Source organism: Centrocercus urophasianus, unplaced genomic scaffold (assembly GCF_019232065.1).
Source record: "Centrocercus urophasianus isolate 14NV4802_14NV808 unplaced genomic scaffold, USGS_Curo_1.0 seq_38, whole genome shotgun sequence".
NCBI classification, from domain to species: Eukaryota; Metazoa; Chordata; class Aves; order Galliformes; family Phasianidae; genus Centrocercus; species Centrocercus urophasianus.
The window spans coordinates 849,349-953,340 of record NW_024884955.1 but is presented as its reverse complement, the minus strand read 5'-3'; the positions used below and the strand labels follow the sequence as shown (position 1 = coordinate 953,340).

The following is a 103,992-nucleotide window of genomic DNA, read 5'->3' as shown; positions in this document are numbered from 1 at the left end:
CTATTGGTTCCGCCGTGGCGGGATGGAACGCGGCCGCCTCGAGGGCGGCTCCTGATTGGCTGAACGGCGCTGCCACTTGGCGCGCCGCGCCCCGCCCCGCCCCGCCGCGCACCGGCCCCGCCGCCGCCACCACCGCCCCCGCCGCGGCCATCTTCGAGCCGCCCCGCCCCGCCCCGCCGGCACCGGCACCGGGGGGAGGGGGCCGAAAAGCGCCGTGGTCCCTTCACGGCCCTGCGGGTTGAGGGCGGCCCCGGGTGCCCCAAGTCAAGGGGGACCCCCAAAGCGGTGCCCCCGCCCCGCGATAACGCGCTGCGAAGTTGCAGCGACGCTTCAAAGCCGGAGGGCTGAGAGCTGCAGGGCCCGACCGAGAGCCGCACCTCCGAAACGGTCGTACCTACCCCGAAAAAAAAGTTGCTGCCGTCAAAAAAGTTGTGCTCTCCAAAGCTGCACCCCCAAAATCAGAGCGTTCCCCCTCATCTGTAGCGTTCCCCAAAAAGTTTTGCTGCCCCCTCCCCCAGATTCTGCAAAAATTGGGAGTCCCCTCCCAGAAAACCCCCAGGGAACCCTGGAAGTTGCAGAGCTCCTCCATCAGCCCTAGGGTTCCCTGGCAATTGCAGGGCTGCCCCCAAAGTCACGCCCCCTCCCCAATTAGAGAGCCACAGCCCCTAAGCCACAGCACTTCTGCAAAAGTACGGGGCCACCCCAACCGTGTCATCCCACCCATAATGATAGGGTGTCCCCTAAAAAAGCTTTGTTACCAGCCAGGATGAGTTTTGGGGTTTCCCAAAGGCTGCAGGTGTGCACAGGGCTGTGGGTGAAACCTGTTTTCACAGGATGCCCAGAGCACTTGGCTGCACAGGGTGCGCTGGGGGGCCAAGTGGCATGGGGTGCATGTGGTTTGTGGGGCAGTTGAATTTCTGGGGGGACACGAGCGCTCAGGCTGGCATGACCCACATTCTACTTGTGGGGCTGAGAGTGCTGGGTGCCGCCCTGGTTCTGTGACGTTTGATTTGGGGCCTGAAGGTCAGGACAGAGTCCGTGCAGATGTCCCCCCTTATGCACTCCCCAGCAGCCCTACGTGTGGTGTCCCTGAGTGTCCCCTCGTCCCTCTGTGTGCAATGAAGAGGGCGGCCCTGGGACAGTTAATTAGCAATGATGGGGTGCAGCCACCAGGGGTTGGGGCAGCAGGGCAGGGGCTCCCCCCAGCCCCCCCCCCCCCCTTGGGTTAATGGTTAACAGCAGAGCGATTGAGCCCACATTGTGCAACTGAGCCAGCACCTTGGGTGCATTGCACAAGGGGGGGTGTGGGACTATAGGGGCTGTACAGTGACATACAGGCCCTATGAGCTGTGCTGGGGTACAGAGCCCCCGAGGTGGTGCTGGGGGCTGCATGGGCAGGAGAAGGGTATGGGGTGCAGCACCGGATGGGGTGCAGCAGAGCATACAGCACCATGTAGCATGCAGCACCGCATGGCATACAGCACTGCACCCTACAACATGCAGCATGTGGTGGGATGGGGAGTAGGGTGGAGAAAACAGGGGTGGAGAAAGGAGGGGGGGTCGGGGAGGGATGGAGAAAAGGGGATGGGGAAGAATAGGGATGGGGATGGGGAAGAATAGGGATGGGGATGGGGAATATGGGGAAGGAGAAGGAGGGGGATGGAGAAAAGGAGACGCGGGGAAAATAGAGATGCGGAAAAAGGGATGGGGAAAAGAGGATGGAGAAGGTGGTGAAAATAGGGATGTGGAAAATGGGGATGGGGAAAATGGGGCAGGGACACGCAGCAGCTCAGCAGCGAGCCCACGTGCGCAGCATCCCCGCGCCCCGCCCCGTGCCCTTTCCTATCGGGCCCCCATCTCGCAGGGGGATGGGCCCGGCTGTGCTCGGTGCACGCTGCGGTTTGGCACCCGGTTCATCTCAGCGCCAGCACCCCGTTCCTCCCCGTGCACAGGGCGTAACGTCCCCGGCATTCTGCTGAGCGCCGTGTTTTCGGTTTTCAGCTCTTCGCCTGCTTCGATCGAGGGCAAAATCTGGAGGAGGCGGGCGCACGGTTTCCTTCCTTCTTTCCCTCCTGTGCTGCAGCATCAGGGTGGGCAGAGCCCCGGCTTTGGCACCGCTGTGACACGACCCTGCCTGGTCCCACTGCGGCAGCGCCTGGTGGCTGCAGCCATGCAGGTGTTTTGGAGCATTGGTGCAGGTCCAGCACGTGACTGTGAGCCCGCCACGGTGCCACCACGGGTGAGGGTTTGGGATGGAGTTTAAAGGTGTTTTCTTACCAGCAGGACAAATGATAAAGCAACGGGTTTGTAGGACGCTGCTCATGGAGGTGTCACATATGCCCAAAAGTGATGGAGGTGGAAAGTGGCAGGGGACAGTGGGGATGTGCAGCCATCCCACAGTAACCTCGGGGTCACTGGGAGATGGAGTGGAGCTGCTCATGGCTCCCACTGCTGGAAGGGCCCTATTCTGCTCCAGCATCTCTGCTGATGGGTGACCCAGTCCTACAGTCCATGCCTGGGGCTGCCTCATGGCAATGGCCCCAACCCCACCTGGAGTTCCCATGGAACACCAGAGGTAGCACCAGACATCCCACCATGCCCACCCGGCTGGGGCACCTCAGTGCCAACCTGCTGGCACCAGGTGGGACAGGACAAGGATGCTTAAAGAAAAGGAACTCAAAATATATACAGAGCTCACATATGGCACAGCTGTGTGCCCGTCCCCACCTTGCGGGGCAGAGCCTCAGTGCCCAACTTCCATCCATCCATCTGTCCATCCATCCACCTGCCCGCCTTAGGATTGCTATAGGTTGGTGATGTACACCTGCAGCCCATTGGCAGCTGTCCAGCCAGAAGCTCCCCGAGATTCCCCTCCCCACATATCACCAACGCTCTCATAGAGGTTGTCCTGCTGGCAAGGCTTCCCCGGCCGCTCCCGTTTTGCTGCCTTCTTCCAGCGAACGTCCACAGCCTCATAGTCCGGCTCAGGGCCACGTGCAGCCCAGGCTCTGTCACTGATGGCCTCATAGCAGGGCTCGGGGGGGGCCGTGGGCCAGCAGGCAGCTGGGGGAGGCTCCTCGTGGGGTGGGGGTGGCCGCCCGGATCCCCCGTCCCTGGGGGATGCTGCAGGGCCATGGTTCCTCTTCTTGGTGGCTTTGCACACAGTTGAGTACATATCTTCCAGCTGTGGAGGGAAGGGAATGGTCTGGAGATGGCTGATCCTCCCAGGTCATCCCTAAGCCCCTGGTAGGATGACGGCATTGCCATACCTGTGGGTACCACTCTTTGCATCACCCAGGATAGCGCTCGGTTCGTCTCCTACCTGCACCCGGGCTCCATCCCAATCCCCCAAAACACAGTTGGAATAGTAGAATATCCCATTGCGTGCCCTTCTCTGCACACGTGCATTATAGAAGTAGTGTTATGGGCCCCCCCAGTGCCATACCTTCAGATGGGGCGCATCGCTTGCACCTTCCCAGCACTGTGGGGCTGCAGAGGGTCCCGCCACGGCCCCCTCCTGCTCCTCTGGCACTGTCTTCTTCACCTTCCGGATGCAGGCATAGTCAGCAGCCCCTTGCCTGACCCGAGGGGGGGACGCTGGGGTCCCAGTGGCAGTAGGTGCATCATCCCCCCCCCATTGCCAGGCACTCGTAGAGCGTGTCCGGGGGCGCACGATGCGGTGGGGTGAAGGGCAGGTTGGAGTAGGTCTGGTCGGGAGCTGCAGTCTCAGAGCTGGGGATCAGGGGCAGCTGGCGGTGCAGGAGGACGGAGCTGTGCGGGGAGTCAGGAGGCAGTGAGGAGAGGGGGAAATCCAGGCTGGCCGGGCGCTGGTCTGCAGGGAGGAGATGGGACATGGAGTCACTGCACTGCAGCACAAGGTGTGTGGGGTGGGATGCTCGGGGGTCGCACACACTCACTGTTGTCCTTGGCCTTCAGGCGGTACAGCTCATGGAGCCTCGTGTCCGACTTGCTGAGCGAGCGCAGCTGTGTCTGTCTGAGCAGGGACTGCAATGGGGAAATACACGCTGTCAGGGCAGGGCACCCAGAGCTCCCCACAGCCCTGCCCGTGCCCTTACCTCATCCACCAGCTTCACGCCGTCTGGAGGGACCTTCTTTCTCCTGCCGTGGCTGTGGGAGAAGTGGGACTGAGTGGTGGTAAGCGAGCGGTTGCCTGGGAGCTCGACCCAGCTCCAGTGGGAATCACTGAGCAGCCCTCACCCCAAACCCACCCCCTACCCCTCCACCAGACTGCAGTGGAGGCAGTGCTGCTGGGGGCTCGTGCACATCCTGCGCCCAGCTGGGTACACAGCTCCAGTGCCCAGGAACCCTCAAAACCCCATCAGCGTCCTGTAAGCAACCCCCAGCATTGCCCCAACGTTCACCCGCCCGATGTTCATCCACTCAACATCCATCTCCAGCATCACCACCACAGCCTCGCCCCCAGCTGGGACCAGCTTTTTTGGGTGCAGGCCTTCCCCCTCAGTGCACACCAAGGCTTCAGCAGGGATCTGGGTATGAGGAGCAGGCCTAAAGCACACAGCATCGCCGGGCACGTACCGTCGGCAGGCAGCACACAGGGTGCACAGGTAAACCAGGCCTCCGAGCAGGGCCAGTACAGCGAGGGCCACCAGGGGTGGGGGTCCCAGCAGCCCCTCGCTGTGGGTCACAGCCATGGGGCACCGCTTCTGTGAGTGCTGCAGGGCTGAGCTCTGGGGAGAGAAAACATAAGTGGGGCTGTGCATGGGGACAAGGCTCTCTGCATTTGATGCCCGGCGCCCTGTTCCCTGCCAGGACCCCACAGTGTTGGGCAGCGGGCTGCCCAGATGCTGCCCACAGCCTCTCCAGGGACAGCCACCAGGGATTGTTTTCTGTCCTGCTGCTGCCTTGCTGGAGGCTCTGCTGCTCCGGATGTTGGTTCCTTTCAAAAAAGCAGCAGTGCAGAATTCATCTCCCACGTTGCTTTTGAGATCTTACAAAGGAGAAGCCCCAGAGGCACCCCAAATTGTCAGCACGCTTTGGGAATAGCAGGGCTGGGCAGTGACCATGGCATAGGGTCAGAAGAGCTGGAAACCATTTGGTGGGGTCACGTAGGATGCTGGCAACAGCCCTGCTGACAGCACCATCACCGCGCTGGGGGCCATGGTGTGACTCAGGGACGCACAGAGAGGATCCTGCTTCTCAGAATGGAGGAAAGCAGAGCAGTTTGTGGCAGTCACCATTCACCCAACACCAGTAAAATCCCAAGGCATCGTTCCTTTCCCTGCTCGGCCACTGCTGTGCTGCCAAACTGCCACCACATCCCCAGCATCGATGTCACAGCGGCCGCTCTTTGCTCTGCACACCCCAAAAAGGCCCTGGGGTGTCAACGTGAGAACTTCCCACACCTTCGGAAACGTCGCCGATTCAAAGCCTTCACCCCCAGAGAGCAATTATTTCCATGTGGAAATGGAGACGGGAGGTCGGAGGCACCAACCAGGCTGGGCAGACCGGCTCACATCAGAGCTGGGAAGGAGCTCCTCTGCCTCCATGGTGTTTTAATTAGGCAGCACCGCTCGCTGTCTGAGCACGCATGGTTTGTTACCTGCAGCGCTCCAGACGGTCCCGGCTGAACTCGTTTGGCTCATTACAGAGGATCAGAGGCTGCAGGGGTGGCTGCACCCGGGGCAGCAGCAAGGAGAGGTGCTGGCACTTGGCAGAGCGATACGCAGCAATGGTGGCTGGAGGTGAATGGGGCTTGAAGGGAAATCTTCTCTTGCTGTGACAAGCACACGTGGGGACGGCTCAGCCCACGGCCATCCCCGAGCTGTTTGGGTTTGAGAATGAGGTTCTCCAGCTGAAGTTAAGTCAGAGCTCTTCTCCTGACCTACTTTGGCCGCCCTCTCCACTGGGCAGGAGGTCTGTGGTTGCTCCTGTGTTTTTGACCTAAAAAATGGTCCACTTTTTACGCTCTTTGGCACGTTTGGGTTCTGCACTCATTGGGAACAGCCCCCTAGGGACAGGGCGCTGGTTTTACCAATTACCAAGAGCGACCAGTTGGAGACCCAGCACTGCCCAATGCTCAGACCAAGCAGGCGTGCAAGACAGAGATTCCAACCAACTGCAACGTGCAGCTCAACTTCCTGCTAATAAAGCCATGGATCTCCAGGTTCTGGGGCTGCTCTCAGGGCAGGAGCTGCAGCAGACAGCATTCCCACCAGCCCCACTGCTTTGCAGGTGGCCGCAGCTCCATGGGCATGACATGCACCGGGGAATCGCCCCATCTCACGATGCCTCAGCACCAGCACTGAACCCAGTTTCTTACTCCAGGATATGAGGGTTTTTCAGCTCCAAAAGCCATGTTACAAAAAGCTCGAGTTCCTCAGCTGGGCCTCATGACAACGAAATCTGATTTCCTGTCAATTTAAGTTCTGCTGCTGACGATTTTGCCCAGTGTGATTCATTGGGGCAGATAACGCTGCACCAACATAACATAGGAAAAAGAGGAGAGTCTGCAGAGCTGCCATGGAAAACACCACGGTGCTTCTCATCCACGATGGCCAACGGGGCCACAGCCAACACAGCGCGGTGCCCTGGGGATTTGTACCAAAAAAAATCCCACCAAGCAGAATTAGGGGGCTTTCATTCCCCAGTTGTGAAAAGCAAAAGCCTCATAACCGTTAATCAACAGCACTGAGCCTGCCCAAGACAACGGGATGCCATTAATAAAGTTGAAGATTATTTCCAAGGAGGAGCAGGCACGAGTGCTCAGCCCCTGCACTGCGCTCCTGCAGCTCTGAGGGGCTCTGAGCTCCCATTGAGATAACTTAGAAAAGGGCCAAAAATATCTCTAACGCCAGACCCGAGCCTTACAAAGCTTGGATGAGCACTAAGACCCAGGACTAGCAACGCAGGACCAAAGCATGCTCCACGAGGGGATGTAGGAGGTGTGTTTGCCCAGATCTCCTGGCTGCCTCTGTGCCCCACATTCAGCACGGTTCTACATCGTTTCCAATTGATGAGAGGCTGTTTCAGTGACCACACGAGCCTCCACAGCACCCTTCTCACAGGAGTTCAGCGTTTTCCCCCAGAACTGTTCTGGATGCAGTCAACAGTCCAAGCCCAAGCTGCTGTGTTTGAGACCTTTGCCTCCTTTCCCATCCCCAGCACCGCCAGCACCACGCACAAACCCCGCACGGCTCCCCGCAGCTTCACCCAGCAATGCTTCAACTCTGCAGCACTGAAAATAGGAATCCTGCCTGTCCAGTCTGGCTGGCTGCAGCAGCATCTCTGACAGCACTGCAGTTCCCACACGGATTAAATATTTTCCAGCCCCGGTTTAGTTGCAGATACGTTTACCAGGCAAGAAAGGGACCATCACTTACTTTGCAGAACCTCAGAAACTGGTGAGCGTGAAGAACAGGAATCCAGCCATGCCTGCCTCCTTGCCAGTCAACTGAGAACTTTGTCTCCTTTAAACCACAAGCCTGCTCCTCATCAGGGGCTCCCAAACACTCCGAGCATCTCCATCCAAGTTCTCCCACTCTTCAGCTCATTCTCGGCAGGCAGCTCTGTGCAGATACCATGCAGACCACAGCTTCCTGACCTGCAGAGCTTGTTGTTTCACCCAGCAGCAGGCTGGGCTTCTCCCCGCCTTGTCTGCGAGCAGGCTCTGCAGGCACCCAGCTCACAAGAGCACCCTCTGCTGCTCTCTGCTCCTGTAGAGCTGGTTTTGGAGCCAGCTGTGTCTGCAGGTGAACATAAGGAAAGAAGGGGTTGCCACATCGAGTCATTACCTTGCAAACAAGCAGTGCCTTAAAAGGGCAGAGAGAAAAAACAAAAAAGTAAATCTTCAGCAGGGATGTGCCATGGGTGGGAGGCAGCAGCCGCGTAAATGGAAGTCTGAAAAGTGGAGCTGTGGGAAACCACAAGGGGTAAAAAATACAGCTCAGAGACACGGGGCTGATACACCCAATTGTGAGATGGAAAACACCCAACAGCATCGGGGCACAAAACAAACCGAGGAGTCCCTCTGCCCAGCTCATTAGTCGTGGGCCACTCCAACAAGCAGCCACGCTAAGCCGGCACACTGACTCCTGTCACCACTCAACACTCGTGTGTGGGAGTTACAGACATCAGAGAGGGCACTGAGGAGCCATTGTTAAAAGCCTGAGTTCAACCCAGAGCGTGGAGGACACGAATTGAGAACAATGAAGAGACTGCAGCCAAACTGGTGACAAACAGACGGACGCGATGTGCTCCAGGCAGCCCACCACCTTTCACAGTGCCCATCACAGCAGAACCCCACCACTGCTTTCCAGGAGGAAAGAGGCACGCTGAGAGGCTTCCTGAAGATACTCATCTTGTTTATTTTGGCTGTTGCTCTTTGTTTTCCGAGGTGTGCCTGCAGTAACGCTAAATCACATCTCCACTCTGATGGTATCTCCTTCAGCCTTAGGTTTTCTGGTTAGCCTGGCAGTGAATCTGACAGGCCTGGCCCCACAAGGTGATGCAGCTCTGCCCAAGCTGACAGCTTCATAATTTTCTCAGGAACAGATAAAAAGGTGGCATTAAGGAAGCAAAGCTTTCCATTAGACAAAAAAATAACTCGGAATAAAAGGAAATCGATTTTTTTTTTTTTTTAATTAAGAAAAAATGTGTTCTTAAGATACTGGCATGAAACCACTAACAATTTTTTTTTTTTTTTTTTAAAAAACAATACAATTACAATGCACAAATCCCACCAGAAAGAGGGTCTGATGAAATCACCATCTCTCCTCTGGGGCAAGGGCCAGCTGCAGCCAACAGAGAATACAACCTTGGGGAGAGGACATCCCTCCTGGGAGAGGACTGAGCACGCAGCAGGGAAGGGCACCTCACCTGGCTGCTCCCAGGCAGGGCTGTGTGCTCAGCACACACACACCTCCTGGTCCTTGTGCTCGTTCAGGGCACAGTCTGACCTGAGACTGGGTCCTGAGGTTTCTTAATAAAGGATCTGCATTCAGAGAGCCACCTAAGACTGAAAAACTCAAGTAACAACAGAAGCTCAAGGTTCCCTGTAGCGTTGATCCTGGCTAGGAGGTTTGAGAATCTGTTACTCTGCTGTCACACTCCCCCAGCTCTGGCACTCATGGAACCACGCAGCTCCCCATGCCAAGTCAATCAGTTAGGCTACAGCATGCCTTAGGGATACTCTTACAGTCAAACTGAAGAAATACGACGCTTGAGGCCCCTAGTACCCCCCCCTAAGCTGCCAGTTTTCTGTCTATGCATTACACTAGGTTGATGAGAAACTGCTCTTTATTTAAGAGTTCTCAGATAAACCCCATAGCAAAGAACAGAAGGTAGAGAGCAGCTGAACTTTGTTGTTTTCAACTAGCATATGCCTTTACTGCTCTGCCAGAATGTGCCTGGGACCCTGCCTCCACTTGTGTTCATCAGTTGGCTGCAAACACAAGCCACAACCGATGGCAGGATGTGGGGCTTTCAAAGGCCCTCCTCATCTGGTTCGTAGCCAGCAATGTTATCATCTGAGCAGCTACACACTCCAGCTACTGCAGTGATGAGAGGAAAGAAGTGTGCAAGATAGCAGAGAACTGTGTTTCTTGTTGCTAGTCCTTATACAAACTTCAAGGCTGGATGGACGTGGGCTCATCCTCTTCCCGGCAGAGCTCAGCAGCATCCAGTTTCAGGAACTGGTGCTTTTCAGCCCAGTTCTTGGACTTGGAATGCAGCCTGAGACCCAGAGAAGCAGGACAGCTCACCGGGGCTTTGAGGCCTTGAGCACAAGGGTCGGCTAGAAGGATAACCACTTCAGTCAAGCACCTTCCTCAGAGACTAGAATTCAGTCATCTTCTTATGTGTATCTGCTTTCTTCTGCTCCCGCTGCAGACTGGCTTCCTGGGCCTGCAGCTGCCCCAGCTGCTTGTGTGCATTAGCCAGCTTCTCCTCCAGCTGAGCAGTAGCAACGCTGTGCCTGAAAGCAAGAAGCATCATAGCAGTGTGTCATCCTGTATGTAAGATCAGAGGTCTGTCACCATCCCAGGAGGGCCTTCCCTTTCCTATGGGATCAGCCCAAGGCACCTGCTGAAGGCAGGAAGTACCTGATGCTCAGCACAGTCTGGGCTAGAAAATGTCCTCCAGCGCTGCTCAACAGCAGCACTTCAGAGATGGGCATGGGAAGGAAAGGACTCTGGGACTTCTCCTGAGAGAGCTCTTCTCTTTAACACACCCAAAGGACCCCAGACACACCTGCCAGTGTCCAAGCTGGGCTGAAGCACACATTAAAGGCTCTCTCTCTCTCTACTTCCCCCCATGTCTCGCACAGAAGTTTCCTTCCTTCCTCCCACACCTCATTCCAAGCCCACCCCTTCCCAAACTCACCAAGAATCCTCAGCTTATCCCATCGCCCAAAAGAGAAGTTTTTCCTACCGCCCAATATTGCGTGCCAGGGCCTGCTGGATTCCTTTGATATCCTTCTGTGTTTGTTCAATCTTCTCCATCGTCTGGAAGAGGCGGACGCTCAGGGCCTTCTTGGTGCTCTTGCTAGCATGGTAGATCTCTTTGCTTTTCCTCTCTGGCAGTGTCACACCTCCAGCCCTCTCCCCAGCGCTCTTCCCTCGCAGTTTCTCATTCAGAAAGTCAAACACGTTGTGCGGTGGCTTGCGGCTGCCTGCAGGGGATCTCCTGCTGTTATTTCCCTTTGCTCGGGATTTCTTCGAACTGCCAGGGTCCAGCCTCCCCTGTTTCTTCCTCTGAAGCACCTCAGCACACTGGTCAAGGGATTTCCCTCGAGGAAGTACCACCGCCTGCACCGGCTCCACTCGGCCCTCAGAATTCTTCCCCAGCCCTGAGAGGGAAAAGCCATGAGAGTCACCAAGCCATTACCACAAGGAAGGACATCCCCTCTCCAAGTCAGCTCCCACCACAAACCCACACTCACACTGACAAGCTTAGAACAAGCATGCAGGCTTTGGACGTGCAAAACGTCCTAAGTACCATCCAAGTTGAGGGAAACAGCCACAAGCCACAGCTCAGTTATGTAACTCAACAGCAGGAGCCTCCTACAGCAGAAGATATGCACTAAGAAGCCCAAGGCCAACAGCCAGGTCACCTTCTGTGAGACAAGGTTCAGTCTCACATCCTTGGCTTCTCAAGGCAGGTTCTTAAAACTGGTTTGGTTCCTCTGGGAGAACCCGAGACAAATCGAGTGGCAGACTGGCCTCCTAAGGCCCCCAAGGCTCCATACAATTTGTGTAGTAAGAAGCTGGTTTAGCAGGCTTTGAAGTCCACGTCTAGAGTCAGGAGATGCTTTAACACAGACATCACAAGCTTCATAAATCAGCTCCCTTCTACCTTCCTAAAGCCTTTGAACAGCTCATTCAACAGTTCTCATGGCTTTAATCGTTACCTTGACCTTGGTTTTAAATGCCTCCAACTTCTGCTATTACCATACAGGGGCTGTATGTGCACACATGTGCCTCTACCTCGATTAAATAGTTTTCTTCTTGCCTACTAACACTTCCACCCAGGGGTGATTCATCACATACCTCAAGCCTTATCTAACAGGCCCTTCAGCAAAGTTTTTGCCTCATCCAAAATCTTCTCACTCAGCCTTAGGATCCATCACAGGACTGAGACTGCGACGTAGGCAGGCCCCCACACCACCAGGACAACCTTCTCTTCTTACCTTTCCCAAACTCGTATCCCATCTGAACAAGCAGTTTGGATCCAATGCCACGAGTGTGGGCTTCCCAGCCACCGAAAGAGGAACTGCACGCAGGAGCCCATTCTCCATTCTCTGGAACCCCAGAATCAATCACTGCAGCACAGAAAAGACAAACTAGTGACACACAGACACTAAACTGATTTGCAAAACCTTCAAGAGCACAACAACCCTTCTTGATGCAATACAATGTACTTCTCCCACCACAGAATCATTCAGCAGCTCCTCCAGCTTTACTTGTTCCTACTGTGCTGTCACCTTTTACAAACACCACTTAAGAGGGTTACCTGAGAGCTCTCACTTGATTTAATGCACACACCATCTCACAGTTCCAGGCAGAATCACCTACAAGTCCCTACATTTCTTTTCTTTCTTCTGGGATGGTCAGATTGATATATGCCATCCCATGAAAGTTTGGCACTGTGGCACATAATATGCTTAATCAGTGCTTCCAGAGCATGTCATAAGCTCAAGGATTCTCTAGGCTAGTATGCTAAGACGTGTTATTAGCATTCAGTAATCTCCATTAGGCTAAATTTACAGGGCTCTAGGACACAGCTTTGTCCCTGTGACATAACAGGGGCACTAGCACAGAGAGAGTGCTACTTGTATATGCTCAAAGAGGTCACCTGGGCTCTGTTTGTGTCAGCTTGCTGTAGTAAAAAAACCAGGCACAGCTGTTACTCATTAAGGCACTGGGAGATCCAAATACTTGTGCCTGGGATCTCACTCATGTGCTATACAGCTCCATATTGGTTCCAAGGAGATTAGAAGTCTCCTGTTTCACTTACTTGCTCAGCTCACATGCCCACCTGAGAACTGGAACTCTGCTGTAAAACATGGCGCCCTCTACCTGCTCCCACAGAAACATCCCAGCTTCATCACTGCTACTCTGCACTAAAGTCACATTTCATTCTGCAATTGTAACATAACAGATTCTTCCCCTTCTCAAACTTTCAGCAACACAAAAAGAGATTACCCACCATCTCATGAGAGGTGAGACACTTGCAATGAAAGCTCCAGGTCCCAGACAGAAGGCAGGCACAGATCACAAGGCACTTTTCTCACACCCTCACCACCCTCTCACCTTTAGCATAACCAGAATCATCAACACTGTCTTCATCAGATTCAGCAGATGAGGCACCATCTTCACTTCGTAGTGGGGGAATTACACTGTCTCCTTCCACAACAGCTTCCTTTAGCAGCAGGGAATCAAACTTCACAGTGTAGTAGCCACTGTCAATATCTACAGAAGAAAAAGCAAGAAACAAGCAAATGCTCAATACAAACATTGCAGAGGGCTTTCTCAAAGTCAGCTTCAGGGAATGATGTGTGGGAGAGGAGAAAGGCCCAAGGAACACCTGTTAAAACAGTTAAATGCTTAAAAGATTTACTTCTAAAAATGGAGAAAGATGGGCTATCAACAAATGGAACTACAAAGAAGTTTGACTTACTCCCTCTGACCCAGCAATTGCCGAAGAATAAACCCTCACCCTTCCCTTCTCAGAACAGAGGGAAGCCTCTATCAACAGCTCCCAGATTGCTGCAGTTCTACTCAAATATGCCAGCAAGAGCCTGCCACACCAGCCTCTTCCCTTTCGGTGCATTTCATGACTATGCCATCATTTCCCTTCTACATTACTGCTCTAATGTCACCTTTTTGTTTCCTATCCTCAGAACAACTCAGACCACGTTCTCAACCACCTCCAGATTTTCAGTTCAAGGCCACAGCTACATCCTCAAGTTTCTGCTATCGTTAACCAAAATAGCCATGCTTTGTAATTCCCTGAGCATGGGTGCTCAATCCCTACACAGCTCTGGCAGAACCCCACAAACACCACTCACCAGTTATTTTTGCAGTGTACCATATCCCATCGCTGTGTTTCGCCAGGCAGGCAGAGCCCACCTCCAGGGTGCTCAGATTGGGCTCCTGAAATGGCTGAAGCTCCTCCACAGAAACCACTTGGCCATGTGAAAACCTGCCAGGGAAGGCAGAAAAGGAGTTAGATCTACCTCACTGGAAAGGGCTTTAAATATAAACCCCTTCCTTCCTGACAGGAAACGCAAACAAGTTGTCAAGCAGTGATGAATCTGCACCAGTAGCTGCACAGCAGATTAATCTTGCATTGGTTCCATTACAGAAGTCATTTATTTTTCATCGCATTCGTATCATTTCTGTTGTGTAACAAAAGAATGCATCCCACCCCCAAGAACGAGGCTTTCTTTGCAAGGCAGATCTCTGAGAAATCACAGATCTTTTGAGATACTGAGGATTGCACACAGACACACAGCTCTCCAGCTCAGCATCCTGCTTAAAGCACAGCCAACCTCAAAGCCTGATGGGGTTGCTCAAGGCCTTATCCAGGTTAGCTCTGAAGCTCTCCAAAGATGGAGACCCTGTAACTTCTGCGTGCAGCTGGAACAAAGGCACCATCAACAGACCGCCGTCGGTATTTTTGTTCTGAGTCATTAATCTGTGATTAATGCAGCTATTTGAAGCATAAGGGAAAATTTCTGCTACTTGACCACAGGGATTTCTGCTTCATCTCTGCATTACCTGAAGAAAACTGCCCAACTCTTTGATGCCACCAGTTACCATACACAACAGGTTTTAAAAACATGGCAAAATCCCATTGGTTACAAAAGCCATCATGGAACACTCAGATGTTCCTGCCTGTGAGTAACACGGCCCTTAGCAACAGCAAGGATACGAGCCCCCTCCCCCTCCATATTCTTCTTTACCGACAGTTCTCTTTAAATCTGCATTTGTCATCCAAGAAGAACGGGCACGGCTTCAGGGACTTGTGAGTTGGATAGAGATACAGCACTCTGACACCCGCACTGCCATCTTCCAAGTATTCTGTCCCCACAATCATGGCATTATGGTACTCCAGCGTCCCCCAAGAACTGTAGTACGGGGCTTTAACCTTCATCCCACTCAATTCCTCCTCCTCCTCCCTGTCAGACTCTTCCTCCTCTTCACTGCACTTCAATCCACTTTTCTCCTTGCTTTCTTCATTTCCCTTTGAAGATCTCTCGCTGTTATCAGCTGAAATCTGATCATCAGTTCCAAGCTCAGCAATGGCTTCCTTGAAGGCAGCATACTCCTCATCCTGGGCAGCACTGTCGGGGTTCACATGCTGCTCCGGGGCACTTACTTGGGGGGATGAGGAGGAGGCATTTGTATCTAAGGCAGCCAGCAGCTTGCTCTTTTTGACAGCCACCAGGCTGGACTCGGTCAGTTCTATCAGCTGCTTTAAGTCTTCTTGCAACTGAATCAGGTCCGACTGCTGCGAGGGGTCCTGGCCTGCCCCCAGCGCCAGCTCTACCTGCTGCAGCTGGGCGTTGTAGGCCTGGATCGCTGCTTCCAGGCTCTCTTCATCCATCCCGACCAAAAGAAAGGAGTGTTTAACCGTGTCCTTTCCGGGAACTCAGAACATGCCCCAGAATCATACGTAAAGCAGCCCGGCGAAATTCCCGCAGCGCACAAACGGCCGGCGGTGCGTCAGGGCCCCCGGGCAGCTCGGGACTGCTCTACCCTATCCCGTCCCCGTGCAGCCGGAGGCCACTGGAGCCGCCGGGCTCTCTCACGGCCGCAGCCCAGACCTCCCCGCTCAGCTCCCGCACCCCCGCGGTACCGCCGCCATGACACTCCCCTCACTTCCGCCCCTTTGGACAGCCACTTCCGGCTCCTCCAGCTGACGCGCAACGCCACTTCAGCGACAGAGCTCTCCGTCCTGCACTGGCGCATCCGGGTCCTCCCACGCTTCCGGTGTCGCTGAGCATTCTGGGAGCTGTAGTTCAAAATCCCCCTCCTCTCCATCCTGGAGGCGGCGCGAGAACTACGCTTCCCAGAGCGCCACGCGAGGGGAGCGCGGCGGCGGCGCTGGTTGACGGGAGGCGCTCCCGATACCGGGTGAGGGGCTGCTGGTGTGCGGATCTACGCTCCGCGGCCGGGCCCGCAGGGTACGGCGGGGTTTGGGGCGGCTCTGTGAGCGCGGTTGGGCTCTGAAAGGCGGTGTCGGCGGTGAAGGCCGCAGTCTGTGAGGCAGCGGCAGGGTTCGGGGGGCTCCGCGGGGCCGGGCCGGGGCCGGGGCCGGGGCTGGGGCTGCTGGTGGGCCTGGAGGGGGGCTCCAGGGCTGTGCTGTGTGCCCGATGCCGGGCTGTTCGGGAGCAGAGCCCTGCAGCCTGCCGCGCCCCCCCCGACCCCCCCGCTCTATGCACTGCCCAACCCTCCCTTCACCTCTGGAACGCTTTTTTTGTTGTCTTTTCTGTATTACTTTTTTCCCCTGGCCTTTAGGCAGCGTTGTTTGACTTCAAAGCGGTTGTTCACCCGCACAAAGGTTGTCACTTCTAAAACTCTTTCCCCTGAGGTTCCTTTTTGAGTCTATGCTGAACAAAAGAGCAGTTCCGATGCTGCGGGCTCTCGGTACCGCCGTGCCTCGTGTTTGAGCAGCTCTTCTCTACCCTGTGCAAAGCCAACGAGCAGCAGTGCGTGCTGCTGGCAGCTGCTGTGCTGCTCTGTGTGCTTCTCAGCCCTGTGCTGCTGGCCGTTTAACTGCACGGCGTTATATTGTGACCAGCTGCTTGTATGGTGGGTGCTGTAGCAGCACTGCTGCTGGAAGGAGGAGAGTTTGGGGTAGGTGAGCGTTCCTACACACCTGCAGGGTACATTTGGCTGTGAGCTTGGTTTGGCTGTTGAACATCCCATGATGCTGTACCTGGGTCACAAACGAAGTGAGGGGACACCAACCTGCAGTATGCTCAGAGCACTCCTTCTGTATATCTGAATGCCACTGGCTTCTTTTCTGTGAGTCTTATCTGCAAGTTACTTTCAAGCTCTCTGTTAAGTCCCGAAGAAAACAAGTTTTGAAAGGAGAAGTGAGTTCACAGTGGATGCTGTGCTTCGTGTGGTGAAACAGAGGTGAAGCTACTTGGGAGATCACCCCTCACTTAAATGTGTTTGAACATTGGATCTTGAGGTGTTTGCATGCTTGCTTTTGTATCTGTGATTTGTCTTATGGCTGGCTTAAGAGTTACTGATCAATGAGAAATGTAACTTATTAATCTGATGTTGGGAAACGTTTAGATTGTGGAATGAAAGAACTTTGGAAATGATCTGCTTGTTAATGATTCCTTGCATCTGCTGCAGGAGCAGGATGTATACTCTGCTGTCCGGACTCTATAAATACATGTTCCAGAGGGATGAGTACTGCATCCTGATCCTTGGTTTGGACAATGCTGGTAAAACAGTAAGTGCTGTGTGTTACCTATTGCATAGAGCTTGCATGCAGTTCTAAACAACCCCATCTCCAGAGATAAAACCTCTATCAGATAGATTAGCCTTTCTTTGTCAGTAGCATGAGTTATTTCAGCAATGTTACCCCCAAAGAATCAACTTTTATCTCGTATTTAAATTTAGCATAAGCTTGGATAATCCTGTAATCACTTGTGAGCCCTTCTTTCTGTACTGAAAGAGGGAGCAAGAAAAATGCTTTGTTTCAAGGTTAGGGAGGGCACTGTCTGTTGGAACAGGACTCTGCAGTCATGAAAAAGCAGGTCTGGGGCAGGGTTACCCAAGGCAGTAGAATATTTGAGAGTAAATACTTTTTCACATTCCTTTTCAGACCTTCCTTGAGCAGACTAAAACTCGATTTAACAAGAACTACAAAGGGATGAGTCTGTCGAAAATCACAACCACTGTGGGCTTAAACAGTAAGTAAATATGGGTTGTTATTATTATTGTTGTTATTATTATGGTCTGCTTGCAAAGTTAGGCACTCATTCTTGAGTGTTTGAATTATTGAAGAGTAGACAAGACCAAAATAGTTCCTGCAAATGAAGGTCTTCTCTCCCAGTCCTCCCCCTGTGTGTTTTTGTGAGAGAATAAAGTTGACTGGCTTAGCTTATAAGAAAAGATAACCTTGAAGTCATGAAAACCTAAAGAAGCAGATGTTCCATTTCAGGGCTACACTCAGCAGTTAAGTAACATTTTGCTGGAATTCTTTGGCCTGATTCTGATATTATTTGTACTGATGTGGTTCTGTCTGTGGTTCTATCTGATACAATGGTGACTTTTTCCTCATGTATTGTTCTGTTGCTGGAAGTAGCTCTGTATGTGATTTGCTCCACCCCAGCACTCTCAGTGTCTGTGCTTTGGAGACCCTTTCAGTTTTCATTGGATTGTTTTTCCTTCTTTCCTTCCAGTTGGTACCATTGATGTTGGCAAAACTCGGCTGATGTTTTGGGATCTGGGGGGCCAGGAGGAGCTGCAGTCTCTCTGGGACAAGGTTGGAGATGCAGTTTTCTCTTTTGGTCTCTTTCACAGTGACAGAACTGTGATCCTTTAATAGTCATGCAGGTTTTGTGGTAACCTTAGTCTTCAGCATCAATCCTTTTCCAAAGGCTTCAATGTATCTTTGTGAAGTTAGCAAAGATTGTGCTTCATATTTGCAGTAGTGGTAATGGACAGTGATTACCATTAGATACGAGGGTTGTGATGGCAGAGAGAAGCTCTTCAGGGCTTGTGGAGCCAATGTGCTTCTTCACCTGCTTCATTCAGCAGCCAGCAAGCAGGCAATGCATTTCAGTGCATTTTATGTGGTGCCATTCTTCCCTCCAGACACACGATGCAAACAGCTGGCTTTACGTGGTCGATCTCTTTCACGTGTATCAAAATCTTACCAAACAAAACAAAAATCTACAGGAGTAACAGTTGGCCCTGGCTGCTACAACACCAATGTATGTGTTGTCCTTTCAGTACTATGCTGAATCTCACGGTGTGATCTACGTCATTGACTCCACTGATGAGGAGAGGCTCTCAGAATCTAAAAGAGCTTTTGGTAAGTGTGCTGTGTTTGACCAGTCCTGTGATTTCATCGTGTTTCTTGGCACTGTTTTGTCATTGCAACTCTGTCTGATCCTGCAGCCTGTTGCTGGCACAGCCAAAGGACGTTTGCATCTTTGCATAATAAATGTTTATGAGGTGAATGTCTGAAAGGTTGGAACAAATGAAAATACAGCACAAGGAGGATCTTCTTGCTTCATTGGGCAAGAAGGGTCTTGTATTTGCACAACTTTGCCTTCCAGAACTGGTTAAACCTCTGTTCTGTTTTCTGTTCTTTACAGAGAAGATGATTACTAGCGAAGCTCTGGAAGGGGTTCCCATTCTGGTGTTAGCTAACAAGCAGGATGTAGAGGTAAGATTATGTGCAGGTGTGCTTCTTAAATGAGCAAACAGACCTTGGGAAGCTGGGCTCTGCGTTTGTGTTAAATGTATTTGATATTCCTGGGCTGATCCAGCAGTGGCCTTTCTCACTGCTGGAAACAATTCCTTTGAATTTAGTTTTTCCTTTTTCTCCCAGCCCTTTCCCAGTGATGCAGGTAAGATTACTTACAGAGGCACTTTTCCCACCTGATTTGAAGCTTTTTTTGTAAACAGAACAGACTATAGCTGTTACTGATCAATGAGAAATGTGACTGTAACTGTATACAGGATGGCTTTCCTGTGCTGTGGCTCGGTATCTCGATTTGTTTTTCTTCTCGTTTATTCAACAAAACATTGGTTAGTGAACTTTATGCTCTTCTGTGTTGTCCGTGGAATTCCAGTATGCAGTTGGAGAGATCAGTCTCTAGATGGAGCTAGAGACTGTTGGGGAAATTTGGAATAGGAACCTTTGCAGCTGTGATCAGGATCTGTTCCAAAGGGTGGCAGTGCTTCCAGCTCCCTTCCCCGGCCTGTACACCTATCTCAGTGAGTGTACTTGTGGCAGATCCTTGACACTTCCATAGAAATCACTTTGGATATAAAGGTGGATTTTGTTGTTGTTCATTCATACAGCCCAGGAGACATTTGGGTGATCCTTATGTTATCTAGGCACAGAAGGAAGTGTAATTCCACTTCAGGGGCAGCATAAACTTCAGATCCATAATTCCTGATTTCAGGTCCTGACTTTGCTGTGAACTCTGGTGCATGGGAAAGATGAGTGTCTTTTCTGTGTGGAAACTAGAATGTTGCCTCTTGTCTTCCATGCAGCAGTACAGTAACAGTGAGCAATCTGCTCTCTTATCTTTAGCCATTGAGATTTAAGTACATGCAGTGACTTAAAAGCTGTTTGAAATTTCCTTATGGCCATACATGAGTTTTTTGTTGTGGTCATACTGCAGAGCTCAGTTCTTCTGGCACCCAAACTGGGCCAAGGCAAACGAGTGGCTACAAAGAGGTATTTGAAACAGGCTTTCAAGGTAAAAGCTATGAAGGTCTAGAGGCTCTGGGTGCAGCCCACAGCTTCAGTGCCTTCATGCAATCAAGAACTGTGATGAGATTAGCAAAGCTACACTGGCTGGAAGTGTATCTATTTTCAAGTAATATCTAAATTGTGGAGGTCTAATCATAGATGATCTTGGACGTGAACACGGAGTGAAGGGCCATCAGTGCTGTTAACAAAACACTGCAGAGTCTACAGCATATTTCTGAGTAATGATTTAGGCTCTCTTAAGCAAGGGTTAGAAAATGGGAGGTCTTTTTTTCTCTTCCACTGATCTACCAGGAGGGAAGAACTTGGGAAGAAAATCAAACATTACAGAGTAATCAGTGGCACAGATTGTTCTGCTGTGGATCTCCAGACACGTAATTGAAGCAAAGAATTCTCCCCAGCATTCCTCTGCTGTTAACCCAGATCATCACGAGGGAAGATAAATGGTGTCTTCATCACTCTGGTATTTGTGGGTGAACAATAATGTAGGTTGGTTACATCTGTAAAGGTCAGAAGAATGCTTGTGTTGTAACGTCTCCAAACTCTGGCATGGATTGATGTCCTGAAGAGCAAGTGAGGGAAGATTTTGACTCAGTGCTTGAAATGCACGCAGTCTCGTGAAGTGTGAGCTTCTTTTTGGCTCTGGTGCTAAACAGCCTGTAGAAAGAAATTCCTTTCTTAGCAGCCACCGCTACCCTGGGGTGAATTGCATCCACAGGGCGCTGCCAAGCATGAGTGATGTTTGGCAGTATCAGGAGGTGGAATACCACCACGGGCCATGAAGTAGCAGCTTTTCTATCCTGGAAACAATTTCTGTGACTCTTCTTTTGCCAGGAATACGCTCTGTGTTTAGCAGAGCTTCAATATTAAGGCATTCTGAAATGCTGATTAAATGCTGAGTCAAATGTGTGCTGTGGGAGGGCTGGTTTTGGTCCTGTTTGTTTTAAAGGAGCTGTGGCTTTGCTGGGGGCATCGATATCTGATAGGTAGTATTGGGTGCTGACTCTCAAGTCAGAGTCCCACTTTTGGCCCATTTTGCTTTATTTGTTTACTGCTGAGTAAACAGCAAAGTCAGAACTTTCTGTCTGCAGTTTTGATGTGAACGCAGCATTTAAAAACCTGCCAACTCTCTGTGTTTCTGAGCTGTAAAATGGGGAACAGAATGCCTCACTTAGGGAAGCAGTTAGAAATACTGGCACAAGCAAGCTAAAAAACGAGTCTATGGAACTGGAGTGTTGTGTGATGTCTTTGGGAGGAGGTCTTGCAGGCCTGGTGGTGGGATAAATGTTGGGAATTTAGTTTGAAGTTAGTGGAATGTTGGAAAGCTTCTGTGTGTCTTTGGGAAATGAGAAGAGTGGTGGTGACTGCTGCAGTGTGCTTGTGAAGACTCCTGCTGTTCTCTTTTTTGCCATACAGATGTTGGAAAACAAACCTTCCACACGATGACCATTCTGAATTCCAACTGAAGAAGTACTGCAGCTTCTCTGTTAAGTTAGTTTTAATTTAAAATAAGCTTCCATAAAAATAACGTAGCACAGAACATAAGCCAGGTTGGTTAGAATCATTATTTTTTTGGGGGGGGGAGCCTTATTATTATTAGCTGTTTTATTATCATTAGCTCCTTCCCTGTTTCCATTCTGCCAGTTACCCTGGAGGTGGCTGGGAAGCCCATACTTGAAGCTTTGTCCTGGCATGACTGTGCCTCAGAGAGCCTGCATGCAATGATGATTGTCTTTAGGGGAAGTGGAGGTGGATATCTGACTCCTCAACTTGTGATTTTCCTCTGGTGTGGTAGATAGCATCACTGCAGAAAGGTCAGCTGTGGATTTTATTATTGTAATGTTGCTCTGTTGATGTGATCACGAATCCAGTTTCCCTAGTTTGCTCTCTGGTTTCAGCTGGGAGACAAAACACATCTATAAACAATTGTTTTGTAATGGAAATAGGAGGAAAAGAGAGGAACTTGGAAGCCACAGCTGACATTTTCTCCTAAGCACGAGAAGCTCAGATGCTCCTGGTTGGCAGTGAATGTCATACAGAAAGTAAGCTGCATGTTTCAGAAACCTGAACAAACTGATCATTTGGACATAATCTCTCACCCATCTTCCGTGCCTACTGGTGTGAATTCCAGCTCCCAAGTCCGGGTTGACTCCTGTGAAGTTAGTATGTGAGATTTGTATTTTATTTTGTATTTTATTTTATCTTTTTACTATTTATCCAACTGGTGACAGGTCTTCTTCAGGAGTTTTGTAGTTTCTCATTTGGCAAAAATCTTGCAGTGAGTTACAGTGGCTTTGGTGCATGAAGTAACCAAAAGAAAGTGCAAAGCCTTTGACATGGTCTCTCACAGTATCCTTCTGCGGAAACTGGCTGCCCGTGGCTTGGACAGTTTTACCCTCCGTTGGATAAGGAACTGGCTGGAGGGCCGTGCTCAACGGGTGGTGGTCAATGGGGTGAAGTCCAGCTGGAGACCTGGTACAAGTGGTGTCCCCCAGGGGTCGGTGCTGGGGCCCATCCTGTTTAATATCTTCATTGATGACTTAGATGAAGGGATTGAGTGCACCCTGAGTGAGTTTGCAGATGACACCAAGCTGGGAGGTGGTGTGGATCTGCCTGAGGGCAGGGAGGCCCTGCAGAGGGATCTGGATAAGCTGGACAGCTGGGCTGAGGTGAATGGGATGAGGTTTAACAAGGCCAAGTGTCGGGTTCTGCACTTTGGCCACAACAACCCCATGCAGCGTTACAGGCTTGGGGATGAGTGGCTGGATGAGTGTGAAGAGGAAAGGGATCTGGGGGTGCCCAGGTGGCCAAGAGGGCCAACGGCATCCTGGCCTGCATTAGAAATAGTGTGGCCAGCAGGAGCAGGGAGGTGATCATCCCCTGTACTCAGCACTGGTGAGGCTGCACCTCGAGTACTGTGTTCAGTTTTGGGCCCCTCACTACAAGAAAGACATTGAGGCCCTGGAACGTGTCCAGAGAAGGGCAACGAAATGGTGAGGGGTCTGGAGCACAGGTCTGATGAGGAGCGGCTGAGGGAGCTGGGATTGTTCAGTGTGGAGAAGAGGAGGCTCAGGGGAGACCTCACTGCACTGTACAACCTCCTGAAGGGAAGTTGTGGTGCAAAAGGGTCTGGCCTCTTCTCCCAGGCAAATAGTAGGACCCGAGGAAACGGCCAGAAGTTATACCAGAGGAGGTTTAGGTTGGATATTAGGAGAAACTTTTTCTCTCAAAGGGTGGTCAGGCACTGGAATGGCTGCCCAGGGAGGTGGTGGAGTCACCATCCCTGGTTGTGTTCAAGAGGTGCCTGGATGAGGAGCTACAAGAGATGGTTTAGTGCTTGTGGCACTGATAGGAATGGGAGGGGGGTTGGACTGGATGATCTTGCAGGTCGTTTCCAACCTTGTGATTCTGTGATTCTGTAACATTTCTGGATCTCACTGGTTGCAGCTGAAGGTTTGAACTGAGGTCATAAGAAAATACAGTCATCAAAAGTTGCACAACAAATGGATTCGAGGAATTCACAGTGGAAAATCACAGTTCTGAATTCCGGGGCACTGTGTGAATTGGGTGTCATTAAACTCTCAGGTCATTTCTTAAGAACGCTTCTCAGTTACAAGCACTGAGGTTTGCTGATTTCTCACACTACCATCCCCACGTTGGTTTGCCCTGTCAAGTTTCTCCAGAAGCAGCATTCTGCAAAGTGGGTTGCTGGGATCATTCCTTTCTATCTTTCTGCTGAGTTAAGACCCGGGCTTACAGAAGGCTGAATTCCTGACTGCGTGTCGTCTCTACGATCAAAACATACTTACATGTGGCTTAATCCTCCGGCCTCACAAGGATCTGATGTGGCATTTGAGTAAACACGTGCCTAAAACATGTGTTTGAGCCTTGCTGAGGGCCTATAATCTCTTAACAGAAAGAGGAAGAGAGCTGGGCTCGTGGCCAACAGAAGTGCTTAAATGGATTGTCCAAGGCTTCCGAGCACTGAGATCAGAATAGGATTTAAAAGCTGGTGCCTAACTCTAGTCTTCAGTGAGCAGACCTCAGCGTCAGTAGGGCAATTTGCTTGTCTTGTAACCCTAAGAACAAAGGATTTCTGATGTCAGTCTGTTTTGTCAGGAACATAACGTGCTGTTTTCTTGGTTTTTGTTACGTCTGTGTGTCTTTTAAACTTGCTTCCCAGTAATCTCTTAGCAAATGTACAGAATTGCAAGAGCTGATGGTGAAGTGACACCAGGATCCTGGAAATGCTTTCTGTGCTATCAGCATTTTCTTCCATGTGTGGAATGCCAGCAAACAGGGAAGGCTGTGCCTTTAATGTCAAAGAATCCCCTGGGAACCTAAGAAAGGTGGCACTCAGCATGTTCTGAAAGCACACATCAGGCAGGGCACTGGCATTGGGTGGACTGCACAAGCTGGAATGGCTGGGATCCTGCTAAGTGCCATTTCCAAAGGGTTGGTGAATAGCTGTGCTCCCACAGGACTTGTGTGTGATGGTTGGGGCAGGGTTATCTGCAGGGTGCAAGGCTGTGCTTCCATCACGGCTACTGAAAAGAGGTTGAAAAAGCTTTTTTTTTGTTTTTAATGAAAGGAAAGTGAATGTGCTGTGTTCGTGTGTGAGGGGAGTGGGGGTGTTAACTGACATCACTGTGCCATCTTGGCTGGAGCAGAACTGGGGATGTGGTAGGATTTGTTTTGGTAGCCCGCTGTCTGCTGCAGCATAGAAAGAAAGCTCTCGTTTGATTTTCTTTGCAGACTTGTCTGTCCATACCTGACATCAAAACAGCATTTAGTGACTGCATTAACAAAATTGGGAAGAGGGACTGCCTAACACAAGCCTGCTCTGCTCTGACTGGGTGAGTAGGGAACTGCTGATGTTCTGGTTAACAGAACAGCCGTGTAGTGCCATGTGAGATCAGCGTGACGGAGTGCAGAACCATGGTGAGGGAGCTGCTTTTCCTTCCCAGCAGCAACAGACACGGTTGTGAACCTTGAACTTTCACCAGGTCAGCAACTCCATCTGCAAATCCCTTCTATAAAGCATTATGAAAATATTCCAGCCCTGTCTGCTCACAGGCACAAAGTGATGGGACCTGGGGGCTTATGGAGCTGGTGATGCTTCTGCTTTGTTTTTCCTTCCCCTTGCATGTTAATCCTTGCAGTGGTTCATTTGTTGCAGCTCCTGGCTTTTATGCAGTAAGTCAATTGAAAATGCAGCTGTTCATGACACTGCTGGGGCAGTGAGTGGTGTTCCATTGCTGGTGGAGTAATTAGGATTTTGCTGTCATGTTTTTGGGCGTGCAGATGAGCTTTGTTACATAGATAATATATAGGGCTGTCTGATAGAGCTTGTGTGCCTGGGAACCGTGTGGTTTAAGGCACAGTGACTAGAACAGACCAAAATTTGGGAGGCTGGGATATTTCTTCATGCCTGTGCAGCTGCGTGCCACGGCCTTGACCGGGCCACCCAGTTCTCAACATCTTGGCATCATTATGGTGCATTGTGTTTTGTAATACTTGGGCAACACTTTCATTTCTTGAGTGAAACGTGTTGTTTGGCATTAAGACAAAAGTGCTGCTAGAGATGGCTGCAGAAACTCCTGGCTGAATTACTACCTGAAGGACTGAACCCAGAGCTCTGAGATTCCTTCTCTTTTTTTAATGTAACCACAAAGCTGTAACATAATACAAGTTACTGGGAAACATAAGTAAAGCTTCTAAAACCATGGGGAAAAAAATCTCAGCTGTCTCCATTACTAAGAACCAAGTGCTGTTAAGCAGATGAATGACCACCACAACAAAAACAATGGGTAAGCACTGACTGGAAGAGGAACATTAGATAATAGCCTTATGAAACACAACCTTTACCAGTGTGGTTTTCATACAAACACTTCTATTTTTGATCTCTGTGGAAATTCCTTGCAAAATTTCATTTGGAGTTTGCACTAATGAAAATACTGGTGGAAGTCCAGTCTGGGAAGCTGTGCAGACCAGTTTATTGCTTGGCAACCTCAGCACAGATGATTACAGAAAGTTGGAGCCAGATTGGAATATGTGATACAGCTAGCCTGGGACTTGCAGCAAATAACCTCAAACCAGCTGACTGTCCAGTGCTCTAACATTCAAGGTTTCTCCAGAGTTGATGTCTCATCAAGTTGGACGCAGACTTGTGGAAACAACCGAGAAACAAAATATGGGCTTTAAATGCCAAATTGAAAAACATCCGATTGCCGCTGTTTGGGGCTTTGAGAAGCTTTGATAGTAATGCCAGCAGTGAAGTGCAGGGCAGGACCCTTTGCTTTCAGTAAGTTGTCAGCTAGGACCTACATCCACCACGTTTTCGTGTTTTAATCTTGCCTACCTGTCTTATTTCCTCAGCAAAGGTGTGAACGAGGGAATTGAATGGATGGTGAAGTGCGTGGTGAGGAACATTCATCGGCCGCCGAGAAAGAAGGACATCACGTAAGAAATCCAAGGCAGCCAAGGAATGGACGTTCTCTTCCCACACAGCTTAGTGTTCTCTTTAAAGAAGGTGGTCCACCAGATTCCTATTACACCTGATTCTTTCCGAAGTTTGGAGACAGACATTCTCTTTCTTTGTCTAAAAAACCTGAGCAAAGGATTCCAGCTGGGGTTGGGGGGAATCTCTTACATCAAGTATTAAGCCATTGACCTGAGAGCATAGACTGAGTGGCAATCTGTGCTTTGCTGCAGATGCAAAGAACTTCATTTTCTACTTTGTATTACTTTGTGATTCTTGATTTATTAGTCTGATGGGCTAGAGGCCAGTAATGTGGAGCTCTCCTCCCTTGAAGGAACTGAACAAGTGAATATGAAAGGGGAGGGAGCATGGGGAATGGCTCTCCCTTCTCTCTGAGAAGATGCCTTGCTGCTCCCACCCCATGGCTACTAAAGGTGGTGTTACTGGCCCTGTTATGCTTTCGTTTGTATGATGGGGAGAGACAGTATTGATCATAACTCAGTTTTCAGTTGGCACGTTGATCCATGACTTTTACCTGTGGTAAATGCAATATGGAAGCCAACCTGTAGCACAGTGATACACTGTTTGAAAAGGGTATTCTTAACAGGATGTGAGGCACTGCCTTGCTTTGACTGCCAGTCTCTGCTGTGCACTCTTTATTGTAAGAACAATTGATTGCCTTGTTTAACTGGAATGAATTGGGGCACTCTCTGTTTAATGTCTAGGCCAAAATCTGAACCTCTGGGCAGGGAGAAAATCAGTCTGCAATAAAGCTTCCTGCTCCTTTGAATTCTCTTGTGGAAACAACTTCTCTTGTAGCCTACCCAGGTCGTAGTTCTGTGGGCATATCACTAACATTTCTCCCAGTACCTCTTTGAAAACATCGGGGTGCATTTTGGGGTGGTTTGGCATTATTCTTTGTGTGGCTGAGTTACTCTTGGCACTGGTGGGCATTCGGTGCTGTTTGCTCCTGATGAAGGGAACATTGTTCTGGCTCTGTTTGAGTGAGATGGATGGTGATATTTGTTTAAAGATATGTTATCTGGGGTCTGCCAAAGACCTTTGTGTTCAGTGTTCTGTGTACAACTTACTGCCATTTTTTTTTTCCACAAAAGCATTCAGTTCCTTGCTTTGAGTCAAGGTGTGAAGGAACCTGAGGTATGTCATGAAGCACATGCAGCCTGAACAGCATCTTTCTTCTACATAGCACTGGGACAGGAGAAGGCCAGGCAGTTGTCATGGAAGAAAAACAGTGATTGGTACAGAATGGAAGTGATTCCAGAATCTGGTTCAAATCCCTTAGAGTTTCCTGCTGTTAGAACAGATGGAAAGAAAAACACACTGCCTGAGTTGGAGTGGTGGAAATGTCAGTGCTGCATCCCAGGAGAACTAAACAGCTAAAACAAGAGATGTCAGTAGGTTTCTTTAGACCCAATAACCCATCTCAGGTTTCCTGTGCACTCTGTTGGTGTCAAAAGAGAAGATTACTTGGAAGATCATTCACCTGCTGTAAGTAGTGGCTCTTTTTGTAGGTGCTGCATGTTTTATAAGGCTGAAAGCTTCAGGTGGACAAGAGAATTGGATGAGGGACATCTCCCCCACTTGAGCATCTCTGAAAGCACAGGGGTTTTCCAGGTAACTGTGGTCCTGGCTGTTGCTTCAGTTGGCAGGGCTGATGCCAACAATTAGGCTGATGATGTAAAACAGTGACAGGAGAAGAAAAGCTCCATGCTGGGAGATAAAATTCTTCAGTCAACTAAAGTGAAATACCAGTTTAATTGGATACCAGGGGTTTTCCAAGCTTTCCCCATACCTTTCTCAGATCTCTTTCTCACAGTAGGAGATCAGAGAGGAGAAACAGTTTTGAGCTTGAGGAAGTAGCTGTTCTCATAAGTGTCTAGACACCAAGAATGTTTTGTGGCACATTCCAAAGCAAACATATGGACTTCAAAATACAAGTTCTCATGCTTGGGAGTGGTTTTGTTGGTTTTTTCTTTTTTTGCCTGGAAAAATGCATCAGCTTTGGTGCAAAAGTGGGAGCATGCTCTGATGTCCACAGAAGTCAGGGAGGATTTCTCTGAAACTGGCATTGGAGGTTTCTATACAATTCTGAGTTGACTTCCAGCACAGTCACAGCAGGTTCTGGATGGGGCAGGTGGAGCTGCTTGGCACTTTAGGTGTGTTTCAGAACAAGCTTAGCAGTCAGATTTTTCCAGCATGACAAAGTGCACCTACCTGGTAGTGTCACAAGATTTCTGAGTGCAACCCAGTAAGCAAACATGGTCAAAGCAATTCTGGTATTGCTCTGTGTGTCCTCCGTGCTGCAGCGTGACTGCAATGAGGGAATTCAGCTGATAGGTGCAAGATAAAAGTCTTGCTGTGCAAGCATGACCTGCACTTGTACCTCACTGATGGTGTACAGCATGCAGCTGCTCTGTGTGAAGCAAAGAGAGCAGAGTGCTGCTCAGTCAGCTGGGGTTTTTGGTTGCATTTGCTCTACACGACCGTAAGCAGGTACTCGAGGACAACTCACTGCTTCAGTTGATTTTTAGTTCAGCCTCAGTCTGTGTAAACAGGTTTATAGTGCTAACGAGGCTTTGGGACAGTCCTATGGAGTAGGATGGAGTGGGTATGGAAGAAGCATTCTCAGAAGGGATGGTCCATGGTGCATAAGCACCACTGAAACAATCCGCTTGGCACAGTTGGAGGTGCCATGCTGGTAGCAGTTTTGTGTCCTGAGCAGTGATTTCATCAGCTGTTCATCATAATTCAGACTCCTGCTTTTATTTAAGTCCTTACAGGAAGCACAAACTGATGTTTAAAATGCTTCTGCATTGCAAGCAGGTCCCCAGAAAACCTTCAAGGAAAGGAAGGACATTTCTAAGCTGATAAAAGTGAGCAGTTCTTCAGATTTTGGATACCTTCAAGAAGGGCCTGCTTTGCCTCTGCCCGTTCACAACAGTTCATTTATCTGAACAGCTGCTTTCTATTCCACAACAAATTCATCTGAGTAATCACTTTATCCTTTGATTGCTTTACACTGAGATGAAACCAAATGGCCCAGGACAGCGGTAGGTGTTGCACTTGCCTCAGTTTGAACATTAACAGAAGATTAATTTTCTCTCACCTCTCTGGAATTTCCCTACTGGGCAAACATTTATTAGCTGTTAGCAACAGGAGACAACAACATTGCTGAAGAACAATAACCAAAAAAAGCACTTTCAGTGCTTTTGAACTCTCTGCTCATTGTAGTGCTGCCTGCATGGTGGCAATTGGATCAGCTGGAAGGTGTGGAACAGCTCTTCTGGCTGCCCTTAGTCTTTTCTGCCCTACCATCTCCTCCTGCACTGCTGCCACGTCCATCTGTTCAGCTGAGGTGAGGATCTGCCCTTCCACACACAGGAATCTCAAACCAGAGGCCATTGTTCTGTGAGTCTGGAAGTTTGCTTCTCTCCAGCAGCGATGTTTGCACTGAACACGAGGCGGTCTGCTTAGTCATGATTTCCAGAAGTGCTCATGGATAACTGTGAGGTACCACTGTGGGTTTGGAAAATAAACATTTACAGCAGTCCTCTGCTGAGAAGCTGGATCAGAGTACTTACAAGGCTTGGGATGGATTTAGGTAATGTGCTGAAACAGTATTGTGGAACTTGTCTGCGAGCAAGAAAACCAGTTTGAAGAGGGAACTTCCAAAGAGAACTGCTAAGAAAGGCAAAGAGGGGTGCTGGCACTCATCTTCCCCATCATGCCTTCAAATCACAGGTTTCAGAAACCATCTGATTGATGTGCATGCTGGCTGATGGGCAGCCACACAGCTTATCCACACAGCAGGTTCAGCTCTGCCTGCAGCACTGCTCCTCTTTCCCCAAAAGCAGCACAACGGTCTGCCTTCAGTCTTGGGCCCGTTTTTAGAGGCTGAAAGAAGTGACTCCAAGTGCTTGCCTTTGCCTGAAAGCAAGCTGGGCAAGCAATAAGCAAGAGAGCAGGCTGAACTGACTGTGCCAGGCAGAACGTGGGCTGGGTACCCTCTCAGAATCCCTTTTGGCACAGCTTTCCATTAACATTTGACTCAAATCTGCCTGTGGGGAGATAAGAGGCACGGGAGAGCACTTGTCAGGACAAAGAGTCCAGAGAAACCAGGGCAGGTGCTTTTTCACAAGGGCATTTTGTTCTTATCTTTCTTGAAGTTGGAAATCCCACGCAAAAGCTCTCCCCTGTGTAACGTAGCCATTATTTGGTGTGCTGGACATCAGACTTTTCATGCAGTTTTGTTTCTGACACACTTTTGAAATCCCTCAAAGAACTGTTGTACCGTTCTTCTGGTAAGCCCAGCTTCTGTGATAACCACTGGGGGCTTTCCATTTGTTTTTTCTAGGCAGGTTCTGGCTCTCTTATATCCAAAACCAGTTCCCAAGAATACAGCCCCAGCCAGTTGCTTTCAAACATCTTTATCTGCACAGCTTACATCTGATCACAGGAATCTTCAGCTGCGGTACCCATTACCTCATAAGGGAGTGCTGATTGTGTTCAATGATGAGAGCAGCACGATGCTGACAGCAGCCAGGGCCTGATGTAGGGAATGGCTGAGGGCTGGGGCACAGCTTGTGCAGCACAGCATGCAGTGTCACTGGGGGAAAACATGACCCCATTTCTGACATCAGATTCTAAGCAAGAGGAACAAGGAGCACAGAGCCCTGCAATGACCAACAGCTCAGCTGAGGAATCGTGCCTGACATTTATATTTAAACACAACATCACTTGCTGTAGCTGGGAGGGAACCTCCTCATTCCCACTCAGAGGCACCATCTTTCCTTAAAGCTGAAGGCTTCTGGTTCTAGATTAAGACCACATTGTCCACATCCTTTTTCCAAGGACATCAGGAGGGCAGTGCAAACTGCTGCCTTCGCAGCCTTGTCTCCCACTCGTTGCCATAGGGTACGAAGCAGCAGTCGTCACCATGAGGCAGCAGATGAATTCGGTTAAGAACTCAGGGGGTGAAAGATCCCTTCCATGAAACAAAGCCAGGGCCAGCAGAATACGGGGGAAGTGCACTCACACCCTGCTCATGAGCAATGCCTCCTTTCTGTGCACAGCTGTAGGTGGCAGTGTCTCTGCAAAGCCACTCACAAACACTGCTTGCACTTCTTCCATCCAGTCCTGTGCTACCGGTGCAGCTGTGATGAGAGTGAGCGTTGCACCATGGAGGATTCCAACGCTTAAGCCCTCGTTCCTCACTGTAAGAATTGCTTTCTATCTGATCTCCTTCAGGCACAAGCAGGCAGCAAGGTGGGCTCTGCAAAGCTCTGCCAGGGCACGGAGGTGGCTGCCAGCTCCAACAAGCACAAAAGCACGTGGTAAAAGCTTCATCCTTTGGACTAGGCGTCCTTCAGCCAGGTGGATGCCAGGCTCAGTGTTTTGTAGCATCACAGAGTGGTTTGGGTTGGAGGGGACCTTAAGGACCATCTTCTTCCAAACCCCACACCAGATTCCCAAATCTCCATCCAACCCAACCTTAAGCACCTGCTGGGGTAGGGCACCCACTGCTCCTTTGGGAAGCCTCGGAGTAAAAGAATTTCCCTGAACACCTAACCCTGCATCTCTCCACTTTTAGCTTAAAGCTCCCCTCTCTGACCCGATTCCCACACTCACTGGTAGCATCACCCCACAGCTTCCCTATAGCCCCCTTTATGCAATGGAAGGCCACGGTGAGGTCTCCCCAGACCCTTCTCCATGCAGTGCAGCCCCAGCTCTCAGCCTGCCTCCATAGGAGAGGTGCTCTCCTGCTTATCCTTACAGCCCTCCTTTTGTTTACAGGCACTAATTAAAGTCAGTTCCACTGCAACTTCTAGAAATCTTTGTTTCCTATATACCATAAGCGCTGCTTTAAAGACAAACTGTAAAATTATTTGGATCTTGTTTTCCTGAAACAGAAACCTGCAGAGTTTGTGTTCCAGTTCAGCTCCCAGCCAAGAGCTGCTATACAGCCTCAGAAACCAAACAACCTGGCTCCAGCTTTTCTGCAGATGCCCTTAGGCAGCACATGTTTGAGTCACTCTCTACAGAGGAGCGAGTCCCATAGAGGCGAGAGGAACTCTTTGTTCTCAGCAGTAAGTGTTACAAAGAGCACTTCCTCACTGCACATGTAAGCAATAACATCCGAATGAGTGCCTTTCACTCGGTGTTCAGGGTGTGTAGATCTAGTGACCAAATCCCACCACCTACCCAGGCGTGCTCTGATAGCTGGGGAACAGACACCAAACAAGGCTCATCTTCAGATCTTCTGCCTGAGGCTGTGTTTAATCCCCACCTGCACTGAAGAGCACAGTTCAGCAGCAAAGCCTTCGCACTGCAGGTGAAAGCACAGGGAGAGATCACCCATGAAGGGGGAAAAGAAGAGAAAGCAGCTGCCCCCAAGCAGCCTCATCCTCTGCAAGGCTGTACCCACACTGTCAGCATAGCAGGAGTTCTGACAGCTCCTCTTTGCGCCATGAGAAGAGGCAGAATCACAAGGCACTGTGTGCCACACTGTGCAAGACCTAATAAATGCCTCCCGAGTATAGTTGCTGTACCAGAGGATATGGAATGGCTGTAAACCAGAGGTGCTGAATCACTGGCCTGGTTGTTTCTGCATGATGTCATTATCAGCACCCAACAGGCAAAACTGGGGGGAAAGAATTTGCTTTTTATCTTGCCAGATCTGATTTTTCCTTTGAGGCTGAGCCGCGAAGTGAGGAATGCACACTCCTTATCTTTGCGTTTCCCAGCTAAATATTCCTTGTGCTGCTTCTGGGAAGGCTGAGCAAACTCTGATAACTCACCTACCAAGTTCCAGCGACGAGGAAGGAAGTGCAGAGACACAAATAGAAACCAGCATCGGAAAATCTGCCTGTGAGACTGATGCGATCTCTGCAAGCCTTCATCTGACCCCTTGCACACGGAGCTGAGGACGCCCTTCAACCCCACACAGCTGAGAGCAGCAGCCCCCCAGCGCACATCCCTGCTGACCCCATGTGTTTGGGAAGTCATCCTTCCCTCCTAATTCCATAGAAAAATGACCAAACCTCCCCACTCCACGTTCTCTGCATTGAAGCTAAGTCGTGGCACAGCTGTGCTGTGTCCAGCACTGCTGGGAAAGCATCAGCTGAGGATCAGGGCTGGCACAGAATGCCATTGGGAACCTGCCCAGCAATGGCACCCCGTGAGGCCAGGGCTCTGACTTCTAACATTGCTCAGCCACTTTGGGGGCAGCAGGCTGTGCGAGCCTCCATTGTGTAAGATGGAAAATAAAAGTGTTTTCCAAGGCTAATTGCTTTGAGAAGACCCTGTTTTGGGATGGTGTATGAAGTGCTTGTTGTTCTCAGCAGAGAGTGCTGTGCAAGGAAATTGTAGCTGCAGCCATTCTGAGCTTCTTGACCTTGTTTCCCAGAAAACTGTTGTAAGCTGAAAGGCACCAAAGCTTACCAACATATTCAGTATTTTCTCAAGCTAAGAGGAGGCGGTGCTCAGAATGAGACCTGGGTGTTACGACAGGCTGGAAACTCAGGAGAACCAAAGGATGGCTGAACACGTGAAGAAATCTGCTTCAGACGTGACCCAGTTTGCTGCACAAATTCCTCTAAGTGACCTCTTAGGCTTCTCAGAGCAAAAGCAAGCTCAGCTATGAAGGACAACGGTCCTGCCTACACCCACTTCAATTCTTGCAAACAAGTCAATGAATCTACATAGAGAGACGCGTGTGGTTGGAGGATATTCACCTGTTCTTGCCATACACAGCAGCTAGCAACAATAATTTCCTTTTTTGGGGATCCTGCAGAGATCCCCTTCAAAACGTGGAACCTGGAAAGCTCATCACATTTTCCAGTGGGGAGAGATGGGACCTTTGGCACCCAGGTGGACGGAGAGGTGGAGCAACCCCCACCTGCCCTGTGCCCCAAGGGGGCCCTTCAGCAACACTGGGAACACATGGGGTTGCTGAAGGACTGACAGCGACAGACCGAGCTGTTTTATTCTTGTGGGGTCACCATCCCTGGAGGTGTTTCAGAGCCATGGAGATGTGGCAATGAGGAACATGGGCATGGTGGGGTGGGACAGACTGGGGGATCTTAGAGCTCTTTTTCAACCTTCACAGTTTTCTATGATTCTTACCTGGTGTGCAGGGCCCCTCAGTTCCCGTTTGTCCGAGCAGCCCAGGCTAGGAACAGATCACAGCTGCTGCATCACCTCTCATTTACTCTTTAAGCCTTTGTGCTTTCAGGAAGCTTCTCAAACCCTGAAGGGAACAGAAATCATAAGCTGAGAAGGGAAAGAAATCAGGAAGGGAGGGATAAAATCCTGTGGGAGAACAACAGCTCCCCGAGCTCACACGTGTTCGTGAGCACCAGCAGCACGGGCCGTGTCAGTGCACCTCTATTAACAGGAGAGCAGCGGCTTCTGTTTGTCCTGCATGTCACCTGCAAGCTATGGGAGGTTCAAGTCCCATTCTTGCTCACCCCGGTGCCAGGCGCCCCTGAGTTGAGCACAGGCTGCTCTGCACAGCACCCCTAAGCCGCTCCTGCTCTTGCACGTGGGCAACTTCCTCCAACTCCCTTCTTCCCTGGCCCTGCAGCACCTGCACAGCTCCAACCATCTCTGCAGAGATAACACGTGCAGCAGCGAGGGACGAGTCTCAGCAGGGAGAGCGTGGGCACAAAGCAGGAGATTGCAATCAGAAGAAAAACCCTACAAATCAAATAAAGCCCATGCTATAAAGGAGATAAGATCAGTGCCTCTTTGGAATGGTGATGGGCGGATTTGAACAAGCTTGGTGTCCGTTCACCTTATCTTGCAGTCTCTCCCTGAGGCTCAGTGTTGCTCCCAGGGCTGAGCGCAGGAGGACGCAGCATGCCTGCTCCATCAGAGCACTGCTGGTGCTGTGGGGATGTTTGCAGGCCAAGGGGTGACTTTGTCTGACCTCTGATCTGGTCATGACCCCACAGCTGGTTACAAACCCACACCAACCACGTCCCTACAGCACACCTCCAAAACCCCCCCTGGGTGCCTTCCAGCACCTCCTGCCCTCGCTGCTGACACCAACATGTGAACCAGCGACGTGTGACCTCACCATGCAAACTCGTACAGACTGCTTCAACCTCCATTCATCATTCACCCATCCCCATTCCAACCCCTCCAGGGCGCCGCTCTGCTCTGGGTGCATCACAGCCAGACGTGTCCCAACCCCTCCTGCTGCTGGAGCTGGGATCTGGGAGCTCCAGCCGTGAGTCAGCGCCGCACCTGAGAGCCCAATTCCTCCCATGCAGAACACACAGCTGTGCATCAGCTGCTTAAATAAACTCCAGGGTATTTCTTTATTCTTTTTTTTTTCTTTTTCTTTTTTAAGTACTTACCCACATTGGGTGATAGGGAAGGCCGGTGTGAGGTTGGAGTTTCTATGGGGCTCTCGTGAGGGAAACTGGCTTCTGTGTACAAAACATCTGAGTCATCCCTGGGGGAGAACTGCATCCACATTTAACGGCGCTGCGTTCTGCTCTCTGGTGCAGCTTATAAGGAAAAGTCATTTAGATTACCAGGAAGAAGCCAGCTGGTGTAAACTTCAGTGAAACCCAATGGGGGGGGGGGGGGGGGGGGGTTGTTTGTCCTTTAAGTTGCTTCACCCTCACAATTAGTGATATTGCAGTGAGTGTGAACAGCTCTGCGAGCTGCAGCAGGAGGAGGAAGGCAGTGTTACTTCGGCATCGTGGGACTGCTGTGGGATCTCACAGCAAAGCCCCATTTCCCAGAACCCAAGCAGCATCCACCTGCTGGCACATTTGCATGCTGATCTAAAGGTCAGAAAGATCCCCTGCCTCGGTATCTGAGAGCCTGCATGAAGGAGGAGCTTCACCGTGCAGAAATCCCCACCGGAGCAGCACAAACTCTGCAGGCAGGGCTGGCACTTCCCATCACAACCACAAAATGGCCCTGGTGCACAGAATGTCACCTGTCTGGAAACCACACAAAGGGACACAGCTGCTTTGCATGGCTGGCACTGACAGCTGGTCCTTACCAGGCCCGCATCACAGCAGCAGGGCAACGTTTGCTCCAAGTAGCATCTGACACAGGCTGAGTTATCCCCTGCTGTCTCAGCATCCTCACCCAGGCCAGCTGGCTGAGATCTACAGCTCTGGTGCAGCAGAGAAGCATCTGACCCGGCACTGGGGGCCCCAGCAGCAGAACACCATGCCACAGGGCAGGGCATCTGTTCTGCACCACACACAGCGTCTGCAAGGCTCCCCAGCTCTTGCAGATCTCAGGGGTGGGAGCAAAGTTCTGCTCCATTGGATGGGGCAAAGAACTGCATGGATTAAGATCAGTCTTAAAAAAAAATAAAGAAAGAAAAAAAATAAAAAAAACCACAACAGTACAACCTGGAAAAACCCAAACAGCCCTACAGCACCAACATCCAGCTGCAGGAAGTGTTCCTGGGCTCTGCTCCAGCTCAGTTGTTCCGTACCACACAGCCCAGGTGCATCACTGACTCTGCTCCTGCACGGCTCTCCCCGTGCCCACGTGGAGCTGAGAGCAGCAGGGCTGAGCATGGACACATCTGGCTGAGCACCAGCACATCTGGCTTTGTGACCAGCCTTAACCACTGCCTGCTCAGACCTGGGCTCACTTGCAACCCCACATTTTGTCTCATGGGCAGAAAAAACAACAACACAGGGCATCCCAACACCCTGAGGGGAGGCAGCCGTTCAGCAGGGCTCACACCCCAGAAAGGTAAAGGTTCATGGGGAAAAAAAACCCTTCTCTTTATGGAGGAACCACCAGCCAGACCAGCATCCCAAAGCGTGGCTACCAGCTCTCTAATCATAGCATCATTTAGGCTGGAAGTGACCCTATGAGGCCATCAAGCCCAATTGATCCACACTGGTGCATGTGGGCAGAGCAGGAGCTGCTCATCAGCGTGTGTTCCAGTGTGCTCTGAACAACTTGCTGGGGGAAAAACATCCTATTTCAAAGCCCAGGCTCTTCCTGGAAACGACTCAGCAAAAAGAGCCCTAAAAAAGCCAAACTCATCCAAGGCAGAAGAAACAAGCTTTGTATCATCCCTGCCACAGGCTGCACAGTGCTCAGCTGGGGCATCCTGGCGACTTCCACAAGTGACTGAAAATAAGCTCTGTGGGAAGTGAGGCGTGGATGGGCAGCAGTGGCAGCTGGCAGCGCATGGGGACAGAGCCAGCAGTGACACAGCTGAGCTAAGGGACGTGCAGGGACGGTCACCTTGTGTGCAGTGCTGCTTTGCATGCGGTGCCTTCTGGCGTGCAGAGCTGTTCTGTGTGCACAGTTCCCCTTTGTCAGTGGCTGATGTCACGTTCCCTTCTGGGACGTGCAAAGCAGGCGTCAGGATGAGCAGTGCCTGCAGAAGGCAGGGGGACCCCCAGCTCCACCTCTCCCCGGTGAGATCAGGAAAGGACAGCGGGAACAGGATCGTGTAATAAAATAACCTCTTGGGTTTCTTTCTTTAGAAAACGTATCTCACATGGTATAAAATCAGGTAGCTCAAAAATAAATTGAAAGCCAACAGGACCTCAGACTTTAGGGACATCTTCCCCACAGCCTGTCTCAGGCAGTCCACTCCTTTCTTAGCGTGCCAAGAGCAAATGAATCCCAGAATCACATCATCTCTAAGGTTAGAAGAGACCTCCAAGCCCATCCAGTCCAACTGTTGACCCATCACCACCCATACCCACGTCTCCAAAGGCCTCATCAACCCAGCTACACCCCAAACCCAAACTCACAGAGCTCAGAACCAAGCCAGGCTCAAGCCTGCAGTGAGCTGCTGGAGGTGCTTCGCTGACGGATTGCAGATGCTCCTGGCACACTGGAGGAGCACCCAACGCACGGCACAACGCAGCACTCATCCGCACTGCCTTTCCAGTTCGTTTTTGAAACATCAATAAATTAATGGAACCATGGTATAAAAAAAAAAAAAAAGAAAGAAAAGAAAAAAAGCAACCCTAAGAGTCCATTCTGTGTTCCCACTACGAGAGAAAGCGCTCCCGCACCTTCTTCTCTATGGAGGTCAGCTTGGTGGCCCGGAGCGCAGCCAGCAGCTCCGTGATGACGGCTGAGTTCTCCTGCTTGCGGTGTGTGAGCACAGCCCGCAGCTTCTCCTGAGCCACTGCCTTGGTCTCCTGGGCCTGCTTCCTGGGCGTGCGCTCCAGGATCTGCTGCAAGCGCTTCAGCTTCCGCAGGGGGATGTTTTGGTACGCCACAAAGTCGATCAAAGCTTGCTCACAGTCCTCATCCTCTGGAGCTGGGGGAGAAAAGCAGCCGGAGGTCAGTGCTGAGAGCAGAGCCCTGAACATCAGAAGCCTGGAATCCCCACATCTCAGGATAGTTGGGGTTGGAGATACCTCTGGGTCCCTCTGGTCCCCCCTGAGCCCAGAAAGGTCACCCGAGCCGGAGCCCAGCCCCATGTCCAGGTGGTTTTGGAGACCTCCAAGGAGAAGACCCCACAAACACCACGTGTGGAGGTAACTCTGAACAGTTCCCTTCACCTCAAAAATAGCAAATCTACCTTTCCCATTCCCCTCCATGCCACGAAGCTGGGAGGAGAACTCGGATGGAACTGCATGCAGTATGCACACACTCTGCTTTTCCTAAAGCTTCCTGTTTTCCCCATGCAGAATTTTACTTCTGGGGACAGGACCAGCCACAGATAGAGTTTTAGGGTAGACCCCAAGATGGCTCATTAAAGAGCTCCCAAAATTTAGTGTTGGGGAGGGAATACGTCACTGTGCATCAGATGTGCAAGAGTTGGAGGCCAGTGCTGTGCTTTGTGTCATCACATCAACACGTGACACTCTGTGCTCAGACCTTTCCATGCCCCCATGTTTTCCAGGCCAAAATCCACATCACACTGAGGCTGTGCTGACCTTTACGTTCTTACTCCACTCAACATGCACAAAATAAGGTCTGGATTACAATAAAAGCTTTCTGGGAAACACAGCAGCTCCTGTGCCACATGGCCAGCATCTGGTTTTGGGCAAAGGCTGCAGCAGCCACCTCACATGCTGGCATCTCTATCAGCAAAAGCCCCACTGCGAGCACATCTGCCCCACACCTGGTTGCTGTGCTTGCTTAAAATCTGACCCCAGGCAGGGAGGGAGGGAGAGGAAGCACTTCTTGTGCCCTGCAGCCCCAGCACGGTTCGCTCTGTGCTGTTACCGCCTGCCTGACCTGGTTTCACGCTTACACCACGACTGCTCTCACCTGGTCCCCGCGTGCTGTTGCTGCCCCCCATCCTGCAGGAGGTGCACAGGGTGTCGTGGTATTGGTTTCCTGGCACGTTGGTCTCCTTTCCCAGCTGTGTGCAGTTCTGGTGCGCCCGGCACGGCTCAGTGCTGGAGCTGGAAGAGGAAAAGGAGCCCCGCGGGCAGGTGTGGCACTGCGTGTTCTCAAAGGGGGAACCTGGGGGGAGATGTGGGACGTTAGACATCGACCCCAACCTGTGTGCTGGGTGAGGAGCTGCTGGGAGAACCCGTAAGCAGGCATCCAGCAGCAGCGCACAGCCGTGCCACCACCAAGCCCTTCCCCAACAGCCATGGGGCTCCAGACATAAGGAGGGGATGCTGTTCACTAAAGGGACACCTTGTGGGGCAGCAGAATCGGCTGTGAGCACCAAGGAGCAGCTGCCAAGAAACCCTTGGATGCCAGCACGAGCGGAGGCCCTCAGCCAAGTGAAAGTAAAAGTGGCTGAGAATGCAAAGCTCAGCTCAGCTCTGCCCTTCCTGCAGAGCCCAGAGCTCTGCCAGCTCCACGCAGAGGACGCTGCTGGTAAGCAGCTGAGTGGAAATCACAGCAGTATCACTTCCCCAATGCCCCACGTGGCTCCTCAGACCGACAACTCACTCTCCAGATAAATCAGTGTGCAAGTCCATGGAGTTCCCCACGTTTCTTGGAGGCTCAGCTCACCTTATGCTGAATCGCCGCATTTTGTAACGCTCCCACAGAAAAGCTGAGCCACTGAACTCAACCTTAAGCATCACCTGAGGGCAGCAAACATTCCCCATCTCGTCCTGAGCCTGCAGCCCTCCCATGACACATGCTGAAGGATTCCCAAAGCGCCTTCTGAGCACAAAGCAGGGGGTGTGGATGCTGCCCTGCTGCTGTGTTGTATCACCTGTGCTTTCCTAAGAGAGAGCTCAGTGACTCAGCAGAGAATGAGAAGGAAGCACGCACCTGTTGTATGCTAATAGCATTTTTAGAAAGTACAGAGCCAAGCAAACAGGGCAATGAAAGGACCAGGAGTGATTCAGGAAAAGATGGAAAAAAAAAAAAATAACTCCCTAAAGCCCATCGTGACTCAAAGGAGACTCAGACTCACAAATCTCCCCTAGAAGGAACCACAACGAGTCTGACGTTACCATTTTGGAACCTTTCCCATTTATCTATTTCATGTTTCAGGTGGAGCCCATCCAAATTACTCAACAAATCCCACAAAACCGAGTCCCAGAGCTATCCACGCTCCCCAGCCCTGCCCTCATACCAGCAGCATTCACACCTCCATCCCCTTTGGCCACTCGCCTGCGAGGACAGCGAGCCAACAGCACAAAGCTTGTTGAAACCCTGCGACCTTCAAGGTCCCTTCCAACCAAAGCCATTCTGCAGCTCAGCAGATGGCCGCCCCCCATTGGGGTGAGCAGCTTTGGGCAATAGCAGAACTACGCACCCAACTTCACGACTCCGGAACCCGGCGGGCACACGGAGTGCTGCACACAGAACTCCAGCTCAGCATAGAAGCCCTCCTGGCACTGACACGCTCTGTTGTGGGTGGCGTTGCACTGCTGCACCTCCACCTGCCGCTCCCCGCAGATGACGTTGCAGTAGAGGCATTTCTCCAGGTAGTTCCAGTAGTGCGTGTAGTGCAGGTCGGGGCAGGGCGAGCACACCGTCGGGCTGTCCCTGCTGCAGTGCTGTGCCACGAATGTCCCCGGCGGGCACTGCTGGCAGGTGACCTTCTCCTTGGTCCCAGCATCTCTCCACTGGTACGTGGGTGGGGAGCTGCAGCCCAGCTCTGCCAGCAGCAGGAGGAGAGGAGCAAACGCCCACTGTAGGGAAGCAAACAGCTCTTACAAGGGGAAGAGCAACCGGCTCGGCTGCTGCGCTGTCTTGCTGCTCCCGTTCGACACCGCTGACGCGAGGAGTTCTCCTGCATGCAGCTCCCTCGATTGCTCTCCCACCTGATGCTCTCAACCCCAGCTGTGCGATGAGGTCCCGCTGCAGCCCCCTCTGCCCACACTCACCATACGGGGGGTGGCACAGCATCCATCCCAACAACCCCACAGCACCTACAGTCGTACTGCCGGCAGCCCAGCACGTTCTCCTCCGCTTCGGAGGTTCCCCCATCGTCGGGGTGATGCAGCGGCAGAGCAGCGGGAGAGAACTTCTCCAAACGAGCAAAGCGCGCTCCGTAGGAACCCGACATTCCTCCACTCCGGGGCTGAGAACCCCGGAACTTTCTTTCTCCTCCCACCCCCTCCTCAAACAGCCACCGACCCCCGGACGGTAGGAACCCACCTTGGGCGGCCGCCAGACGGTCGAATCGGGGCAGAGCAGCATCGCCGCGGGGCTACGAGGCGCGGCGGCGTCGTCGGTGGGGGTTCCGGGGGTGGCGGATCCTCGCAGCGGCTCCGCGGTGCGGCGGCAGCTCCCGCTCAGCTTTAAAGAGATGCAGAGAGGGGTGAGGCTGCTGCCGTGAGCTCTGCTCCCCCGCACACAGTCGGGGGCGGCAGGGCAGGGCAGGGTCTCCCGGCTGTCCTCTGTTGGCCCCGTCCCGGTCTGAGCGCCACGCACAGCCCCTTTATAGCCCTAAGATGGAAAGACCCCTCTTGCGCAACGGCCCCCCCCCGCCCCGCCGCAGCCCCGCACCCCTCCGGCCCCGCTCCGTTGCGGCGCGGTTACCTGTCCTCAGTACAGCGGCAGGTAGAGACTGCGCGTTATATAGGGATATGTGGGCGCTGAGCCGGGGCTCGCGGGGGAATAGCAGGGAATTCCCCGGGGGATGGCCTCGCTTTAAGTGCTCACAGCTTCCCGAGAACAGCCCCCAAACGCTCCCCGTCCCGCAGCCCCCTTGGGGCATTCGGTGCCGCCACTCACAGTCCCGATGTGACGACGGCTGCACCAACACAGACACAGCTGGACAGTCAGGCTCACAACCAGACTCATAGCTGGACTAACAGCGGGACGCACAGCTGCACTCACCGTGTTCGGGTAGGGCATCCCCATAGCGGGCTCGCAGCTTCACCCTCCTCCTTTCCGAGCTCCGTAGCTCCTGCCCCGCTCCAGCCGTGACTCCGAACCGCGCTGCTCAGTGGATGCAGCGCTCAGCAGCACGGCAGCATCAGACAGCAGATGCTCTGCTGGCAGTCCCAGAACCGAGGATGAGCAGCGGCAGTGCTGCTCAACAGAGCCACCCAGGAGCGAATTCAGCAGCACTGCCGTTGTTGCTTAAAAGCATCAGAACGGGTGTACTTTGTCCTGCCCTACTCGGGCTCCCTCTGAAGCCGAGTCTAAGGACACCTCCACGCTGTGCCTGAAGTGCTAACAACGAAGGTGAGCCCTAGACAGCCCGTAGCCTTCCTTACAGGCAAGGACAGAGTAGAGGAGAAGGAGAGAGGCATCCCCTTCCCTCGGGGCGCATGCAGGGGCCCCATCCTGAGCTCAGCCCTACCTTACAGACATCCCCATGGGCTCAGCGCTGGAGGGCAGGGAGGAACTGCACAGCCACAAGGGACTGAGAGCAACTGGGAGGCAGAAGATGAGCAAACTATTGGGGCATTCAGCTCTCCAACCGATGGAGGTGAATACCTCACCATACGATCCCATCCCAGCACAGAGAACCTGGGAAAGCACTGCATCCACCTCTCCCTGGGCCCTCTGCAGGGCTAACACCCTTCGGTGGCTTTGTGCACAGGAGGCAGCACCTCTCAGTGCTCAGTTTGCAAATACATTTGTACACAGACACCGTGCACGGTGACGTGTGCTGCATCCAGATCAGGTGCACGCATGGGGAGAGGGGGGCACAGACTCGTGCCCCATAGCAGCCCCAATCCAGCAGCCCCACGGGAGGAAGCAGCACTGGATACCCACGGAGGCTCTCCAAAGAGACACTCAGCAGCGGCCAAACCAGTATCATAAACACCACGCTCCAAAACAAAAAAACAACTGTGAAGTTGCTGTTAACATAAAGGTCAGTCACAGAACAAGGGGTCAGAGGATGTGGACGCTTTGCTCAGCCTCAGAGTTTGCAAATCATTACAGAGAATTCCCCACACGGACCACTCACCTTCTGCAACACCAGAATTCACGCTCAGCAGAAGGACACCAAACTGCCCCAACTCACCTTTGGGTCACTGCATCTGTGCTCCTTTCTGGGTGGTGAACTTCACTGGATCCATTCCTAATAACCTTAAGGATCCTACAAGGCCTGAACGTTTCCCAAGTCCTCAAACCAAACCGCTACTTCACCACCCAGGAAAAGCAGCAAATCCTGATGTCCTGTAGGATCCTGAGGCTCCTTCCAGCAGCACCAGTCCCAGCCAAGAGCCACATCCTTGTAGGTGGGACGCAGAGCAGTGCACACTGAGTGCCAAACCCGTGAGGTGTTGATGTGATGAAGGGTCAAACACTGCAGCATCTGCCAAGTAATGGTTACTCAAAGCAGTCTGAAAGGCTGTTTTGTTCTGCTCTGGACCTCAGGGTTCTGTAATTGAGGAAAAACCCACCTGAGTGCCCCCTGTTAATGCCTTTGCTGTGCTACCAGCAGCTGCACGCACCTCTCTGGATGGAGGAGCCTGCATGACACTGAACCATGTGGTGATGGAACACCAGGGAGCCCCTGTGCCCTGCTGTGGATGAGCAGTGCCATGGATGCAGGAAGCGCCAGTTCACATCACACCACTCTGCAGCACTACCAGGGCTCTCTGCTCTGACTTTAGAACAAAACCAGCTCAGATTAACGCTTGTAAAGAGGGAAAAACCATGTCAGGAGGACTGAAACGGCTCCTCTGGGCAATGTCTTTCTGCAGTGGGGACAAAAGCCAGCAAATCTATTTACCCTTCTTCCATCTGTTCCTTTACTTGACCAGTGAACCTCCAAGGACGGGCTCAGTGCTGCTGAAGGCAGCAGCTCCACTCACCCCGACCTCCTGATCTGAGCAGATGCTTCAGGGAACAAAGCACCACAGCCTCAGGGGGTCGGTTCCACTTTGCCATCATCTCAAACTTTCGAGAGCTTCAGGGTGCCCAGAAGCATTGCTTTTCATAACTGCTGCAAAATGAGGTGTCTCATTGCTATTCAGAGAGAAATCTCTAAAGCAGAGAAACCCCTTGCTATCAGTCATCACTTATCAACACCAAAAGTAGTCACTTCACCTCTTTCCTGATAGGGTTGCTTTGTTTGGTCTCTCTGAGTTGTTTTATTTATGATGAAGAGTGTACGTGGGTAGAAATATTCCAGTGACACACAGCAGAACTGAAGGCAGCTCTACAGTCACAGCACCACAAGGCAGAGGCAATGAGTTGCACATTGAACTGCCTCCTTCGTGATGTTTTAACTCCCATGTCACTTTGCTTCCCAAAACCCAACAGGAGTGCCTATTATAGGTTTTCCTTTCCAGGAACAGCCAGTTCCTCTCACCAGATGTATCAACGTGAATATTTCAGAAAACAGTCTTGTTTTCACTTTCTGGGCTTCCCAAGCTGTGTTTTCTTTGCCTCTTCTTGTAAACCCAGCTCATTCCAAGATGACTGAAGGTTGCTCTCATTTCTTGGGGGCACATCCTGAAGCAGTTCCTGCTGCTGCTGCTGCCCTGCAGTGCTGGAGGCAGCCCCGTGCTGGGGAGCCATGGGCAGGGACCACAAGAAAGCAACAACAAACCCAGGCTGACTCCAACCCAGTTCCACCCACAAACAGCAGATCCATCACTGGGAGCTCAGGTGCAGCTCAGAGCGTGGTCCTTTAAGTCCAGGCACAGACAGCAACCCTTCACCAAGATGATCCTGCTGCTCAAATGCAAGAGAAGGAACACAGGACTCTGTTTGGAGGCACTGAAGTTTTAACACAGCCCCATCTCAGTAACACTGCAGCATTTCTGGATAGAAGCGGTCTCCAAAACGAAACCAACCCCCCGGTGGTGGGGAAAAGAAACAGCTGGAAATCTATTCTGACTATGGAAAGAAAGGTAACGACTGCACCACGTTCTAATCAAGCACTTCGGTGACCACCGCTCCCTTTCCCGTGCTGTGGTTTCCCCCCAGTGGCACCAGCAGCAAGCTGCAGCTCTCCACAGGGGCTGAACCATCAGCAAATCGCTTCTCGCTGCTTCCAGCTTCACTCAGCTCCAGGGCTTCCAGCCTCCTTAAATTGTGAATCCAGAACGGGGATGATGATCCAGCTGTGCAGGTTGGGTTGTCCCTTGAGGAGAAACCAGATGGCCCCAAAGCTGCAGGGCAACACAGCAGTGCTGGGTGCTTTGCTTTGCCAGAGAGCATTTGGGGTTTTTACTCCCATAATACAACAGCTTTTGTTACACCTGTTAAGAACAAAATCCTTTTAAGGGACAGGAGTTTAACATCAGTGCCTTCTTGACACCATCCCTCCAAATCTTTTCCTTTTCACCATACTTACAGAAATCGAATATAGAAATCCTGTGGGTTACCAAAGGATCAAACAACAACATTATTAAATATATTCTCCTAGAAAATTCTGAACACAAATAGAAGTGCCAATGTCACCACAGGAACCTCAGAACCAATCAGCAAATGGTAAGAATGACAGAAACGAGCAAAGGATCATAAACATTCCAATGCCAAAAACCCCACAGCACAGAACTCTCCACATACTCCTACCAGGCCCACTGCCACTCCAGCTCTTGTTTCTATAACTGGCAAAAAAAAATACAGCCCAACCAATACATAAAAATGTTTTTATTTATGGTTCAGTTAAGAGACACGACTGATGACTTAGAGCTGATTTAAGTTAACCCCTTATTCCCACTACTTACAGAGAGTGGAAGTATTGAGGAGCTTTTTTTTTTTTTTTAATCCATTCCACTTCATTTATTTTAAAGATTGGAATCAATTTGATCCTTCTTCTTGGAAGACAACCATCAAATAACACTGACACAACAGGAGTGCCAGTGCTGGGCAAAACACAAAGCCTCCTGAGAAGCACATTTCCAAAAATCCCTGCTCTGTGGATGACACTGGGGTGCACAGCAGGCACTGGGCAGCATCTCTGCTCACTGTCCAACCACTTGATTTTGTTTGAAGGAAAGCCCTCCTTTCTGTATCTTCTGCTATTGGAGACAACAGCTACCAAACACCAAAAGAACATGAACTGCTCCTCCAAGAACACTGATGGGGCCTGTAGGGCTGTGTCTGGCCTGGTAACACAGCCAGCTCCACTCCAACATGTAACTGTTGTAGGGTTTTTCCAGGAATGGATATTACCTGAAGGGCCAGGTGATGACAGCCTCTTCCAGGATATGCAATCAGGCCTAAGTCAATATAAAATTCACAGGATACAGTAAATAAATTCACCATCTTCATCCCAACAGAGGACAACGCTGCTTTGTCTTCTGCCAGCAGTGCACACCTGGCCTTTCACACTCAATTGATTCGCACAACAAAATGACACGTTTTGGTGCACAGCCATGTTCACCAGCATCAAGGAGCAGAGATCTTTAGAAGAACCTTCCTCCTGCTTCCTGTCAGCTCAGGTCAGAGCACAGCAGCCTGATTTCTGCTGACACAAAGCACTTGCCTTTCTTGCCTTTCTTGCAGTGAGACCATTACCAGAAATAGGCTCGAACCAAGCGCTTCTTCTTCACGTCACAGCAGCATTCTGGGCACTTCTTCATCTACAAAAACAGATGAAGAAAACATATTGATTACATATAAACTTTCTCTTCCAAGTTTGCAATGGTCTGATATGAAATATAACCAACGCTTTCATTTCATTGCTCTTAAGATACCTTGCCTACTGTTTTTAGATGTGGAGCTGGCATGCAACCACTGCTTTAACTGCTAGCAATGCACAGAGGAAAGCAAAAAGGCTGCTTGGTGAAGTAGCAACAAGTTTCAGAGCAGTTGTCTCACACTTACAGCTATGGCACACCTAGAAGAGGAAGGAACGAGGAAACAGAACACGATTCAAGAACTTGCAAGAGCTGCTGTGAAGTACAGAAGTGCTGGTTGGCAAAGTGCTGTAAGGTCACCAAGGAGTTCTGTGAACTTCCTCAGGCACAGATGAGAAGGAAGTGGGCACAGCAGGAAATCAGTGGCACACGTGGCCAGGACCAGGATTCCTCCAGAGGTACAGAGCACATTCATTTCTTCATCCCACCACACACCTTCCCAGGTATCCAGCAGAAGGTGGCACGTGATGCACTTGTTTCTCAACCCAGGTTTCAGGATGCTTCTCGACTTACGTTCAGGAAACCCTGCCTATGACCTTCCCTTGTATGTTACTGTTGTAACACAAAGCATGGACTATAAAGTAGGTTAGGGCAGTTTATTTCAATGCTAGAAAACAAAATACTCCAAATGGAGGGAGAGAAGAAACTCATTTTACCTCCCTGTACACACTGCTTTGTCAAGTAACTCCCCAAATTTTAAGTGTAACATATAATTGTGAAACTTTAATTCCCCTACAGTACATCTAAATAGCACAGAGAACAACTTCCAGTTTCTCTGGAATGCCTACAAGAAGAGCACGAAGGAACAAGGTATTTAAAAGCTGAAAAGAGCAATGGACCTCTGCACAGAAAACTACAACCAAAGGCAGCATACATAATGTGCTCCATGCAATGCCTTCCCACACGTGGGCAGCCCTCACCTCACCCAGCACTGATCTCTCTAATATCACACAGCTGCAGGGAATTCTGACTGCTCTTCCAAAAGTTTCAGAAACATTCCAATATTATTCAGACTCTCTGCAGAACGAAGCTGTTTCAGCGACGCAAGAAATTGGAAGGGACACAATTTGCAAACCTGAAGTCATTGAGTCTTTAACAAGGCTGTTAGTCACTTCCTCAAGTAGGACAGCATACACCGAGCTGAATTTGAACTGAAGAAATACAGTGTGAGTAACTTGGCCTAGATGAGTCTTCAAATCCAACCTCATCAGTAGCAACAAACCCCTGACGCCATCTGATGAGAGCTCAGACAACAGCTACTGCCATCAGTGGGGGGAAATGCCCACAGCATGAACCAGAGCAGGGACTGCATTGGGGGGGAAGCATCAGCTGGTGGTTCCTCTGAGGTTGGTTATAGAGGAACGTGGGATATTTGCAGACAGCTTGTTTGCAAACCTGTGCTCTCCAGCAAGACATCTTTCCCTCAGTTCTATATGAAGAGCAGGAAACACGCTTCTGTCCCATCACCTGGAGAAGTCTTCCTGCAGTCCTAAAGCAATACCCCAAACAGCTGAATATCTGCCTTGTCAATAGCATTGCTGATTCTGAGAGCCATTCATCAGTAGAAAGATCTGTCACAAGTGAGAAAGTGACAAGAGCTTCATGCTGTCAGTGACAAGAAAGTGACAAGAGCTTCATGCTCTATACGAAGGGCAAAGAACAACGCTCACACTGAACTTTGAGGGGTGCTTGACTACAGAACAAACAGGCAGCTAATGAGAAGATGCTTCTTACATCCTCTACATAACAGCTTGTTGTTGAGAGCAAAAAAGAGATCCTTAGCAATACAGATTTTGATTTAAGTTGTCTACAGAGGAGACAGATGGATCCAACTATTGATGCATGCAGAAAGACCAAAGCTCCAAAGGTGCACTTCTGAAGGACAGGATGTCCACGGTGAGTTTTGAGGACTTTGTGTTTGTCCCTTTCAAACAAGCAGGACATTGAAATGAACTAACAAGAAACAGGTCAAAATGACAGCAAAGAAAGGAGACAGTTCTTCACGTAACATGCGACCAAGTTGTGGAAGCGCCTGCTATAGGACACGAATGACAAAAGGTCACAGGAATTCCTGTCCTGCAAATGGTTTCAGGTTTGTGAGAATATTCACAGGAAAGTGCCACATTCACATATTCTCCTCCAGCCATAATTTTTTGGCTGTTGGCAGAGACAGGATGCTGGATTGGATGCACCTTTACTCTGACTCAGTACGTCTGCTATCGTACTCCTATGGTTTACTCACGTTAATTTCCAGCCCCAAAGGTGTGCAATTACTAAAGGGTGATTAAAGAAAGCTGAAGCTGAGCAAGTTCTGGGATTTACCTATGAGCTATCAAAATGCACGTCAATATGAGGACTGACAAGAAAACCAGACCTCAGAATCACCAAATTCCCCAAGATGAATACCACAGCACAATGGTACTAATTGCTTAATATACCACAGCTCTTCACAGTTGGGCCAATTCCTAAGCTGACATAACCATAATTGCAAGCTATGTCTTACTGGCAAAAGGAACGAGTTCTTCCCCAGGCGTGTACAAGATTTTTATGGGCTGAGGCAATGCAACAATCTCCCTTATTTCTAAGAATGGGGTCATAAAATGCCTGCCTAACCAACAAGCTCCCCAGGGGTCTCATTCTATTCAACAGACAGCTTATAAATTACAGTACAGATTATAAATGCATGCTAGTAATTCTTGGATTCACTCTTTATTACCATAGAACGACTTGGGTTGGAGGGGACCCTTAAAGGCCATCTGATCCAACCCTCTGCAGTGAGCAGGGGCACCCACGGCTCCATCAGTGCCCACAGCCTCCCAGCCTGACCTGAGTGCCTGCAGGGATGGGGCACCCACCTCATCTCTGGGCAGCCTGTGCTACTGCTTCCCTGCTCTTACCGTAAAGAACTTTTTCCTTTTACGCGATCTAAATCTCCCCTCTTTTGGGTTGAAATAATTCCCTCTTGTTAGAGAGGAAAGCATTTGAAGGAAGCTGAGAAGAGTTCTGCCTTCAGTCACACTCCAGAACATGGAAAATAAAGATAGCAGAGGAAACGTTCAAGTGATAAACTTAAAATGAGTGTTGGATTTTCTCTCTGTCAACAGAAGAATTTGATTTCCAGGGCTGTTCACGTGGTTCTCCTGAAAAGCACAGAAATCCCTATCAGTTTCAGGAAAAAGTGAAACTAATAAACAAGGTAACCTTTAAGAGCTGTTCCCAACATGTTTTGCAGCAAGTGAAGATGCACAGTGGGCATTTTAAGGGTACATCATCCTCAGATTTGCAGTTAGGACATTGGTATCTTCCTACAGTGCAGAGGGGGAGAGAGGAAGAGAGAGAAAGGAAATTACTAAGTTCCATTGACCACCTGTGAAGTTCTCATGCATACACACTTCCACCACTGCAATCTAGAAACCAGTGACCACGAGTTCTATAAAATTCTTTTACCTTGATGCAACACAGGACCCTGTTGTATTACTTGTATGACCTCAACTAGATTTCTTGGCGCTTCAAATTCCCGTTTAGAATGAGAATTTACATCCTTGCTTTACAAGGAAGTTGTTGAGAAAAACCTGTTCCCAGGAAACTATTACATCACTGTGATAAAGATAATGAAGTACTTGGATGGAACAGATGCAGCTAGCAGTATAAATTCTACTCTGCAATCCATACTACACATTATTGCACCTGTGCAAATACAGGCAGGAAACAACCACAATTTAACAGAGCATCAGCATAATCCTCAGTTCTACATTTGTTTATTCCCACAAATAACAGAATCACATCTGCAAAGCTCACCTATACCTACCAAACTCTGGATCCAACTCCAGTGGTAAGCTGGGCACAACTCCAGGAGCTGTGGGTGCTCTCACGTGACTCATTTCTTTAGATACTTCAGCCTTTGGTAATTCAAGTTTGCATTTCTGGCTGAGGCACGAGGAAGAAGTCTCTCCCCCATTTCTTTCTGGAACCTCACTCTTAGGAACATCTCCATCTGACCATGAAAACAATAGCACACAGTACAGTAAAACACAAAAACACAATTCACAGCAAGTTCAGTAAGTTCTCATTATACAAGAACAAATGAATTTGAATAACTTCTTTTGACCCCTGAAGTTTCTGGTACTTCACACACAACATCATTACTGAAAGAGGCTCTTTGTGGTGAAATAGTTCCATGGTGAACTATTCTTAGAGGATCCTGATTCGCTCTTGCCCCTCCTAGGTGCAAAAAATTCCACCTTCAGTCATAACACATTTCTCAGTTGGCCCTATAACAGATTTTCTCCTTGTTTCCTCATGCTTCCCATCTCCCACTGCCTTCCAGCCTATGCTTGTTTTGTTGGTGTTTTTTTTAACATGACTTGGAGGTGGCCAATTGCTTTGACGTTCCTTTACATATCATGACAGCCAAAGCTGTCAGACACTGCTTATCTTAACACTCAACAGGAGCCCAAGCTTCAGAGAAACACTCCTCCTCACCTTGGTTAGGGCAGTTTGCTCTTTTAGTCAACCACCTCTCCAGAGTTGCAGCACTTTTTTCATTCTGCATCTGCTGTTTCTGTTCATCACCACCAACTGTTCCAGTCAGATCTTTACACACCTGCCTGAACTGCTCCTTGTGATGCGGCCGCACAAACATGGTAAACCCTGCCAAAAGGAAAGGCAGTGAATGCATAGGGCAGTAAATGGCTGACTATGAAAGAGTGGTTATTTTGGAGGGAGGTAATTCTCTGGAAAATGAGCAAAATCATCCATAGTCCTCAGAGTATCTTCAGGCTTTTTGCTGTGTTTAAGAATCACCAAGTTTTCCTGGCTAGAAGACAGATGAGTATTTAACACCAAAAACAATCTCAGCTTACTGGGAACTAAGAACTTAGCACTGCTATAGCTAGCCATGAGACCTGCAATAGCCAGGAGAGCAACATTCAGCAAGTGCAACAGTCAGCACTGCCTTGTCTAAGAACAACTACTTGTAACATAATTGAGGAAGGAAAAAAAAAGTAATGAACTCAGCTGACTGAAATCAGTTTGACTGAAGGTTTAGACTGGAATTACTGAATTTTACTCAATTTTTTTTTTCCTTGAAGAGTTCCCAACTGAACAGAGGCAACCTTTCAACCTCAGGTTTTTTTTTGCTCTCTGTAGTGTTCACTTACTACAGCATTCCTGCTACTCCATTTATCTGGTTTGCCAGAGTAAAAGATGGAAGAGGGGATGTTTAGCAATGCTCCCAGCAGTGGAGAATTTGTAAGCTAACTACTGAGCAGGGAAAGGTTATTCTTCACACGGGATCACAGCACCGACATATTTTTTCTCAACCAATTAAAAAAGGCTTTAAAACAACCCTTACTTTGCAGGAGATGAAAGTCTTCTGGCCTCTCAGTGGTGAGGGCTGCCACCACTGGAATCATAGCATCGTAGTCATCCGTCCTCTTGTAAGCCAGCAGCGCCTCGTGGAAGCGGCTGTAGGCGCTTTCCTTCAAAGCCTTTTTCACATCGTTGAGGTAGGTCACCCTGAGGACCTGGTGCTGATCTCTCCTTGAGCCTGAAGCATTTTTCGTGTCTTTACTCACAGCTTGACTGGTGTTATCCCCTGAGAGGCAAAGAACACAGATGAGCAGTCCTCTGTGCTCATTTCTCCTCCTTCAGAGAGGGGTTCCTAAACCACTTCAAACCACTGCAGCTTGCAGTCACACGCCCTGCTCAGACATGACTTTGGTGCTCCTGGCAATGCCAACTGAGCAAATTAATTTTGGGGAACCTCGTTAGCACCTCTGGGAGTTTAAAACCTCTGAAATGGAGCAATGTGTGAGATGGTCACTGAGGAATGAGAAATAGGTAACACAGAAGTGACTGTGCACAGAGGTCAGCAGCAAATCAGGTTTCGTGCTACCCTTTAAAAGAGCACAAGCATTATAAACAGATGGCTTACCCAACTACACTGCCTGATACACAAGCAAGTAAACCTGAGTGCAATTGTAAAGATATTTCTTTTTCTTATACCAGAAGGAGGTGTCCTTTTTCACCCCCAATGGGAAAGCAAAAAGCCAAAAGAGACTAACCCACCCAAAATAAACAACTAGATAGATGGTGCAGCGAGACAGCACCAGAGAAGACAGGTATAGCTAAGAACATCTTGCTAAACTCCAAATGGGCTTCTTTTCAAAATGTCAGTGTCTTGTTGCTGGCAGGTTTTAGCATATTAGAAGTATGTTTTGCATATTAGAGGTATGTAAACGCAGGTAAAACACGTAATAAGCTGATTTAAATTAACCAACCACATGTTTTGATATTTAAATCTTTATCCTTCACAGAGATAATGAGCTTCTAAAAGATGGACTTACTTCAACTTTGGGAAAGGGGAAAAAGATGGGTGTGAGTTTTCTCTTTGGCAGCTTCTCACAGGAGCAGACCCTACCCAGGGTGTGAGTCACAGGAATGCTGCATACATTTATTCCTGTTATTTTCTTAATTGCTTTGAACAGAACCAAACTGCTGTGCAGATCAATCTCACAGATCTCGGGGAAAAAAATTACCAAAGATTATTTCATGCCAGAGTTCTTAAAATCCAAAATAAAACCAGGAAATTCAACAAAAGAAATAACGTGGCCTCACAGATGAAAAGCTTTCAAAGCCTTCCAGGAATCGTTGGCTTTCTATTTTATTTTTTGTATTTAAGAAGAAAGGATTAGTCTGACTATTCTTTACCATCTTAAGACAGACATCTAAGCTGCCCAACTAATTTCCTTGTAAGAAACACAGAAAATTCCCAGCTGTTCTCAGGAAGATCAGTAATCACAACAGAACTGAGCCTTTGACTGCAAGGGTAAATATTGGACAGCAGGAGACTAGAAGGACACAGGTAGACATAATGTGTAATTGTGAGAATATGTTTACTGGTCCCTGTTTCTGCAGAAAACACACTGCCCACACTAGGATTGTATGCAATCCTCATAACAAAACAGGAACTGCATTTTGCTTTATACCTAAATTCAATCTGACCTCATCTAAAATTACATTCTCCAAACATCTCCTGTTCACAAACCCTGGGCAAACAGGACACGCAGCAGTCTTGTCAACTCACCCTCTCCCTCACTGAGAGGCACAGGTCAACATCCAGTGCAAACTCCTGCCTTTTGTTGGCTCCTTTCATATCCACCTTGATATGTGACTAACTGGTGTTTGTGCTGTACAATCCTTGCTGAAAATTCTCAGCTACCCTCACTCCTACCTACAGTGAGCTGCTGCTGGTCCACTGTGCCAGGTGAATACAGGAGACACTGGTTCCCCTTGAGAGAATTTACAAAGATTTACAAACAAAACATAACATGCAATACCTTAGGACTGTGATTTTACTTAACACGAAGCATACCTGCACTGGTCTGTCCTGTTGTCAAGTGAAATCCTCCCTGGTTCAAGTGCAGCCCAGCATTCAGCTGAGTGCATGAGTTCTCTGAGAAGGTTGTTTTCTGCCGACTCTCTTTTTCTTCTGTTAAAGCAAACCAGTTTGTTAGCAGTGAAGGAAGAATGAAAACAGAATGATGTATTGCAAACCTTGTCACCCCATGATGAAAACACTTGAAGTAAACGTATTTCTTTGTTTTGAGGGGATGAACCAACACCCTGCTCCTTTAGCATCTTACTGCTCCAGGATTTCAAAGACTGCACCAGCTGTTCACAGTTCTTGTGGCACTTTGGGGGTAGCAAAGCAGCCAGAGGAATGCACACAGTTTTGAAATCCACTGATAAGGTTTGAGGTACAAACATCAGTAAAGCATCCTTTTGAAAAAAGGATGGCACCATTACTACCAATGCAGCAGCCAAAGTGCAGGCATCTGTGCACGCTTGTGGCATGGCAGGCAGGAGGGCCATGCAATGCAAGATGGAGCTTCATTTTGAGTCACCAAATTTGCTTTTCATCCTTGCATTTCCACACACTTCATCTCGCTCTATGATTAGACAAACTCTAAAGTTCCTCACCTATTTTCTTTGCCAGTCCTTCTCTCTCTTCCAGCAGGAGGCTGTGCTCAGGTTTGTACCCACAGCCCACCCCAGTCAGATTGCAACATGCTTCATCAAACTGTTTCTTATGGTGAGGTCGAACAAACTGGTAAAATTCTTTCATTAGAGAGAGGGAAGAAGAATAAATCAGTCAAACAAGAAAAACAAAAATCAGTCCACAACATGTAAAAAATGCTACAGAAGTTTATGATGGTAGGACTTCTGGGTTAGTGTAGTTAAATAGCTTAAAGCCCAAATGTTGTTCTTTAGAATTTACGTAAGTACACTTCAGAACAACACTGAGTGAAGTTACAGAGCAATCTGCCAGCAAAGCTGGAGCTAATAACTGTAATTTTTCCACTGTAAACAGGAAGCAATTTACACATCATCTCACTTCACTGTAAAATGCCTACGGACCAAAACCTAAACCTCACTGCAAGTCAAATGAACTTCTAAAGCTGCAGGCACACGAAGCCTGAAAGCTACACGTTGCCTATCAGCTGAATGTGGCAATCTAGTGTTCTCTTATTTGTAGAGCAAGCAAGGCAAATTGGGAGAGAGATTGCAGCTATTATTCCCAAGTGCTCGTATTCCCACTCCTTAGCCTTGCATATAGCCTTACTCATATTGTAAATTGCATAACTATGCTTTTATTTTTGGCAGACGAAAGAAGTGACAGAAAAATCTGCCCCTCTGCTCATACGCACAATAAACAACCAGTGACACCTTCAGATTCTCCTGCCCTCGTGAAACAGGGCCTATCTAAAACACAAAGTCATGTATAAACACAGCAGGGAACTCGTCGTACCTCGCAACAAGACATGCTTTTCCTCATCCTCTGTAAAAAGGGAACTCATTTGAGACAACATAGTGTTGAAGTCAGCCGTGCTCCTGTAGCGCTGAAGAGCCTCAGAGAAGAGATTGTAGTTTTGCTGGCTTAGGGTCTTCTTCACTGTTGCAATGTATAAGGTCGCTCGGGCTTTCTTTGGCTCCGTTGGGTCTGCTGCCTTGTTGGCCAGCTGAGAAGACAGGAAGGTTTTTCAGTAGACAGGATGAGGAGAGGAGCTATCCTCATGGGTATGGAGATGAAGTTAACATTTACAGTTCTGCAGCATTCCTCAAACATTTGAGACTTTCAGGAGGCAGAAGGTATCTTTAAACACAGAGTAGTGACTTGGACTGCACACAGAACAGTGCAATGCTCTCACATAATGTGTGACTCTTGTAATACAGGCAGCAACACAAGAAAAGCAAATATCCACATTCAAAGGATGGAAGGTGGTCATGTATTTCAGTTCCTCTAACACAGAAAATCTGGACTACTCTCTAGTTTTGGGAAACATTTATGCTCCATAATCACAAGCAGCAGGAACTTGAAAAAGATTCAGAATGAACCCTCCTTTATGAAAGTGCAGATCACAATGTTCTTACTCAGTTTCAACATGTGTAACTATGACCCTTGTCACGCATTTTCAAGTCATAGGGCAATCTTCTGAGGCATAAGTATACTATTAATTTCCCCAGATGATTATCTTATCTATTCCTAAAACATTGTTCCTAACATCTGTATCTGCTCTCCTGTGAAAGAAAAGCAATGATATTCATCTTCTCTGCTGACAAAACTGAGTGCTTCAGAGGAGCACCTCCTAGAGAAGGTAGCCAAGTTTCATTTCACAATTCTATCCTTAGGATAAGGCTTATTAAGAGAAATGAGACCAGCTGCAACTTTCAGGGCCAGGTTGATTCATCATAACAACAAACTGTAAATACAACCTTCTGCAATGAACCTGTTCCCTTCCTCACACCTTGGATATCAGCACATCAGGATCTGTGACTACTCTATTAGTTCTGGAGGCCAAGAGGCTGGCAGACTCTGGCAGAGACAGAACCCAGCTGGACAGCATCTTCAATGACTACTGGCACCCACAATCACTTGGGATCCCCATGAATTCATCACAGCTCTCAGGCAATAAGCTGCATTAGGATTTTTACCATGTTTTCCTCCATCCTCTTAGGAGACAACACAACAAAAATACACAACTGCAAACAGGATGCACATCAATGCACAACAGGGGGGGAGGGAGTCACGATGTCATCACTGACCCAAACCAAGCTGGTCAGTTACATTATTTGAGGCTCTACTACCAATAGAAAAAGAACAAATCCACTCACATTCACACAGGGTGAATAATGAGGTGATGTTAGCAACGTAGTTACAATCAAAGAACAATGCTTTGCACCTAACTCCACCTGAACCTTTGTGCTTGACTGGACTTGCGATGCCTAAATCCGAGAAAGAGCATGTCAGAAACAGATTTCAGATGGGCACTCATGAATATTTATAATTTAGGAAAAAAAACTACATTTGTTTTGGCATCAGCATCAGTCCATGTCAGTCATCTGCCTGCCTGGAAGTTTTCAATTCAAATTACAGCATTCTACATATCAAAAGGATGACAGAGACACAAGAAAACACGTACTGGATTGCTGACCAGCTTTATTTTCTTCCTTCCTCCTTTCTGCTCATCTGTTAACCTCTTCTCATACTGAAGGGAAAGCGTTGACAGACGTTGTGCCTACAAAGATTGATTAAAAATAAACAAAAAGCTCTCCAAAATGCTTTTCAAAGTTGTAATCTACTTAATTTAGCCATTTTTCCAGTAGTAAAGCTTGTTAATCCAGCTTGTGACACCACTCAAAGTGAAGCAAAGCAACCTAAATTATTGCAAAGGGAACTATGGCACTTACCTCCTTCTGGAAAGTAATGATCTACTGCACATTTCAGAAAGACAGAACCAAGCAGAGGAAATCAGAGTAGATTCCTGATGAAGCAAAGCTAGGCTTACAGCTAACTGTTTCAGAGTAGGCCTGGGGGGCACACAGGTGTGGAACTGATGTCTCACACAGCCCTCACTTTCATGCCTGAAGTACTTCTCACTGAAGAAACTGTCACAACTTCTCCTGGGATATTGAGAAGCCCAAGCAGCCTCATAGGGAATATCAGGTCAGATGGGAGGAGACAGTATTAGAAACTCCTGTGGTTCAACAGGTTCTCTTGTGTTCCCCATTTCCAGTAACAGTTGCACTTGTACAACTGTGAGTGGGAACACTGGCAGGCACAAAGCTCCAAAAGCTAAGTGCATGGCCATAAGCAACAGGTTGCTTAACAGCAGCCTCCAACACTAGCATAAGTCAGTAACAACCACATTGCAAGCATTCGTCTGAGTAACAGATGAAGCAGTGGGATAGCCCCATATTGCCCACTGATTTCTACACACCTGTTGAGAAAGCAGGTACTTCAAGTGATTTATTTCTTTGCTCTTGCCCAATAAAGATTTTCTTAATGAGTATGTGACTATCAGTCCATTTTCAGAATAGCATGGTTTAATTTCTGAGAAGAACCAGTGAACAACTGTTCACAGAATCACAAGGTTGGAAACGACCTGCAAGATCATCCAGTCCAACCCCCCTCCCATTCCTATCAGTGCCACAAGCACTAAACCATCTCTTGTAGCTCCTCATCCAGGCGCCTCTTGAACACAACCAGGGATGGTGACTCCACCACCTCCCTGGGCAGCCATTCCAGTGCCTGACCACCCTTTGAGAGAAAAAGTTTCTCCTAATATCCAACCTAAACCTCCTCTGGTACAACTTCTGGCCGTTTCCTCGGGTCCTACTGTTTGCCTGGGAGAAGAGGCCAGACCCTTTTACACCACAGCCTCCCTTCAGGAAGTTGTACAGTGCAGTGAGGTCTCCCCTGAGCCTCCTCTTCTCCAGACTGAACTGTATTCCACTGTGGCTTCTAAATGTTTGTTCAGATCATAAAGCTTCAGAGACAAACTAAATTAATCACACATTAAGCAATAAAAAAACAAACTAAGCACCAGGCCAGTAGATTTGCCAGCTGCTGATAGTCAGAAATAGAGCCTTCAGTGCACTCATAACACTGCAAGGAGAGTGAATTCCAGACATATCTGACCAATAGAAGTGTCCATTTAAATATATTCCACTTAAGTGTCATGTAACAGAATGAACAACTGGAATACAAGCTGCAAGTCGAACATGCATGATACATTGCAGTAAGTCAGAAGAAGGTCCAGAAATACCTATGCATTCTAATCCCAGACTGCCTATGAGCAAAATGTTTAATAGAATGATGGAGAAGACATAAGGCCTCCACAAAGTATTTCTCACAAGGAAAAAACAAACTCAAGTCATTCTTTCAGTGGACTGAGATACTACGTCTTGTATTTTGATTTTTTTATTTGAGATGACAAAGATTTGTTTCCTTAGAGAGAAATGTCCAACCTAATAAAATCAATTCAGAATGACAGCAGCTTAATTTCAACATGCAGGGTGCAGGGGTACTGTGTAACTTTGATAGAAGATAAAAAGAATAATACAGCTCCCATGATGGATGGTGAGTAAAGCTCTGAAAGCACACAAACTGTACAAGCAGTCCAAATGCAGTGGTCAGTAAAGAGTGCAACGCTCGAATTGTGCAGTGCTTCTGAAGGAGCCAGAGTTCAGCTACATCTCACTGCCACTTTTGGTGCAGCACAGGATGACCACAGCCTTCTGCAAGCCACAAGCAAACAGTAACACTGTACAGGAAGATGGACAAGAGCTGACTCACTGTCAAGTCATCGAGACCACCGGCTTACTTGACTTGAGGAAATCCCAAGCTAGACCAAAAGCAGTGCAGCTGTGTAACAGGACACTCTTCCCAGGGTGACAAAGCCCCAGGAGATGTGCTGGGCTTTCCAAAGAATGAGCTCAGACGTCCTTACCATGCCATGACTAAAGTGCCCGTGGATGATGGAGCTCATTTCTCATCAGCTACACACAGGCAAAACATTCTCTGTTTTTTCAAGCTCATACATTCCATCTGTCACAAATCTATTCCCATTGATATCCCTTACAGCTTTTTAAATACTCCTTGGATATTCCTTACACACTCACGCGTTCCCTTAAGCACATTCCCCTAACAAACTGCTTAGCTGAGTTGTTCTAGATGTTTCCTGGAGTCTAGTCAGTCAAGCCTCACTTTTTTCTTTTTTTAAAGAGCTCTTTGCTCTCCAGCCTGCAGTTAGCTTCCAGAGCCTACATGGTCAGCAGTTATGAAGAACAGTCCAAGTATGTACACACTGCTTATCTAATTGCATGTGTCTAGGAATCTCTTTGTTAAACTTCACTGTGAGCATCTGCAGATTCTAGTGCAATTACTTTTTGCTCAAGAGGGCTGAACTGGTGCTACAAAATCAATGCCAAACTCATTTTGCTTCAGAGCCAACAATTTTTACTTATTACTTTGCTGCAGCATCATCATTACCTTTTCCTCCCCTGGCAAACCATCATCTTCCTCCACCTCTTTGCTGTTCTTCTCACTGCGCTCCAACGCATCCAGAAGCCCAACACATTGTCTTCTAGGTGAGATCATCTCTTGCTCATATTCTGTGCAGAGGCTGGATGCTCCACCTCCATTTACTGGCATTGCTGCACAAGGCAGATAGCAAATTAACATTTTTGTGCTTTCTCTTGCATTTTCTTTGACTTAGCAACGCCTCAAAATCTGACTTAGCAATCCACAAAGATGGACAACAAAGACCTGTTGTTTTATCTCCTCTTCCATCTCTTGCAGAGCTGCTTTCTATGACTTAGGAAGAAGATTGCCTTGCTCAAACATTCCCAAAAACATCTCTCAAACATCTGTTATCACAATTTGATGCACAAATTTAAGTCAGGACTTTCCTCAAACTTCTCCTAAAGGAATATCATATTTAACGTCACAATGGCTTAGGATCAATGGAAAACAAAACCTCTACTGCCACAGTTGTCTGTGTTTGAATGCTACAATTTATGGATCTCCCTACAAACAAACATGAGCTCCTGCTCTTAAATGACTCACTCATTAAAAACAACAATGAAAACTTCTTAAAGAGAACGTAAGAGATGCTAGGATCTCACAGTATTAGCAGCTATAAGACACAGCCACCACAATGAACCAAGAATACATATTCTCACTCTTCAAAATCCACGTGCAACTGTTTTTAAATATAAGAATATGGATCCATCAGTGGTGTTTGCTACTTCAAAAAGGCTCTCTCTTCGAAATACATTTCCTCTACCTTGTAAAATGAGTTACATAGAGCTGTTTACTAAGAAAAGTAATTGTTTTGAGAATCTAAGCATCTTTAGCTACAAATCAAAAATGCACAAGTAGTAAGAAGCGGGTAGTCAAAGTTAGGATTACAAGTGTAGCTTGCTGTTACAGCTAAGAAGTGCCATCAAAAGCTTACACTGAAAGAGTTACATAATCAAGCTTTTCCCCTCTACCTTCACTTCAGTCATGTATTCCAACCCATCCTTCAGGATGGATCCACCACTCATGCGGATGAAAAGTTAACAGCTGAGCAAGCTCATCTGAATTGCTCTGCAGCAGCACAATAGATGGATTCAATGTAAATGCACAGATGGAAATTGAGGGAGAAAAAGGAGGTGGCCAAGACAACCTCTTTATAAAAAACAACCTGCAGTCAGACTGGCTTGGACTTAAAGTGAAGTCTCATCCTCAGACTCAGTCTCACACTTAGTCATAGCTTCTTTGGAATCAGTTTATGAACACACTTCATTGTGCAGCTCAGAAATGAAGTTAAACAGGCTGGAATGTTCTGAAAGAATCTCTGATGTGAGAAATATTTTATTATTTTGCATTAGCTAACCACAAACTTTAAAATACTGTTTTCTTTGAAGGCCAACACCCTCTTTCTGTTTTCTTACCCAGATCACCATGTAGGACTAACTAACTTCATCCAACTAAAGGATGGAAGAAGGACATACGAAAGCCAGTGCTAGTCAGAACAGAGTTTTTATTTACAGCTTTTGATTTTTGAAGAATGATATTCCACTAACTTCCCTGCAGGAGACATTCTTATACCACACCTTTGCTCTGTAGTTGCAATTGGTACTCTAATTTCCTAGCACCAAGCTATGTCCTTTCTGATCAAACTTCAACATTGTTCTTTGAGCCCTTTGCATTTTTCCCCTCCTATCCCAGTATCCAATCCCTTACTCTGTCTTTCCTGCTTTATCTTAAAACAACAACAGAAAGTGTATCTGTGAGGACATCAACCTACCTATCCTTTTCCTCTTCAAACTGGGAACATGGTCATCCAAAATTTTGGCTTTCTGCAGGGAGAGGATCTGCTCAGATGAAGTAGAAGGTTCCACATCATTTTCACTCAGGGTAACAGCAGAGCCAGAAGGGCACTGTGCAGCAGGCAGGGGCATCTGCAAGCAGGTTACAAAACGTTACAGTTGGCAAAAGCTACTCTTCCACTCCACTTCCTCTGCAACCAGAAATCCTGTCAATGGCCTGAAGGCATCACATTTGTCCCAAAAACTCCTAACAGCAAGATTGTTTTAAGTGTTCTGGATTTTTGTGCTTTTGATGACAGGATCAAATAACTAGAAGTTGACACATCCAGATGAAGTGCAGCAAGCAGGCTTAGCACTAAATGACTCTTAGAACAGAAAAGGCACACACCACTGTTTAAGAACAAAAACTGCTTCCTAACAGCACTCCTGCACATCAACTCCTTCTGGCAAAGCACACTGGGTTGAGGTTCCTATTTACGATAAAACTCCTATTTATCATCAGAAAGGATCATCATGTCATCCAAAAGTCTGAAACTTATGATTTTGAACAACTCATATTTGGTCAAAGTATCTTCCAGGAAATTATTCAAGTCTGCTATGTTTATTTTAGTCTTAGTCTCCATTTGGAAGCCAAGGAATTTCCCATTCTGGCTCTCAGCCCATTTCTTGCTACGCCTTTCTCCAGCACATTACAAAGCCAAGGATTAATTTTTACATCAAGCAACTACTACTGAGAAAAAGAGCTTCTTAATGCAAAGAGAAACATATTATTAAAGATGACCCAGTCATGAAGCATAATAACTTCTGGGTCTGTCTCACTCTTTACATCAGTCAGCTTAGATCTACATTTAAGGGTTTGACTGATTTTTTTTTGTTGTGCATAACCTCTCCCAGAGGGCCAGGAAGTTTTTTGATACTAACATCAGTTTCTGTATTTGTGTGCCATCCAGTGGAGACACTGTTTGTTTAGGAGTGACTGGAAAAGGAAGTTGTTTTTGTGATCTAACCTAATGAGTTGTGCAGAGACAACACATCCTGTCACAGCTCACTCAGATACACTTCCTTTTCCACAAAGCTTCCAGTGATGCCCCAAAAGAAAAGTTATTTAGAAGTGACTCCACATCTCTCACATCTTAGCATTTCTATTACTATTTAAAAAAAAAGTTTTTAGTCTGTTTGCTTCTAAAAGATACTTGCAATTTCTTGAGCAACACGGAAGAAGACTGAGACACTTCTGACTGCATGCCCAAAGTTGTCATAAACGTTCACGTAAGGGCGGACCCACGAAGGCAGCTTGCCTCTGACATTATCAGTTGTGAATCTATGTTGGAATAGAAAAGAAAATAATTATTTGCCAGATGGCCTAAATGAACTAAAGAAATGCTAGGACAAGGGAGGAACAGAAAGACAACGAAAGAGTGAAATAGTGCAGCAAATATAATAGACTGCACACAGGAGAAGAGGGCTCTGTTGTTATCATGTGTTATGCCATCACCCAATTAATATCATTCAACCATGAAATCTGTAACTATGTAGTAGTACTGTTGGCCAACGTCCCCTGCCAGGCCTCAGCATTGAAGGCTATCAGCTAAATTCCTGTTGCTTCAGCATTACAGTCTTTTCTCGGTTTCACCTTCTCCAGAGCTGCAGTTCTGGTGGCCACCTTCTCAAATGAGAGATGGACAAGATATAAAACAAAGCTGGTAACAAATTACTTTTGCAAAATAGTGCAATTATCTTACACATTCAATTACTTATTAATTGTAGCCTTCTCCAAACAGCAACACAAGCACACTTACAAAATACGAATAAATGTGTTGAGATACAAAGATGTTGATATAGGTTTATGCTCTAGAGCCAAGGTTTCACCTGTCATCACAGAGGAAGATAGCACCATAGTCCTGGCGATGCCTGATGACCCTGCCAATAGCCTGGTTAACAGCTCGGGAAGCTTGCTGATTGTACCACTGATGCCCAGATAAATACTGCAATAAGGCGGGAGAAAGAATTAATATCAGTCACCAGGTAAAAGATACTTTGTGACATGCAGCCACTACTTATTTCTAAATCACTTAAAAATGTACCAACAAGATCTTCTGAAAAAAATCCCTAAAAGCCTAGGAAAACCAAATTCAGGTTGAATCAAGTATCACAGCTGGGACACGGAAAACTCAAGTGGTAATACACAACTTGAGGAGCTACTTAATAGATGATGCACTGGCTTCCTTGCTATTCAAACAGGTATTAAATCATACAGTGACCCTAAGAGGTAACCTGCAGGATAATAAGCTAAATTTGCCATTCGTTATACCAAAAAGAAAATACCAATACCAAAATCCACCACACACAAACCAACCAGCACGTGCAGTTCTTCTCCTCACTCTCTTTCTGCAAGAAGAAATGCATGCAAAGACCTTGATCCAAATTTTAATGACACTGTTTTTTGAGCTCTATTTGATTGCAACCATGTCAGTGGAGAAAGAATTTGGAACCCTTGACATTATCAGAAATATGTGAATATACCAGTGACAAACTCCTAAGGCTGTCTGACATTCACGAGGCCAGGAAGAAAAGGCAAAACCCAGAGACAAGAAGGGAAAAAGGCACAACAAACCTGCAGGCAGCCCAAAAGTTGTAGCTGCCCAACATTACCTGAGCACCCATACTACTTTTTTTCATCTCATTCAGGAACTGCATCTTCAAAACAACTCTGGGCTCCCAACGAGGAGGAAATGGAAGGCCAGTAATGATGACTCCTCGTCCATTCATGTCTGCAAAGTCCAAGCCTTCGCTGGCCTGAAGAGAGAGAAGGATTTTCATGATCAACAGGATGTGAAGTGATATTTCAGAGAACTTAAGCAGTTGTTGGAATTTTTTCCTCCACTAAATTAAGTCCCCAGCCAAGTGGAGAGAGTGAATATATTGCAAACAGCTTCAGAAAGATTTTTTGCTTTTATTACTGTGACTTTAAATCTGGTATTTTCCTCTAGGAGACCCTGACAAATCATACCTGTGCCAGAACTATTGATTAATGTGTGTTTTATTCCTGGATAAGCAGAACAGCTGCATTCAGATGTCTCAAATGTCAGAACATCTCATTCAACATTCCGTGCCTTTGTTAACAAGATGAAATAAGAACATGGCAAACTTTTGATATTAAAGACAAACAACAACAACAAAATCAAAGCAGTAATTAAAAGCTACCAAGAACCTGCTCAGAAAGCACAGACATTACCAGCTGTGAAGCTTATATCTTTACATCTGTCCAAGCAGCTGTCACTGACAGCCCTGTATCCACTTGTGTCCCATGCTGTGCTGGCAAACTAGTTTGTGAGATGAACAAAAACCATCGAAAACATGGGAAAAAGTTGATTTGTCTTGTAGTTTTCCCATTTCATTTGCCATACTGCACAAACAGCTGCAATAGAATACATGGCAGGGATGAATGGGTAAAATGACCAAGGGTACTCTGCTTAGAGCAGCACAGGAGGAGCAGCCACAGCGTGTCTCTGGCAACACAACTCTTGGTTTATTTTCTCAGATGTTTCCAGTTTTGCATTCATACTATTAATCCTTCAAGTACAATAACCTAAATTGCCTGCTCTTCAATTATGTGCTACTGCAAAGCACTGTCTCTCCACAGATGCTACTCCTCTCAGAGTCATACACTGATGCTGGAAGGACAGGCATATTCACTAGAATCCTGCCCAGAAAGAGTTACATTTTTTCTTAATTGATCCAACAACGATTCTCAATGCACTGAAGGCTCAGAAGATGAGTTTCCCTTGGTAGACAGTAGCAAAAAGTCTGAGTAATTTGCAACACTGCAAATATTACCACTGGTATCGTAAATCAATTTATCAATACTTCAATGAAAGGCCACCACATGCATCCAGAGGACTTGAAATTAATCTTCATCTTAAAAGTTGAGCAACGTTTCTGGTTGTAATCAGCGCCGTTCCAACATGCACAATTACAATTGTTTCTTTTAGTTCTCCTCCAAAATTGTTCTCATCTAATGAGTCAAGGTTTCTGCTTGTAGCCAACAGGAAATGTAAGTATCATGATGCTCATCCCCCTTAGAGAACTCTGAGATATCTCTCTTTAATAAAAACAGGAATTCAACCTACATATACTTGACATAAATTTTAAAAGGCTTCAGGGCATCCAACTCCCTCCGCCTTCCCTCCCCCTTGACTATGGTTACACAACACAAACATCCTTGTTAAATTCAAAATGGTAAGTAATCTGATCACAGATAAAATAAATTCTCAGTTACATTACCTTCCCTCGACACACTGCCAAAAAAGCAGCACCGTTGGACTTGGGACAGGCAATTTTACCATAGTATGCATCTATTACCTAAAAGGTAAAACATGATTAATACAAATTTTGCTTAAACTATCTCCATAAATCTGGGCAAGTATACAAGATTGACATCAGATGCTTCTGAAAAGAAAGTAGACTCATGGACTGTCATTTCTCCAAATTCTTGAACAAAATACACAAACCAGGAGAGCAATTCAAGGATATTACCAACTCTTAGAAGCATGCAGAATGGCCATAGAAAAGCAAAAAGGAAAGAAAGAAACTGAAAATTTAAGTAATTTAGTAGGCTACAATGGGACTTTGTAAAATAACCAACAGCACATGATTCAGTGGCAAGCAGACAGCACTGTAACAGTCACTGGATTTCATACGATGACTGAACCATGCACAGTTAGATGGAAGAGTAAAAGAAAGCTGAATAGAAAACATAGTTCAAAGCAGCTCTGCAAACATTTTCATTTTATCCTAGGAACATGAAATTAACACAGGTTAATTAACACAAGTAATTAAGCACAACTTAGAGAGGTACTAAAACATCACAATAGCTTGCAGGTGTGCTGCAGGTATGTAGTGCAGATTCCCTACCTCTGCAAAGCTTCCTTTATTCCTGGGTTCCACAAACATTGGCTTCACTTCTTCTATTCTTTTAGCAAAATCATGCTCCTGTTGAACAGATAACGAACATATCAAATGCTCACATGAAAGCAAGCATCTACCAGAAATTCTCTTGAGAAAGGATATGCTCAGACTTCCCCCACCATCTGCTCCCCTCCACGCAAAACACACGAAGATGGAGGCAGAAACATTTTTAATAAGCATGGTTAAATAGCATAACTGCAAGCTGTCTGAAATGTGCAACCAAACCACCTGTAAAGGGAAAACAGTGAACTTACTCTCCAGTATTCCAGGCTTTTATCCATGACAGGATATGATGGGAAAAACACCAGCAGTCCGTGAGGTACAACGCGCACAAGATTGCCTGCAACAAGATGGGCAAATGAATAGTGCAGGGCATTTTTCTCCTGGCGTGGATTGTAGAGACTGTGCAGGAAAAAATAAGCTAACAGCGTGGTTTATCTCCAAAATCTCTCCTGCATTCTCTTTAAATCCTTTCAATAATCCTATTGTCAAGCAAGAAACTCTAGACTTTGGTGCTGCTAATAGCACGTTTTATCCCATAAATGCTACGCTTCTGAAAAGCACTCATTGCATTACAGGTTTTCTAAAGTGTCACATTAACTGACTAAAACTTACTATGAGTATGCCAAGGAGTAGGAAAGGAAGAGACAACACCACCTGCTGCATTTTCCCATGTGACAGCAGGATCTATTTTCAGACCTGCTTTTCTTTTCCCTTGTTGTTTTCTCCATTCTCTATCCTTTGCAATTTCAACATTCAGAACAACAGATCAAGTACCTCAAGCCTGACTTTGAACCTTTACCTGCTGTAGAATATACCTCACTGAGAAATCATCCAGCTGTTATTCGGTGAAAGCATTTTTCTAAGTTCACCATGGAGGCCACGTGGAACAACTCAGAACTCTCTCCCTCTTTTTGTTCTCTTCCTTCGAACCTCCATAGATTTAAGACTCCTTTCATACCACAGTCAGTCTGCACAGACACTTTGTCTTATTCTGTTCTCACACATTAAATTTCATAGTTCTACTATATTTGTAAAACATGAAAAAATAAAAGCTGAATTAAGATCAGCTTGACAAACTGCATTCACACACAGCACACGAAACTCTATCAGCTTCCTGTGATCCTTAATTGCTCTGCAAAGTGATGCTGGCAGAATAATCTCTGTGCATCTATTTTCTAGTCTGCACTGCTTTCTCACCACGTGGAAGGATATTTGTGAACCAGAGATAAAGAGCTGACAATAAAACTGAACTCCTAGCATGGAAATATTAGATTAATCAAACTGATTTTCCTACATCACTGCAGTACCCAGCTGCTTGAGCTAACAGGACACATGAAAAAAACAGTACTTTGTTACACAATGCAATCTTACGCCTTTCTGTCTTATCATGTGTTTCCTTTTAACATTTCAGAAGCCTTCCAAGTGATTTCTAAAAATGCTGTGCAGCAAACTGCTTTTGAAATCCATACCCTTCACTTACCAATGGTTTTCCCCAGAGAAGATAAATAGTCCTCTGAAAACCTACAAAGAAGAAAAAAAAACCAAAACAGGTAACATTCACTCTACTTTCTTGTGTACATTTTTCATGCATATTGACTTCCCCTGATACTGATCTGAAATAGCACATTAGTATGCTCCCCAACACCCACACCAGGCAATACTGTGACAAAGTGATACTATTACTACCACATCTGATCGCTGGCAGTCAGATGAGTTTATGATTAATACTAACATATCAGAAACACAAGTTCTGCAAGAAAAGTCCATAGATTAGCCTGTGAAGTCTGACTAACGTTACAACAATTTAAAATACAGCTAAACTAGGTGTGGTGAGGCTGCAGGGGCAAAAGGGGTGAACGTGGTTGCTATGGTTATTGTTTACTGCAGGTATAAGCACAGTGAATCACTTAATTTGATTGAAAAAGTCCTGCTCCACAATGAGCAGCTTTATCTGTTTCTTCCAGCCCTGACTGACATATCACCTGTGCTCTCACGCCCTTATGATTCTTTCTTTTCAGTTCCATGCAGTTTCTCATAGTTTTCCCAGGAAGCTCAAATACATGAAGAAAAATAAATCCACATTTATGAGAGCTATGAATATCAGTATCACCAAATAGCTGCTGTCAAAACATAACTAACGCTGTGCATTCCCTTTCTTCAAAATGGTGTTTTAGGCCAAAGGCAGGGAAATCCCCAGCCTTTCCGCCTTGAAAGACGTTACTTTCAACAAAATACACTGAAACCAAGCTTCCAAAAACAAAGAACATCATCTGAGGGCTTTCCAGGCTTCATCTTCTCTGTCAAAATCATTTAGAATCGTTGAGCCCCTTTCCATTCCATGGAACACCTGGCATGTAGCTCATTTGTGAAGTAAAAACTCTGAGATCTGTTCTGGGATCGTTCTGTATTGCTGAACAAGGGTGGGCCAGCAAGCAGGCAACATTCTGTGATTCTCAGCTAGAGGTACAGATATAATGCTGAAACTGAAAGAGCCAACATCAACAATGAGGAAGAAAACATACATATACACAAGGATATCCTCATTTCAAAGCACCACAGAAGGACTGGGATCTAAAACAACAGTGGCACAAAGGCACTGGCACTCTTCAGTACCTTCAGAGAATTGGTAAGCACAGAAACATTAGTGAGGTGCAACATAGCATGAAAATGCCTCTTAAAATAATATGCTGAGATCTCATTGAGAACAACCTATAGGGAACAAAAGTCTACATATAATGAACTTATGTGTTTTAGCAATCCTTGCTGGCACTACTTTTATCTCTTCTACAGAAAAAGCAGAAAGAACAGAAAGAGAAAAAAATATGAAAGACCAGAGAAAAGAAAAACAACTAAAGATTTGGATATGTTTTCCTTAAGAAGGCAATGCAGAGGTGAAAGGCAGGCCAACTGTGGTGACAATCTTTAAGCATAAAGGTTTTTGTTACAAAGGCCAGGCATGTTTTGAGTCAATTGAGCTTCCAGCAAACTGAGGATGAGGGTCTGTGGCAGCACAGGCAGACTGCTCTGCAATGTGAAGGGAGGTGGGACCTGAGGATGACCTGAAGGAGGGGACCTGCCACATCAACAGAGTAAGCAAGTAGGAAAGACTCAGAGACAGCAGTCAGGTTCAACCACGAGTCCCAGACTGTCAGATAAAGCCATGGACAGGGATCAGTCAGCAAGTCAGGGTCAGATCAGTATGGCTGATGGCCAGGCGTGGTTACAACAGAGCTGGAGACACTTCTACAGCAAGTGCAACTCTTGAGCTCACTTCCCACATGAAAAGGCTTCACCTCTGATCTGTGAGGGATTTCCCACGTGAGGCCAGTCAGGGGCACTAAGGGCTGTTACTGCACTCAGTGCCCTGATACTCACTCCCTTCCAGTCCTCTACTTCTCAACTTCCTACAGTAGTGGTTAAAAGGGTATTGTTATCCGTTTTTATCCATCCAGTGTTTACCCATGAAAAGAACTGCAGAGAGCACTGATTTCTTCAGAACTCAAGATGTGAGAACCGAAGGTTTCAAAGCAGAATTCCATACAGAAGTTCATTACCTTCTCTCATAAGTAGAATTGAGCACAGCTCCATCAGGTCCTTTGGGAATGATTCCAACCCAGAGCTGGCGTTTATCAATAACATGAGGATTCTCCAAGAGAACAGGAAAAGGGCTGAAGAAACACAAAGATGAGACTGAAGTCATAAGCCCTCTATGATTCTCTACTAGCTACCAGTCCAGAACACTCAATTAGATCTGAGATAAAACAAAAAACACACTGAATTTTCAATAATGCCACTGTTCACATACCCAGACACTTACATCTGCATTTCCATTGTAAATGATGAGAGAGGAGAGAGAGTCCCACTAGTAAGGATAATTGTCCTGACTCCCTGTCGAACAAGCTCGTGCATGCTATATCCAGGGCTGAAACACCAATAGCTTAAGGTCTTTCCTGCACCAAATAAAGAGAAAACAATAAGAAGGCACACTGCATAGGGGAAAAATAGGATATGACTACCATGTAGCAGCATCTGAACTTCTAAAACTAAAACATCTTGGCATATGAAGCTGAAATCCCAGGTGTAGGTGTGTTGTGCTTTCATCCTTCCAATTTACTATGACTACTCAAAACAATTTAAGATGTCATCGCTCAGTCATACCTTTAAGTAGATTCTATTACCATAGAATCATGGAATGAATTATGTTGGAAGTAATCTCATCAGCTATCTCAGGCTACGTCACTTATCCTCACTAATCACAGTTCGTAGATAATTATGCTCAACTAAATTATTTCTGCAAAACCCCTTGAAAACAGCTTTTCTTAAGAGCTCTGCAGTATTTCCATAACATATGCCACACAACTACAGAGAAACTGGAGATCTGATCAGTCACCTCTGGCCTCTGCCAGGTTTATATATGGTGCAAGTCTCAAGATATTGCTAGACTGCTGCATAGGTACTTGCAAACAGTTTCTATTTTAGAAGCAGATACATCCATATGTTTGCTACATCACAGAAGAATTTTTTTTTTTGTTGTGACTGCTTTGTATTATTTTTACTTACAAATCCTCCAATTATGCAATAAATCTGGTGCTTCTGCTAGCCTTTCCCTGCACACTTAACAAAATCCACTTACAATTATTCCTGTAACTTGATATTCTGATGGAGCAATATCCCAGGAAAACAGTAGATGCAGAGTAACAAACAGCACGTCCTGCTGCTCAGAACAGCAAAGGGAATATGTATTTTGTGGAAACATTCATGGGGACATTATGTGAAACAATAAATTGTTTCTAAAATTTATTAAAAAAATTGAGGGAAAGCATTCTTTGAAAAACATTGCTTTAGTCCTTAACAAAATGACTTCTGTAAAACAAATACTGATATTCCTAACAGCATTTAGATGAATAATTGAGTAGACATTCATGAGGCAAGGTACTTACAAAGATCCTTGGAAAGCATTCTACTGAGAAGGCTTCAATGAAGGACATCCAGCTCTCTTTAACAAGACAGGAGCTGAGTTGGGTTCAGCCCCGCTTTTGCATGAACCCAAGTGTGAGCTCTGTACCTTGTTTTTTCACAGCTGATGAATCCCAGAGATCTGTCCTCTCCTTCTTCTTCTTCTGATTACCGTTATCCAGATGAATGTGTACCTGAAGGAAAATAAGAGCAATGCTCCTAGAGACTGCTGCAGAAGTGAATGTGCACTGCACCCCAACCCCCAAAAGCTAGCTCCTGATAAGGAGCACAATTAATGTCATTTTATAGTGATGCTAAGGTTGTATCACTTTCTATCTGCCTTTCATGTTTTGTTTCCAGTGCATTTAACAAGGAGCAAAGCAGAATATAATAATTCAACCATCCATTTTCAATCAGTTTATGGAAGCAGCATTTCACTGGTGGCCCTGAAATCTCACTTAAGCCTCGTGAAGAACTGCTTCACAAACAGAACTACAAAATCCGAGCAATACAAAAGATGGGTTTGCCAGGAGAACACAACACTTCCTGTAGAATTGCAACATTTGCAATAATTCACATTTTCTGCACTTCCCTTCTTACGTTTTAGAATTAAAAAAAGAAGTTCCTCAATGAATTACTGCACAAGTCCCCTTCTTTCTGGGCAATCTAATTTAATTACTCCTCTTCTTTTCCTGGAGGAAGTTACATAATCCTGTAGTAATCAACACCACAATTTGCTATACTATCCACATCCCTCTCAGTCTAGAATACATAAGCACAGACATTAAATGCTATCTAGGAAATAAGCAGAACAGAAAGCATTTCATACCTTATAATACCTGGATATCGACTGAGGTGGCACAAAACCTGTTGTGTCTTCTGGAGGATCAATGTTGAATACAGTCTAGAAGAAACAACATAACGACATGCAAAGATTAAACAGTTATCAACAAAATTAACATACCTTGGCACTGAGAAGTGTTTCCAGAAAATTCACTGTGTAGATACCCTTAAATATATCTCCTTGCTCCTTTCATTCAATAAGGTCATTTTGAACAAACACATTTTTACAGGCAGTTCTTGCTAACCACTGGTCCTCCTCATTGCTCCAAACAATACAAGCCAGAATCTAAATATATTCAAATTCTATCAGTGGTAGCATCACTAATTCACACCATACCTGACTCCTGGTTGCTCAAGAGCACAAGCACACGGCGTGGTCATGAGATCACAGAGAGCCACAACTGTGTGTGCAAGAACTTCTGGAATTCCCTGAGCTGAAAATCCCAGCTGTGGTATCCTACCCTAATAACACTGCCTGGAGAAAAAAATCAAGCTGTAATTGCATTTGTTTGTCCTCACCTCACATGAAAAGCTTCTAGAAACCCCACACGAACGTAGAACAGAATTGCGCTTCCTTCCCTTTCCTGTACTTGATGCCTCATGGCTGAAAGGGATGCAGTTTCAAACATGCAGCTTTCCATGAAACCAGCTGTGGTTCTCCAATATTTATAAACCCTGCTAATTTTTCTAAACAAAATTTCTTCAGACATTTAAAATGAATTCTCGAGCTCACAGGAATATCAGCTATTTAACAAGGAAGATGTTCTTCTCCAGTAGTGAGAAGAAAACAGAAGCACAATTCCTGGGAAAACACATTTCTGAAAAGGAGTCAGGGACAGGGTGTGCAAACAGGATTTGGGCAAGTATTCTTCTAAAAAGAAAACAAAAATAATTAAAAAAGTGATGAGTAATGAAAGGGAAAAAAAAGCTGTCAAATTGACTGTTGAAGGAACTGTAAGAAGGAATTGCTGTATTTTACCATGGAAGACATTGACTGTGAGCTAGAGACTGAACACTGCCACCCATTGCCAGTCTCCATACTTAGGGGTTTTCTTATCGTTCAGCCACTGATGCAATTTTCATCAAGAACCAACCCATAGCAACAACAACCAGAACAGAACACCACCAACCCATGGCACGTAAAACCAAGAAAAGCAACCAGCAACATACATTAAAACTGATCTATCTATTAAAGACTGACAAAGAATGACCCTTATGATCCAGAAGAGACACAAATAATTGTCTCAGTTCGCTGTTGGGAAAAGATCCAATTCAACCCAGCCATCCCTGGTGACTCAGACAGATACAGGTTTCAAAAATCACCAAGTTCTGAGAATACAGCTGTGCTCCACATGGGTGTATATATCCCAAATGGCAGATTTCCAGATGTGTAATGGTACAGCTAAGATGCTATCTGTTCGAACATCAAGCTCTCCAAATGTTGCTACTCCATATTTGAGTATCATCCAAGTCCACCAGAACTCGGGTCAGCTTCAGAGGGAAGCCAGAAATTGAACTTCAGGCCCACTGTACCCTCTTATTCTATGGGGCCCAGGTTCTCATAATGTTTTGTAAATGCACAGCAGTGAGAATACTGTCAGCAACACATGGATGCTCACACACTTCCAGTATTAAGTTCAGTTCCTGTGGCACAAAAAGGATTTTTATCTTATAAGATCTCCTGACTTAACCATTAAATGAAAAAAGTAATCTGTTGCTTTTGTTTTTTTCTTTAAACTTAACCTGTCTCTTTTTTTTTTGAGGCTTCACATTCCCACACACTGATCTCAAATGTGCACAGCCCAATGACCCAGCTCCACCTGGTGGAGGCTAAACCCAGACCAAATTCAATCTAGCTCACCAAACAGGACATCAAACCTACGAAATAACAACCAGGGTCAAAAATCAAAGTAAGCTGTCTCATTAGGCAGCAGCTTTCTCCTCTAAACCTGTGTATTTCCATCAATGCACAAGTATATATGCAATTAAAAGAGAAAAAAATGGTTCCCTCCAGTGACACTGAATGCTTTTTAAGCCAACTCTTCTATATTTCAGGCACCTGCAGCAGCTGCACTAATTATTTACCTGGATAATATCTGAGAGTTTATGCAATCCTGAGGTATTGATAAATATCCCAGTGCCTACAAAGAAAAATAAAACCATTACTTTTACAATAGAAACATGTGTATTGCTGTGTATGCACACCTGAACAGCACAACACCCTGCAAGCATCATTTGGAAACGTTATCTGAAACAGAAATGAGTTATTTCAAGTTCTCATCATTATTCAAGATGGAAGGAGAAATATAAAACTGGCATTCCAAGATAAGTTTCATGTTTCTGATGCATTAAGAAGCTGTAACATCAACTTCTTCAGGCTCTTCTACATTACAAACTGGGAAGGAGGTAATTAAGGCAGAAGATAAGCATGCTTAAGCTACACGGTTATATTTTCAAGAGCTCAGACAACTAACATCAGGCTTATGAAAGCAGGAAATTGTTTGTGTAACCCATTACTCAGAGACAAAAGCAACCTTTGCTACAGCTCTAAGAGCCCCTTGCAATCATCCCACGCTTAAAGCAGGAGCAAATAAAACAGCATATGAAATACACTGACAATGAGAACTTGACCATGGAAATAGCATTTATTAAGCCAGAGAAGGATGCTGGGGGGGAAAAAGGAAGGGCAGATTTGCCCACAAAGAATGCATTTGCAGAAATTATATATTCCATGTCTACGTTCCGTGCTCTTTTCATTGCTTTCACTGAAGAGCAAGCTAATGAGAATGAGCTGTTAAGCAGACGTGACAAATTATTTTCTTAGTACATGTCAAAGTTGCACCTGCTTCCTTGCAGAAGAGCCAATTAAGAACAAGATGCTGATGGACACAAGAACAGAACCTCGTTAAACCTAGAAAAGATCATCAAGCAACTCCCAACATTGCTATCTCAGAAATCCACGAGCCAGGAATAGCTCAACACACAAAAAGCACCATCAGTAAAAGTGCCAGCAAGCTCTCCTCACACATCCCTTCTTGTTTTGTAGAATAGTGTGATGTGCAAAAACCCTCGAGGTGTGCACATGTGCATACACAGCAGTAAATGCTCAGGTTTTGACACAACATTGGTTCTTACAATAAATTCTGGTTCATGGATGGACAGTGTTTCCCAACAGAGGGCCTAGCAACAAAATTACACTGTTTCTCAGGGTCAGACCTTTTTATTTTAAGTGTTAAATTCAAAGATGCCTTTCTCCGCTTCCCCCAGAACACTGCAAGCTTCCAATTACTCACATTAGAGAAAAAGTCCAAGTGAAAGAACTGATAGATTTACAGACTTACGGCCTGAAAGAAACTGTAAAATCTGCTCTAGTGACTCCAGGAGTGAGGCTTTGGTTTGAAACGTTATTTGGGCCTTTGCAAACAGTTCAAAGATGTAGCTGCAATTCAGAAGAAAAAGAAGCACACGTGGGTAAACACAGTAAACCATCACACAGACACAACAACTGCTACTACTCTTTCACAGCAACAATTTCACCATTCAGTTGCAAAACATTCTCAACTCAGTAAGAAAGAAAAAATGATGGGAATGTAAATATTTCCCATCAAAATAATGATTGCTACATAAGGTGATTGAAGAAGAGCTGCAACATTGAATGAGTGCTATTCCCAGGAACCAGAATATTACTACTAACCCTGAGAGCCACTGAGAAACCCTTCACACAGTGACATATTTGTTGTCCCACTGCAGGTTTGTTCTGTGAGCACACAGAAGTACATTCATAAGCAAAAAGCTCACACCAGACTCAATTTAACCTGGGTTTAGAACTTCTTCTAACACGCAAATGCATTCATGAGAAGAAATTTACCTTCCATCTTTGGTGACTCCACCGTCATTTGGTGGCAGCTCCACTGCATCAATTGCACTTTCTAGCTCAAGAAGAATTTCTTCATGAGAACCAAAAAGAAAAATAGTTATAGTTCATAGAAACTCACTCCAGGAACTCATCTGAATCCCTTTTTCAAATGCAATCTATTGCAAAAGCTGCCATCAAGGACAACAATTTAGCTGCTTTCTTGATCCTGTAAACAAGCTAAAAGGATTAAAGCCAATTTCTTCGGCATCACCTCTAAATATCTGTATTAAACTTTAACAAATCCTATGACCTCAACCCATGACCTCTTAGATTAAATCTGTGGTACTCACAAAATACAGTTGCTAACTAAATACTAAACTCTTCTCTATAGATGGAGAAAGTTCTTGGAAAAGCTTTGCAAACAGACATCTCAAGCCCTTGAGACAATCACTACACAGCATCACCTTCTTACAGCAGAATGATGCAACCAATACATGGGCAGCACATTGACAACACTGCAAAGTGAAGGAACTTCTGGCAAAGAGACAAGGGATGCATTTAAATGCCAAGTCTCACCTTCCAGGGAAGTAACTGCAACTAAACATTCCACAAGACTCTATGAAAACCAGAGACTTCTATGAATGACTCAGTTGTTAACAACAACATCAGATGAATCTGATTACCTAGATGCTGACCAGTAGCTTTTTGAAATAGTTATAATAACAACTTGTAACAACAAAACAAACAAAAAATAAATCAAAAGAACCTTACTCTTTATCTTCGCTATATCTTCAAGTTCCATGTTCAGCCCTATTGAAGCAAAGAAAGATTTTAAGGAGTGTGTTTCACATCTGTTTCATTTCATATTCAGTTTCTTCAAGCCTTCTCAGAAACTATTAGTGTGGAAGTTAGCACTATGAACATAAGAAAAACATTTTCTGTATTCCATTTGCTGCTCCCTTTCATGACTGTAACAATCAGAAAGATCAATGCAATGGAAGAGTGATACAGGAAGTGTAATGACAAACGGCCTAGTGCAAAGAAAAGGTGCTACTAAGAAAAAGTGCTAAGAAAAACCAGCCTCACAGGGAAAATCCCACAAAAGGAGGGATCTCCAACCACAGGTCCTTCCCCAGGGGCAGCCAGCCCTTAAATGAGGCCTAAGATGCAGCCAGGCTCAACCCCTGCCTGTCTCACAGCTGAATTGCCTTCACCTGTGCTCTCATGACTGACCAGGTCCTTTCCCCAGGTGCTCCATCAGTGGTTCAGGCTGTGACTCAAGTTACCATACACATGGCATTTTACATTGGTTTGGCCAAAGACTTTGTGTTTGTCTGACATTATTAATTACCAGTCACTTACCTAGAGATTTAGTTTCTAGTTATATTTCCCAGTAAAACAGCAGTTTGTGGTTGCCAACACACCTGAACTGATGCTCTCCATATTGAATTCAGCATTTACTTCATTCTGTTGAACTACTTTGGCTTGTTCTTCCAGTACTACATTTATAACATCAATTGCTGAAGCCAAATCGTAGGCTGTCAGGTCAAAAGAAGATGACTCTTCACACAGTCTTTCCTAAAACATCAAGGGATAGAAGCATTATTTAGACTGTACAAGGTGTTATTTGATCAGGTGGTTTCACAGATGATAACGTGTAGATGAGCAGACTTGACTTCCTTTCTGTTCTCCAAGCTCAGGCTGGAGGACATTTTCAAATACCTTAAGACTTTGACTTACACTGGGCTTCTTTTTTCTGGAACACAGAAGATGTTGGCTAAACACCACCCCCTTTTTTTTTTTTGCATTATCAAAAATGGTATCATATCCATCAGGCAGCAAATCAGAGTCATCAAAATCTCTTTAGGTCTTAACAGACATTCCATCAGTGATCATACGACCACGATAAACAACAGTGACAAAGGACACAGTTGGGTGCAGACTTTACAGATCGCTTGTTATATGATACTGGTCTGTATTTCGTTTTGGATGATGTTTGAGAAATGGCAACAGAACAGAAACAACCCACCACATTGTGAGCTTCATCAAGTATTATCACAGTCCCCTTCAGCTCTATGTTGTGAGCTCGTCGGCTCTAGAGATGAGAAAGAGAATGAGGGAACACTTATGGAGATTACAACTGATATTGTATTCAAGAAAACATTTCTACCATACTGGGATTTACAGGTTTATCAGAATTAATCTCACTCATCATTTTTGCCAACAGGGACTTGGGAGGAGTGAGGTGTAAACCAGGGAGATTTAGCTTGTGGACTACTTTTGTGTTGTTTGCTTTTTGGTTTTATTTTAGCAAATCTCTTCTTGTGACATCTGTGCTGTGAGCTGATGCTCTGAGGACATCCTCAGCAACAAAATATCTCCAAACTTCACAATGCTTCCCTGCTTAAGGTGGTCAGAGGTTTTGGTCAGATTTATTAAGCATTTGGTCTTTTTGCCTCTTGCAGTAATGGAACTTAATCCAGCTTCTACTACAATTCATGAATAACAACAGGTTGCAAGAAGATGTTAGCAGATCTCTTTCCTCAGCAAAGTATTGCAGCAGCTTTTTCTAAAGCCAGCAGCTATGTACAAGAGCTGTCCAATCTCTATGGAAAGGCTCACGTTCATCCTACAAGCCATGCTGGTCACTGCAGAAACAAAAGATTCACAAAACACGTGCAAAGCCACTGCAAAGTATGCTGCTGATGGTTTCATTTCAGGAGGTAAATATAACCAGACAACAAAGACATCATATTCTGCAAAGCTGATTTGAGCAAGACCTCAAAGGAAACAACACAGAAAATATTTGTTAACTGTGGGAAAGTAAAACTAAACAGAGAAAACCACAAAAGGGCATCCCCTGACTCTGAACTTGAAACGAGCTTTGATTGTTTCTGAAGCACAGCACACACGACACTTCCTTGCTGTGCATCTGCTCTCAACAGCTCACCCACTAAAAGTCAACCTGAAATAAAAATAAGATTGTATTTAAAAACAAAGATCTGCTACCTTTGCATCCAATAAATAGTTGTAAGGCATAAAAATAATATCTGCCTGCTGCTTCAGGCTTCGAGACAGATAATAAGGACAAGCTCTGTTTAAAAAAAAAAAGTAGCACAGGTTATAAAGTCATACTTGCAGAAATATTAAGAGTGCATTCATCATTCATGTACTGTGTTTCATGCTCTCAGTGGCTTCTAGTCAATTTCCTAATGAATTGGAACTGACGTGCTTGATTTTCAGGCAAATAGCTCTATCCATGCAACACATGCAATAAAGTGTAGAAAATATCCCCCTCGATGCACGTAGCTCAGCTGAACAAAGAAAAAAAGAATTCAAATGAGAAAGAGTGTTACTCTTTGCTGCATTATACTTTTAAACCCATAGGCAAGAAGTAAATGCTGGGCTAGGCTACTTTATCTCAATAAATCAGTCATATAATTCTCTTAAATCTGAAACTAAACTGCAATGTTTGTCCCATCATATGACATTGGAAGCCTCTACTCAAGCAAGAATTAAAATTCTGGTAAGGAGGAGTAAGATCAGAGAACACCTACCTGTGCTTGCTTCCATTTTTAACCAAATCTTCAATATCCATGATTGAATCCATCAGTCCTTTCTCTGTAGACTTCTCTGTGAACAGTTATAACATTACAACCAGAGGCTTAAGTGAAGGTGCCCCACCAGGACTTCCTGCTACCCTGCTCATCACACTCATCCACTTCTTAACATCTTGGTCTCAAAAAACATGAATGCAGAGCACAGCACACACACATATATGCACACCACATGCAAATGCACACAGAGACTCTGCCTGCTCTTTCAGACTTCTCCACCTGCCTAGCAGACAACTCCAACAAATGGGGCTTTATTTCCACAGCCAAACTTACCTTCCACATTGTTATAGAAGTGACAAGCACGAGCCATCACTTTCTTTCGGCACATATAGATCTGCAAAATAAAGCCCTTTTTAGCACAGCTTGTCAAGCACTGTGAAGTGAGCTAAGAGATCAAGAGCTATCCACTATCCATAATGCCACCTAATGAATAAACACAGGCCAGGGTTCTCCAGTTTTAAAATCAGGCATCCTTCTGTTCCCCAGAGGTTACACTGTGTGTGTGAGTGGCACAGAACTCACATGTTTGAAGGAAATTTGCTTATATTTTACTACTACAGTCTTTGACATCACTCATAAAAATCACAGGTAAAGCAACCATTGAAGCATTATTTTTAAATGGTTGTTGCCATTGAAAAACACTGAAGTGCAGACCTGAATAAACTGCAAACTATTAATCGCCCCTCATCTTCTGTGCAATCACAACAAATCAAATGGAAAATGCTACCAAAAATGCCAAATTAAATTTTGCACTAAAATAGATATGGCAAGTTCCACAAAACTCATGAAAAAAATGAGTATCTTTCATTACAGCCTCCAGTGATAAAGCACTGATAAAGCAACGCCAAGCTTAAGAACTACACATTTTATGTCAAAATAAAGAACAGCCTGGCATGTTCTTGTTACACATTTTCAAGGCTCTGTTCTCACCTGCATGTGGTTACTCTCCTGTCGTTTCACTTCAGGATTGATGCAAAGCTGCTCTCTGGAACCCAAAACACATATCTTTGGCCTGGTCAAACAGAATATACAAACCTGGTGTTAAAAATACAGCAAGAAAGAACACAGTTGAACAAACCTATGTGGGGCTTAATATCTCAAATAACGAGAAGTTCATGAGAAATAGATGAGCATAAAAACAGGCCAGAATCATAACCAAGGAGTTAGTCTGTTTACAGCAGCCACAGATACACTTCCTAGTACTACACTTCTCCCAAGAACAGTGGGAGGTAATGAGTAGCAGCTTACATCATGCTGTAGAAAATCTGGGTTTTGTTATGACAGATCAGCCAGATAAGCTGGGGCTGCCACCTACTGCAAGCTTCTCGAGAGGCAGCTGCCATTCTTACATGAATAAGATTATGACAAGAACTAAAGCAAGGAATTTCAGAAGCAAATGTGTGAAATAAAGAACCTAAACCAGGCTGAATTCAGGAAATTCTACAAGTGAAGGAAAAAAAAAAACAACAGTGAAGAACTCCAGGTTGTGCACATGCACATTAAGAGAACTAGATTTCAGTATCAGTTTTCTATACCTTCATACATTTATACAGACATAAATTCAGACAGCAACTAGAACAGTATTTTCCTCCACCTTTTCTTTAAATAGGAGCACCATCCTAAATCATATTTACCTGTAGACTGTGTTCTTTAATTCGTTAATGACCTGCGTAAGCTGAGAGTGAGTTCTGGATGCATAAATTATTTTAGGAATGTCTGTGTAATACGCTGTCAAATAGAGGGGAAAAAAAGAGCAGAAAACCACTATTAGCACAACAAGAACATGGGATATTATTAGTTTCCTTTCCCAGCTGGTGCTATGGCAGCGATTTGCCTTGTAGAGACAGCAAGATTTTGTCACACAAGTACTCACACACATAAAAACAAGCTAAGAGCACTTTTAATATTCTAAAAAAAAAAATTAAAAATACATAAATAAAAGCAAGTGTTCATTAACATTCCTGCATCACTCCCACTGAGTATAAAAAACAAAGAACTCACTTGGGATGTCACCATCCGTGGCAGCATTGCCCCAGGAAGACATGGGTCTGTCAGGGAAGAGTTCGACTCCATTCATACGCTGTGCAATTTTGCGGGCTGAGATGGTATCTTTGAAATGTTCCCTCCAGGCCAGAGTGGAACAGAGCAGGCATAGGGTCTTCCCTGTTCCTGTAGGGCTCTCTAGAATGCCGTTTACTTTCTTTATTGAAGAGAAATAAAAGGAATAAGGGAAAAACGAGTAATTTAGAGGTTCAGCTAGAATAACTGCATAGTTGTGCTTTCTCATACAACAGAAAAATATGTATCAATATAGAAGTTTATAAGCTGGGATTGTTTAGTCTGGAGAAGAGGAAGCTCAGAGGAGACCTCATTGCTCTCTACAACTTCCTGAAGGGAGGTTGTGATGAGGAGGGGTTCAGCCTCTTCTCCCAGGCAACAAACAGGACCCGAGGAAATGACCACAAGTTGTACCAGAGGTTTAGGTTAGACATAAGGAAGACCTTTTTCTCTCAGAGAGCGGTCAGGCACTGGAATGGCTGCGCAGGGAGGTGGTGGAGTCACCATCCCTGGCATTTTCAAGAGGTGTCTGGATGAGGAGCTAGGAGATTTGGTTTAGTGCTTGTGGTAGCAGTGCTAACGGGAGGGTGGTTGGACCAGATGGTCTTGCAGGTCGTTTCCAACCTTGTGATTCTATGATTCTGAAAGCACGACCTGGAGGACCCTCTAACCAACTTAGCGTGCTCAGTCTAAAGCCCAGAGTAAGAGGAACCACAACGCACAACATCTCATCTAAAAAGCCTCTGCTCCCAGATAACACAACAGGATGAGAGGCGATGGCCTCACGGCGCACCAGGGGAGGGTGAGGTTGGGCATTAGGAACCATTTCCTATCGCAACAGGGGGCGGGGGTTCACCATCCCTGGAGCCGTGGGGATGCGGCACGGGGACGCGGGCGGCGGGCACGGCGGGGCTGCGCTCGGCGGTCTCACCGTCTGCAGACACTCGAGCACTTTGGCCATGTACGTCTCCTGGCACTCGTAGGGCTGGAAAGGGAAATCCACCGTCACGCCCCTCAGCGTGATCCTGGGCATCGCTGCCGACCGATCCCTGCAACGGAGCGCGCCGTTAGCAGTCGGTAAGAACCCGGAGACCGACGTGGAAAGGCCGTTCAAAGCCGGTTCAAGGCCGTTCAAAGCCGGTTCAAGGCCGTCCCAACCCGCCCCCCCTCCTGTCCGGGCCCCGCTCGCAGTGACGCTCCCCCCCCCCCCCACACCTTCCGCTCCGCCGTTCGGAATCCCCGCTCCGTGTCACGCGCCCACCCCGCCCCACTCGCTTGGCGTAACTTCCGGCGCACGCTCTCGCGAGACTTCCGGCGTTGCCCAGGAAACGAGGCCTGTGTAGGCCGCGGCGGGGCTCTGAGCAGGCCGCGTTGAGTCCCGGCTGAACCAGGGGCGAGCGAGTGGGGCTGGAGGTTCTGTGCGTCTCCTGTGATCTGTTGTGGAGGTCCTGGGAGCCGCGTGCTGGGAGGAGCCGAGCCCTAATGGTGGTTTGGTCCTCAAGGGCAGCAGGGCCTGAGCCTGAGATGGGCTCCTCCTCCCTGCTCAGCCACCGTGCGGTTCAGGCCCTGGGAGACAGCAGGTTGGTCGCTAAAAGGGGCCAAGAAGCCACTTCTCTCAGCCTGTGCCCCCTGGGCTGTGCCCCTCCAGTGTGTCGGTAGTGGCTGGAGCAGCTCCTCGCCTTGTTATGGGCTCAGCGTGATGGGGATGGCTGAGGTTTCTCTCTGGGGCTGCTTTTTGCCCTGCACATCTGGCACCCTGCACAGACCAGCCACGTAGCACAGGGTTTGCTGTGGAGTCAGCCTGCCCCGTAGATAAAGGAATTGTCTCTTTCATTTTGTTGGGCCTCTTGGCTTCTGCAGTAAGAACAGTAGTGAATTTTGGCAGGTGTCCTGCTAAGGGTGAACGTGCTGCTCCTTTGTTCTCCTTTTGCTTCCCTTCTGCCTGCCTTCAGTCTCCTGTCGCTGGTGCAAGTGGCCAGGAGCTGCCTGGAGGCTGCAGCCCCTCAAACCTCATGTGCCACAACCAGCCCTGAGCTGGGATCTCCGTGTGTAAGAATCCAGCAAACTGTGCAACTCTTGTAATAAATGGGCAGGTGTGGTTTACCTGGATCCCCAAGTTTCACTGAGCTGTATTTTAAGTGCTTACATGAGGAGGAAAGTAGGAAAAAAATGTTTCAGATGCATCTCCCTGCATTGTTGCAGCATCCCACGCTGTTAGACAGTTGCTGCGAAGATGCAGAACAGGATGTGGCTTAATTTACTGTATCTTGTCAAATATCTCCCAGCAGACTGCAAGGGGTAACGTTTGTATGTAGGGGTGTTCAAATACTTAACAGACGTTAAATGTGAGTCTGTTGTATAACCTGATCTGAAACTTCTGGTATATTCTGTGTTCAGCTAGGGGAGTTTACTTCTGTGGCTATTTTGCTTGCCAGTCTTCAAACTCCTTGAGCTGAACTTGCCTGGCTTGTAAACTGTCTTTAACTGCAGCTAATGGGCTGGAGAGATTTGAGTTATTCCTTCTGTGCTTTGTGGTGCTCCACACAAAATGTAACAATTTATTTTACACCTGTTTCTGAGTGTGCCAGAGAGCTCTAACTCGATATTCATCGTGCAAGAGTGTGCTGCAAAAGAAATGACTTATTAAAACTGGAACACCGTGAGAGCGAGCAGTAAGTTTATAATGGAGAATAAAGGTTTAAAAATGATCACAAATACGTGGAATTTTCTGTCATTATAACTTTCCTACACCGAAGAAGTATAACAGCAGCACTATATCAAATCAGACTATTTTTAGGGTTATTTAGGTAGTGTTGATTGAAGCAATGTTACTTTTAGAGAAGAGCTGGAAGGCTACCAAACCCAAAAAAGGAGTGTGAGTCAGCAGCGCTGTTGTCCGGGCCGTGTGAGTCAGCACTGGCTGAGAGCTCCTTATCCTTCTGGAGGATTGGGTCTCTGCACCATTTACCTTGCTTGACCAACTCTGCAGTGCCAGCGTTGGCGAGCCTCTCATTGCTGCACCTGAGTATTCTAAAATCAGAGAGCAAAATCTCTCAATGGAGGGATTTGTTTCTCGTGAAAGTTGCTGAAGAATTGTGGGGGTTCACTGAAGCTGGGACATCTGTTTTATGTTGTGACACAAACACAATAAGCACAAGAATTTGTCTTATGCCTGGACTTTCCTTCTGGTTCCCGGCTCCCTCCGTTCTTTCAAGGCAAAACTTTGAAGAGGGAGAAAGAGAGAGGATAGGAAGGTTTTGAAGAGCAAAACAGATCAGCATGGTTACTTGGTGGCCCAGTCCCTATCTAACACTCATTAGATGATAAACCAAGACAGGAAGACGTGCAGCCAGCTGAGTTTTCCTCACTGCGCGCTCGGGTCGGTGGGTGTTGATTTTTGGATGAACCATTTTTCGTTTGAAGCGGTGCCTTCGAGGGGAGAAAAACACAAAGGAGAAACCTTAAAAAAGACGATTCTCAAACTTCACAGGGAAGGGGGTGTGAGGGCGACTGAAGGGGACTGCAGGGCCTCGTGCCAGCAGAAGGCTTGTGCAGAGCAGAAGTACGAGGTGCACCACCTGTAGTTTTGCTCACAGGCCACCTATGTGGGATTTCTCTTCCCAGTCAAGTGAGAATCTTGAGGAATGGGAGGAGGCTTCAAAGAGCAGCATCAACTGCCTGTGAAATTGCTGCTGTTTGTAGGAAGGATATTTTTCTCCTTTCATACAGGAGATGATTAGGTTGCCATTCATTGTCCTTCTGAGCATGTGTGATGGCTCCCATAGCAACCATCTGAAACTTTTGTTTGGCCACATAATTGTTTGGTTCTTTTGAATCCAGGTAACCCAGAGCCTTGATGTCTTTTCCCTGTTGGGTAACAGAAGAACAACAGCTTTCCTCCTTGACACACTCAGACTTTTCACACAGTCATTCTGTCATTAGAAAAATAAGCGAACACCCATTTTACAGATGAAGAAGCTGAAGCAGATGGGATTAATGCTTTGGTGGAAGCTGTACAGCAATCCAGGACCAGAGCTTGCATCTTCACATGCTCCAAATTTGCCCTTTCTCATCTGTGGGTGCTCAGCCCTCCAGCTTTGTACTGCTAACTTCTGTATGTGTGCTGCAGTTGCAGCTGAGCACCCAGGGGTGACCTGAATCCGCAGCTTGCTTTGCACCTTTACGTGACTGAAGTAGCACAACCCTTGTCCCCGACCCCGTCCCTCTGTACGACGTGGCCTCATTTCTCAAGTGCACAGTGGTTATGAAGAGGAAACAGAATAACCCCGTTGTTTCCTTGCCTTCAAGGAAACATTTTCTTGATTTAATGCTGATGTTGTCGTGGATTTCTTGTATTAGTTAACAATTGCAAGGGGCTGATGGCTGCCCAGTGTGGAACATTTATTATTTCATGCCAACTGAGACAGCTTCTCCCAGCTTGAGACTGCAAACAGGACAGGTAGGTCTCATGCTATTGCCAGGCAATGTGTTATTGCCCTGTATTGCAGCACCATGGAAAAATAGAACTTGTAAAGACATTTAAAATAAGGAAGAACGATCACCCAGTGTAAGAGATGGATCCAGCATTAATTATATTGAATTGATGTGTCAGGTCATCTCGGAGGTGCCATCAGTACTGGAGCTGAAGTGTATGCTGTGTGGCATAACCACTTGCTCCAATGGGACATGTGCCTTGGAAGTGTTCTGTGCCTTTTTCTAAATGAAAGGAAGAAAACTCATGCAATTGATGTCAGGAAGCTTCAGAACATTGCAAGGGATAGGCAGACCCTGTTTGACCTCCTGGGTGAATCAAAGCCAGAGCTGATGCTGAATGGAGTGGGAGAATTCCAGTCTTGGTGAGCTTGGGATAGCTGTCTTTACCTGCTAATGGGGAAATGAACTCATGAACCATAGGAAACTTCAGCCTGCAGCCCTCAGGATGACCTGTAAAGTCATAGAAATTCAGCCGAAGGAAAAAGCAGGGGATTTACAGCTGGGAAATAAGCCTCGAATGGATGCAGGTAGCAGTTAATTGTCCACTTGGGATTTAAAAAAAATAAATAAATCCTGCTCCAAACACAGAGTGGAAAAATTGTGGATAATGCCAATATTATCCTGAATTAGACTGAAGGTTTTTGTTTCTGTGATAAATCTTTGCATTTGATGTGCAGTGTTGAGGGGATGGGGTGCTCGGAGGCTGGGGGAAAGGATAGGAAGAAAGGGCTTTGAGTCTTTCAGTGCATTCAGCAGGCATTGCATGTAGCTCCCATCTCTGTTGCAGCAACGTGAGCAGCCCATGGATCCCTGCAGCTGCTGGGGGGGGCTTGGGAGTGCCTGCATTGCAGTGCACTGGGGGGGCTGCAGCCGGGGGCTGTGCAGGGGGCTGCAGGGCTCTGTGCAAAGCCCAGCTGAGGGAAAATGTGGTGCTTCTGTGGTCCTGAGCGTGGCTGGGGGACGTGCTGCAAAAACACAGATGTGCTGGCCTCTAGGAGAAGAAACAAAGGGGAGAAATGGTGGAAAATGGAAAAGGAAGAAGAAGAAAAGATGTCCCGATGCCTGAGAAATAATAATAATGAATGCACGCGTATATGGAGACAGCAGAGTTCCACTGGATTCCAAAGGCTCTGTTCTGCTCTTCTGCATCTACTTTTACAACACTTTCACCCCTAACTGCAGCCCCTTTGGTGCCCTGGTGCACAAACTGTGCCTAAAAGCACTGAGCCCATCAGGAACCCCCCACCTTCCTGCCTATTTGGCTGAGAATGCGGCAGGGTTTGGGCTCCGGCTGGGAGCTCCATCCTCCTCATTAGCAGAGCTCAGATCCTCTCCATCCATTTCATTAAAATACATATATATGAAACGAATGGAATGAGATGAAACGAAAGGAAATGAGAAAAGATGCAAGTAATAAAGATAACAAAGAGAATTAAAAAAAGAAAGAAATTGCTCGGTTTTGCTTTCAACGGATAAAAGGGAAGCAGAGCAGCAGACAAGAAAGGCAGGCAGGGGAGAAGGCCATCTTTTGCCGGAGCTGGGTGTGTCTGCCCCCCACCCACCCACATCGCCCCCCCTCCCCATCACCCCCCTCCTCCCGGCTCCGCAGTTCTGGCAGCGGGCGGACGGGGAGGGACCGCCGTCAAAGCCGCCCGGAGGAGCCGGAGCCGCTCATTGCCGCCGCCGCGGACCCGCCCGTCCCTCCGCTCCATCCCCGCTCTGCGGGCGCTCCGCTCCGACCTCGCCTCCCCGCACCCGGCAGCATGGCCAGCACCGTCTCAGGTAGGGCTGCTCGTTACCCTTCTTCTCTTTATATACATATATACGTATATATATGGAGGTTTTTGGATTATTGATTGTTTTTTTTTTCCCTTCGCCTGTGCTGCTTTGGATGCATTGTTCCCCACCGCCCAGCACACACCCCCTGGTGCGAGGCAGTGGGTGCTCCTTGGATTTTAATAGCGATCCACCCGTGATAAATGTGCCTATTTATGCTATGGCTGCTGCTATGTTGCACCATCCGACGGCGCTGCTTGCCAATTCACAGCTATTTCTGCAGTGTGATGCAGCTTTCTTTTTATTCCCTTTAATAAACGTGCATGGGGTGTAGCTGGATGCAGAGAAATGCCAAATGGCGTTTCCCTACAATTCGGTTGTGTGAAGATTGGTTAAATGGATATTGGTTAAATGGATATTGGAAAGAAAGATGTGGAGAATTAAAAATCCCTTTAAAAAAAGAAATGCCTAAACCCAACCTGGGTGCGCTGCTGTGCGATCTCCCAGCTCCCCACCCTGTGTTTCTTTCATCAGGAGATGCTCCAGGGGAGCGGTCCTCTGATGGCGCTGGTGAAGCAGTGCTGCAGGGCAGCCCCCCTCCCTCCCTCCCTCCTCCTGCAGCAGCGCTGGGGCTCTGGGTGGGCTCTGCTCCCCCTAAAAATGATCCTCGTCCCTTTGAGCCGGAGAGCAGGAATTGAAATGGCTGGAGGTTGGGCAGAGGAGAAAATCCTGCATTGATACAGCGGACAGTGGGTGTGTTCAGAGGGTCTTTCTCTTTTCCCTTAAAAAAAAAATACATAGAAGTTTCTGGAGAAAACACAGTGCATAAAGAGGGGCTTGGGTGGGTGAAGCTGAACCATGCAGGGCTGGGGTGTGGGACTGAATAGGAAGGGAAGACAAAAAGGAAATGTGGGGAGTGCTTTGTGCCCCCTCTGTGGCAGAGAAGCAGGCAGAAGGCAGCAGGCAGCACCCCTGCCTCTTCCCCTGCCCTTTGCTGGGTCCTTCTAAGCATTCTCTGTTCTTTTCTCCTTTTAAAAGGGATGGAAAGATGGGAGGTTTTGTGGAGTGGGTGAGGTGCGGTGGGCTTTGCATGCAGCTGTATGTGGGGAAGCAGCACGTCAAAAGGTGTCCGAGTGGTCGGAAATCTTCAGCCATTCCATGCATTCGTGCAAGTGCTCCTGTGTCAGGGCGTGCTGGGAGGTGCCCCCCAGCTGTTCCCACCCTATGATGGGGCTGGGGATGTTTGCAGCTGGGAAGAGGACATGGAGCCACTTAGGGGGACACAGCAGACTGCTTGGCCATGACACCAAGGGCGCAGCAAACTCAGCACAGGGAAGGTGCTGGATGCATCCCCCATTTGGTGCATTCTTGCTTTCCCAGCCCCATGCCCGTGCCACATTTCACCTGCTGGAAGATGCAGCTTTACTGCCAGGGCAGACTTTGGATTGTGCAGAAGTGTGTGCTTCACAAAACCGTGCTTTTTGTAGCTCTCTGCAAGCACAGAAGTGATGTCAGGGGGTTGAAAGGCAGGGCTGTGGCAGGAGGAGAGCATGGCTGAGCCTCGCCCAGCATTGCAGTGAGCAGCTTCCCACCAGCTGCTGTCTCCATAGCAGGAACAGCCTGGAAAAGTGGAGAAAAAAAGGCAAGCTGTTCCTTAAAATAAGGGGAAAAAAAATCTTGTTTTCTCTCTTCATTATCCCCAGCCAAAGCTAATCCACGCTGCAGGGAGAGCAGCTGCAATTGTCTGCAGCTGGTGCCCAGGGGCTGATTCCCCCTTGGGAAGATTTTCTTGGGTTTGTTCAAACAAATTGCTGGAATGATAAGAAACAGGGCTCGCTTCCCCCCAGCCCAGCACTCAGCACTGCTTTCCACCTTCATTTTTTGCTGGCCAGGATTGTGCCTGCTAGTGCAGAAGCTGAGGGAGCAGCAGCACATGCTCAGTGCAGGTTCAGCTGCAGTGCTGCAGGGCCGGAGCCCCACACACCCTCCTGCAGCAGCTGGACAAAGCTTCATGCTTCCTGCAGCTCCTCATGGGATCCTGTGGGGCTCTACAAGGCTGGAGTGGTTCCCATCGTGCGTAGGTGTCTGGGCTGAGCAGAAGCTGGAAGCACCAGCTCCCTACATAGAGATTATGAAATGATGCAGTAAGGTGGGAGCCCCACGGGCTTTTCTTGGATGCTGGTGTCTGAGAAGGAGGAGCCGAGAGGAGCTGCTGCTTGGCATTCATGGATCCTGGAGTTTTCCCATCTCCACTGAAACGTCAGAGTTCTATGGCCTGACATGGGCATGGGTTGCCCTCTTACTCCCTGTTCTGAATGGTGTTGATGGACACCAATCAGCATTGCTCCATACCTTCATTTCTACTACTGGTGACATTCAGGGCTCTTTCTGCCACGCCTCTCCATCACAGCGCTCTCAACAAATCCCTATCTATTTTCTCTCTCCATTGTTGATTGAGTGCATATGGTCTGTCTTAGATATTTATGGTACTTTTATTGGGACTTCAGTTTTGCAAGCCAAGAGAACCTCTTGCAGGCATTTCTTTTTGATTAATTTTTTTTAAATGTTGTCTCCAAGCAGAGGATCTGAATCTTTAAGTAATACATTTTCTTTCTAAAATATCTTCACTGGTGGCACCATGTTGGTTGCCCTCAGATATCTCAAAATTCTCCTATGCAGAAGGGACCTGAACTGCTGCTCATATCATCAGCTGTGATTTAGAAATACAAAAGAGTTAGAGAGCAACCAAGGTCCATGTGAGTGCACTGTAGCACTTTGCACATCCCAGCTGGTGAAGAGCGGCTCAGGATGTTTTCTAACAGCCCTTTTATTCTTTTGAAGTACCTCAACATGTTTAGTGCCATACTGCAGAATCTTGTGTTCTCTGGAAGTGTTTATACAAATAATATCTCTGTACAAGGTGCCAGTACAATAATCCCCAGTTAAGGTAAAGGAAACCAGAATCCAAAGGGACCAAACAGCTGCCTGTGGCTCAGCGTGACATGGAGCTCCTCACTTTGTCCCATGAACAGCTCATCCTATTCCAAGCTATTTGAAAGCAGCTTTTCTTTGTTTTATCCAACCATGACTACATTTGCCCCAAACCTGCACTCTGGGACAGCTGCCTCCATTTTGGCTCCTTCAACTGCTTTAGCAAGCAACCCAGTCCATGCTTTTCTACTTCCTGGTGACCATTCACTAACACACTCAGGCTCCTGGCTCTCTGCTGCCCTACTCAGACCCTTCTCCCTTGCTCAGCCAGGAGAAGGGGAAATCTCCCTGATTATTTTCCTGCAAAACACTCCACGTGTTCAGCATTGGAGAGTGAGTGATTTGCTCATCTATTGGCTGTGCGTAATGCGGGTTGATGTTGCGTACAATAGTTGCAAATGAAACCTGGGAGGGAATGAGGCAGGTAATAGGAAACCACTTCTGGGGATGGCTCAGCAGATGTCCGACAGCAGGCAGATGATCTTCATGTCTGTCCTCATGAGCGATTCCACCTGCACCCACTGCACCTTTTGGGTCTCTATAGAAATGGAGATGCATCAGTCTCGTTCCTCAGGATCCCACTGCTTTCACTGGTTGCCCTTCCTCTTTTGGCTGTGTGAGCTCTCGTGCTGCTCTGGTTTGGGATATGGTGGAGCAAGAAGAAGGAAGTGAGTTGGACTGAGGCAAAGGCCTTGCCGTCAGCTTGATGGCAGTGAGAGTATCTCCATCCTGTTGTATTCTCAAAGCTTATCAAAGGTTGTGGTTGCTTTTGTTGTGCATGTGGCATAGCATTCTTTATTCTGAAAGACCCGGATCACTGATTTTTCTTTGCCTTCTGTTCGTATTTTGGCTACTTTTACAATTGGACCATTCTCTTCTTACTGCAGTACAATATTCTTCACAGACACAGTTTTTTACTTTTCCAAAGTTATATTTGCAAAACAAGTAATTTTCTTCTAATAACCTTCTTTTGACCTTACTACCAAATATGGCACATTCAATCTCATCCATTTTAATTCTCCGAATTCACACAAATATTCTTAATGTGCCTCTGGTTCATTATGACTTACACTGTACTGATGTTGTGCCTTACCAGCCCTGTTCTATTTTGCTGGACATCATTAAACATCTAACAAAAGGCAGGCTAATCAGACAGCTTTCAGCTTCCTTTCATCTGGTCAAGAAGTGAAGAACCAGAATTTTTGAACAATATTGTGTTGGAAATGGGAACCCCATGGTCCGAGCACATCACCAGTGGGAGACGGTTCATGTTGCTCATGCCCTGTGCCCATCCCCAGCCACTTCTCTGTTTCCTGCTCCACAGCCACTCGGGGAGTAACTGGATGGTGTCCCTGGGGCTTAACTTGAAAATAAACACTTCACATGAACAGATGCTGTGTGTAGCGCTGGCGGGAAGCAGCTGGAATATGAGGATGCATTATGTACTGCACAGCACTAGAGGGAGCACAGGAAATGGGTCACTGGAGAGGAAGGAAGCTGAGAGCATGTTCATTTCTTGACAGGTTGGTAGAGGCTTTGGAATCTGCCTTGCTCTCCTTGCGACAGGGAGGAAGTAGTCTGACTCGTGCAATATAGACAGTGCAGGGAAAAGTTGGATGAAACGTTTTAATTAAGATTAATTCTTGAATGTTGTGTGCAGTGGCATTGAAATAGAGCAGAATCAGATGGTGCTTGTTACTGGGCATAAATATTCAGAAGTATTGCTCCTTTTTAGATAGTATTGTCATTTAATGGCTACCTGGGGTCTCATGAAAAAAAAAATAAAGTTTACTCCACCTTACAGGATGCTTAAATAACAAGTCCAGCTTTTCCAGTCTAAATGTTATTGAAATATGTAAATCTGTGCACTGGAAGGCACATGATCTTTCCTGGCAGCAGCTCATTGCATGTAATTCTCTGGCCAACCAGCTGTCTTGTCTTGCTTCAGGAATGATTCCCCCTGACACAAGTATGTCCTCAGAACTTTACATCTATTGGTAAATATGAGTGCAGGCACTCCTGAGGTAAGTTGATGCGTGCAAGGTTTCCAGTAGTGGTCTTTTGCCCTGGGAGCTTTAAGCATTCTCTTTTTGATGCAACTGAAATTGAAAGTCTTGCTTCAGGAGACCTTGGATTTAATCTCCTTTGACACAGTTTCTTAAACAGTCACTCAGTGGTTATGTTCCCTACTTTTATTTGAAGTGTTATAAATCTTCCCCAGCTGAGCAAAATGGAGCACTCTCAAGGGATCATTCAAAAATATATTGGAAAAAAAACCCTGACACTGAGTTTGAGATCATTTCCAGAGGAATGATTGCCTTGGTGGCCTGACATTGTGAGTCTGTACAAATGCCCTGAGTGACAGCTGTGACTGCTCCCCTGGCTGCAGTATCTGTTTGTAAATGTTCGGTTTGGTTTTGATTAATTGCAGTCACGTTTATGTGTGAGCAATTGTGAAAGAAATTTAATGGTCCAGCCTGGTAAGTTTCAATCTACACCAATAAATAATTAAATGCCAAGATAGAAAAATAACTTGCCCTCGGAGACCTTAGACTATCTTCTGTTCTGAGAGGGTTGGACAACCCTCAAGATAAAGAGGTGAGTAGCAGTGAACAGATTGATGTCCAAACCCTACGTCAGCAAAATCCCCACCTGAATTCAGCTTCCCATCTCATTTACAATGCCAAATCAAGCCGAACTGCATAGAACCAGGATCTCCCTCTGCTCACTGAATTTATTTTCTTAGCTTAGCCTACTGACAGCGTGTTGGACACATGTAACACCTATTTTCTAAAAACGACCTGGGGATGAGGTCATTGCGATGGTTCTCCCATGGGTCTGTATTTCCCCTTTTTCGCGTAGAACTCCCGGCCTTGGCGCTGCCCGGGGTGGTGCTGAAGGGACAGCTCCGCGCGGGGGATCGCGGGGATGGGGGCGGTGGTGCTGAAGGGACAGCTCCGCGCGGGCCGTGTTCTGTCCGGGGCTGGGCCGGGGGGATTCCCGCCCCACTGCCGCCTTTCCCGTTGTTTTTCCCCGGACCAAACTGTGCGGTTGCCGTGGATTTGCCTGGTAGCGAGGGCTGCCCTAATGGTGGGGCTTTTTGTCTCTTTGCCCCGCAGCACGCCGGTCTCTGGGGCTGGCAGCTCTCAGCCTTTCTCCTTCGGCCCTTGTGCCCGCACGCTGCTAATTGCATCTGACGGCTGGCGCCGGGGTGCAGCTGCTGGCTCCAGCTCCGGGAGAAGGACGCAGACCACTTCCAGGGCTCATTAAAGAGCTGCCACAGCTCAGTGGAGCGATGTCCTTTTGTCCTCTTCTCTCCTCTTCATTTTAATTGACAGAGAGGGACGGTCAGTTTGTGCTACAGAAGGGAAGCAGGACAGGGAAGATCCCAGTGGAATGAAGGCAGCTGCTAAGAAGTGAAATCACTACAATAGGTCTCCTGAAACGCAGGGCTGCAGCAGACGCTCATCTACACAGAGAACCACAAAATCAGAACTGGGGAGCTACTGAAGTTCAAGTAATGACGTATAAAGCATTGTGCTTTATAATAAGTGCTAGGAGTTAAACTGGTGGGTCAGCAATGTGGCGTATCTGCTTAATATCTTGGTTTCACACAGGATGAGGCATAATGGTAAAGCAAGGATCTTAGTGCCCTCTGTTTAGTGATAACGTCTCTCATTGGGTCCAGAGAGCCTCCTCTGGGCTCTTGGCAGCACATTATGAGATATAGTAGCTTAACTGATGCGTGCCACTCTTCTAGCACAATGCTGCTTTCCAAAGTCTTTTTCATTAAGAACAAAATCAAAGATATCCTGCTTGGATTGCTGATGTAAACTATTCATATCCGGCATGCATTTAATAGAAGAACCAAACAGGGCATTAAAATCAGCGTGTGGCATGAACTGGGAAAAGTTCAATACAGATCCCTGCTACAGAGCTGAAGGGAATGTTGGTTAGCCAAAGGAGCGTGTTAAATAGGATGATGTTTTGTAGTTGGGAGGACAAATAAGTGCTGATGTGAAGTATGCTAATAGACCCACTTTTTTCCCCACCTGAATAGCTAAGGGAAAGCAGAGGAGAAGCTGTGTGCACTGCTGTTGTTAGGGCAGCAGCACGTGCACTTGTGAGGGTGCAGTGGTGCATCCTCCAGCTGAGCAAACGTGAGGGGTCATAGTGACAGAACTTGAAGGGATCGTGCATTTCCCCATCCTTTGAAGAATGCCATGGGGACAACATTTGCTGTGATTGCAGTCCGTTATCAACCTCTGTCTACATGAACCCACCTGTGCCATCCCCTGCCTGCTCCTGCGGTGAAGGAGGGACACTGGAAAGTTGGAAATTCTCCACACAACTGATTGCAGCTTTTCTCTTGACCCTGATGTCAGTAAGTTGCTGAGGGTTGAGAAATTTTGCAAGCTGTCAGTGGGCTTCTGAGTCTGGAACTGTGATGGAGAAAGTGTTTGGGCAGCCATCACTTTGTAGTTCACTACAAGGGCAGAAGCGTGTCTACTCCTAAAGGGAAAATTTTCTTACACCTCTGCAGATGGTAAAATCCTAATGTGTATCTTCCTATGACATTCGCTACACTGGCTGATAATTTAGTTTTCTCTGGTACTCCTTGGGGACACTTGGAAAACCCATAACTGCCTGGAAATCTTCCACAGAAGCTGGCAGCTGTGAATGGTTTTCCCTGGGCCTACTTGCTTCATTTCTCCATGAAAAGGAGCTGCTATTGCCATCAGACTCATCATTGCTGTTTTCTCTTTTTCAGCCTACAAGGAGAAAATGAAGGAGCTATCTCTGCTCTCCCTCATCTGCTCCTGTTTCCACACCCAGCCACATCCCAACACCATCTACCAGTATGGAGGTATGTAACTTGCTCCAACAGAAGCTGCAGAGCCGTTGACAAATGCTGTGGCTGACACTTTGCTCCCAATGTGGGCACTCTCATCCTGGGGCAGAAATCCCCATCTCAGCCCAGGGTCCTTCTGCTAAGCCTCCTTCTCCAGTTTATTCTGCATAGACGTGACTCACATTTTCCCTGAAGGATCTGATCCCAGAGGCTGTCTAGTTCCTACTGGAGTGACATGCACTTTGTTAACAGCAGTATGGACTTTCTGTAATTGTGCTGTAACTTAAATGAATTGAGTTGACTTAGAGGGGATGAAGCTGATGACTAATCAAGAAATTCTGGAAGTAGAACAAAATTATCCAGGTCAAGACATGGAACTAATGTGATTGCTCCTGTCTGGAGAGCTCAGTGGTGCCCTCAGGTGAAGGCTCTCCTGAGTGTCACAGGTACACAGAGCTCGTTTGTTTTTTTCCCCCCTAGATATGGAGGTGAAGCAGCTGGATAAGAGGGCATCGGGCCAGAGCTTCGAGGTGATCCTGAAGTCTCCTTCAGATTTGTCTCCTGAGAGCCCCATCCTTTCCTCTCCCCCCAAGAAGAAGGACCTGTCCCTGGAGGAGCTGCAGAGGAGGCTGGAGGCTGCAGAGGAGAGGAGGAAGGTAACGCGATGTCCTGAAGCAGCAGTGGTAGTGGTACATTGCCCCAAACCCTAAAAAAATGGCTGATCAGGAGCAATCTAAAATCAAAAGTGACTGCTGATGGTGTTCTTAGGTATTATTGAGCTATAGTCAGGTGAGACATGGAGAGGATGCAGTTCTGCAACCTGGTTTAGGCAGGAAATTGGATGTGGTGGCCATAATTGTCCTCTGTTCCTAGAACTGCACAGCTGTATGGAGCCCTGTCTGATCCCACGTGCATGGCCATGCCATGGGGAGTTCTTAGCAGCTGATGCGGATGTGACAGCTGGTCACAAAGCCAGATCAGCCTCAAGCCTTGCTGTTATAACAGCTGCCTGTGCTATTTCCCACATCACTGTGAACGCCTTCTGGAGGGAGGAGGTCAGCAAAGCTCTGTGGGGTCCGGAGCAAGGCTGAGGGATGCTATCCCATTGCCTCACCAGACCCAGGAGGCACAAGTGCTGAAGCAGCTGGCGGAGAAACGGGAGCACGAGCGGGAGGTGCTGCACAAGGCACTGGAGGAGAACAACAATTTCAGCCGCCTGGCTGAGGAGAAGCTCAACTACAAGATGGAGCTGAGCCGGGAGATCCGCGAGGCGCACCTGGCTGCCCTGAGGGAGCGGCTGCGTGAGAAGGTGAGTGTGTGGGGTGCTGGGGGGTCTGGGGAGGTCATGGGGTCGTAGGGTCATAGATATCGTGAGTAGGAGGGAACCCAAAGGGGTCGTGGAGTCCTGCTTATGGTTTCACTCAGGACCTCCCAACATTGCAACCGTGTTTCTGAGGCATTCTGATGGCCGTGTTGTCCAAGCGCTTCTTGAACTTGTGTCGTGTGCAAAGTGGTGGATGCCCCATCCCTGGAAATGTTCATGAAGTTCAGGCTGGCTGGGGCTCCAAGTGTCTGTTTGAGCTGTGGGCGTCCCTGCCCATTGCAGGGGAGGTGGGCTAGATGGCCATTAAGTGTCCCTTCCAACTCAAATGATTCTATGACCACTGCCCTGGGAAACCTGTTCTGTGCCCAGCTCCCCTCTGCTGAAGAACCCTTTCCTAACACCCAGCCTGACCTTCCCCTGGCACAGCTCCATGCCATTCCCTCATCTGCAGGGCTGCAGCAGGTTGGTATTGCTCCACTTCTGCCCTGCAATGCTTTGCTTCTTGCAGGCGTATCCCCCTGTCCTCAGGGTACAAATCATGTATGCGGGACAGGAGGAAAACAGAGCAGGCAGGAGCAGACACTGTTAGCCTGTAGCTCTCATTGCTCACCCACAGCCCTCGGCTTGCCTTTAGGACTGACCACCTCGTGTCCTCTCTCCTGTTTTTGCAGGAGCTGCACGCAGCTGAAGTCCGCAGGAACAAGGAACAGCGGGAGGAGATCTCTGGATAAAGGGCTTTTCTACACATCTAGCACCTGATTCCTGTCAACAATCCGACCGACCGACACGTTTTATTTTGTTTGTCTAGATGCAGCGTTTGGTTCTCCATCCCTCCCCCCCCACCCCCTGGTGTTTGTCCCCCCAGCAACACGCTTCTCTGTCTGCATCCTTAATCGTTCGGTGCTTGTGGGGAGTCACAGGTCGTAGAGACCTCTCAGCAGAATAGCAGCTAGTTCACCTGAAATAGAGATCAGTCAATCAAACAGCTTCTTTGGAGGGTTTGTCCTTTTTTCTTTTTTTTTTAAAAAAATATTTCTTAAATTCATGTAAAAATTGAGATATTAATAAATTCAACCAGCAGTGTCACAGAGATACAGAACTCTTATCCGGGGGCTTTTACCACTCTTGGTGTTTGCTCTGAGCTAAGTATCAGGATAACAAGGAGTGATCGCTTCTGTACGTAAGCAGAGCAATGAGCAGAATGTCAGTGAGTGCCAGGCTGGCTGCACGGTGCTGCCATGTGGCTCCCAGCCATTCCTGCAGCCAGGGTAGGCAGCAACCCAACGTCCTTATCTTGAGTGGATCTTTGTCAGCCGCTGTGAAAATAGGGGAGGGTCTCAGCACAGAGCTTGGTGCCATGTCATATAACGTCCCCAATCCCATCCTTGTCCCCATCCCTCTCCCGGTCTTCATCCATGTCTCCTTGCCCATCTCCATCCCCATCCCCGTCTCTGGTGGCTGCAGGCTGAGCCTCCTGCCCCCATGGGCTCTGTCAACTCGGCTCTGTAGAACCACAGGAGGGCCCTCAGTCTGCAGGCTGCCAGCCCTCCATGGTCACCTTGGAAAGCAGGGACAGGACATGGTTGTGAGGCTGCCTGCTGGCAGGGAGGACGTCGCTCTTCCCAAGGATGGATGTGGCTCAGTGGATGCTGAGGACAGGGAGATCCTGAGCAGCACTTTGGGATAAGGACTTACCAGCAGCACTGGATGAGGTGGAGCTGAGCAGGAGCAGTTCTGCAGGAAGGGTGAGGAGGTGTTCCCATGCTCATTTCTTGGCTATCTTTAGCTTTTCAAAGCCTATTTTTAAGCGAGTGTTGTCTCTTGGTAGAGGTAGGGATGAGTGAAGGATATGCAAGTGTGACAGTGGTAGGTGACAGCAGTGTGATGCAGACAGGTGGCTGCCAGCCTGGGGCTTCCTCTGCTGCTATTGCCATGGTCTGGGAGGCAGCTGAAGTCCCAGCACTGCAGGGCTGTGCCCTGGGGACCTTGCACCCGCTCTGCCACTGCCTTGAAAAGCTGAGAGGAAACACTGCATCCAAAACATTGCATGGAATTGGGTCCAACTGTGCAGGGGATGCAGTGCTGAGCAGCCAGCCCAGTCTGTGGTGGGATTTGGGGCAGGAGGTGCTGAGGGTTACCCTGTGCAGTGCTTTGGTGCTGTGCTTCAGGCAGGGCAGCATGCAGGGGGGGGCTGCTGGGGTCCCTTGTGCTGTGTGTGGAGCAGAGGGGGTTACCCCATTCCTGGAGGTGGGATGGAGCCTTGAGCAGCTTGATCTGGTGGAGGTAACCAGCTCACAGCAGGGGGGTGATCTTTAAGGTCCCCTTCAATCCAAGCCATTCCATGACTCCACGATTTGCACCACAGGCTGCGTGCTTCCTTTTCCATCCCTCCCAAAAAGCATTGCTGGCTCAGTTAGGACCTGACGTTTTCTGTCTCAGGTATGCTTTAATTACACACACCAAACAAATGGTTACGACCCAAAAAAAAAAAAAAGAAAAGAAAAGAAAACCCACCCAAAAAGCCAAAGGGCAGCACTGCTGGAGGTCTGACCCTGAGCTCTTTGCTGATCTCCCCACAAGTCCCCGAAGATCCAGGAGCAACCCCTCCACGGCCATAGAGCATTTCTGGGGCAACTCTGCTCCTGCAGGAAGGGCCAACCCTGGTGCTGGGGTACTGCAGAGCACTGGGGGCAGAGAGGGAACTGGAGAGGAACTGAGGGTTGACTTTCTTAGCAGTAGCCAATGATCTGTTTATAGTAGCAGCTGTCTTAGATACGCATCGTTGTAGAGCCAGCATCACTTCATCCATATAGTGACAAGAAATTGAAAAGAGGAAAAAAAACATGTTTAAAAAAAAAAAAAAAAAGAAAACAAACCTAATTTTAAAAAGTAATTTAAGCAAAATGTTTGTGTGTAAGAAAGGGTTGAAACTGTCACATGTCTGTGTCCCACGCTGGTGGGATCTGAGAAGGTATCCGCGAGATGTTGACCCCGTCCTGCTCTCTGTGGTGCTGAGTGTTTGCTTGGTGTGTACTTCTGACCTGGAGCTTGTTGTAAATACTGTTTTTAGTACTATGATTATTACTATGATGATGATTATTCTCTGAAATGTTGTACTGATGAGCAGGAGTCCTAAAGGAGAGAGATGAGCACCTTCCCTCCGGAGCGAGGCTGCGGCGCTCACCCAGGGATGGCACACAGATGTTCGTGCTCCTGTCTGTGATGGTGTGAGGGCTGTGCCCTGAGCCAGGGGCTGAGACTGAGGTGCTGTGGGCTCAGCGGGCTGAAACTGTGCAAGGAAGGGGCTCAGACAGGGGTGAGCCTGGGGAGCATGCTGGTCCCACCCTGTTGGTGCCACGAGGGTGGGGGGATGTGGCTGCAGGATGCGCTGCTGCAGGCTGAGTCGTGCGTCGGTGACTGGCACACACGTGTGGCCAGGTGCTGCCCTGCCATGGGTGGGTGCTCCCAAGTTGGATGCCCCTCACGCCACTGCTACACTGAGCCTTTCTTTGTCTCATCAGCCCTGAGCCATACAACTGCCGTGCTGTAACCCAGACGTGGGGTTACCTTTGAGTCAGCCTTCTGTGGACGATTCATGACCATGTGAACCCTGCACCGGGGCCAGCTGCTATTGCTGCCCTGTTCCGTGGGGGTGAGCATCCCTGGCGTGGGTTCTGCCCTGCTGCAGCAATCTGTGTATGCAAAATTGCACCCATGGGAACAGGGTTTGCATTCACACTGTTGTGCCACTGGGAATGAGGCAGGAAATGGCTGCTCGTGGTGCTGGAGGTTTCTCATAGCCCAAAGCGGGGCCTGGGGGTCCCACGTTCCATTCTCAGCCGGAGGTGGTTGTTGTGCAAGAGAAGTGATGACGAAAAGAAAGGAAAAAGAAAGGAAAAGGGTCTGATCCCCTGTGTGCCCATCTCTCTCCGTGAGTTGGTTGTTTGAGTTCTAAGGCTCCTGTGTGTATTGTGGGAATACCAATAAAAGGCGTTAAAAAGAAAATGAACCTAAAGATTTTACAAAACAGAATCCAAGCCTCTGTATGTTAAATGAGTACTTTGCACCCATACAAAAGATGCAGAAATCGAGCCCATCCTTTATCACCGTTCTCAGAGGAAAAGAAAGTAATACAATGCTTAAATGCAGGTACCACCCCGAGCCCTTCGCTTAGAGGTGAGGGCGTGCAGCGGCGTAACAGAGGACAAGCAAAACGTTATGATTGCAAATACAATAAATCCAGTTCTGGAAAATGTCTGAGTTTCTTTTCTTTTCAGCATTCCCTCCCTCCCCCCCCCCCCACCTCATGTGTAATGTTTCCTAAAGGCAGCACAGCCCCCACCTCCACCCTGGAGCAGCATCCTGACAGAGCCCTGGAGTGAGATGCTCCCAAAACATCCCCAGTGCTGCAGCATTCAGATCAGTGCCCTCTGTGATTCCCTCAGGTGCTGTCCTGAGGAATCTGCACTGCTGCCTTAGTGGTCCTTCACCAGAATTTGCAGTGCCCACCATCCCCAGCCCCTCTGGCCCCGTAGGAACATTCCCACATTCTCAGCATTCTTAGGGACTGCCCCATGTTTTGGGCCCCAGGAGCAGGGCTGGGGCTGCCACACCGCAGCTCTTCCCACGTGCACAGGATGCCACCATCCCCACATACAGCAATTCTATATTTGCAGTGTGACCTTGGCAGTTTGGAAGATAAGAGCCCAACTGGGAACGCAGTGCAGCTCAGTGCTCGGAGGTTTTCTAGCTGCAGCTCTGGGCATGGGGCTCTGTAACAACATGGTGATCTGTCCTGTGTAAAACAGAGACCAAGTGCCTGCAAGGCAGAGCCCTCGGCCCCAGCTGAGCTTGCAGCAAAAGGGAGATTTTGCTTCCCAGGAGATTACAGACTACAGACCCACTTTCTTTATTGCATTTCTGCCATTGGCCAGCATAGGAGATGATGGCAGAGGGACCTTCCATGGAAAGGGGTTTTGTGATGTCTGGTGGGTGAGTTGCCACTACTGGTGATCTGTTGGTCTTTGAGCAAAATAAATCATATGGGTAGCAGCCCTGCTCACAGCATCAGAATGGGATGGTGCCAGGCCAAGCTATGAGTCTGTGAGACTCTGACACCCACTGGGGAGATGACACCCATAGGAGAGGCATCCTGAGCTGCACAAAGCACTCCCACTCTCCTCCAGGTGCATTTCTATCTCCAGTTTGACAATGCACTGCTGATAAAAGCAGTGGAACAGTCCTCAGGGAACATATCTCTTCAGACCTCAGGATCGGTGGTGAAGCAGCGCAGCACAGCTCTTGCAGGACTGTGAGCATCAGGGGAATGAGGACTGGAAAGCAGCTGCCTGCAGCTGGGCACAGCCTTGGCACCAGGAGCTCACACGTGGCTCCTAAAGCACTGCACACCCTGCATGGAGTACTTTCTCATTGTATCCAGTATAAGTTTCTCCTCTTTCAGTTTGAAGCCATTTCCCCTTGTCCTATCACACAGCCTCTGCTAAAGAGTCCGTCCCCAGCTCCTTTGGATCTGGAAAGGCCGCCCTGAGGTCTACCTCCAGCCCTCTGCCCTCCACACTGCACAGCCTCAGCTCTCTCAACCTGCCCTCAAATGGAGGTGTTCCATCCCTTGGAGCATTTCTGTGGCCCTCCTTAAGATGTGTTCCAACAGATCCATGTCTCTCCTGTGCTG

General features: G+C 47.5%; 6 protein-coding genes across 14 annotated transcripts; 2 read left to right on the top strand and 4 right to left on the bottom strand.

Moving 5' to 3' along the window:
- Positions 1-1,879: 1,879 nt before the first annotated feature.
- Positions 1,880-8,078, bottom strand: LIME1 (Lck interacting transmembrane adaptor 1). The gene is given in 7 exon segments (XM_042832382.1): positions 1,880-3,184; positions 3,446-3,634; positions 3,636-3,832; positions 3,918-4,005; positions 4,077-4,128; positions 4,558-4,709; positions 7,362-8,078. Coding segments are annotated over 6 exon segments (1,023 nt in total). The 5' UTR covers positions 4,674-4,709; positions 7,362-8,078; the 3' UTR covers positions 1,880-2,803.
- A 1,180-nt stretch (positions 8,079-9,258) lies between these two features.
- ZGPAT (zinc finger CCCH-type and G-patch domain containing) lies at positions 9,259-15,324 on the bottom strand. 2 transcript variants are annotated; one of them, XM_042832380.1, is made up of 6 exons: positions 14,444-15,324; positions 13,547-13,680; positions 12,789-12,947; positions 11,666-11,797; positions 10,408-10,825; positions 9,259-9,952 (listed from the first exon to the last, which is right to left on the bottom strand). In XM_042832380.1, the coding sequence occupies exons 1-6, from the start codon at positions 15,085-15,087 to the stop codon at positions 9,814-9,816; spliced, it is 1,626 nt and encodes a 541-aa protein (XP_042688314.1). In that variant the 5' UTR covers positions 15,088-15,324; the 3' UTR covers positions 9,259-9,813. The 2 variants fall into 2 exon arrangements, with proteins under 2 accessions (XP_042688314.1, XP_042688315.1); XM_042832381.1 differs by having other exon boundaries at positions 9,889-9,952; positions 10,360-10,825.
- Positions 15,325-15,543: 219 nt separating this feature from the next.
- On the top strand, positions 15,544-27,227 carry ARFRP1 (ADP ribosylation factor related protein 1). Of its 2 annotated transcripts, none has more exons than XM_042832521.1 (8): positions 15,544-15,617; positions 16,854-16,953; positions 17,329-17,416; positions 17,909-17,991; positions 18,462-18,543; positions 18,830-18,900; positions 24,712-24,812; positions 26,335-27,227. In XM_042832521.1, the coding sequence occupies exons 2-8, from the start codon at positions 16,861-16,863 to the stop codon at positions 26,420-26,422; spliced, it is 606 nt and encodes a 201-aa protein (XP_042688455.1). In that variant the 5' UTR covers positions 15,544-15,617; positions 16,854-16,860; the 3' UTR covers positions 26,423-27,227. The 2 variants fall into 2 exon arrangements, with proteins under 2 accessions (XP_042688455.1, XP_042688454.1); XM_042832520.1 differs by having other exon boundaries at positions 15,564-15,667.
- A 3,866-nt stretch (positions 27,228-31,093) lies between these two features.
- Positions 31,094-42,082, bottom strand: TNFRSF6B (TNF receptor superfamily member 6b). Of its 3 annotated transcripts, XM_042832518.1 has the most exons (6): positions 41,999-42,068; positions 41,151-41,529; positions 39,692-39,889; positions 38,482-38,732; positions 35,821-35,892; positions 31,094-34,706 (listed from the first exon to the last, which is right to left on the bottom strand). In XM_042832518.1, the coding sequence occupies exons 1-5, from the start codon at positions 42,038-42,040 to the stop codon at positions 35,863-35,865; spliced, it is 900 nt and encodes a 299-aa protein (XP_042688452.1). In that variant the 5' UTR covers positions 42,041-42,068; the 3' UTR covers positions 31,094-34,706; positions 35,821-35,862. The 3 variants fall into 3 exon arrangements, with proteins under 3 accessions (XP_042688452.1, XP_042688450.1, XP_042688453.1); XM_042832516.1 differs by lacking the exon at positions 35,821-35,892; XM_042832519.1 differs by lacking the exons at positions 31,094-34,706; positions 35,821-35,892 and having other exon boundaries at positions 37,904-38,732; positions 41,999-42,082.
- A 4,421-nt stretch (positions 42,083-46,503) lies between these two features.
- Positions 46,504-84,122, bottom strand: RTEL1 (regulator of telomere elongation helicase 1). 4 transcript variants are annotated; one of them, XM_042832512.1, is made up of 36 exons: positions 84,079-84,122; positions 83,795-83,912; positions 82,807-83,005; positions 82,440-82,533; positions 81,736-81,817; positions 81,079-81,139; positions 80,746-80,821; positions 80,198-80,282; positions 79,218-79,283; positions 78,613-78,766; positions 77,960-77,998; positions 77,201-77,279; positions 76,674-76,771; positions 75,418-75,473; positions 73,319-73,393; positions 72,599-72,683; positions 71,351-71,483; positions 71,088-71,201; positions 69,014-69,054; positions 67,785-67,870; positions 67,477-67,554; positions 66,847-66,924; positions 65,215-65,358; positions 64,432-64,547; positions 63,760-63,883; positions 62,541-62,694; positions 60,737-60,900; positions 57,885-57,980; positions 56,213-56,423; positions 55,384-55,521; positions 54,776-54,892; positions 52,754-52,996; positions 51,883-52,050; positions 51,209-51,394; positions 50,602-50,705; positions 46,504-47,343 (listed from the first exon to the last, which is right to left on the bottom strand). In XM_042832512.1, the coding sequence occupies exons 2-36, from the start codon at positions 83,894-83,896 to the stop codon at positions 47,275-47,277; spliced, it is 3,915 nt and encodes a 1,304-aa protein (XP_042688446.1). In that variant the 5' UTR covers positions 83,897-83,912; positions 84,079-84,122; the 3' UTR covers positions 46,504-47,274. The 4 variants fall into 4 exon arrangements, with proteins under 4 accessions (XP_042688446.1, XP_042688448.1, XP_042688449.1 ...); XM_042832514.1 differs by lacking the exon at positions 50,602-50,705; XM_042832513.1 differs by lacking the exons at positions 46,504-47,343; positions 50,602-50,705 and adding an exon at positions 47,360-50,540.
- Positions 84,123-87,236: 3,114 nt separating this feature from the next.
- STMN3 (stathmin 3) lies at positions 87,237-99,122 on the top strand. Of its 2 annotated transcripts, none has more exons than XM_042832541.1 (5): positions 87,237-87,322; positions 96,896-96,991; positions 97,457-97,632; positions 98,094-98,285; positions 98,972-99,122. In XM_042832541.1, the coding sequence occupies exons 2-5, from the start codon at positions 96,910-96,912 to the stop codon at positions 99,029-99,031; spliced, it is 510 nt and encodes a 169-aa protein (XP_042688475.1). In that variant the 5' UTR covers positions 87,237-87,322; positions 96,896-96,909; the 3' UTR covers positions 99,032-99,122. The 2 variants fall into 2 exon arrangements, with proteins under 2 accessions (XP_042688475.1, XP_042688474.1); XM_042832540.1 differs by lacking the exon at positions 87,237-87,322 and adding an exon at positions 89,058-89,139.
- The last annotated feature ends 4,870 nt before the right edge of the window (positions 99,123-103,992 follow it).

Bases quoted from the DNA above. Each gene is read 5' to 3' on its own strand.
- ZGPAT (XM_042832380.1), bottom strand. From the start codon at position 15,087: ATGGATGAAGAGAGCCTGGAAGCAGCGATCCAGGCCTACAACGCCCAG. The intron at 11,798-12,788 runs GTGAGAGGGTGG...TCTGTGCTGCAG, and splicing joins TGATTCTGGTTATGCTAAAG to TGATTGATTCTGGGGTTCCA. The intron at 10,826-11,665 runs GTAAGAAGAGAA...TTTCCCTCTCAG, and splicing joins GGGATACGAGTTTGGGAAAG to GGCTGGGGAAGAATTCTGAG.
- ARFRP1 (XM_042832521.1), top strand. From the start codon at position 16,861: ATGTATACTCTGCTGTCCGGACTCTATAAATACATGTTCCAGAGGGAT. The intron at 16,954-17,328 runs GTAAGTGCTGTG...ATTCCTTTTCAG, and splicing joins TGGACAATGCTGGTAAAACA to ACCTTCCTTGAGCAGACTAA. The intron at 18,901-24,711 runs GTAAGATTATGT...TTTTCTTTGCAG, and splicing joins CTAACAAGCAGGATGTAGAG to ACTTGTCTGTCCATACCTGA.
- TNFRSF6B (XM_042832516.1), bottom strand. From the start codon at position 42,040: ATGCTGCTCTGCCCCGATTCGACCGTCTGGCGGCCGCCCAAG. The intron at 39,890-41,150 runs GTGCGTAGTTCT...ATCTCCCCCCAG, and splicing joins TTCCGGAGTCGTGAAGTTGG to GTTCCCCCTTTGAGAACACG. The intron at 38,733-39,691 runs GTGAGAGCAGTC...TTTCTCCCCCAG, and splicing joins CAACAGCACGCGGGGACCAG to CTCCAGAGGATGAGGACTGT.
- RTEL1 (XM_042832512.1), bottom strand. From the start codon at position 83,896: ATGCCCAGGATCACGCTGAGGGGCGTGACGGTGGATTTCCCTTTCCAG. The intron at 81,818-82,439 runs GTAAATATGATT...CTGTTTGACCAG, and splicing joins TTAAAGAACACAGTCTACAG to GCCAAAGATATGTGTTTTGG. The intron at 69,055-71,087 runs GTAATGAACTTC...TCTTCTTTGTAG, and splicing joins AATTCTACTTATGAGAGAAG to GTTTTCAGAGGACTATTTAT.
- STMN3 (XM_042832540.1), top strand. The intron at 96,992-97,456 runs GTATGTAACTTG...TTTCCCCCCTAG, and splicing joins CACCATCTACCAGTATGGAG to ATATGGAGGTGAAGCAGCTG. The intron at 97,633-98,093 runs GTAACGCGATGT...TTGCCTCACCAG, and splicing joins CTGCAGAGGAGAGGAGGAAG to ACCCAGGAGGCACAAGTGCT.